Consider the following 140826-nt stretch of genomic DNA (forward strand, 5'->3'; position numbering starts at 1 on the left):
CTATTTTTAATTATTTCTAATTCTTCTGGTGGAAAAGACATCTTTTCTGGTAATGGCTGGACTACCGGTAGAAGAGGGAGGATCTTAGTTACTTCTGGTAGGAGTGCTGCTTTTTGAGCTTCCTCATCAGCCAATCGATTGCCTACCTCCTGCTCTGAGTGTCCTGTCTGATGTCCCCTGATATGAATTATTGAGACCTTTTTGGGGAGGTTCACCCCCTCCAGCAGGCAAGCAATCAGATCCTTATGCACCAATGCCTTTCCTCGGCAAGTTAATAAACCTCTTTGTTCCCACAGTTTTCCAAACATATGTGCCACCCCATATGCATATTTAGAATCTGTAAAGATATTCACTAGCTTGCCTTGATATAATTCACAGGCTCTTATTAGAGAGTACAATTCTGCGGTTTGGGCTGACCAGGTAGATGGCAGCTTTCCTCCCTCCAGCAGGTCCCTTCCCTTAATGATAGCATATCCTGTAGCCCGTTTCCCTTCTATTACTCTTGAAGATCCATCAATAAACACATTGTCCCCATTTGGCCAAGGAATATCTCTCAACTCTTCCCTAGGTCGAGTTTGGAGATCTAGTATTTGAATACAGTCATGGATTTCCTTTGATTCTTCTCCCTCAGGACCAGTTAGACAAGAAGCTGGGTTAAACCCTCCCCCACTTCTTAATTTTAAATCTTCCTGCTCCATTAAACAGGTTTCATACTGCAATAATCGTCACTTGCACTGGTCATCCATTTGGAAGCCCTTTCAGTTAGTAATGCCTTGAGCTGGTGTGGGACCTTGACAACAAGGGATCCTCCTGTGGTCAGCTTTCGGGCCTCAGTTACCATTAGGGCCGTAGCTGCACAATTCTGCAGACAATAAGGCCACCCCTTAGCTACTGGGTCTAATATTTTAGAAAAATAAGCTACTGGTCTTGGCATGCCTCCGTATTCTTGCACTAAAATTCCCTTGGTGTGGCCCTGTTTGACATCCACATATAATTCAAATTCTTTCTCTGCATCTGGAAGAGCTAAGGCTGGAGCCTTGCTCAATTTATCTTTTAATTTTCTAAAGCTCTGTTCTCCTTCTTGTATCCATACCACAACATTGGGGCTGTTTTGGGTTAAAAAGTCATACAGTGGTCTAGCTAATGCAGAAAAGTCTTCAACCCAGGCTCTGCAGTATCCTACTAGCCCTAGGAACTGCCGTAGCTCTCTCTTAGTCCTGGGTAATGGTACTTCTAAAATTCCCCGAATTCTTTCTGAGTCAAGGCATCGTAAACCTCCGGTCAAAATATGCCCCAAATATTTGACCCTTCTTTCCACCATTTGTGCCTTCTTTTTGGACACCCTAAGCCCTTTTTGGGCCAAGAAATTAAGTAATTTCACAGTGGCTTCCTCTACTACCCCCTCTTCTTCCCCTGATAGGAGCAAGTCATCCACATACTGCAATAACCTAACTCCAGGAGGTGGGGTAAATTCCTTCAGTATTTTCTGCAAGGCTTGTCCAAACAAGACCGGTGCCTCAGTATATCCTTGCGGGAGAACTGTCCATGTCAATTGTTGTTTTATTGCTTTTCCTCCCTCCTCTTGTTCCCATTCAAAGGCAAAATATTGCTTACTATCCTCTGTGAGAGGACATCCCCAAAATGCATCTTTCAAATCAAGTACTGAATAGTACTGATGTGAAGAGGGGATCTGGTTTAGAATAGTGTATGGATCTGGAACTGTGGGATGTCTTGGTTTGATAATTTCATTTATTGCTCTTAAGTCCTGTACCATTCTATAGGTTCCATCTGGCTTCTTGACTGGCAGGATGGGAGTATTGTATGGAGACATACATGGCTCCAAAAGTCCTGCTGCCAGCAAGGACTCAATAGTAGGTTGTAAGCCTTTCCTTCCCTCTCGTGAAATAGGATACTGCTTTTTAGAGACTATCTGCCCTGGTTGCTTTAAAGTAATTTGGAGAGGTTCCATGTCTAGTTTTCCATATTTTCCTGGAACTGCCCACACTTCTGGGTTCACTTCAGCATAAGCTTTGTCAGACATTTTGCACAAAGTTACAGTAGTGCAAGCGTCTTTATCATCTCTTACAATACTGATTTGCATTCCCAATTTAGCCATCAAATCCCTCCCCAGCAGATTGCAATCGCAATTTGAGACAAAAAGAAAATCATGCATCTCAAATTTATTTCCCACATCCACTACCAGTGGCTGGATAATACGCACTCGTTCGTCTTTCCCACTTACCCCTTGGATAACCAAGGAGCCTTTTGACAATCGCCCTCCTTTTGGCATAAAATTCAAGGTGGATCGAGAGGCTCCTGTATCTATCAAGAAACACACTTCCTCTCGGTCCGGACCCACCCTACATGTTATCAAGGGCTCCCGTGTGGTGGATCCTTGGTATAATGGGAGCCCCTGACACCCCTAGCAATCCATTTCCATTAGTCGGTGAATTTCCTCTTCCTGAGGATCTCTTAGCCTCTGTGGGCATTCCCTTCTCCAATGTCCTTCCTCGTTACACAATGCACACTGATTTCTTCCCAATTTTTGTTTTAGTTGGATATCTTCTGTTGAAGAGACCATCCCCCTGCTCTGCCTTTGATTACGCCCTTGAGATCGACCCCTTCCTCTGGCCCTTGGGGGTCCCTCAGGGGGCCTCACAGATCCTTGTGATTGTCTTATATACTGAGCCATAATCATTGCCTTTGTCTTTGCCTTTTCCTCATCCCTTCTCACATACACCTGTTGTGCTCTCTTTACCAATTCCTCTAATAGTTTATCCTGCCACTCTTCATCCTTCTGCATTCTCCTTCTTATATCAGGCCAAGATTTAGTGACAAACTGTACTTTTAGTAATGTGTCAAAGGCTGGTCCCTCAGGGTCCAGACCTCCCTGTTTCCTCAAAGCATCTCTAATTCTTTCTAGCCAACGAGAGGGGCTCTCATCTTTTCCCTGTTCCAAGGTCATAGCCTTTGACATATTATTAGTTCTGGGGACTGCCATTTTAATGGCTCTGATTATGTATGCTCGATAATCTCGAAGACGGGTCAAACTGACTCGATCATTTGGATCCCAATGGGGGTCTCCCACTGGGATCATATCATCCACAGTGGGTGCATCTATCGCATTTTGGCCTGCCTGCGGGTATTCGTCCTCCCATAATTGACGAGCTTTTTGCAAGATCATTTTCTTTTCCTGGAATCCAAATAAGATTCCTAAAAGAAAATCCCAATCCTTCCAAGTGTAATCTGCATTTCCTAGATATTCATCTATCTTTTCCCCTACTCCTATGGGATCATCTAAATAAGGAGGTAGTTCTTTCTTTAATCCCTTTATATCTTGGGTGGTCAGTGGCACGATTACAAATCCAAATCCCCCATCCTGACCTCCCAATGGAACCTGTCATAGGGGCATTTGCCGAATTTTTGTCGGAACTTTAGAAGTTTTTGGCACCTCGTACTGGGTTCCTTTTCTTGTTTTTGAAGGGGATAAAATGTCCTGTTCCTCCTCCTCCTCACTGTCACTAGAATCAGGACACCTCCTGATTCTAGTGGATTCAGAGGGGACAAGAGCTGTGGCTCCTGATGAATTTTGGTGATAAGGTGGGGGAAGGTACTGGAGGACATCCCACACCTCCCTATCTGTTTTTTTTTCCTTTCTTCAGATTCCTGCTTCCCTTTCCCCCCCACCTCTCTTGTTACATAGATTCCTCTAGATGTTGCCCTTAACCGTATTGACGCACATTCTTTCTCGATGAGACCCTTCTCAGTATCACTGAGATACTGGCACAAAACCTGACGAAGACCAGGATCGTCGTCCGACCCTACAGGGGGCCACCTAAATCCCCCTGGTAACTTATATTCTGGCCAAACAAAACAACAATATTTTATCATTAGTTCCTTGGTTATTTCTGGGGGAATGCACAAGTTATCCCAAACCCCCAAAAGTCTCCCCAAGGGACTATATGGGGATAAGTTGAGGTCATCATTCCTTTCCCCAGCACCCTCTTTTGCCTTCCCTTCGCTGCTCTCCCTGGACTCCCATGTCGGGGTCGCCACCCCTTTTGTTCCCCACTGTCCCATAGTACTCACCTGTGAGATTTCAATGGTCCTCTCCGTCAGAGGCCCTTTTCGTTGGACTTAGCGCTACCCGGAGGTCCTTTCCGTCAGACCTAGCCCTTTCCGTCGGGCTTAGCGCTACCCGGAGGTCCTTTCCATCAGACCTAGCCCTTTCCGTCGGGCTTAGCACTACCGGGAGGTCCTTTCCGTCAGACCTAGCCCTTTCCATCGGGCTTAGCGCTACCCGGAGGTCCTTTCTGTCAGACCTAGCCCTTTCCCTTCCATCACACCCCTTGAGGACCCCCTCCCGGGCCTACCTGCGGATCCCCCTGATCCACTTCTCGTCTGTCTCCGGACAGTCTCGGGAACCCAATCAGTCGTCCGGTGCAGGCTGCCGTCGAAGGGAGTCGATCACCAAAGGTTATGGTGAGGCGCGCCGTCGACTCCAATCGCCATCTGCCGTTCCCGGAAGGTGGAAGGATCCCGGACGAGCCCCCAATTGTGCGGAAAATCTCGCTGTCAAGAACTGAATGTCCAAAAAGGAGACAGAGGAGTCCTAAAACTTTATTCAAATAAAGGGAGAGTCCACCGGGCATATCCCTGTGGGGTCTCTCAAATTGCTGGGGGACGCAGCCCCCCTTTTATCCTAATTTCCCGACCGAGGGACGCCCTCTCCTTTTCCCCATTGGCCAAGGTACTCAGAAGTTACAGCCTTCCCGGCCCGCCTACACCGAACTCCGGCCTCCCGCCATCTGTTCTCACCTGAGCTCACCAACTCCTTTGTCCCCCTTGCTGAAGAATGTGGGGCAATTGCCCTATTTCCCTCCTTTGTAAAGGCCCCATCTCCTTGCAGATGGCTCTTTTTGTCCTTCTCGGCTCATGGCTCCACTCAGTCTCCCCTCCCTTTGTCCTGCTCTTCAGCCAAACTGTGGAGAAAACCCCTTATTGATGAATACAGAAACTTGAGCATTCCGCTCAGAATTGTTGTCTGTCGCTTTATGTGCTTTTTGTCTGTGTTTTCCTCAATTGAATATCGCTTGAAATGGGGCAAAGACAAACCTCCTTTGTTCAGCATTAATTGATCTTTTAGCAGCTGTTAAAGGTTCTATTCACAACAGAGGAACGGGAGCGGATCCTTTCCGAAGCACGGAAACTTGTTCTGGGGGTGGATGGGAGACCTACCACCCAACGGAACCTGATAGAGGAAGGATTCCCGTTAACGCGACCCCCGTGGCATTTCGACCAGGCAGAAGGTAGGGAGCATCTCCGAGTATCCCACCAGACTCTGCTGGCCGGCCTCCGGGCGGCGGCACGTAAACCCACCAACTTGGCTGAAGTTAATGCGGTAAGGCAGGAGCCGACTGAGAGTCCAGCGGCATTCCTGGAGCAAATATTAGAGGCATTTAGACAATATGCTCCGATGGACCCCTTGGCAGAGGAAAACAAGGCAGCCGTCATACTGGCATTTGTAAATCAGGCAACCTCCGATAACAGGAGAAAATTGCAAGAGGCAGGTCGACTAGGGGAACAGACTATACAGGACCTATTGAAAATAGCAGAAAAGCTTTACAATAATCAAGAGACGCCCGAGGAAAGGCAGGAGAGACTGCAAAAGGAAGATAGGGAATTCCAAGTGAGGGAAAACTGGCGTAACCAGAAAGAATAAGTGAGAATCTTTTATGCCGGAAAAGGAAAAAAAGAGTCAGGGAGAGAAGTGCGGGAAGGAGGGGGAGGAGAGAGAAGGAGGCTGGAAAGAGACCCGTGTGCCATATGAAAGAGGAGGGGCCCCTGGGAGAATGAGTGCCCCGAGAGAAGAGGAGGGGCCGGTGGGAAGACAGGGCCGTTTAACTATAGACCCCAAACCCCGGTATTGCTGGCGGGGGAGGGGAAAAGTGACTGAAGGTGTCGGGACTTGGCCCCCTTCCCCGAGTCTTGGGTAACGTTAGAAGTGGAAGGGAAACCAGTAGGATTTATGGTAGATACGGGAGCGGAACACTCGGTATTGAACAAGGATAGGGGGAAGCTAATAAAACCATTTGGGTGCAGGGGGTGAATGGGGTTAAATCTTATCAATGCACCACACACTGCTGGGTGGATCTAGGTACTAAGCAGGTTACTCCCTCTTTCATCTGTATACTGGAATGCCCGGCACCCCTGTTGGGAAGGGACCTATTGACCAAGCTACGGGCTAGAATATACTTTGAGGAAGGAGGGGTGAAGGCTGGTGATGGGAAGGGAAACCGGCTACATGTACTGACTCTGCAATTAGAGGACGAGTACCGGATATATCAGCAAAGGGGGATGGGGGAAATACCGAAAGAAATGGGAAGGTGGGTGCGGGAGATTTCAGAAGCATGGGCAGAAAGAGCGGGAGTAGGAGTGGCTAGTCACAGAGCCCTGATAGTGGTGGAACTGAAAATCAGGAGCGGAACCGGTCCGAGTCCGGCAATATCCTATGGCAAAAGAAGCGAGGATGGGTATAACCCCTCATACATTTTCGCTTTTGAATGGGAGGACCTGCAGCAAGGGATAGCGGGACAACTCACATGGACTAGGCTACCGCAAGGGTTTAAAAACTCGCCAACCCTATTTAATGAGGCTCTGAGCTAGGATCTGCAGCTGTACCGTAGCACCCACCAGGAATGTGCAAGGGGCACTGAAAATTTGGTTAGGGAACTGGCTCGGCTAGGATATAGAGCCAGTGCAAAGCAGAACTCGCTGCTCTAACAAGAGTCCTAGAAATGGTAGAAGGGAAAAGATTGACTGTATACACGGACAGTCGCTATGCGTATGGGACTGTGCATATACATGGGGCCATTTACAAGGAAAGGGGATTTGTAACATCGTTGGGAAAAGAGATTTGGAACAAGCAAGAGATACTTCACTTATTGGAAGCCATACATAAACCTAGAGCGATAGCCATGATCCATGTCCCAGGGCATCAAAAAGCGAGGGACCAAATCAGCAGAGGGAATCAAGCGGCAGATGAGGCTGCAAAACTGGCCGTGCATGAACCCATCGGAAAAGAAGTAATGCGATGGCGCTGAACCTCCCTCCACCAGGAATGGGCCAGTTGCCGCCAACTCCAGTATACTCTGAAGAAGATCTGCAGTGGATAAGGCACAATGGGAGTCTAAAGAAAGGAGAAGATGGGTGGTACTGAGGTTTGGATTCCACCTTGTTATTTCCACAGCCTTTGGGAGAACAATTATTAACTCAGGTGCACAAGTCAACCCATCTGGGAGAAAGAAAAGCAGCTAAACTCTTGGAAATGGCCAAACTGCAGTTTCACAACCAGGGGGCGGTAGGCCATAGAATAATAGAGGAGTGCATAGCGTGTCAGGTGATGAAACGTGGAAAAAGAGCAGGACAACACCTGGGGGTCAGGGAAATGGGTTGGAGACCTGGAAGGTTGTGGGAGGTAGATTTCACCACAGTCAAACGAGGAAAATATGGATATAGGTACTTGTTGGTTATGATAGACACCTTTTTGGTTGGGTAGAAGCTTTTCCCACTAAGCGTGAAACTGCCCAGGTGGTAGCCAAGGTCTTGTTAGAGGAAATAATCCCACGCTATGGGGTCCCGGAGGCTATAGGATCGGACAATGGACCTGCTTTTGTGGCAAGTACCATTTGGAACTTAGTCCAAATTTTGGGGAAAGTGTGGAAATTAGACTGTGAGTACAACCCCCAAAGTTTGGGGCAAGTGGAAAGGACGAACCAAACTTTAAAAGAGACCTTAACAAAGTTGGTAACAGAGACTGGCGGGGACTGGGTGACACTCCTTCCCTTTGCTATTTTCCGGGTACGAAACACACCCTATGTTCTGAATCTTACCCCCTTTGAAATCATGTATGGGACTCCACCTCCGGTGTACCCACTAAGAGAAGCGGAAAGGAGAATTGAACCAGGACCAAACGATAATGCTTCAGGCAGTCCAGGCCATGTATCAAGTACATAAGGATCTATAATCAAGGGAAACGGCCTGTGGAACACATGCATGATCTTGAACCGGAAGCCTGAGTATGGGTAAAAAGGCATCACTGGAAGTCATTAGAAGCAAAGTGGAAAGGACCTTATGTTGTGGTTCTTGTAACCCCCACTGCTCTAAAGGTTCATGGAATCGGCCAGTGGGTACGTCACTCGCATGTGCGAAGGGCATCCCCTCCAGAATGAGAGAAAGCTGAGAAGTGGGAAGTTCAGCAGAATCCTGAGAACCCCCTAAAGTTACCCAAGTCCCTGGGTTTGGAAAAGAGGGGACCAGTGACAACCCTCTCTGGAAATTGGTTAGGGCTACCTACAACCTCAGCACTCTCGATAGTCCTCCTCAGTGCAAATGGGAAGACAGGAAGGTAAAGCTATCCCGCGATAGAAAGATGCTTTGCGGGGTGGAAGTGGAAGTGATCAACAGGACAGGAGATCAGCAGGAGGAGAGAAATGGGCAATACCTCAAGAAAGAGGATGGTGGATATGTTCTGAAACAGGATTAACACCCTGTCTCGCCTTAACGGTGTTCAGTGAGAGCAAGGAATATTGTATACAGGTTTCAGTAGTTCCCCACATATGGTATCATCAGGAAGAGAGTATGTACATTCACTGGGGGCAGGGGAAGTCAAGAATAATGAAAAGGGAACCAATTACCAGGCTTAGCATAGCAACCTTAGTAGGGTTGGGAATAGCGGGGGCTGGAACAGGAATAGCGTCCCTAACTTTACAACCTCAAAAATTGGCCTCATTACGAGCTGCTGTAGATGAAGATAATTGAAAAATCGATATCATACATAGAGAAGTCACTGACCTCCCTGTCAGAGGGTGCCTTGCAAAACAGACGAGGGTTGGATCTTTTGTTCCTACAGCAAAGAGTGTTATGTGCAGCTTTGGGTGAGGAATGTTATTTTTATGCCAGCCACACGGGGGTGGTCTGAGATTCACTGACCAAGTTAGGGAGAGGCTCGAAAAGCGCAAAAAAGAGTGAGAGAGCCAACAAGGATGGTTCGAAACTTGGTACAATCAATGCCGGTAATTATCCTACTCCTGACCCTGACATTAGGACCTCGTATCCTAAAACGTGTAATAGAATTTGTAAAGGATCGGGTGGGTACTGTACAATTAATGGTGATGTGACAACAATATTTAGATGTGGACGACCAAGATGAGAAGGAATTCTCAAAAATGAACGAGGAGAAGGGGGGAATGTGAGCACGGAACCCTTCCACCCGTGGTGCCCCGCAGTGGATGGCGGCGCGCAGGGTCATGGCGGCCGAGGGCGCCTCGCGCCACTTCACGCGGGATCTGGCGCAAGGCTGCCCCGAGCCTGGGGCGCTGCCATTGGCCGCCGGGCAGGGCCAAGCGGCTGCTGGAGGCGGAGCCGCCGTCGGGCGCGGGGAGGTTTCGAGGAGAGACACTCGGTACGACCAATCCAAAGAGAATCCAGAGCGGTCGGACCTTAAAAGGAAATGTGTAACTGCCCACCCCCCTGCTGGTATATAAACCCTGAGCGCGGCACCAGGGGGGTCCTTGTGCAAGATTCTCCCGTTGAGGGTGAGCCGGGGACAATGAAGTTAAGTTCATATAGCAGTGATCAATAACCATGTCGATCCTCTAAAAATACTTTAAAAGTCCACAGGTACTGCCAGCATCTGGAAAGGTTGTATATACAGACACAGCAACAGCCATTCTTTTTGGTTTGTTGCCGGGTCTCCAAGGGCCACTCGATCCCTTTTGGAAAGGGCCTACTGTTTGCAGAAGCTCAGCAAGATGTGTGAATTCAGTGGTTACATGTTAGAGAATATTTGGCAATGGGGTTAACACATCACGGTGACACAATTTGAAACAGTCCCAATAATGCTCCTCTTGAATATCAAAATAACTTAAATATTTTATCCTCAAAATGAGGCGGCATCTTCTGCAAAATTTTAAGTGATCCTTATAAAAGTCCCATATTTGATAAAGTTTATCCAGAGACACACCTGAAAGAAAAGCTTTTTCAAGATATTAACACATTTTTGGCATATAAAGACTTCCTTCTGTTCATCTATCCTGCTCATTATAAATCCAAGCTTACCTACAGCTAACATTACACATTGCATTATCTCAATCAAGGATCTAGTCTAAACTAGACAGCACTTTAACAGCCTTTTTTCTGCAAAAGGAAAAGATCCCTATTTTCCTCCTGAAAAAAAAAAAAAAGAGAGAAAAAGACAGATCGGGGAACCATGTAAAACCCTCAACGAAGCCACAGACTTGTACATGCAGCTTGATTTGAGGATTTTCTCTCTTCTTTATTGCAGGAAAAGTATTTACGTGGGCTGCGTATTGTGCTTGGCAGAGCCGAGGATGCACAGTGCTGGCAGAAGCACAATTTGTGGGTTTAATGCAGCGTGGGCTGCCGGGGATCATGGGCTGCATGGAAAATGTCAGGCTGCCTTTGATGGTGCTGCCCTCAGACTGGGCCCTTCCACTGATGCTCCTGAGGCAGAGAGGGAAACAAGGGACTTTGTTATCAGTCCTACCATGGCATTAAATTCCCCATCACTGTGCCAGGGAACTCACTCAGAGGGCAACTGCAACAGGAGACTCCCATGTGCACTTGGACAGATGCTTTGCTTCCTCTGTTGCACTGCCATAGCGTCTTGGCAAAAGCAAATGCCTTCTAAATTACCTTTTCTTCTTGCTTTGGAAGTGTCAGGGATAAAGCTGAACTGTCGTGCTCCTGGAGGCTTGCTTCTTGAACAGGGCTGGTGTTCCCAGGAGTGCGGGTAGGACCTGTGCCAGGCCTGCGTCCTTCCAGCCATGGGCAATGATGAGTGCACACGACACCCAGCTGCAGAGGCCTTGAGTAGGTTGTGGGCTAGGTGTCAATCACAGCAGGACATTTTGTTGATGCTCAGTAAACAAGGAGGTAAAGACTGTTGCTGGCTTTACAGGCAACTTGTTTTTTACAGGGCAAAGGAGCAAGCCTAGGAGGTAGTCAAGTGATAAGTCTGGGTTAATCACATCACTGCCCAAAAGGGCCCATGGGCTTCTCAGGTTGAAATCCGCAGCTTGAGTTGCTGCCTCGCATGGGAACACCTTGGAGACACATTGGCAGGTCAAACAGCAGTTTGCAGAGCTCAGAGGTGCTTCGCGTCTTCACATGATGGAAGGTGCACTTTGTGGAGAGCCCAAATGGAAACTACCTTAATTTCCAAAGGTTAGGTCATGGCTCTGTAGGAGACTCCAGAACGGGATTTACTGCTTGCCAAGCCCTCCTGTGAGCAGTATCAGGCTTTTAGCCCTGACATGCCCTTTCACCAAGGTTGACAGCAGCTGGTTCTCATTTTTATTGGTTAGTGCTAGAGGTGTTTACAAGTCAAAAGAGTGCAACTGATTCCAGATCAGCCGGAGTGGGACTGTCACTCAGGATGATGGGGCAACGGTTCCTCTGGCTGCTCTGGGCCTACTCGTGCTGCTGGAGTCCTGGTTTTTGTGGGAAGGTGGTGGTCTGGCCAACCGATGCAAGTCACTGGATCAACATGAAAGTGCTGCTGGAAGAGCTCGTTCGCCGGGGTCACGAGGTGACTGTGCTGGTACCCTCTGTCAATCTGCTCATTGACTACCGAGATACATCCTCCCCCTTGACTTTTGAGGTCCTGCAAGTGCCTTACACCCAGGAAACCCTAGATGCCATCATGGACAGCTTTCTCGGTGCCTGGGTGAATGACTCAGGTGACCTGTCGTTCTTGGAGAACTTGTGGAAGTTGGAAAAGGACCTGGAGGACTTTGCAGATATGTCAAAGGTGATCTGTGACACCTTGTTGCTGGACCCGCAACTGATGGCGAAGCTGCGGGAGGCCAAGTTTGATGTTCTGATTTCTGACCCTATGGCTGTTGGGGGAGAGATTGTGGCAGAAATCCTGGGAATCCCTTTTGTTTACAGTCTCCGCTTCTTTATGGGGAACACGGCAGAGCGACTCTGTGGCGGGCTGCCGTCCCCACCTTCTTATGTGCCTGGCAGCGTGGGAAGGATGACAGACCGGCTGAACTTCCTAGAGAGACTGCAGAATTTCCTCTTCTACCTTTACACAGACCATTATTACTTAAATTATTGGCGGAAAAAGTGGGATGATTACTACAGTGATATGTTAGGTAAGGCAGCTGTGGCGTGCGGTTTCTTCTTTTGCACCGACTCTGCTTTTTGAATGTTTTGGGAACCCGGCCAGACCTGGTTCCGTATTTGAAGGCTTAATGAAAGTGGAGCTTCAGTTCTGGACGCATTCATTTGTTGTCAAGCAGATACCTGATTTTCTTTTAAGCAACATTTTAAGCAGAGTCCTATTTCTATGCCAAATCTAAAAATTCACTTTACCACCCTTTTATCAGTCTCTAGATTATAGTTCAAATCCCTGTCACAGGGAGCTGGATGCCCGTTTTAGTGCCTCTAGAGCAGTTTTAGAGGCCAGTTATCATCTCCTCGTTTTAAGGACAGGCACAACAGCAGCTGGGGAGGGAGTAGATACAGACTGGAAGGGCAAATACATTCTTCAGATAATTCTGTGCAAGGCATGGGAAGTGGCGGAGGGATAACTCAGTTCTCATGTTGCCAGTGGAACTGACTTGGGAACACTGTCTGGTTTTGTACAACTGAAAAGCAAAAAAAGGCACCCTTGTGCACAGCTTGCATTAGCAGGTACCGTCTCCGGTCCATGTTTGGTACAGGATGCTAAGCATATATATATATACACACACACATATATATAGTCTTCTCCAAAAATAAACAATAAGAACCATCACCTTTCTCGTTCCCGTATCATTCACACTTTGAAATATAGACTTTTCTTTCAGTATATGCATGAATGTTTGCTTTAACTAAGTAGAGCTCAAGCCTGTCTCTGCGTTTATTAAAAAGAGGCCTTCTTTCAGTTCAACAGACTTTGTATCTTGTACTGAGTATCAGCACTTAGGCAGATAAGGGAATCTGTTCTGTTGCCCTCTAATCTCTTCCTGTATTTGCCAGAACTCTTCCCTGGCCTTCCAAACCAACCTCTGTTTCCATTATTGATCTTTTCTATTGCATAAGACTTGATTCCTTTACAACCTACTTTACAGACTAACACCTTTATGTCACTCAGACTGTTAGGCCAGCTTTACTTCCATTATAAGTTAATTTTTACACTAGTAACTCAGTAATCACCCTCTCCATTTAGATGTCCTACGGGTATGTTGTTTTCTTGCTTGTTATGCTGCTTGATTGATGTTTGCTTTGGACTGGCTTCAGATAATCATTAACATTTCTAACGCTTTTATTCCCTTGTTCCACACATTGGGACGATCCTGCAGAGGGAACATTCAAAGGGTATCTGACAAGACATATTTTTTTTCCAAATGGAAGCTAAACTGTTTTTTTGTTTTGTTTTGTTCCCATTGGATTTTTTTTTTCTAGGCAGATTTTGCATAAAGATATTTTCACAGATCGAATGGTTTTGGCCAATTTTTTTCAAGATGTGTCAGCAGGAATTTTGTGCTGGTGTCCAGGAGAACCAGAGCTGGCTGTACTTGGCTTGCACTGCAGTTTGAGCAGCCAGAGTCACCATCTGATAAAACGCAGGGAAGTTTCACTAAAACTTTCCTCCTCCTCAACAACCGATCAACTTTGGGATTTACATTTTTTATTTTATCATCCCTAAATTTTCTATGATTACTTTATTGCACAAGGTGAGTTTTTACTGCCCGCACAGGTAGCAAAGGCTTCCAACAGTTCAAGAACTATATTCTTACCACAGAAACTAAATGCTTCCTACTCCCTTAGGCACCGCTGTAAACCCTAAAGGTTTTATATTGTTTTAAAGATGCTGTTGTCTCATGCAGGGCAATGTGTCAAGACGAAACAGGGGCCAGGGTTAGCAATAGGTTTGAATTTGTCCCCATTTTCATTTTGTGCTTGACTTGATACATTGCACTAAAGGGAAACGCCAGGAGACAAAGGTAAGTCTTTTATTTTGCAATCTAGAGCAAACAAGACTCCTCCTGTATGTGTTGAAAATGCCTTGTTCTTTTCCCATAGGAAGGCCCACAACCCTGTGTGAGACAATGGGGAAAGCAGAGATGTGGCTAATTAGGACATATTGGGATTTTGAATTCCCACGTCCTTTCCTGCCCAACTTTGAGTTTGTTGGAGGACTCCACTGCCAGCCTGCAAAGCCATTACCACAGGTATCCTGACTTTGTTCTGCTCCTGGTTTACCTGCCCAGCAGAAAAAGAACTGTGGAGCTTTGTAACAGCCTGCTCTCACTGGAGGCACTCCTGAACCATCATCTTCTCCTGGATAAACTCGATAGATTGTGCTCCTTTTATGTAAGTCTTTGCAATTTGAAGTGCCTCTTTATGCTCATCATGATTTCTGCCTGTCCTAGGAAATGGAGGAATTTGTCCAGAGCTCAGGAGAACATGGCATCGTGGTGTTTTCCCTCGGATCAATGGTCTATAACCTAACTGCTGAAAAAAGTAATATAATTGCTCGGGCCCTCAGCCAGATTCCACAAAAGGTAAATTTCTTCTCCGTCTAAAACATAACCTATTCCTCCCTTTCTTGTTTGCCTGCATTTGCTGCATTCAGCAAGCCCTTCACGGTCTGGCAGGCCTGATTTTCATCTGCATCTCTGCTGGCTCCTTCATGTGCAGGAAGCTGAACTTCACCGTCACCTCCCATAGTGTGCTCCCCTCTTTAAACCAAAGCACACTGAGGTGTGTCCACACGCCTCAAAATAAAAAACACTCTAAGTAGAAAGCACATAAAACCCAACCTAGCACATAATAAGCTAAGCTAGAGCAGAAGTTATTTGAATCATAGAATTATAGAATCATAGAATGCTTAAGGCGGAAGGAACCTGTAGAGATCATCTTGTTCAACCCCTCTGCACACATAGGGTCACCTAGAGCACGTGGCACAGGACTGCGTCCAAGCGGGTTTGGAAAATCTCCAGAGAAGGAGACTCCACGACCTCTCTGGGCAGCCTGTTCCCGTGCTCTGTCACGCTCACTGTTATGAAATTTTTCCTTAAGTTCCTGTGGAACTTTTGGTGCTTCAGTTTGTGGCCATTACCTCTAGTTCTGTTGGTGGCCACCACTGAAAAGAGACCAGCACCATCCTCTTCACTCCCTCCCTTGAGGTACTTATAGACACTGATTAGATCCCCTCTCAGCCTTCTCTTCTCCAGGCTGAAGAGGCCCAGCTCCCTCAGCCTCTCCTCATAGGGCAGATGTTCCAGGCCCCTGATCATCCTTGTGGCCCTGTGCTGGACTCTCTCCAGCAGCTCCACATCCCTCTTGTACTGTGGGGCCCAGAACTGGACACAATACTCCAGATGTGGCCTCACCAGGGCTGAGTAGAGGGGCAGGATCACCTCCCTCGACCTGCTGGAGACGCTGTTCTTAACGCACCCCAGGATCCCATTGGCCTTCTTGGCCACGAGGGCACCCTGCTGCCTCATGGTCAACTTGTCGTCGACCATGACACCCAGGTCCCTCTCTGCAGAATAAATTGAACAGGACTGGACCAAGGACTAACCCCTGGGGGGCGCTGCTAGCTACAGGCCTCCAACTAGACTCTGCACCGCTGATCACCACCCTCTGAGCTCTGCCATCCAGCCAGTTCCTAATCCACCTCACTGTCCACTCATCTATCCCACACTTCCGGAGCTTGCCCAGGAGGATGTTGTGAGGGACGGTGTCAAAAGCCTTGGTGAAGTTGAGATAGACGACATCCACCGCTCTCCCCTCATCTATCCAGCCAGTCATCTCATCATAGAAGGCTTTCAGATTAGTCAAGCAAGATTTCCCCTTCGTGAATCCATGCTGACTACTCTTGAGCACCTTCTTGTCCTCCATGTGCTTGGAGACAACAGCCAGGATGAGCCGTTCCATCACTTTTCCGGGGACGGAGGTGAGGCTGACTGGCCTGTTGTTGCCTGGGTCCTCCTTCTTGCCATTTTGAAGATCAGTGTGACATTGGCCTTCTTCCAGTCCCTCCGGCACCTCCCCTGTTCTCCAGGATCTTTCAAAGATGATGGAGAGCTGCTTAGCTATGACCTCTGCCGGTTCACGCAGCACTCTGGGGTGCATCCCATCAGGGCCCATGGATTTGTGGGTATCGAGTTTCCTTAGGTGCTCTCTGACCCCATCTTCCTCTACCCAGGGCAAGTCTTCCTCTCCCCCGACTTCTTCTCTTGTCCCTAGGGCCTGGGGCTCTAAAGGGCTGCCCTTGGTAAACACCGAAGCAAAGAAGGCATTCAGCACCTCTGCTTTTTCAGTGTTATTCGTAACCAGGGTGCCCATCTCGTCCACGAGCGGACCCACGTTTTCCCTTATCTTCCTTTTGCTGTTAATGTATTTGAAGAAGTTTTTCTGGTTATTTTTAATATCCCTTGCTAGATTGCGTTCCACCCGTGCCTTAGCTTTCCTTGTCACTAAGAATCACTAAGAAAAGGTGTATGCCTTTGAGATAAGGACCCACCCTTGGTGGGACAAGATAGAAAAGTATGTAAAAACCGGTATGTTTATCTTAACATCCTTCTGTTCAAGGTTCTCTGGAGGTACAAAGGAAGAAAACCAGATGCTCTGGGCCCCAACACCAGAATTTACGAGTGGATACCTCAAAATGATTTGCTTGGTGAGGATGATTTTATCCAAATTGAGTTCAGTCCTTGGCAAAACGGTTTCCCTGTTCTTCCACCAAAATCAAGCGAAAATCATGCAAACGACCCCCCTAACACTCACGGCTGCAATTATTTCTGTACCTTAAGCAGACAAGGTTTACTCTCCCAGCCTTAATTTCCTAGTGCAAATTGTGCTTCTGGCCTTAATGTGACTAGATTAGTGGCGTGCATGCCCTGATGCCAACCCAGCAGTTCCCTCCTCAATCCTTGGGCTTCCCTGGGTGATCTGCTCTTGTCCCAGCAAACACGGTCTGCAGCAGTTGCTGCTACACACTCCTCCCCTTCCCTGTTCCAGGCCATCCTTTGACTAAGGCCTTCATTACTCATGGTGGGACCAATGGCATCTATGAAGCTATCTACCATGGGATCCCCTTGGTCGGGCTGCCCATGTTTGGTGACCAGCACGACAACATTGCTCACATGAGGGCAAAAGGAGTTGCAGTTGAGTTGGATTTTGGCACACTGAAGACGCAGGACCTAGTTGATGCACTGAATACAGTCATTAACAATTCCACGTGAGTTGTGTTACTGCCTAAGAGCAGGATTGGGTTTTAATATATTGGGTTGTGGATGTGAGAAGATCTAATGGCTTTTCCAGGAGCCCAAAGTGTTCATGAGCTGGAAGTTGAAGGCTTTCAAATAAAACTTTTCTGCAAATCAGCATCTCAAGGAAGAGGAAGAGACTAATTCCATTTTCTTGATACTGCATTTTTATGAGCCCTTTGAAGAAAATAGATGTGGGAGAACCCAAAGCAGTCCCCGAGATAGTTCTCTGTCTTCTTTTTTCAATGTTCATGGCTATTATAGTCTTTGGAGGCTATGGGTCACAATGCTAGTCATCCTTGTGGTGTTGATTGAAGCAATAACTGAAGCAACTTTCCTTTGCAAAAGACTTACTTTCTCTATTACAAAGTATTTCAACTTTAGGCAAATAGGAGCAAATTGGGCTAGTTTCGAATGTATGTAATAACACTGATCAAAGTAAAGGCAAGATGTTCTGGCTTTTAACACTTCCTCAACAGCACAGCAAGCTGAAGATGGGCTCCTTCAGCAGCTGTGACAAATCTCCTTGTTTTCTTGTCTTTTCCTCAGCTATAAGGAGAACGCTCTGAGGTTATCCAGGATTCATCACGACCAGCCTATGACTCCTCTGGACAGAGCAGTCTTCTGGGTTGAATTTGTCATGCGCCACAAAGGAGCAAAGCACTTGAGACCAGCTTCTCACCATCTCACCTGGTACCAGTACCACTCCCTGGATGTTCTGGCCTTCTTGTTCCTCTGCACAGCCATCACTGTCTTCATTCTTGTCAAATGCTGCCTATTCTGCTGCAAGAAGTGCGGCAGAGTAACAAAGAAGAAGAAAGAATAAACACGTTCTTCCCCTCAGCACTCTTCGTAGGCTGATCCAGCAAATCATTTATGCGCACTCCTCAGTGAACAGCTTTATTAGGATGCCTTCTATATTGGACCACCTTTTGGAAGGGATGGGCTAGGAAGCAGTTCTGCAGAAGCGCTGCTTGCTTAGCCAGTCTGAAGATTGCAATAAATTGCCCCCTGGCCCAAGCAAGATGGAATTATAAATGCTTATATATGCTTGCGACTGCTGATTGCACAGGGTTTCCAGAATTTTCAGATGAATTGCAGTATGCTTCATAAATACAGCCTTCCTGGGTGTCCTGTTGTGGTCCCTGAACGTGGGACTCGTCTCCCCCAGCTTTAACTCCTTCCTTCTCTGTATCATCCACCCCTGATGACTCCCATCCGATTCTCTCTCTTTCTACCAATCTCCAAATAAAGAGGGGAAAATCTCATTTCTGGCTATGTCTGTGATAGTTGAATTAAACCAGGTTCAGTAAGCATAGTGAATTTGATAGACTCATCTTATCCTACTAAGGACAGACAACCCTTGTGTAAAAAAACCACTTCCACGTGGCGGTCAAATACACACAAAAATACACAAAACTCAAACTACTGTCAGTTCACAGGACCAGAATTAGCTGGCCAATCCATTGCCATTTACCAACATAGAACTAGAGCATTCAGAAAGTGTGTGGCCGAGTTGGAGGTCTTTAAAGCACGTGTTATAATAAGGAAGATCCTTATGAAGGTTTATGAAGCAGTCCATCTTGGCAGTGCTACACAGGCAAGTTTCGCGATCTAGGAATTTGCTGGAGAAACTCAATGTCCCCTTTCCCATTTCTTTTTCTCCCAGTTCTGCCATGGACATTTACATGCAAATATATCCTAATTAAGAGAATTTGCAAGTGCTGTAGAGATCACTACGAAAAACATGTGGAGAGTCTGGACCTTGCAGGGTATGAACAGACCTTGTAGGAGCATGCATTCCTGGGAGACAGGTAAGATTATCGTTGAGGACAGTCTATTAATAGTTCTAACATCTTTTGATTAAACTGAAGGGATATGGCTTTAGAGATCCTGCAGGCTCACTACTTCACTGTAGAAACAGAAAAGCATTTACCTATTAACGTCAGCAGTTCTTTCAAAGAGTTCAAGTTTCTGGATCAAATTCACCATTTTTGAATACAACTGCTTTTCTACAACTGTCAGAACCTATCCAAGCTGGCAAGGATCAAGAAACCTGAGCTGGAAATTGAATTGTTTCAATAGTTACCAATTTATTTTTATAAAAAATGGTAGCAATGTAGAATACAGCATATTTTCCGGTTCCACACATGCAGGTTGTGAACATTCCAAGCAATGTGTACATTTTGGAAGGAGGCTAGACAAGAGAATTGACCAAAATGTTACTGAACGCAGGAAGGTTTTTAAAAAAGGTTAAAAATTAGGTATCAATAGTGTCTTCTTAATATTGCTTTCATTATTGAAGCCTGAAAAAAAAACGCTTGACTTTACACATAAGGTTAAAAAACAGGAAGGGGGGGGAAAAAAAGGAAAAAATGGGAAAAAAGAGGCTGCTACAACACTGCCGTACAGTCAAAAAAAATCATACTTCAATATTTGCATACTTGATAGCAGCATTTTCCCACTGAACCACGTGAAACTATGGTAAGAAAACATCAAAGCAAAAAAAAAGAAAAAAAAGGAAAGAAAAGAAAAAAGGCAATTATCCATCAGTATTCAAAAACCTAGAATGAAGTCACTAAGTAAATGAACACTTACTGAGAATTAATCAATATCTACATTCTGAACTGCTTCCCATTCGGCTCCAATAAAAAGGTCAGCTCTGGGTATTCTATTTTTTGGTCAGTTTGAGTTTTTCCAGTTCGTAGTTCACTGCATGCTTGGAATAAAGAGGGTCAATATAAATCCTTCTACACAACGAACTTTAAGGAGACAGCTGAAAATAAAATGTACTACTTGTAAACACACAAAAAAATACAAGCTTTTTTTTGTTTGTTTGTTTCAAGTGACCACTGGTTCACTTAGAAAACACTTCTACGAAAACTAAGAAAACACTTCTAAGAAACACTTAGGCTTCTTAAAGTACTTAGGGCTCCTTTTCATAGCAGATCAGCTCTCTTTCAGAGTGGGCGGTATCTTTAAAAACTTCATTCTCAGAGAAGTCTGCTTATAAAACAGTTCCATTTCAGGTGCTGTTATGTCTTAGAGAGAACTAGCAGCTGGCTGCTAATCTCACTCCAACAAGACACATAAACATTAATGGGAAGCTTGAATGCTAACAAAGTATTTTTAAACATTCACCTACAAAACCACTTTTATCCCCCATCAGCAAGTATAATTCCTTACTACAAAAACATAAAATCAACACTTTCTTAAATCACTTAATTGCTGTACAGCTTGCTCAAAGATTAACAAGCTCATGTAGCTTTCCTTTCAGTTTTATAAAGCCATTTCTCCACCCCCTTCCCCACTTCCATTTTTAAAGCCCACCATACCCAGTTACTAAAGCTTTTCAAATTAAAGATTCTTTACTCTGAGCAAAAAGCAGTTGCATCTACAGCAAAATCAGTTCAAGAAAAACAAAAGCTGGTGTAAAGAATGAACATACCGCTTTCTTGTACTTTTGAGAGTGCATTTACGACCGGTATAAAATATGATAGTAACAGTTCATATAGTAGTCCAACTACTGACTTTTAGCTGTAAGCCACACACATAAATGGAGGCCCTGGCAGGCTTGAGAAGGTGTGGTGGTGTTATATGTATAGTTTGCAGTCCATTGCAAAACCTTCACTCGTATATACTTTATTGCATTGGAAACTTCTTAGCTTAACTCAAAAGCCATCTCGGTGTTCAGTCCTTTAAAGCCAAACACTCCTTACAGCCAATCCGAACAGAATCCGGAGCGGGTGGACCTTAAAAGGAAATGTGTAACCGCCCACCCCCTTGCTGGTATATAAGCCCTGCGTGTGGCACTAGAGGGGTCCTTGTGCAAGATTCCCGTGTTGAGGGTGAGCCGGGGAGCCCAGCTAGCTGGTAATAAGCTGGATCCTGCAATCATGGGCTTCTCTGCTCTTCTCTCGCTCACGGGTTGGGAACCGGATTTAACATTTTGGGGGCTCGTCTGGGATTCCACCCTGCCGGCAGGCAAAGACTAAGAGACGCCCAGGACAGCTTAAGGTAAGCAGGATAAGCAGGCCCGAGGGGAGGCTGGTGTATGCCTAGGTGGACGCACTGCAGGGTGACCGGCCGGGTAGTGTGGGAGACATCCCCACTACCCCGTGGTAAAACGGGGGTGAAAGGTAAACCCCGTGGTATGAAAGGGGAAGTGGGGGCGAAAGGTAAACCCTGTGGTATGAAAGGGTAAAGGACGTGCACAAAAGGAAAATTAACATGAAATTTTGGGTGTTGAGTGTGTGGAATTGTTGTCTGTCGCTTTATGTGCTTTTTGTCTGTGTTTTCCTCAATCGAATATCGCTTGAAATGGGGCAAAGACAAACTACCCCTACTTCTTTGTTCAGCATTAATTGATCTTTTAGCAGCTGTTAAAGGTTCTATTCACAGCAGACGAATGGGAGCGGATCGGAAACTTGTTCCGGGGGTGGATGGGAGACCTACCACCCAACAGAACCTGATAGAGGAAGGATTCCCGTTAACGCGACCCCCGTGGGATTTGGACCAGGCGGAAGGTAGGGAGCATCTCCGAGTATCCCGCCAGACTCTGATGGCCGGCCTCTGGGCGGCGGCACGTAAACCCACCAACTTGGCTGAAGTTAATGCGGTAAGGCAGGAGCCGACTGAGAGTCCAGCGGCATTCCTGGAGTGAATATTAGAGGCATGTAGACAATATACTCCGATGGACCCCTTGGCAGAGGAAAACAAGGCAGCCGTCATACGGGCATTTGTAAATCAGGCAACCTCCGATAACAGGAGAAAATTGCAAAAGGCAGGTAGACTAGGGGAACAGACTATACAGGACCTATTGAAAATAGCAGAAAAGGTTTACAATAATCAAGAGACGCCCGAGGAAAGGCAGGAGAGACTGCAAAAGGAAGATAGGGAATTCCAAGTGAGGGAAAACTGGCGTAACCAGAAAGAATAAGTGAGAATCTTTTATGCCGGCAAAGGAAAAAAAGAGTCAGGGAGAGAAGTGTGGGAAGGAGGGGGAGGAGAGAGAAGGAGGCTGGAAAGAGACCCGTGTGCCATATGGAAGGGGAGGGGCCACTGGAAGAATGAGTGCCCCAAGAGAAGAAGAGGAGGGGCCAGTGGGAAGACAGGGCTGTTTAACTATAGACCCCAAACCCAGGTATTGCTGGCGGGGGAGGGGAAAAGTGACTGAAGGTGTTGGGACTCGGCCCCCTTCCCCGAGTCTTGGGTAACGTTAGAAGTGGAAGGGAAACCAGTAGGATTTATAGTAGATACGGGAGCGGAACACTCGGTATTGAACGAGGATAGGGGGAAGCTAACAAAGAAAACCATTTGGGTGCAGGGGGTGAATGGGGTTAAATCTTATCAATGGACCACAAACTGCCGGGTGGATCTAGGTACTAAGCAGGTTACTCCCTCTTTCATCTGTATACTGGAATGCCCAGCACCCCAGTTGGGAAGGGACCTATTGACCAAGCTACGGGCTAGAATATACTTTGAGGAAGGAGGGGTGAAGGTTAGCGATGGGGAGGGAAACCCGCTACATGTACTGACTCTGCAATTAGAGGACGAGTACCGGATATATCAGCAAAGGGGGATGGGGGAAATACCGAAAGAAATGGGAAGGTGGGTGCGGGAGATTCCAGAATCATGGGCAGAAAGAGCGGGAGTAGGAGTGGCTAGTCACAGAGCCCCGATAGTGGTGGAACTGAAAATCAGGAGCGGAACCGGTCCGAGTCCGGCAATATCCTATGGCAAAAGAAGCGAGGATGGGTATAACCCCTCATACATTTTCGCTTTTGAATGGGAGGACCTGCAGCAAGGGATAGCGGGACAACTCACATGGACTAGGCTACCGCAAGGGTTTAAAAACTCGCCAACCCTATTTAATGAGGCTCTGAGCTAGGATCTGCAGCTGTACCGTAGCACCCACCAGGAATGTGCAAGGGGCACTGAAAATTTGGTTAGGGAACTGGCTCGGCTAGGATATAGAGCCAGTGCAAAGCAGAACTCGCTGCTCTAACAAGAGCCCTAGAAATGGTAGAAGGGAAAAGATTGACTGTATACACGGACAGTCGCTATGCATACGGGACTGTGCATATACATGGGGCCATTTACAAGGAAAGGGGATTTGTAACATTGTCGGAAAAAAAGATTTGGAACAAGCAAGAGATACTTCACTTATTGGAAGCCATACATAAACCTAGAGCGATAGCCGTGATCCATGTGCCAGGGCATCAAAAAGCGAGGGACCAAATCAGCAGAGGGAATCAAGCGGCAGATGAGGCTGCAAAACTGGCCGCATGTGAGCCCATCGGAAAAAAAGTAAGTAATGCGATGGCACTAAACCTCCCTCCGCCAGGAATGGGCCAGCTACCGCCAACTCTGAAGAATACTCTGAAGAATACCGTATACTCTGAAGAAGATTTGCAGTGGATAAGGCACAATGGGAGTCTAAAGAAAGGAGAAGATGGGTGGTACTGAGGTTTGGATTCCACCTTGTTATTACCACAGACTTTGGGAGAACAATTATTAGCTCAGGTGCACAAGTCAACCCATCTGGGAGAAAGAAAAGCAGCTAAACTCTTGGAAACAGCTGAACTTCAGTTCCACAACCAGGGGGCGGTAGGCTGTAGAATAATAGAGGAGTGCATAGCGTGTCAGGTGATGAAACGTGGAAAAAGGGCAGGACAACACCTGGGAGTCAGGGAAAGGGGTTGGAGACCTGGAAGGTCGTGGGAGGTAGATTTCACCGAAGTCAAACCAGGAAAATACGGATATAGGTACTTGTTGGTTATGACAGACACCTTTTCGGGTTGGGTAGAAGCTTTTCCCACTAAGCGTGAAACTGCCCAGGTGGTAGCCAAGGTGTTGTTAGAGGAAATAATCCCACGCTATGGGGTCTCGGAAGCTATAGAATCGGACAATGGACCTGCTTTTGTGGCAAGTACCATTTGGAACTTAGTCCGAATTTTGGGGACTATGTGGAAATTGCATTGCGAGTACAACCCCCAGAGTTCGGGGCAAGTGGAAAGGATGAACCAAACTTTAAAAGAGACCTTAACAAAGTTGGTAACAGAGACTGGCGGGGACTGGGTGACACTCCTTCCCTTTGCTATTTTCCGGGTACGAAACACGCCCTATGTTCTGAATCTTACCCCCTTTGAAATCATGTATGGGACTCCACCTCCGATGTACCCACTAAGAGAAGCGGAAAGGAGAATCGAACCGGGACCAAACAATAATGCTTCAGGCAGTCCAGGCCGTGTATCAAGTACATAAGGATCTATAATCAAAGGAAAGGGCCTATGGAACCCATGCATGATCGTGAACTGGGAGCCTGGGTATGGGTAAAAAGGCATCACCGAAAGTCATTAGAAGCAAAGTGGAAAGGACCTTATGTTGTGGTTCTTGTAACCCCCACTGCTCTAAAGGTTCACGGAATCGGCCCGTGGGTACGTCACTTGCATGTGCAAAGGTCATCCCCTCCAGAACGAGAGGAAGCTGAGAAGTGGGAAGTTGAGCAGAATCCTGAGAACCCCCTAAAGGTACCAAAGTCCCTGGGTTTGGGAAAGAGGGGATCGGTGACGACCCTCTCTGGAAATTGGTTAGGGCTACCTACAACCTCAGCACTCTGGATAGTCCTCCTCAGTGCAAATGGGAAGACAGGAAGGTAAAGCTATCCCGCGATAGAAAGATGCTTTGCGGGGTGGAAGTGGAAGTGATCAACAGGACAGGAGGAGAGAAATGGGCAATACCTCAAGAAGGAGGATGGTGGATATGTTCTGAAACAGGATTAACACCCTGTCTCGCCTTAACGGTGTTCAATGAGAGCAAGGAATATTGTATACAGGTTTCAGTAGTTCCCCACATATGGTATCATCAGGAAGAGAGTATGTACATTCACTGGGGGCAGGGGAAGTCAAGAATAATGAAAAGGGAACCAATTACCAGGCTTAGCATAGCAACCTTAGTAGGGTTGGGAATAGCGGGGGCTGGAACAGGAATAGCGTCCCTAACTTTACAACCTCAAAAATTGGCCTCATTACGAGCTGCTGTAGATGAAGATAATTGAAAAATCGATATCATACATAGAGAAGTCACTGACCTCCCTGTCAGAGGGTGCCTTGCAAAACAGACGAGGGTTGGATCTTTTGTTCCTACAGCAAAGAGTGTTATGTGCAGCTTTGGGTGAGGAATGTTATTTTTATGCCAGCCACACGGGGGTGGTCTGAGATTCACTGACCAAGGTTAGGGAGGGGCTCAAAAAGCGCAAAAAAGAGCGAGAGCGCCAACAAGGATGGTTCAAAACTTGGTACAATCAATGCCGGTAATAATCCTACTCCTGACCCTGACGTTAGGACCTTGTATCCTAAATCGTGTAACAGAATTTGTAAAGGATCGGGTGGGTACTGTACAATTAATGGTGATGTGACAACAATATTTAGATGTGGACGACCAAGATGAGAAGGAATTCTCAAAAATGAACAAGGAGAAGGGGGAAATGTGAGCACAGAACCCCTACACCTGTGGTGCCCCGTGGCGGACAACGGCGCGCAGGGCTCATGGCGGCCAAGGGCGCCTCGCGCAACTTCACGCGGGATCTGGCGCGAGGCTGCCCCAAGCCTGGGGCGCTGCCTTTGGCCGCCAGGCAGGGCCGAGCGGCTGCTGGAGGCGGAGCCGCCGGCGGGCGCGGGAAGGTTTCGAGAAGAGACACTCGGTAGGACGAATGCGAAGAAAATCCGGAGCGGTCGGACCTTAAAAGGAAATGTGTAACCGCCCACCCCCTTGCTGGTATATAAACCCTGCGCGCGGCACCGGTGGGGTCCTTGTGCAAGATTCTCGTGTTGAGGGTGAGCTGGGGAGCCCAGCTAGCTGGTAATAAAGCTGGATCCTGCAATTATCGGCCTCTCTGCTCTTCTCTCGCTCGTGGGTTGGGAACCGGAATTAACAATATCAGTTCTTTGCAAAGACTTCTCCAATTCTGTAACAAGTTATACCCCTTTTTTTCTGGACAATGAAGTTAAGTTCATATAGCAGTGATCAATAACCATGTCGATCCTCTAAAAATACTTTAAAAGTCCACAGGTACTGGCAGCATCTGGAAAGGTTGTATATACAGACACAGCAACAGCCATTCTTTTTGGTTTGTTGCCGGGTCTCCAGGGGCCACTCGATCCCTTTTGGAAAGGGCCTACTGTTTGCAGAAGCTCAGCAAGATGTGTGAATTCAGTGGTTACATGTTAGAGAATATTTGGCAATGGGGTTAACACATCACGGTGACACAATTTGAAACAGTCCCAATAATGCTCCTCTTGAATATCAAAATAACTTAAATATTTTATCCTCAAAATGAGGCGGCATCTTCTGCAAAATTTTAAGTGATCCTTATAAAAGTCCCATATTTGATAAAGTTTATCCAGAGACACACCTGAAAGAAAAGGTTTTACAAGATATTAACATATTTTAGGCATATAAAGACTTCCTTCTCTTCATCTAACCTGCTCATCATAAATCCAAGCTCTACCCACAGCAAACATTACACATTGCATTATCTCAATCAAGGATCTAGTCTAAACTAGACAGCACTTTAACAGCCTTTTTTCTGCAAAAGGAAAAGGTCCCCATTTTCCTCTTGAAAAAAACAAAAAGAAAAAAAAAGAAAAAGATCGGGGAACCATGTGAAATCCTCAATAAAGCCACAGACTTGTCCATCCAGCTTGATTTGAGGATTTTCTCTCCTTTATCACAGGAAAAGCGAACTCTGTATTTACGTGGGCTGCGTATTGTGCTTGGCAGAGCCGAGGATGCACAGTGCTGGCAGAAGCACAATTTGTGGATTTATTTTATGCAGCGTGGGCTGCCGGGGATCATGGGCTGCATGGAAAATGTCAGGCTGCCTTTGATGGTGCTGCGCTGAGACTGGGTCCTTCCACTGATGCTCCTGAGGTGGACAGGGAAACAAGGGACTTCGTTATCAGTCCTACCATGGCATTAAATTCCCCATCGCTGTGCCAGGGAACTCACTCAGAGGGCAACTGCAACAGGAGACTCCCATGTGCACTTGGACAGATGCTTTGCTTCCCCTGTTGCACTGCCATAGCGTCTTGGCAAAAGCAAATGCCTTCTAAATTACCTTTTCTTCTTGCTTTGGAAGTGTCAGGGATAAAGCTGAACTGTTGTGCTCCTGGAGGCTTGCTTCTTGAACAGGGCTGGTGTTCCCAGGAGTGCGGGTATGACCTTGGCCAGGACTGCGTCCTTCCAGCCATGGGCAATGATGAGTGCCCAGGATACCTGGCTGGCTGCAGAGGACTAGAGTAGGTTGTGGGCTAGGTGTCAATCACAGCAGGACATTTTGTTGATGCTCAGTAAACGAGGAGGTAAAGACTGTTGCTGGCTTTAGAGGCAACTTGGTTTTTACAGGGCAAAGGAGCAAGCCTAGGAGGTAGTCAAGTGATAGGACTGGGTTAATCACATCACTGCCCAAAACAGCCCATGGGCTTCTTAGGTTGAAATCCGCAGCTTGAGTTGCTGCTTGGCATGGGAACACCTTGAAGACACATTGGCAGGGCAAACAGCAGTTTGCAGAGCTCAGAGGTGCTTCGCATGTTCACATGATGGAAGGTGCACTTTGTGGAGAGCCCAAATGGAAACTACCTTAATTTCCAAAGGTTAGGACATGGCTCTGTAGGAGACTCCAGAACGGGATTTACTGCTTGCCAAGCCCTCCTGTGAGCAGTATCAGGCTTTTAGCCCTGACATGCCCTTTCACCAAGGTTGGCAGCAGCTGGTTCTCATTTTTATTGGTTAGCGCTAGAGGTGTTTACAAGTCAAAAGAGTGCAACTGATTCCAGATCAGCCAGAGTAGGACTGTCACTCAGGATGATGGGGCAACGGTTCCTCTGGCTGCTTTGGGCCTACTCGTGCTGCTGGAGTCCTGGTTTCTGTGGGAAGGTGGTAGTCTGGCCAACTGACGCAAGTCACTGGATCAACATGAAAGTGCTGCTGGAAGAGCTCGTTCGCCGGGGTCACGAGGTGACTGTGGTGGTACCCTCTGTCAATCTGCTCATTGACTACCGAGATACCTCCTCCCCCTTCACTTTTGAGGTCCTGCAAGGGCCTTTCACCCAGGAAACCCTGGATGCCACCATGGACAGCTTTCTCGGTCCCTGGGTGAATGGCTCAGGTGACCTGTCCTTCTTGGAGAACTTGTGGAAGATGGAAAAGGACCTGGAGGACTTTGCAGATTTCTCAAAGGTGATGTGTGACACCTTGTTGCTGGACCCGAAACGGATGGCGAAGCTGCGGGAGGCCAAGTTTGATGTCCTGATTTCCGACCCTATAGCTACTGGGGGAGAGCTTGTAGCAGAAATCCTGGGAATCCCTTTTGTTTACAGTCTCCGCTTCTTTATTGGGAACACGGCGGAGCGGCTCTGTGGCGGGCTGCCGTCCCCACCTTCTTATGTGCCCGGCAGCATGGGAAGGATGACAGACCGGCTGAACTTCCTAGAGAGACTGCAGAATTTCCTCTTCTACCTTTACACAGACCATTACTACTTAAAGTATTGGCGGAAAAAGTGGGATGATTACTACAGTGATATGTTAGGTAAGGCAGCTGTGGCGTGCGGTTTCTTCTTTGGACCGGCTCTGCCTTTGCAATGTTTTGGGAACCCGGCCAGATCTGGTTCCGTATTTGAAGGCTTAATGAAAGTGGAGCTTGAGTTCTGGATGCATTCATTTGTTGTCAAGCAGATACCTGATTTTCTTTTAAGCAACATTTTAAGCAGAGTCCTATTTCTATGCCAAATCTAAAAATTCACTTTACCAGCCTTTTATCAGTCTCTAGTTTATAGTTCAAATCCCTGTCACAGGGAGCTGGATGCCTGTTTTAGTGCCTCTAGAGCAGTTTTAGAGGCCAGTTATCATCTCCTCGTTTTAAGGACAGGCACAACTGTAGCTGGGGAGGGAGTAGATACAGACTGGAAGGGCAAATACGTTCTTCAGATAATTCTGTGCAAGGCATGGGAAGTAGCGGAGGGATAACTCAGTTCTCATGTTGCCAGTGGAACTGACTTGGGAACACTGTCTGGTTTTGGACAACTTAAAGGCAAAAAAATGCACCCTTTGTGCATTAGCAGGTACTGTCTCGGGTCCCTGTTTGGTACAGCATGCTAAGCATATATATATATATATATATATATATATAGTCTTCTCCAAAAATAAACAGTAAGAACCATCACCTTTCTCGTTCCCATATCATTCACACTTTGAAATATAGACTTTTCTTTCAGTATATGCATGGAATGTTTGCTTTAACTAATTAGAGCTCAAGCCTGCCTCTGCGTTTATTAAAAAGAGGCCTTCTTGTAGTTCAACAGACTTTGTATCTTGTACCGAGTATCAGCACTTAGGCAGATAAGGGAATCTGTTCTGTTGCCCTCTGATCTCTTCCTGTATTTGCCAGAACTCTTCCCTGGCCTTCCAAACCAACCTGTTTCCATTATTGATTTTTTCTATTGCATAAGACTTGATTCCTTTACAACCTGCTTTACAGACTAACATCTTTATGTCACTCTGACTGTTAGGCCGGCTTTACTGCCATTATAAGTTAATTTGCACTCTGGTAACTCAGTAATCACCCTCTCCATTTAGATGTCCTACAGGTATGTTTTTTTCTTGCTTGTTATGCTGCTTGATTGATGTTTGCTTTGGACTGGCTTCAGATAATCATTAACATTTCTAATGCTTTTATTCCCTTGTTCCACACATTGGGACGATCCTGCAGAGAGAACATTCAAAGGGTATCTGACAAGACATATTTTATTTCCAAATGGAAGCTAAACTGTTTTTTTGTTTTGTTTTGTTCCCATTGGATTTTTTTTTCTAGGCAGATTTTGCATAAAAATATTTTCACAGATCGAATGGTTTTGGCCAATTTTTTTCAAGATGTGTCAGCAGGAATTTTATGCTGGTCTCCAGGAGAACCAGAGCTGGCTGTACTTGTCTTGCACTGCAATTTGAGCAGCCAGAGTCACCATCTGATAAAACGCAGGGAAGTTTCACTAAAACTTTCCTCCTCCTCAACAACTGATCAACTTTGGGATTTACTTTTTTTTATTTTATCAGCTCTAAATTTTCTTTGATTACTTTATTGCACAAGGTGAGTTTTTACTGCCAGCACAGGTAGCAAAGGCTTCAAACAGTTCAAGAACTATATTCTTACCACAGAAACTAAATGCTTCCTACTCACTCAGGCACCGCTGAAAACCCTAAAGGTTTTATATTTTTTTAAAGATGCTGTTGTCTCATGCAAGGCAATGTGTCAAGACGAAACAGGGGCCAGGGTTAGCAATAGGTTTGAATTTGTCCCCATTTTCATTTTGTGCTTGACTTGATACATTGCACTAAAGGGAAACGCCAGGAGACAAAGGTAAGTCTTTTATTTTGCAATCTATAGCAAACAAGACTCTTCCTGTGTGTGTTGTAAATGCCTTGTTCTTTTCCCATAGGAAGGCCCACAACCATGTGTGAGACAATGGGGAAAGCAGAGATGTGGCTAATTAGGACATATTGGGATTTCGAATTCCCACGTCCTTTCCTGCCCAACTTTGAGTTTGTTGGAGGACTCCACTGCCAGCCTGCAAAGCCATTACCACAGGTATCCTGACTTTGTTCTGCTCCTGGTTTACCTGCCCAACAGAAAAAGAACTGTGGAGCTTTGTAACAGCCTGCTCTCACTGGAGGCAATCCTGAACCATCATCTTCTCCTGGATAAACTCGATGGATTGTGCTCCTTTTATGTAAGTCTTTGCAATTTGAAGTGCCTCTTTATGCTCAACGTGATTTCTGCCTCTCCTAGGAAATGGAGGAATTTGTCCAGAGCTCAGGAGAACACGGCATCGTGGTGTTTTCCCTCGGATCAATGGTCTATAACCTAACTGCTGAAAAAAGTAATATAATTGCTCGGGCCCTCAGCCAGATTCCACAAAAGGTAAATTTCTTCTCCGTCTAAAACATAACCTATTCCCCGCTTTCTTGTTTCCCTGCATTCAACAAGCCCTTCACAGCCTGGCAGGCCTGATTTTCGTCTTCATCTCTGCTGGCTCTTTCATGTGCGGGAAGCTGAACTTCACCGTCACCTCCCATAGTGTGATCCCCTCTTTAAACCAAAGCACACTGAGGTGTGTCCACACGCCCCAAAATAAAAAGCACTCTAAGGAGAAAGCACATAAAACCCAACCTAGCACATAATAAGCTAAGCTGGAGCAGAGTTATTTGAATCACTAAGAAAAGGTGGATGCCTTTGAGGTAAGGACCCACCCTTGGTGAGACAAGATAGAAAAGCATGTAAAAATCGGTATGCTTATCTTAACATCCTTCTGTTCAAGGTTCTCTGGCGGTACAAAGGAAGAAAACCAGAAGCTCTGGGCCCCAACACCAGAATTTACGACTGGATACCTCAAAATGATCTGCTTGGTGAGCATCATTTTATCCAAATTGGGTTCAGTCTTTGGCAAAATGGTTTCCCTGTTCTTCCACCAAAATCAAGCAAGAATCATGCAAACGACCCCCCTAACACTTGTAGCTGCAATTCTTTTTGTACCTTAAGCAGACAAGGTTTACTCTCCTAGCCTTAATTTCCTAGTGCGAAGGCTACTTTTGGCCATAGTGTGACTAGATTAGCAGCGCGCATGCCCTGATGCCAACCCAGCAGTTCCCTCCTCAACCTTTGGGCTTCCCTGGGTGATCTGCTCTTGTCCCAGCAAACACAGTCTGCAGCAGTTGCTGCTACACACTCCTCTCCTTCCCTGTTCCAGGCCATCCTTTGACTAAGGCCTTCATTACTCATGGTGGGACCAATGGCATCTATGAAGCTATCTACCATGGGATCCCCTTGGTCGGGCTGCCCATGTTTGCTGACCAGCACGACAACATTGCTCACATGAGGGCAAAAGGAGTCGCAGTTGAGTTGGATTTTGGCAGACTGAAGACGCAGGACCTAGTTGATGCACTGAATACAGTCATTAACAATTCCACGTGAGTTGTGTTACTGCCTAAGAGCAGGATTGGGTTTTAATATATTGGGTTGTGGATGTGAGAAGATCTACTGGCTTTTCCAGGAGCCCAAAGTGTTTATGAGCTGGAAGTTGAGGGCTTTCAGACAAAACAAGACCCTCTTTATATTAGGCACCTCCCTCTTTTCTGCAAATCAGCATCTCAAGTAAGACGGATGACTAATTCCATTTTCTTGATACTGCAATTTTATGAGCCCTTTGAAGAAAATAGATGTGGGAGAACCCAAAGCAGTCCCCGAGATAGTTCTCTGTCTTCTTTTTTCAATGTTCATGGCTATTATAGTCTTTGGAGGCTATGGGTCACAATGCTAGTCATCCTTGTGGTGTTGATTGAAGCAATAACTGAGGTAATTTTCCTTTGCAAAACACTGATCAAAGTAAAGGCAAGATGTTCTGGCTTTTAACACTTCCTCAACAGCACAGCAAGCTGAAGACGGGCTCCTCCAGGAGCTGTGACAAATCTCCTTGTTTTCTTGTCTTTTCCTCAGCTATAAGGAGAACGCTCTGAGGTTATCCAGGATTCATCATGACCAGCCTATGACTCCTCTGGACAGAGCAGTCTTCTGGGTTGAATTTGTCATGCGCCACAAAGGAGCAAAGCACTTGAGACCAGCTTCTCACCATCTCACCTGGTACCAGTACCATTCCCTGGATGTTCTGGCCTTCCTGTTCACCTGCGCAGCCATCACTGTCTTCATTCTTGTCAAATGCTGCCTATTCTGCTGCAAGAAGTGCGGCAGAGTAACAAAGAAGAAGAAAGAATAAACACGTTCTTCCCCTCAGCACTCTTCGTAGGCTGATCCAGCAAAGCATTTATGCACACTCCTCAGTGAATAGGATGCCTTCTATATTGGACCACCTTTTGGAAGGGATGGGCTAGGAAGCAGTTCTGCCGAAGCGCTGCTTGCTTAGCCAGTCTGTAGATTGCAATAAATTGCCCCCTGGCCCAAGCAAGATGGAATTATAAATGCTTATATATGCTTGCAACTGCTGATTGCGCAGGGTTTCCGGAATTTTCAGATGAATTGTGGTATGCTTCATAAATACAGCCTTCCTGGGTGTCCTGTTGGGGTCTCTGAACCTGGGACTCGTATCCCCCAGCTTTAACTCCTTCCTTCTCTGTATCATCCACCCCTGATGACCCCCATCTGACTATCTCTCTTTCTACAATCTCCAAATAAAGAGGGGAAAATCTCATTTCTGGCTATGTCTGTGATGGTTTAATTCAACTAGGTTCAGTAAGCATAGTGAGTTTGATAGACTCATCCTACTAAGGACAGACAAACCTTGTGTAAAAAAAAAAAAACACTTCTACGTGGCAGTCAAATATTTTGTATAAAATATGTTGATGCTGTCTCTAACAATACACACAAAAATACACAAAACTCAAGGTACTGTCAGTTCACAGCACCAGAATTAGCTGGCCAATCCATTGCCATTTACCAACATAGAACTAGAGCATTTAGAAAGTGTGTGCCCGAGTTGAAGGTCTTTAAAGCACGTGTTATAATAAGGAAGATCCTTATGAAGGTTTATGAAGCAGTCCATCTTGCAGTGCTACACAGGCAAGTTTCAGGATCTGGGAATTTGCTGGAGAAACTCAACGTCCAGTTTCCCTTTTCTTTTTCTCCCAGTTCTGCCATGGACATTTACATGCAAATATATCCTAAGTAAGAGAATTTGCAAGTGCTGTAGATATCACTACTAAGAAAATGTGGAGAGTCTGGACCTTGCAGGGTATGAACAGACCTTGTAGGAACATATGTTCCTGGGAGACAGGTAAGATTATCGTTGAGGACAGTCTATTAACAGTTCTAACATCTTTTGATTAAACTGAAGGGATATCGCTTTAGAGATCTGCAGGCTCACTACTTCACTGTAGAAACAGAAAAGCAGTTACCTATTAACTTCAGCAGGTCTTCCACAGAGTTCAAGCTTCTGGATCAAATTCACCATTTTTGAATACAACTGCTTTTCTACAACTGTCAGAACCTATCCAAGGCGGCAAGGATCAAGAAACCTGAGCTGGAAATTGAATTGTTTCAATAGTTACCAATTTATTTTTATAAAAAAATGGTAGCAATGTAGAATACAGCATATTTTCCGGTTCCACACATGCAGGTTGTGAACATTCCAAGCAATGTGTACCTTTTGGAAGGAGGCTAGACAAGAGAATTGACCAAAATGTTACTGAACGCAGGAAGGTTTTTAAACAAGGTTAAAAATTAGGTATCAATAGTGTCTTCTTAATATTGCTTTCATTATTGAAGACTGAAAAAAATCACTTGACTTTACAGATAAGGTTAAAAAACAGGAAGGGGGGGGGGAGGGGAGAAAAAAAACGGGAAAAGAGAGGCTGCTACAAAACTGCCGTACAGTCAAAAAATCATACTTCAATATTTGCATACTTGATAGCAGCATCTTCCCACTGAACCACGTGAAACTGTGGTAAAAAAACATCAAAGCAAAAAAAAAAAAAAAAAGAAAAAAGGCAATTATCCATCAGTATTCAAAAACCTAGAATGAAGTCACTAAGTAAATGAACACTTACTGAGAATTAATCAATATCTATATTCTGAACTGTTTCCCATTCTGCTCCAATAAAAAGGTCAGCTCTGTTTTTTGGCCAGTTTGAGTTTCTCCAGTTCGTAGTTCACTGCATGCTTGGAATAAAGAGGGTCAATATAAATCCTTCTACACAATGAACTTTAAGGAGACAGCTGAAAATAAAATGTACTACTTGTAAACACACAAAAAAATACAAGCTTTTTTTTGTTTGTTTGTTTCAAGTGACCGCTGGTTCCATGTGGATTATCTTCGGTATCTACCTCTTTCGCCTCTGTCTCTATCCCGGTCACAAATCCTCTCTCGCTCCCGATCGCGGCCTCTGTCACGTTCTCTGTCTCTTCTGGTATCGCGGGGACGGTCCCTCTCCCGCTCCCGCTCCCTCTCTCGAGGTCTGCTTCTCCGACCGCTGACAACTGCTTGCGTGCGCCGAAGAAAATCATCTACCCTCATGTCGTAGTCATGCTGTGAGGAAAGGACAGCTCCGTTTACTTTCTCTTCCAGGTTAAAATCCTGTCCCCACCCTGAGCCATGTGACTGGCTCTAACTTTTGGGAAAGTCCAGTATATGGATACATAAATACATCTCAAGATCACACTAAATGACAGCTGCAGCACAAATTTCTTCTTTCATGTTTAGGGCAGCACCATACATCTGTGCTTTCAACATATGAAGCAGAAAACAGAGAGGCTGGGGTTCAGACACCAGAAGCCAGCAAGAGACCTCAAAAGCTAAGCAGCCTTCAAGGTCCTCTAACAAAAACTATTTGTATAAGGATCAGCCCTGGTTTTGATGTGCCTGTGCAAGTCATAAAACTCTCAAACTTTTCTGCTGATAAAGCGCACTTGGGCACAGCAAGTTAAGTGATGTTGCAGGCAACACCCTTACTCAAACTGGCCTTCAAGCAGAAAAAGTTCCAAGTTCCGATGGGAACATCGGAGAAGTTCTGATGACTGGAAGCCATTTTGATCAAAAAAATAACACCAAACTTCTTAAATTAAGAGAATGTCCTGGGAATTCTGCACTTCTACCTCAGCTGTAGAGAGAGGCTTTTCAAAGATGATGCTGGAAGTCTCTAGTTAATTTAGAAGATTTAATCTTCTAAACTGCAAACCAAAAAACACACTGTACTGTTAAGACCTATACCTTCAAAAACAACATATCTTGGATTAAGCTAAATTAAGCTACATATGTACCCAAGTTTCCTCCCACTCCTGCTCTGGCATGCAGACTGCCCCCTCTGCCTTTGTGACACTTACTACTCGTTTGTCTCTGTATCTTGCTTCATGGGGTACAGGATGATGTCCCGAGTACGGAGGGTGAGCTTGAGGTGGAGGTGCATGGTGCTGGTAGTAGGGGTGGTGCGGCGGCTGCTCCATACCCGGATACGGCGCCTACAAGAAAGTTACATGGAAGTTGTTGAACCCTCCAAAGGAAAAGTACGCACACAAAGCTTAGTGAATTAGGAGGCAAAAAGTTATCTTTGATTCAAATGGCAAACACGACATCTAAACATAACCTATGACAGCTTAGCAAATGTAATGCAGAGTATTCTTAACCAAGTCTGCTCACTTTACTTCTCTACCAATTTTTATTTACAAGTTTGACCAGAAAAAACACAAAAGACATCCTCCTTCCCTAGCTGCCTCAAAGTGGTACTGTAAACAAGATTTTGCTAATTACTTTGCTTTCCCCACCCCTTCGAAGACCCATACAAAAAGAATGAGGTATTTTGTTCAGAGCTCCATGGTTTCACTAGAATCGGCCTTTTTAATGCCATTGCCTATGGAAATGCTCCTATTTTACAAGAACAAAATTACAAGAAAAATAATTTGACAAATGGCTACTAGGCTCTTACTTTTAAACGTCTCTTGGCAGCTCCCTTCCACCTCTTATCCACAAGGCCTTTCTTGCAATTACCACCAAAGTGTCTTAGCTTGCATTAAGGAAGTTCAAAAAGGAAGTAGGTAGGAGTGATGGATTTTAGGATAAATCCTTGGACAACATGTAGAATGGGGAAGAGGTGGAGAAATGATAGAAGAGTCTGGAGAGTTAGCTCTGTTTGAAAATAAAAAAAAATATCCTCTCAGTCTCACAGCCTTACCACAGATCAAGAAAATGAAGAAACAATAGCTTTGCTGTAGTTGAGAAGAGGCTATAGCAGCATTTCCACCTCTGGCAATGCCTTTTGCTCATTCAGTGCACACAAGAACCTAAAGAGAGTCATGCTCAATCCATGACTGCTAACATCACAGTTATCCAAACTCATGACCCTCGGAGCCATGAATACAGGGAACCCTATAAACCAAAACTGGCAGTTAGAGCACCCACTGGGCAGCCAAACCACCGCAGAATATGAGCACACTGTCAATTAACTTTTACATACATAATATGTACGTGTACTCCTAAGTAAGTTTCATTTTGATCTGGCTGGAGAAAAGCAACACATTTCAGGGAAAGCTGCCATACAACAAGGCTTATCTGAATTACACTGTTCAGGCCATTCTGCTACTCCCCTTCATGCCTCAGTGTCACAGCCCAAAGCAAGCCCCTGCACGCCACCTGCAACATGCCAGCCCAACCCCTGATCAGCTGCAGCAAGTCCACCCCTTCGATGCATTTGCTATGGGAAAGAAAGCCAATTACTGCCAATACGTAGCTGAACACCAAATTGCATCACACCCTTCTGCAGGGGCTACAGGGGGATTCTGCTCTTTCCTCACAGCTTTCAGCTTCTTGCAGGTTCAAACCAAGATGCCATTCTGCATGCTGTGGAAGAAGTGTTTGTGGAAGAATTGTTTGAAAGCAGGAACTGAGAGGAAAACTAGGGCCTAACAGAAGTTTTGGCATTATAGAGGCCTGCTTGGGGTGCTACACAGTTGCCACTTCCAGGATGGCTGGTGCGCACGGACTCTGCCCCTCCCCGGTTCCCTGGGCAACACAATCTGCCCTCCTCACAGCTGCAAAGGGGAGTAACGGAGGAGGGAGCGGAGTGAAGACACTGCGGCCAAACTCTGTTGCACTCCCTGTGCTGGGCCGCTGCTAAGCCGCACAGTGGCTGTCTAATGGGAGATATACGATAACAAGCCCAGTGCTGAGCCAGCAAAAGTGGCAAATGATGAACTTTGCTCATTATAATGTGAAAACCAGACCTCCATCCCAAAAGTTACCCGCCTCCGAGGTACAACTGCCCCTCACCGAGCATGCGCTCTAGATTTTCGGTTGACTGTACCTTTAAATGAAAGCGAGAAACTTTTTCACCAATCAATAACAATATTAAGTATGACTCTAGTCACTCAAGCTCCGCCTGAATGTAAAGAAAAAAGGTGAACTAATGATGAAAAGTCTGGGGGGGAAGAATCCATAGTAACTCTTGGATCAGCCGACAGACTGAGCCCCCTTCCCTCCCCTCAGGTCGGGATGCTGCCTGAGGAGAGTAAGGAGTGAGGAGGGAAGAATCCATCGTAACTCCTGGGTCAGTTGACAGGCTGAGCCCCCTTCCCTCCCCTCGCGCTGGAACGCTGCCTGAGGAGACTAAGAAGTGAGAGGGAAGAATCCATCATAAATTCTGGATCAGCTGATGCACTGATCCCCCTTTCCTCCCCTTGCGTCAGGACGCCGCCTGAGGAGACTCGAGAATGAGAGCCCTCTCCCATCCTCTGGGGTGAGTGATGATTGCACATTTGTACATCAGAGATAGCTAAAACCCCATGCTCTAGTAGAGAATTTCCTGTACTGACATCCGAAACCTGCTTTGTAAATGTTGCATTTGAATAAATCATACTGTTTGTGAACTCGGCTACTTCTCTGGGGGGAGGCGATCGGACCTACAGTTGACAGACTGTTCAGGAATCCGATACTGCCAGGGTCAAGCTTATATTTGATCACACTATTTGGGAACTCAATTCCCTCCTAGGAAGGCGATCGAACCTACAGTGCACAAACTGTTTGTGAATACGATACTGTTTTGTTATCTCCATTCCCCGCCCCCCGCCGCCACTACCACTACGGCTTTCAAACTGCAACATTTTCACAAAATTGGCGAAAACAATTGGGCGACAAATGCGAACAAAAGTAAAGCAAAAAGCCTAAAGAAGTAAATCCCCCAAACAAACCAACCCCTAAGTCAGATCTAAGTAGTCGCTCCTTCCCTAGATATTTGTCATACATCACAGGAAAGACGTTTCAGCAAAAGGAAAGGGCTGAGCGCAGTTCGTACATAATACGCACTTCTAGAACAGCCATTCTTTTTGGTTTGTTGCCGGGTCTCCAAGGGCCACTCGATCCCTTTTGGAAAGGGCCTACTGTTTGCAGAAGCTCAGCAAGATGTGTGAATTCAGTGGTTACATGTTAGAGAATATTTGGCAATGGGATTAACACATCACGGTGACACAATTTGAAACAGTCCCAATAATGCTCCTCTTGAATATCAACATAACTTAAATATTTTATCCTCAAAATGAGGCGGCATCTTCTGCAAAATTTTAAGTGATCCTTATAAAAGTCCCATATTTGATAAGGCTTATCCAGAGACACACCTGAAAGAAAAGGCTTTTTCAAGATATTAACACATTCTTGGCATATAAAGACTTCCTTCTCTTCATCTAACCTGCTCATTATACATCCAAGCTTACCTACAGCTAACATTACACATTGCATTATCTCAATCAAGGATCTAGTCTAAACTAGACAGCACTTTAACAGCTTTTTTTTTGCAAAAGGAAAAGATCCCCATTTTCCTCTTAAAAAAAAAAAAAGGGGAAAAAGAAAAAGACAGATCGGGGAACCACGTGAAATCCTCAGTGAAGCCACAAACTTGTCCATGCAGCCTGATTTGAGGATTTTCTCGCTTCTTTATCACAGGAAAGGCAAACTCTGTATTTACGTGGGCTGCGTATTGTGCTTGGCAGAGCCGAGGATGCACAGTGCTGGCAGAAGCACAATTTGTGGGTTTAATGCAGCGTGGGCTGCCGGGGATCATGGGCTGCATGGAAAATGTCAGGCTGCCTTTGATGGTGCTGCGCTGAGACTGGGCCCTTCCACTGATGCTCCTGAGGTGGACAGGGAAACAAGGGACTTCTTTGTTATCAGTCCTACCATGGCATTAAATTCCCCATTGTTGTGCAGGGAACTCACTCAGAGGGCAGCTGCAACAGGAGACTCCCATGTGCACTTGGACAGATGCTTTGCTTCCCCTGTTGCCCTGCCATAGAGTCTTGGCAAAAGCAAATGCCTTCTAAATTACCTTTTCTTCTTGCTTTGGAAGTGTCAGGGATAAAGCTGAACTGTTGTGCTCCTGGAGGCTTGCTTCTTGAACAGGGCTGGTGTTCCCAGGAGTGCGGGTAGGACCTTGGCCAGGACTGCGTCCTTCCAGCCACGGGCAACGATGAGTGCCCACGATACCCGGCTGGCTGCAGAGGACTAGAGTAGGTTGTGGGCTAGGTGTCAATCACAGTAGGACATTTTGTTGATGGTCAGTAAACGAGGAGGTAAAGACTGTGGCTGGCTTTAGAGGCAACTTGGTTTTTACAGGGCAAAGGAGCAAGTGTAGCAGGTAGTCAAGTGATAGGACTGGGTTAATCACATCACTGCCCAAAAGGGCTCAAGGGCTTCTCAGGTTGAAATCCGCAGCTAGAGTTGCTGCTTGGCATGGGAACACCTTGAAGACACATTGGCAGGGCAAACAGCAGTTTGCAGAGCTCAGAGGTGCTTCGCATGTTCACATGATGGAAGGTGCACTTTGTGGAGAGCCCAAATGGAAACTACCTTGATTTCCAAAGGTTAGGACATGGCTCTGTAGGAGACTCCAGAACAGGATTTACTGCTTGCCAAGCCCTCCTGTGAGCAGTATCAGGCTTTTAGCCCTGACATGCCCTTTCACCAAGGTTGGCAGCAGCTGGTTCTCATTTTTATTGGTTAGTGCTAGAGGTGTTTACAAGTCAAAAGAGTGCAACTGATTCCAGATCAGCCAGAGTAGGACTGTCACTCAGGATGATGGGGCAACGGTTCCTCTGGCTGCTCTGGGCCTACTCGTGCTGCTGGAGTCCTGGTTTCTGTGGGAAGGTGGTGGCCTGGCCAATGGAGGCAAGTCACTGGATCAACATGAAAGTGCTGCTGGAGGAGCTCGTTCGCCGGGGCCACGAGGTGACTGTGGTGGTACCCTCTGTCACTCTGCTCATTGACTACCGAGATACCTCCTCCCCCTTCACTTTTGAGGTCCTGCAAGTGCCTTACACCCAGGAAACCCTGAATGCCATCATGGACAGCTTTCTCAGTGCCTGGGTGAATGGCTCAGGTGACCTGTCCTTCTTGGAGAACTTGTGGAAGATGGAAAAGGACCTGGAGAACTTTGCAGATACCGCAAAGGTGATCTGTGACACCTTGTTGCTGGACCCGCAACTGATGGCGAAGCTGCGGGAGGCCAAGTTTGATGTTCTGATTTCCGACCCTATAGCTGTTGGGGGAGAGCTTGTAGCAGAAATCCTGGGAATCCCTTTTGTTTACAGCCTCCGCTTCTTTATGGGGAACACGGCAGAGCGGCTCTGTGGCGGGCTGCCGTCCCCACCTTCTTATGTGCCCGGCAGCATGGGAAGGATGACAGACCGGCTACACTTCCTAGAGAGACTGCAGAATTTCCTCTTCTACCTTTACACAGACCATTACTACTTAAAGTATTGGCGGAAAAAGTGGGATGATTACTACAGTGATATGTTAGGTAAGGCAGCTGTGGCGTGCGGTTTCTTCTTTGCACTGGCTCTGCCTTTGCAATGTTTTGGGAACCCGGCCAGACCTGGTTCCGTATTTGAAGGCTTAATGAAAGTGGAGCTTGAGTTCTGGACGCATTCATTTGTTGTCAAGCAGATACCTGATTTTCTTTTAAGCAACATTTTAAGCAGAGTCCTATTTCTATGCCAAATCTAAAAATTCACTTTACCAGCCTTTTATCAGTCTCTAGTTTATAGTTCAAATCCCTGTCACAGGGAGCTGGATGCCCGTTTTAGTGCCTCTAGAGCAGTTTTAGAGGCCAGTTATCATCTCCTCGTTTTAAGGACAGGCACAACTGTAGCTGGGGAGGGAGTAGATACAGACTGGAAGGGCAAATACGTTCTTCAGATAATTCTGTGCAAGGCATGGGAAGTAGCGGAGGGATAACTCAGTTCTCATGTTGCCAGTGGAACTGACTTGGGAACACTGTCTGGTTTTGGACAACTGAAAAGCAAAAAAACGCACCCTTTGTGCATTAGCAGGTACTGTCTCGGGTCCCTGTTTGGTACAGGATGCTAAGCATACATATATATATATATATATATATAGTCTTCTCCAAAAATAAACAATAAGAACCATCACCTTTCTCTTTCCCATATCATTCACACTTTGAAATATAGACTTTTATTTCCATATAAGCATGGAATGTTTGCTTTAACTAAGTAGAGCTCAAGCCTGTCTCTGCGTTTATTAAAAAGAGGTCTTCTTGTAGTTCAACAGACTTTGTATCTTGTACCAAGTATCAGCACTTAGGCAGATAAGGGAATCTGTTCTGTTGCCCTCTAATCTCTTCCTGTATTTGCCAGAACTCTTCCCTGGCCTTCCAAAACAACCTCTGTTTCCATTATTGATTTTTTCTATTGCATAAGACTTGATTCCTTTACAACCTGCTTTACAGACTAACACCTTTATGTCGCTCTGACTGTTGGGCCGGCTTTACTTCCATTATAAGTTAATTTCCACTCTAGTAACTCAGTAATCATCCTCCACATTTAGATGTCCTACAGGTATTTCTTTTTCTTGGTTGTTATGCTGCTTGATTGATGTTTGCTTTGGACTGGCTTCAGATAATCATTAACATTTCTAATGCTTTTATTCCCTTGTTCCACACATGAGGACGATCCTGCAGAGGGAACATTCAAAGGGTATCTGACAAGACATATTTTTTTTCACAAATTTTTTTTTTTTGGGCTGGTCTCCAGGAGAACCAGGGCTGGCTGTACTTGCCTTGCACTGCAATTTGAGCAGCCAGAGTCACCATCCGATAAAACGCAGGGGAGCTTCACTAAAACTTTCCTCCTCCTCAACAACTGATCAACTTTGGGATATAGTTTTTTATTTTATTCAACCCTAAGTTTTCTATGATTACTTAATTGCACAAGGTGAGTTTTTACTGCCAGCACAGGTAGCAAAGGTTTCCAACAGTTCAAGAACTATATTCTTACCACAGAAACTAAATGCTTCCTACTCTCTCAGGCACCGCTGAAAACCCTAAAGGTTTTATATTGTTTTAAATATGCTGTTGTCTCATGCAAGGCAATGTGCCAAGACGAAACAGGGGCCAGCGCTAGGAATAGGTTTGAATTTGTCCCCATTTTCATTTTGTGCTTGACTTGATACATTGCACTAAAGCGAAACGCCAGGAGACAAAGGTAAGTCTTTTATTTTGCAATCTAGAGCAAACAAGACTCCTCCTGTATGTGTTGAAAATGCCTTGTTCTTTTCCCACAGGAAGGCCCACAACCATGTGTGAGACAATGGGGAAAGCAGAGATGTGGCTAATTAGGACATATTGGGATTTTGAATTCCCACGTCCTTTCCTGCCCAACTTTGAGTTTGTTGGAGGACTCCACTGCCAGCCTGCAAAGCCATTACCACAGGTATCCTGACTTTGTTCTGCTCCTGGTTTACCTGCCCAGCAGAAAAAGAACTGTGAAGCTTTGTAACAGCCTGCTCTCACTGGAGGAACTCCTGAACCATCATCTTCTCCTGGATAAACTCGATAGATTGTGCTCCTTTTATGTAAGTCTTTGCAATTTGAAGTGCCTCTTTATGCTCAACGTGATTTCTGCCTCTCCTAGGAAATGGAGGAATTTGTCCAGAGCTCAGGAGAACACGGCATCGTGGTGTTTTCCCTCGGATCAATGGTCTATAACCTAACTGCTGAAAAAAGTAATTTAATTGCTCGTGCCCTCAGCCAGATTCCACAAAAGGTGAATTTCTTCTCAGTCTAAAACATAACCTATTCCCCCCTTTCTTGTTTCCCTGCATTTGTTGCATTCAGCAAGCCCTTCACAGCCCGGCAGGCCTGATTTTCGTCTTCATCTCTGCTGGCTCTTTCATGTGCGGGAAGCTGAACTTCACCGTCACCTCCCATACTGTGCTCCCCTCTTTAAACCAAAGCACACTGAGGTGTGTCCACATGCCTCAAAATAAAAAACACTCTAAGGAGAAAGCACATAAAACCCAACCTAGCACATAATAAGCTAAGCTGGAGCAGAGTTATTTGAATCACTAAGCAAAGGTGGATGCCTTTGAGGTAAGAACCCACCCTTGGTGGGACAAGATAGAAAAGCATGTAAAAATCGTTATGTTTATCTTAACATCTTTCTGTTCAAGGTTCTCTGGCGGTACAAAGGAAGAAAACCAGAAGCCCTGGGCCCCAACACCAGAATTTACGACTGGATACCTCAAAATGATCTGCTTGGTGAGCATCATTTTATCCAAACTGGGTTCAGTCTTTGGCAAAACGGTTTCCCTGTTCTTCCACCAAAATCAAGCGAGAATCATGCGAACGACCCCCCTAACACTTGTGGCTGCAATTCTTTTTGTACCTTAAGCAGACAAGGTTTACTCTCCTAGCCTTAATTTCCTAGTGCAAAGGCTACTTTTGGCCTTAATGTGACTAGATAAGCAGCACACATGCCCTGATGCCAACCCAGCAGTTCCCTCCTCAACCCTTGGGCTTCCCTGGGTGATCTGCTCTTGTCCCAGCAAACACGGTCTGCAGCAGTTGCTGCTACACACTCCTCTCCTTCCCTGTTCCAGGCCATCCTTTGACTAAGGCCTTCGTTACTCATGGTGGGACCAATGGCATCTATGAAGCTATCTACCATGGGATCCCCTTGGTCGGGCTGCCCATGTTTGCTGACCAGCATGACAACATTGCTCACATGAGGGCAAAAGGAGTCGCAGTTGAGTTGGATTTTGGCACACTGAAGACGCAGGACCTAGTTGATGCACTGAATACAGTCATTAACAATTCCACGTGAGTTGTGTTACTGCCTAAGAGCAGGATTGGGTTTTAATATATTGGGTTGTGGATGTGAGAAGATCTACTGGCTTTTCCAGGAGCCCAAAGTGTTTATGAGCTGGAAGTTGAGGGCTTTCAAATAAAACAGACAGTCTTTATATTAGGCACCTCCCTCTTTTCTGCAAATCAGCATCTCATGGAAGACGGATGACTAATTCCATTTTCTTGATACTGCAATTTTATGAGCCCTTTGAAGAAAATAGATCTGGGAGAACCCAAAGCAGTCCCCGATATAGTTTTCTGTCTTCTTTTTTCAATGTTCATAGCTATTATAGTCTTTGGAGGCTATGGGTCACAATGCTAGTCATCCTTGTGGTGTTGATTGAAGCAATAACTGAGGTAATTTTCCTTTGCAAAAGACTTACTTTCTCTATTACAATCCGTAATTCAACTTTAGGCAAATAGGAGCAAATTGGGCTAGTTTCAAATGTATGTAAGAACACTGACCAAAGTAAAGGCAAGATGTTCTGGCTTTTAACACTTCCTCAACGGCACAGCAAACTGAACATGGGCTCCTTCAGGAGATGTGACAAATCTCCTTGTTTTCTTCTCTTTTCCTCAGCTATAAGGAGAACGCTCTGAGGTTATCCAGGATTCATCACGACCAGCCTATGACTCCTCTGGACAGAGCAGTTTTCTGGGTTGAATTTGTCATGCGCCACAAAGGAGCAAAGCACTTGAGACCAGCTTCTCACCATCTCACCTGGTACCAGTACCACTCCCTGGATGTTCTGGCCTTCTTGTTCACCTGCACAGCCATCACTGTCTTCATTCTTGTCAAATGCTGCCTATTCTGCTGCAAGAAGTGCGGCAGAGTAACAAAGAAGAAGAAAGAATAAACACGTTCTTCCCCTCAGCACTCTTCGTAGGCTGATCCAGCAAAGCATTTATGCGCACGCCTCAGTGAATAGGATGCCTTCTATATTGGACCACCTTTTGGAAGGGATGGGCTAGGAAGCAGTTCTGCAGAAGCGCTGCCTGCTTAGCCAGTCTGTAGATTGCAATAAATTGCCCCCTGGCCCAAGCAAGATGGAATTATAAATGCTTATAGACGCTTGCAACTGCGTTGTTTCCAGAACAGAGTTTCCAGAATTTTCAGATGAACTCTGGTATGCTTCATAAATACAGCCTTCCTGGGTGTCCTGTTGTGGTCACTGTACCTGGGACTCGTATCCCCTAGCTTTAACTCCTTCCTTCTCTGTATCATCCACCCCTGATGCCCCCCATCTGACTCTCTTTCTACAATCTCCAAATAAAGAGGGGAATACCTCATTTCAGGCTATGTCTGTGATGGCTTAATTCAACTAGGTTCAGTAAGCATAGTGAGTTTATCATAGACTTATCTTATCCTACTAAGGACAGGCAAACCTTGTGTAAAAAAAACACTTCCACGTGGCGGTCAAATATTTTGTATAAAATATGTTGATGCTGTCTCTAACTATATACACTAAAATACACAAAACTCAAGCTACTCTCAGTTTACAGCACCACAATTAGCTGGTCAATCCATTGCCATTTACCAACATAGAACTAGAGCATTCAGAAAGTGTGTGGCCGAGTTGGAGGTCTTTAAAGCACGTGTTATAATAAGGAAGATCCTTATGAGATTTTATGAAGCAGTCCATCTTGCAGTGCTACACAGGCAAGTTTCAGGATCTAGGAATTTGCTGGAGAAACTCAACGTCCAGTTTCCCATTTTTTTTTTCTCCCAGTTCTGCCACTGACATTTACGTTCAAATATATCCTAATTAAGAGAATTTGCAAGTGCTGTAGAAATCACTACAAAAAACATGTGGAGAGTCTGGACCTTGCAGGGTATGAACAGACCTTGTAGGAGCATGTGTTCCTGGGAGACAGGTAAGATTATCGTTGAGGACAGTCTATTAACAGTTCTAACATCTTTTGATTAAACTGAAGGGATATGGCTTTAGAGATCTGCAGGCTCACTACTTCACTGTAGAAACAGAAAAGCAGTTACCTATTACTTCAGCAGGTGTTTCACAGAGTTCAAGCTTCTGGATCAACTTCACCATTTTTGAATACAACTGCTTTTCTACAACTGTCAGAAGCTATCCAAGCCGGCAAGGATCAAGAAACCTGAGCTGGAAATTGAATTGTTTCAATAGTTACCAATTTATTTTTATAAAAAAATGGTAGCAATGTAGAATACAGCATATTTTCCGGTTCCACACACGCAGGTTGTGAACATTCCAAGCAATGTGTACATTTCGGAAGGAGGCTAGACAAGAGAATTGACCAAAATGTTACTGAACGCAGGAAGGTTTTTAAAAAAGGTTAAAAATTAGGTATCAATAGTGTCTTCTTAATATTGCTTTCATTATTGAAGACTGAAAAAAAACGCTTGACTTTACAGATAAGGTTAAAAAACAGGAAGGGGGCGGAAAAAAAAGGAAAAAAGGGGAAAAAAGAGGCTGCTACAACACTGCCGTACAGTCAAAAAAAATCATACTTCAACATTTGCACACTTGATAGCAGCATTTTCCCACTGAACCACGTGAAACTATGGTAAGAAAACATCAAAGCAAAAAAAAAAGAAAAAAAAAAAAAGGAAAAAGGCAATTATCCATCAGTATTCAAAAACCTAGAATGAAGTCACTAAGTAAATGAACACTTACTGAGAATTAATCAATATCTACATTCTGAACTGTTTCCCATTCTGCTCCAATAAAAACGTCAGCTCTGGGTATTCTATTTTTTGGTCAGTTTGAGTTTTTCCAGTTCATAGTTCACTGCATGCTTGGAATAAAGAGGGTCAATATAAATCCTTCTACACAACGAACTTTAAGGAGACAGCTGAAAATAAAATGTACTACTTGTAAACACACAAAAAAATACAAGCTTTTTTTTGTTTGTTTGTTTCAAGTGACCGCTGGTTCCATGTGGATTATCTTCGGTATCTACCTCTTTCGCCTCTGTCTCTATCCCGGTCACAAATCCTCTCTCTCTCTCGCTCCCGATCGCGGCCTCTGTCACGTTCTCTGTCTCTTCTGGTATCGCGGGGACGGTCCCTCTCCCGCTCCCGCTCCCTCTCTCGAGGTCTGCTTCTCCGACCGCTGACAACTGCTTGCGTGCGCCGAAGAAAATCATCTACCCTCATGTCGTAGTCATGCTGTGAGGAAAGGACAGCTCCGTTTACTTTCTCTTCCAGGTTAAAATCCTGTCCCCACCCTGAGCCATGTGACTGGCTCTAACTTTTGGGAAAGTCCAGTATATGGATACATAAATACATCTCAAGATCACACTAAATGACAGCTGCAGCACAAATTTCTTCTTTCATGTTTAGGGCAGCACCATACATCTGTGCTTTCAACATATGAAGCAGAAAACAGAGAGGCTGGGGTTCAGACACCAGACACCAGCAAGAGACCTCAAAAGCTAAGCAGCCTTAAAGGTCCTCTAACAAAAATTATTTGTGTAAGGATCAGCCCTGGTTTTGATGTGCCTGTGCAAGTCATAAAACTCTCAAACTTTTCTGCTGATAAAGCGCACTTGGGCACAGCAAGTTAAGTGATGTTACAGGCAACACCCTTACTCAAACTGGCCTTCAAGCAGAAAAAGTTCCCAGTTCCGATGGGAACATCGGAGAAGTTCTGATGACTGGAAGCCATTTTGATCAAAAAAATAACACCAAACTTCTTAAATTAAGAGAATGTCCTGGGAATTCTGCACTTCTACCTCAGCTGTAGAGAGAGGCTTTTCAAAGATGATGCTGGAAGTCTCTAGTAAATTTAGAAGATTTAATCTTCTAAACTGCAAAACCAAAAAACACACTGTACTGTTAAGACCTATAGCTTCAAAAACAACATATCTTGGATTAAGCTAAATTAAGCTACATATGTACCCAAGTTTCCTCCCACTCCTGCTCTGGCCTGCAGACTTCTCTGCCCCCTCTGCCTTTGTGACACTTACTACTCGTTTGTCTCTGTATCTTGCTTCATGGGGTACAGGATGATGTCCCGAGTACGGAGGGTGAGCTTGAGGTGGAGGTGCATGGTGCTGGTAGTAGGGGTGGTGCGGCGGCTGCTCCATACCCGGATACGGCGCCTACAAGAAAGTTACATGGAAGTTGTTGAACCCTCCAAAGGAAAAGTACGCACACAAAGCTTAGCGAATTAGGAGGCAAAAAGTTATCTTTGATTCAAATGGCAAACACGACATCTAAACATAACCTATGACAGCTTAGCAAATGTAATGCAGAGTATTCTTAACCAAGTCTGCTCACTTTACTACTTCTCTACCAATGTTTATTTACAAGTTTGACCAAAAAAACACAAAAGACATCCTCCTTCCCTAGCTGCCTCAAAGTGGTACTGTAAACAAGATTTTGCTAATTACTTTGCTTTCCCCACCCCTTCTAAGATCCATACAAAAAGAATGAGATATTTTGTTCAGAGCTCCATGGTTTCACTAGAATCGGCCTTTTCAATGCCATTCCCTATTGAAATGCTCCTATTTTACAACAACAAAATTACAAGACAAATAATTTGAGAAATGGCTACTAGGCTCTTATCTTTAAACGTCTCTTGGCAGCTCCCTTCCACCTCTTATCCACAAGGCCTTTCTTACAATTACCACCAAAGTTTCTTAGCTTGCACTAAGGAAGTTCAAAAAGGAAGCAGGTAGGAGTGATGGATTTTAGGATAACTCCTTGGACATGTAGAATGAGGAAGAGGTGGAGAAATGATGGAAGACTCTGGAGAGTTAGCTCTGTTTGAAAATAAAAAAAACATTTTCCTCCCAATCTCACAGCCTTACCACAGATCAAGAAAATGAAGAAACAATAGTTTTGCTGTAGTTGAGAAGAGGCTACAGCAGCATTTCCACCTCTGGCAATGCCTTTTGCTCATTCAGTGCACACAAGAACCTAAAGAGAGTCATGCTCAATCCATGACTGCTAACATCACAGTTATCCAAACTCATGACCCTCGGAGCCATGAATACAGGGAACCCTATAAACCAAAACTGGCAGTTAGAGCACCCACTGGGCAGCCAAGCCACCGCTGAATATGAACACACTGTCAATTAACTTTTATATACATAACATGTACGTGTACTCCTAAGTAAGTTTCATTTTGATCTAGCTGGAGAAAAGCAACACATTTCAGGGAAAGCTGCCATACAACAAGGCTTATCTGAATTATACTGTTCAGGTCATTCTGCTACTCCCCTTCATGCCTCAGTGTCACAGCCCAAAGCAAGCCCCTGCACGCCACCTGCAACATGCCAGCCCAACCCCTGATCAGCTGCAGCAAGTCCACCCCTTTGATGCATTTACTATTGGAAAGAAAGCCAATTACTGCCAATATGTAGCTGAACACCAAATTGCATCACACCCTTCTGCAGGGGCTACAGGAGGATTCTGCTCTTTCCTTACAGCTTTCAGCTTCTTGCAGGTTCAAACCAAGCTGCCATTCTGCATGCTGTGGAAGAAGTGTTTGTGGAAGAATTGTTTGGAAGCAGGAACTGAGAGGAAAACTAGGGCCTAACAGAAGTTTTGGCATTACAGAGGCCTGCTTGGGGTGCTACACAGTTGCCACTTCCAGGATGGCTGGTGCGCACGGACTCTGCCCCTCCCCGGTTCCCTGGGCAACACAATCTGCCCTCCTCACAGCTGCAAAGGGGAGTAACGGAGGAGGGAGCAGGGTGAAGGCACCGCGGCCAAACTCTGTTGCACTCCCTGTGCTGGGCCGCTGCTAAGCCGCACAGTGGCTGTCTAATGGGAGATATACGATAACAAGTCCGGTGCTGAGGCAGCAAAGGTGGCAAATGATGAACTTTGCTTGAACTTTGCTCATTATAATGTGAAAACCAGACCTCCATCCCAAAAGTTACCCACCTCCGAGGTATGACTACCCCTCACCGAGCATGCGCTCTAGATTTTCGGTTGACTATACCTTTAAATGAAAGCGAGAAACTTTTTCACCAATCAATAACAATATTAAGTATGACTCTAGTCACTCAAGCTCCACCTGAATGTAAAGAAAAGTATAAAAGGTGAACTAAGAATGAAAATTCTGGGGGGAAGAAACCATTGTTAACTCTTGGGTCAGTTGACAGGCTGAGCCCCCTTCCCTCCCCTCAGGTCGGGATGCTGCCAGAGGAGACTAAGGAGTGAGAGGGAGGAATCTATCATATATTCTGGATCAGTTGATGCGCTGATCCCCCTTTCCTCCCCTTGCGTCAGGACGCTGCCTGAGGAGACTCGAGAATGAGAGCCCTCTCCCATCCTCTGGGGTGAGTGATGATTGCACATTTGTACATCAGAGCTAGCTAAAACCCCACGCTCTAGTAGAGAATTTCCTGTACTGACATCCAAAACCTGCTTTGTAAATGTTGCATTTGAATAAATCATACTGTTTGTGAACTCGGCTACTTGTCTGGAGGGAGGCGATCAGACCTACAGTTGACAGACTGTTCATGAATCCGATACTGCCAGGGTCGAGCGTAGAGGTGATTACGCTATATGGGAACTCGATTCACTCCTAGGAAGGCGATCGGACCTACGGTCCACGGACTGTTCGTCCATCTGATACTGCCAGGGTCGAGCTTATAGTTGATCACACTATTTGGGAACTCGATTCGCTCCTAGGAAGGCAATTGGACCTACAGTCCACAGACTGTTTGTGAATGGGATACTGTTTTGATATCTCCTTTCCCTCACCGCCGCCACTACCACTACGGCTTTCAAACTGCAACATTTTCACAAAATTGGCGAAAACAATTGGGCGACAAATGCGAACAAAAGTAAAGCAAAAAGCCTAAAGAAGTAAATCCCCCAAACAAACCAACCCCTAAGTAAGATCTAATTAGGCGCTCCTTCCCTAGATATTTGTCATACATCACAGGAAAGACGTTTCAGCAAAAGGAAAGGGCTGAGCGCAGTTCGTACATAATACGCACTTCTAGAACAGCCATTCTTTTTGGTTTGTTGCTGGGTCTCCAAGGGCCACTCGATCCCTTTTGGAAAGGGCCTACTGTTTGCAGAAGCTCAGCAAGATGTGTGAATTCAGTGGTTACATGTTAGAGAATATTTGGCAATGGGATTAACACATCACGGTGATACAATTTGAAACAGTCCCAATAATGCTCCTCTTGAATATCAAAATAACTTAAATATTTTATCCTCAAAATGAGGCGGCATCTTCTGCAAAATTTTAAGTGATCCTTATAAAAGTCCCATATTTGATAATGTTTATCCAGAGACACACCTGAAAGAAAAGGCTTTTACAAGATATTAACACATTTTTGGCATATAAAGACTTCCTTCTCTTCATCTAACCTGCTCATTATAAATCCAAGCTTACCTACAGCTAACATTACACATTGCATTATCTCAATCAAGGACCTAGAATAAACTAGACAGCACTTTAACAGCTTCTTTTTTGCAAAAGGAAAAGATCCCCATTTTCCTCTTGAAAAAAAAAAAAAAGGAAAAAGAAAAAGACAGATCGGGGAACCATGTGAAATCCTCAATGAAGCCACTAACTTGTCCATGCAGCTTGATTTGAGGATTTTCTCTCTTCTTTATTGCAGGAAAAGTATTTACGTGGGCTGCGTATTGTGCTTGGCAGAGCCGAGGATGCACAGTGCTGGCAGAAGCACAATTTGTGGATTTTATGCAGCGCGGGCTGCCGGGGATCATGGGCTGCATGGAAAATGTCAGGCTGCATTTGATGGTGCTGCCCTGACACTGGGCTCTTCCACTGATGCTACTGAGGCGAAAAGGGAAACAAGGAACTTTGTTATCAGTCCAACCATGGCATTAAATTCCCCATCGTTGTGCAGGGAACTCACTCAGAGGGCAACTGCAACGGGAGACTCCCATGTGCACTTGGACAGATGCTTTGCTCCCCTGTTGCACTGCCATAGCGTCTTGGCAAAAGCAAATGCCTTCTAAATTACCTTTTCTTCTTGCTTTGGAAGTGTCAGGGATAAAGCTGAACTGTCGTGCTCCTGCAGGCTTGCTTCTCGAACAGGGCTGGTGTTCCCAGCAGTGCGGGTAGGACCTCGGCCAGGACTGCGTCCTTCCAGCCATGGGCAATGATGAGTGCCCACGACACCCGGCTGGCTGCAGAGGACTAGAGTAGGTTGTGGGCTAGGTGTCAATCACAGCAGGACATTTTGTTGATGGTCAGTAAACAAGGAAGTAAAGACTGTTGCTGGCTTTAGAGGCAACTTGGTTTTTACAGGGCAAAGGAGCAAGCCTAGGAGGTAGTCAAGTGATAGGACTGGGTTAATCACATCACTGCCCAAAAGGGCCCATGGGCTTCTCAGGTTGAAATTCGCAGCTTGAATTGCTGCGTGGCGTGGGAACACTTTGAAGACACATTGGCAGGGCAAACAGCAGTTTGCAGAGCTCGGAGGTGCTTTGCATGTTCACATGATGGAAGGTGCACTTTGTGGAGAGCCCAAATGGAAACTACCTTGATTTCCAAAGGTTAGGACATGGCTCTGTAGGAGACTCCAGAACAGGATTTACTGCTTGCCAAGCCATCCTGTGAGCAGTATCAGGCTTTTAGCCCTGACATGCCCTTTCACCAAGGTTGGCAGCAGCTGGTTCTCATTTTTATTGGTTAGCGCTAGAGGTGTTTACAAGTCAAAAGAGTGCAACTGATTCCAGATCAGCCAGAGTAGGACTGTCACTCAGGATGATGGGGCAACGGTTCCTCTGGCTGCTCTGGGCCTTCTCGTGCTGCTGGAGTCCTGGTTTTTGTGGGAAGGTGGTGGTCTGGCCAACTGACGCAAGTCACTGGATCAACATGAAAGTGCTGCTGGAAGAGCTCGTTCGCCGGGGCCACGAGGTGACTGTGCTGGTACCCTCTGTCAATCTGCTCATTGACTACCGAGATACCTCCTCCCCCTTCACTTTTGAGGTCCTGCAAGTGCCTTACACCCAGGAAACCCTAGATGCCAACATGGACAGATTTCTCAGTGCCTGGGTGAATGGCTCAGGTGACCTGTCCTTCTTGGAGAACTTGTGGAAGATGGAAAAGGACCTGCAGGAGTTTGCAAATACCGCAAAGATGGTCTGTGACACCTTGTTGCTGGACCCACAACTAATGGCGAAGCTGCGGGAGGCCAAGTTTGATGTTCTGATTTCCGACCCTGTAGCTGTTGGGGGAGAGCTTGTAGCAGAAATCCTGGGAATCCCTTTTGTTTACAGTCTCCGCTTCTTTATGGGGAACACGGCAGAGCGGCTCTGTGGCGGGCTGCCGTCCCCACCTTCGTATGTGCCCGGCAGCATGGGAAGGATGACAGACCGGCTGAACTTCCTAGAGAGACTGCAGAATTTCCTCTTCTACCTTTACGAGGACTATTATTGCTTAAAGTATTGGCGAAAAAACTGGGATGATTACTACAGTGATATGTTAGGTAAGGCGGCTGTGGCGTGTGGTTTCTTCTTTGCACCGGCTCTGCCTTTTCAATGTTTTGGGAACCCGGCCAGATCTGGTTCCGTATTTGAAGGCTTAATGAAAGTCGAGCTTCAGTTCTGGCTGCATTCATTTATTGTCAAACAGATACCTGATCTTCTTTTAAGCAACATTTTAAGCAGAGTCCTATTTCTATGCCAAATCTAAAAGTTCACTTTACCAGCCTTTTATCAGTCTCTAGTTTATAGTTCAAATCCCTGTCACAGGGAGCTGGATGCCCGTTTTAGTGCCTCTAGAGCAGTTTTAGAGGCCAGTTATCATCTCCTTGTTTTAAGGACAGGCACAACAGCAGTTGGAGAGGGAGTAGATACAGACTGGAAGGGCAAATACGTTCTTCAGATAATTCTGTGCAAGGCATGGGAAGTAGCGGAGGGATAACTCAGTTCTCATGTTGCCAGTGGAACTGACTTGGGAACACTGGTTTTTGACAACTGAAAAGCAAAAAAACGCACCCTTCATGCACGGCTTGCATTAGCAGGTACCGTCTCAGGTCCCTGTTTGATACAGGATGCTAAGCATATATATATATATACTCTTTTCCAAAAATAAACGGTAAGAACCATCACCTTTCTCCTTCCCATATCATTCACACTTTGAAATATAGACTTTTATTTCCATATATGCATGGAATGTTTGCTTTAACTAAGTACAGCTCAAGCCTGTCTCGGCGTTTATTAAAAAGAGATCTTCTTTCAGTTCAACAGACTTTGTATCTTGTACCAAGTATCAGCACTTAGGCAGATAAGGGAATCTGTTCTGTTGCCCTCTAATCTCTTCCTGTATTTTTCAGAACGCTTCCCTGGCCTTCCAAAACAACCTCTGTTTCCATTATTGATTTTTTCTATTGCATAAGACTTGATTCCTTTACAACCTGCTTTACAGACTAACACCTTTATGTCACTCGGACTGTTAGGCCGGCTTTACTTCCATTATAAGTTAATTTTCACTCTAGTAACTCAGTAATCATCCTCCACATTTAGATGTCCTACAGGTATTTTTTTTTCTTGGTTGTTATGCTGCTTGATTGATGTTTGCTTTGGACAGGCTTCAGATAATCATTAACATTTCTAACGCTTTTATTCCCTTGTTCCACACATTGGGACGATCCTGCAGAGGGAACATTCAAAGGGTATCTGACAAGATATATTTTTTTCCCCACAATTTTTTTTTTGTGCTGGTCTCCAGGAGAACCAGGGCTGGCTGTACTTGCCTTGCACTGCAATTTGAGCAGCCAGAGTCACCATCCGATAAAACGCAGGGGAGCTTCACTAAAACTTTCCTCCTCCTCAACAACTGATCAACTTTGGGATATAGTTTTTTATTTTATTCAACCCTAAGTTTTCTATGATTACTTTATTGCACAAGGTGAGTTTTTACTGCCAGCACAGGTAGCAAAGGCTTCCAACAGTTCAAGAACTATATTCTTACCACAGAAACTAAATGCTTCCTACTCACTCAGGCACCGCTCTAAACCCTAAAGGTTTTATATTTTTTTAAAGATGCTGTTGTCTCATGCAGGGCAATGTGTCAAGACCAAACAGGGGCCAGCGCTAGGAATAGGTTTGAATTTGTCCCCATTTTCATTTTGTGCTTGACTTGATACATTGCACTAAAGGGAAACGCCAGGAGACAAAGGTAAGGCTTTTATTTTGCAATCTAGAGCAAACAAGACTCTTCCTGTGTGTGTTGTAAATGCCTTGTTCTTTTCCCATAGGAAGGCCCACAACCATGTGTGAGACAATGGGGAAAGCAGAGATGTGGCTAATTAGGACGTATTGGGATTTTGAATTCCCACGTCCTTTCCTGCCCAACTTTGAGTTTGTTGGAGGACTCCACTGCCAGCCTGCAAAGCCATTACCACAGGTATCCTGACTTTGTTCTGCTCCTGGTTTACCTGCCCAGCAGAAAAAGAACTGTGGAGCTTTGCAACAGCCTGCTCTCACTGGAGGCACTCCTGAACCATCATCTTCTCCTGGATAAACTCGATAGATTGTGCTCCTTTTATGTAAGTCTTTGCAATTTGAAGTGCCTCTTTATGCTCAACGTGATTTCTGCCTTTCCTAGGAAATGGAGGAATTTGTCCAGAGCTCAGGAGAACACGGCATCGTGGTGTTTTCCCTCGGATCAATGGTCTATCACCTAACTGCTGAAAAAAGTAATTTAATTGCTCGTGCCCTCAGCCAGATTCCACAAAAGGTGAATTTCTTCTCAGTCTAAAACATAACTTATTCCCCCCTTTCTAGTTTCACTGCATTCAGCAAGCCCTTCACAGCCTGGCAGGCCTGCTTTTCGTCTGCATCTCTGCTGGCTCTTTCATGTGCGCGAAGCTGAACTTCACCGTCACCTCCCATAGTGTGATCCCCTCTTTAAACCAAAGCACACTGAGGTGTGTCCACACGCCTCAAAATAAAAAACACTCTAAGGAGAAAGCACATAAAACCCAACCTAGCACATTATAAGCTAAGCTGGAGCAGAGTTATTTGAATCACTAAGCAAAGGTGAATGCCTTTGAGATAAGGACCCACCCTTGGTGGGACAAGATAGAAAAGCTTGTAAAAATCGGTATGTTTATCTTAACATCCTTCTGTTCAAGGTTCTCTGGCGGTACAAAGGAAGAAAACCAGAAGCTCTGGGCCCCAACACCAGAATTTACGACTGGATACCTCAAAATGATCTGCTTGGTGAGCATCATTTTATCCAAACTGGGTTCAGTCTTTGGCAAAATGGTTTTCCTGTTCTTCCACCAAAATCAAGTGAGAATCATGCAAACGACCCCCCTAACACTCGTGGCTGCAATTATTTTTGTACCTTAAGCAGACAAGGTTTACTCTCCCAGCCTTAATTTCCTAGTGCAAAGTGTGCTTTTGTCCTTAATGTGACTAGATTAGCAGCGCGCAAGCCCTGATGCCAACCCAGCAGTTCCCTCCTCAACCTTTGGGCTTCCCTGCGTGATCTGCTCTTGTCCCAGCAAACACGGTCTGCAGCAGTTGCTGCTACACACTCCTCTCCTTCCCTGTTCCAGGCCATCCTTTGACTAAGGCCTTCATTACTCATGGTGGGACCAATGGCATCTACGAAGCTATCTACCATGGAATCCCCTTGGTCGGGATGCCCATGTTTGCTGACCAGCACGACAACATTGCTCACATGAGAGCAAAAGGAGTCGCAGTTGAGTTGGATTTTGGCACACTGAAGACACAGGACCTAGTTGATGCACTGAATACAGTCATTAACAATTCCACGTGAGTTGTGTTACTGCCTAAGAGCAGGATTGGGTTTTAATATATTGGGTTGTGGATGTGAGAAGATCTACTGGCTTTTCCAGGAGCCCAAAGTGTTTATGAGCTGGAAGTTGAGGGCTTTCAGACAAAACAAGACCCTCTTTATATTAGGCACCTCCCTCTTTTCTGCAAATCAGCATCTCAAGTAAGACGGATGACTAATTCCATTTTCTTGATACTGCAATTTTATGAGCCCTTTGAAGAAAATAGATGTGGGAGAACCCAAAGCAGTCCCCGAGATAGTTCTCTGTCTTCTTTTTTCAATGTTCATGGCTATTATAGTCTTTGGAGGCTATGGGTCACAATGCTAGTCATCCTTGTGGTGTTGATTGAAGCAATAATTGAGGTAATTTTCCTTTGCAAAACACTGATCAAAGTAAAGGCAAGATGTTCTGGCTTTTAACACTTCCTCAACAGCACAGCAAGCTGAAGATGGGCTCCTCCAGCAGCTGTGACAAATCTCCTTGTTTTCTTGTCTTTTCCTCAGCTATAAGGAGAACGCTCTGAGGTTATCCAGGATTCATCACAACCAGCCTATGACTCCTCTGGACAGAGCAGTCTTCTGGGTTGAATTTGTCATGCGCCACAAAGGAGCAAAGCACTTGAGACCAGCTTCTCACCATCTCACCTGGTACCAGTACCATTCCCTGGATGTTCTGGCCTTCTTGTTCACCTGCACAGCCATCGCTGTCTTCATTCTCGTCAAATGCTGCCTATTCTGCTGCAAGAAGTGCGGCAGAGTAACAAAGAAGAAGAAAGAATAAACACGTTCTTCCCCTCAGCACTCTTCGTAGGCTGATCCAGCAAAGCATTTATGCACACTCCTCAGTGAATAGGATGCCTTCTATATTGGACCACCTTTTGGAAGGGATGGGCTAGGAAGCAGTTCTGCAGAAGCGCTGCTTGCTTAGCCAGTCTGTAGATTGCAATAAATTGCCCGTGGCCCAAACAAAATGGAATTATAAATGCTTATATATGCTTGCAACTGCTGATTGCACAGGGTTTCTGGAATTTTCAGATGAATTGTGGTATGCTTCATAAATACAGCCTTCCTGGGTGTCCTGTTGTGGTCCCTGAAACTGGGACTAGTCTCCTAGCTTTAACTCCTTCCTTCTCTGTATCATCCACCCCTGATGACCCCCATCTGACTATCTCTCTTTCTACCAATGTCCAAATAAAGAGGGGAAAATCTCATTTCAGGCTATGTCTGTGATGGTTTAATTCAACTAGGTTCAGTAAGCATAGTGAGTTTGATAGACTCATCTTATCCTACTAAGGATAGACAAACCTTGTGTAAAAAAAACACTTCCACGTGGTGGTCAAATATTTTGTATAAAATATGTTGATGCTGTCTCTAACAATACACACTAAAATACACAAAACTCAAACTACTCTCAGTTCACAGCACCAGAACTAGCTGGCCAACCTATTGCGATTTACCAACATAGAACTAGAGCATTCAGAAAGAGTGTGGCCGAGTTGGAGGTCTTTAAACCACGTGTTATAATAAGGAAGATCCTTATGCAAGTTTATGAAGGACCAGAGGAAAAACAAAAACAGGAAAGTTTTGAGTTTTTCCAGTTCATAGTTCACTGCACGCTTGGAATAAAGAAGGTCAATATAAATCCTTCTACACAACGAACTTTAAGGAGACAGCTGAAAATAAAATGTACTACTTGTAAACACACAAAAAAATACAAGCTTTTTTTTTGTTTGCTTGTTTCAAGTGACTGCTGGTCCACTTAGAAAACACTTCTAAGAAAACTAAGAAAACACATCTAAGAAACACTTAGGCTTCTTAAAGTAATTAGGGCTCCTTTTCATAGCAGATCAGATCTCTTTCAGAGCAGGCAGTATCTTTAAAAACCTCATTCTCAGAGAAGTTTGCTTATAAAACAGTTCCATTTCTGGTGCTGTTACGTCTTAGAGAGAACTAGCAGCTGGCTGCTAATCTCACTCCAACAAGACACATAAACATTAACGGGAAGCTCAAATGCTAACAAAGTATTTTTAAACATTCAGTTACAAATCCACTTTTATCTCCCATCAGCAAGTATAATTCCTTATGACAAAAACATAAAACCAACACTTTCTTAAATCACTTAATTGCTGTACAACTTGCTCAAAGATTAAAACCTCATGTAGCTTTCCTTTCAGTTTTATAAAGCCATTTCTCCACCCCCTTCCCCACTTCCATTTTTAAAGCCCACCATACCCAGTTACTAAAGCTTTTCAAATTAAAGATTCTTTGAGCAAAAAGCAGTTGCATCTACAGCAGAAAAGCTGGTGTAAAGAATGAACATACCACTTTCTTGTAGTTTTGAGAGTGCATTTACAACCGGGATAAAATATGATAGTAACAGTTCATATAGTAGTCCGAAACTACTGACTTTTAGCTGTAAGCCACACACATACATGGAGGCCCTGGCAGGCTTGAGAAGGTGTGGTGGTGTTATATGTACAGTTTGCAGTCCATTGCAAAACCTTCACTCTTATATGCTTTATTGCACTGGAAACCTCTTAGCTTAACTTCAAAAGCCATCTCGGTGTTCAGTCCTTTAAAGCCAAACACTCCTTATGGCCAATCCGAACAGAATCCGGAGCAGGCGGGCCTTAAAAGGAAATGTGTAACCGCCCACCCCCTTGCTGGTATATAAGCCCTGCGCGTGGCACTAGAGGGGTCCTTGTGCAAGATTCCCGTGTTGAGGGTGAGCCGGGGAGCCCAGCTAGCTGGTAATAAGCTGGATCCTGCAATCATGGGCTTCTCTGCTCTTCTCTCGCTCACGGGTTGGGAACCGGACTTAACATTTTGGGGGCTCGTCTGGGATTCCACCCTGCCAGCAGGCAAAGACTAAGAGACGCCCAGGACAGCTTAAGGTAAGCAGGATAAGCGGGCCCGAGGGGAGGCTGGCGAATGCCTAGGTGGACGCACCGCAGGGTGACCGGCCGGGTAGTGTGGGAGACGTCCCCACTACCCCGTGGTTATTAGGAAAACGGGGGTGAAAGGTAAACCCCATGGTATGGAACGGAAAAGGACGCGCACAAAAGGAAAAGTAACATGAAATTTTGGGTGTTGAGTGTGTGGAATTGTTGTCTGTCGCTTTATGTGCTTTGTGTCTGTGTTTTCCTCAATCGAATATCGCTTGAAATGGGGCAAAGACAAACTACCCCTCCTTCTTTGTTCAGCATTAATTGATCCTTTAGCAGCTGTTAAAGGTTCTATTCATAACAGAGGAATGGGAGCGGATACTTTCGGAAGCAAGGAAATTTGTCCCGGGGGTGGATGGGAGACCTACCACCCAACGGAACCTGATAGAGGAAGGATTCCCGTTAACGCGACCCCCGTGGGATTTGGACCAGGCGGAAGGTAGGGAGCATCTCCGAGTATCCCGCCAGACTCTGGTGGCGGCACGTAAACCCACCAACTTGGTTAAAGTTAATGCGGTAAGGCAGGAGCTGACTGAGAGTCCAGCGGCATTCCTGGAGCAAATATTAGAGGCATTTAGACAATATACTCCGATGGACCCCTTGGCAGAGGAAGACAAAGCAGCCGTCATACTGGCATTTGTAAATCAGGCATCCTCCGATATCAAGAGAAAATTGGAAAAGGCAGATCGACTAGGGGAACAGACTATACAGGACCTATTGAAAATAGCAGAAAAGGTTTACAATAATCAAGAGACGCCTGAGGAAAGGCAGGAGAGACTGCAAAAGGAAGATAGGGAATTCCAAGTGAGGGAAAACTGGCGTAACCAGAAAGAATAAGTGAGAATCTTTTATGCCGGCAAAGGAAAAAAAGAGTCAGGGAGAGAAGTGCGGGAAGGAGGGGGAGGAGAGAGAAGGAGGCTGGAAAGAGACCCGTGTGCCATATGGAAGGGGAGGGGCCACTGGAAGAATGAGTGCCCCAAGAGAAGAAGAGGAGGGGCCGGTGGGAAGACAGGGCCGTTTAACTATAGACCCCAAACCCCGGTATTGCTGGCGGGGGAGGGGAAAAGTGACTGAAGGTGTTGGGACTCGGCCCCCTTCCCCGAGTCTTGGGTAACGTTAGAAGTGGAAGGGAAACCAGTAGGATTTATGGTAGATACGGGAGCGGAACACTCGGTATTGAACGAGGATACGGGGAAGCTAACAAAGAAAACCATTTGGGTGCAGGGGGTGAATGGGGTTAAATCTTATCAATGCACCACAAACTGCCGGGTGGATCTAGGTACTAAGCAGATTACTCACTCTTTCATTTGTATACTGGAATGCCTGGCACCCCTGTTGGGAAGGGAGCTATTGACCAAGCTAGGGGCTAGAATATACTTTGAGGAAGGAGGGGTGAAGGTTGGTGATGGGGAGGGAAACCCGCTACATGTACTGACTCTGCAATTAGAGGACGAGTACCGGATATATCAGCAAAGGGGGATGGGGGAAATACCGAAAGAAATGGGAAGGTGGGTGCGGGAGATTCCAGAAGCATGGGCAGAAACAGCAGGAGTAGGAGTGGCTAGTCACAGAGCCCCGATAGTGGTGGAACTGAAAATCAGGAGCGGAACCGGTCCGAGTCCAGCAATATCCTATGACAAAAGAAGCGAGGATGGGTATAACCCCTCATACATTTTCGCTTTTGAATGGGAGGACCTGCAGCAAGGGATAGCGGGACAACTCACATGGACTAGGCTACCGCAAGGGTTTAATAACTCGCCAACCCTTTTTAATGAGGCTCTGAGCGAGGATCTGCAGCTGTACTGTGGCACCCACCAGAAATGTGCAAGGGGCACTGAAGATGTGGTTAGGGAACTGGCTCGGCTAGGATACAGAGCCAGTGCAAAGCAGAACTCACTGCTCTAACAAGAGCCCTAGAAATGGTAGAAGGGAAAAGATTGACTGTATACACGGACAGTCACTATGCGTATGGGACTGTGCATATACATGGGGCCATTTACAAGGAAAGGGGATTTGTAACATTGTCGGAAAAAAAGATTTGGAACAAGCAAGAGATACTTCACTTACTGGAAGCCATACATAAACCTAGAGCGATAGCCGTGATCCATGTCCCAGGGCATCAAAAAGCGAGGGACCAAATCAGCAGAGGGAATCAAGCGGCAGATGAGGCTGCAAAACTGGCCGCGCATGAACTCATCGGAAAAGAAGTAATGCGATGGCGCTGAACCTCCCTCCACCGGGAATGGGCCAGTTGCCGCCAACTCCAGTATACTCTAAAGAAGATCTGCAGTGGATAAGGCACAATGGGAGTCTAAAGAAAGGAGAAGATGGGTGGTACTGAGGTTTGGATTCCACCTTGTCATTACCACAGACTTTGGGAGAACAATTATTAACTCAGGTGCACAAGTCAACCCATCTGGGAGAAAGAAAAGCAGCTAAACTCTTGGAAACAGCTGAACTTCAGTTCCACAACCAGGGGGCGGTAGGCTGTAGAATAATAGAGAAGTGCATAGCGTGTCAGGTGATGAAACGTGAAAAAAGGGCAGGACAACACCTGGGGGTCAGGGAAAGGGGTTGGAGACCTGGAAGGTCATAGGAGGTAGATTTCACCGAAGTCAAACCAGGAAAATACTTGGTGTACTTGTTGGTTATGACAGACACCTTTTTGGGTTGGGTAGAAGCTTTTCCCACTAAGCGTGAAACTGCCCAGGTGGTAGCCAAGGTGTTGTTAGAGGAAATAATCCCACACTGTGGGGTCCCGGAGGCTATAGGATCGGACAATGAACCTGCTTTTGTGGCAAGTACCATTCAGAACTTAGTCCAAATTTTGGGGACTATGTGGAAATTGCATTGTGAGTACAACCCCCAAAGTTCAGGGCAAGTGGAAAGGATGAACCGAACTTTTAAAAGAGACCTTAACAAAGTTGGTAACAGAGACTGGCGGGGACTGGGTGACACTCCTTCCCTTTGCTATTTTCCGGGAGAAAAGGAGAGAAGGAGAGAAATGGGCAATACCTCAAGAAGGAGGATGGTGGATATGTTCTGAAACAGGATTAACACCCTGTCTCACCTTAACGGTGTTCAATGAGAGCAAGGAATATTGTATACAGATTTCAGTAGTTCCCCGCATATTGTATCATCAGGAAGAGAGTACGTACATTCATTGGGGACAGGGGAAGTCAAGAATAATGAAAAGAGAACCAATAACCATGCTTACCATAGCAATCTTAGTAGGGTTGGGAATAGCGGGGGCTGGAACAGGAATAGCGTCCCTAACTTTACAACCTCAAAATCGGCCTCATTACGAGCTGCTGTAGATGAGGATACTTGAAAAATCGATATCATGTTTAGAGAAGTCACTGACCTCCCTGTCAGAGGTTGTCTTGCAAAAGAGACGAGGGTTGGGCCTTTTGTTCCTACAGCAAAGAGGGTTATGCGCAGCTTTGGGCGAGGAATGTTGTTTTTATGCCGGCCACACGGGGGTGGTCTCAGATTCACTGGCCAAGGTTAGGGAGGGGCTCAAAAAGCGCAAAGAAGAGCGAGAGCGCCAACAAGGATGGTTCAAAACTTGGTACAATCAATGCCAGTAATAATCCTACTCCTGACTCTGACGTTAGGACCTTGTATCCTAAATCGTGTAACAGAATTTGTAAAGGATCGGATGGGTACTGTACAATTAATGGTGATGTGACAACAATATTTAGATGTGGACGACCAAGATGAGAAGGAATTCTCAAAAATGAACGAGGAGAAGGGTGGAATGTGAGCACAGAACCCTTCCACCCGTGGTGCCCTGCGGCGGACAACGGCGCGCAGGGTCATGGCGGCCGAGGGCGCCTCGCGCGACTTCACGCCGGATCTGGCGCGAGGCTGCCCCAAGCCCGGGGCGCTGCCATTGGCCGCCGGGCAGGGCCAAGCGGCTACTGGGAGCGGTGCCACTGCCGGGCGTGGGAAGGTTTCGAGGAGAGACACTCGGTACGACCAATCCGAAGAGAATCCGGAGCGGCCGGACCTTAAAAGGAAATGTGTAACCGCCCACCCCCTGGCTGGTATATAAACCCTGCGCGCAGCACCCGGGGGATCCTTGTGCAAGATTCTCCCGTTGAGGGTGAGCTGGGGAGCCCAGCTAGCTGGTAATAAAGCTGGATCCTGCAATTATGGGCCTCTCTGCTCTTCTCTCGCTCGTGGGTTGGGAACCGGAATTAACAATATCAGTTCTTTGCAAAGACTTCTCCAATTCTGTAACAAGTTATACCCCTTTTTTTCTGGACAATGAAGTTAAGTTCATATAGCAGTGATCAATAACCATGTCGATCCTCTAAAAATACTTTAAAAGTCCACAGGTACTGGCAGCATCTGGAAAGGTTGTATATACAGACACAGCAACAGCCATTCTTTTTGGTTTGTTGCCGGGTCTCCAAGGGCCACTCGATCCCTTTTGGAAAGGGCCTACTGTTTGCAGAAGCTCAGCAAGATGTGTGAATTCAGTGGTTACATGTTAGAGAATATTTGGCAATGGGGTTAACACATCACGGTGACACAATTTGAAATAGTCCCAATAATGCTCCTCTTGAATATCACCATAACTTAAATATTTTATCCTCAAAATGAGGCGGCATCTTCTGCAAAATTTTAAGTGATCCTTATAAAAGTCCCATATTTGATAAGGCTTATCCAGAGACACACCTGAAAGAAAAGGCTTTTACAAGATATTAACACATTTTTGGCATATAAAGACTTCCTTCTCTTCATCTATCCTGCTCATTATAAATCCAAGCTTACCTACAGCTAACATTACACATTGCATTATCTCAATCAAGGATCTAGTCTAAACTATACAGCACTTTAATAGCCTTTTTTCTACAAAAGTAAAAGATCCCCATTTTCCTCTTGAAAAAAACAGAAAAAAAAAGAAAAAGACAGATCAGGGAACCATGTGAAATCCTCAATGAAGCCACAGACTTGTCCATGCAGCTTGATTTGAGGATTTTCTCTCTTCTTTATTGCAGGAAAAGCAAACTCTGTATTTAGGTGGCTGCGTATTGTGCTTGGCAGAGCCGAGGATGCACAGTGCTGGCAGAAGCACAATTTGTGGATTTTATGCAGCGCGGGCTGCCGGGGATCATGGGCTGCATGGAAAATGTCAGCCTGCGTTTGATGGTGCTGTCCTGAGACTGGGCCCTTCCACTGATGCTCCTGAGGCAGAGAGGGAAACGGACTTTGTTATCAGTCCTACCATGGCATTAAATTCGTCATCGCTGTGCCAGGGAACTCACTCAGAGGACAACTGCAACAGGAGACTCCCATGTGCACTTGGACAGATGCTTTGCTTCCCCTGTTGCACTGCCATAGCGTCTTGGCAAAAGCAAATGCCTTCTAAATTACCTTTTCTTCTTGCTTTGGAAGTGTCAGGGATAAAGCTGAACTGTCGTGCTCCTGGAGGCTTGCGTGCTCTAGGTGACCCTCCGTGTGCAGGGGATTGGACTAGATGATCTCTAGAGGTCCCTTCCAACCTTAAGGAGTCCATGGTCTCTGGTTCTCGAACAGACCTGGTGTTCCCAGCAGTGCAGGTATGACCTCGGCCAGGACTGCGTCCTTGCAGCCATGGGCAATGATGAGTGCCCACGACACCCAGCTGGCTGCAGAGGACTAGAGTAGGTTGTGGGCTAGGTGTCAATCACAGCAGGACATTTTGTTGATGGTCAGTAAACGAGGAAGTAAAGACTGTTGCTGGCTTTACAGGCAACTTGGTTTTTACAGGGCAAAGGAGCAAGCCTAGGAGGTAGTCAAGTGATAAGTCTGGGTTAATCACATCACTGCCCAAAACAGCCCATGGGCTTCTCAGGTTGAAATCCGCAGCTAGAGTTGCTGCTTGGCATGGGAACACCTTGAAGACACATTGGCAGGGCAAACAGCAGTTTGCAGAGCTCAGAGGTGCTTCGCATGTTCACATGATGGAAGGTGCACTTTGTGGAGAGCCCAAATGGAAACTACCTTGATTTCCAAAGGTTAGGACATGGCTCTGTAGGAGACTCCAGAACGGGATTTACTGCTTGCCAAGCCATCCTGTGAGCAGTATCAGGCTTTTAGCCCTGACATGCCCTTTCACCAAGGTTGCCAGGAGCTGGTTCTCATTTTTATTGGTTAGCACTAGAGGTATTTACAAGTCAAAAGAGTGCAACTGATTCCAGATCAGCCAGAGTAGGACTGTCACTCAGGATGATGGGGCAACGGCTCCTCTGGCTGCTTTGGGCCTTCTCGTGCTGCTGGAGTCCTGGTTTCTGTGGGAAGGTGGTGGCATGGCCAACTGACGCAAGTCACTGGATCAACATGAAAGTGCTGCTGGAAGAGCTCGTTCGCCGGGGTCACGAGGTGACTGTGGTGGTACCCTCTGTCACTCTGCTCATTGACTACCGAGATACCTCCTCCCCCTTCACTTTTGAGGTCCTGCAAGTGCCTTTCACCCAGGAAACCCTGGATGCCAACATGGACAGATTTCTCGGTGCCTGGGTGAATGACTCAGGTGACCTGTCCTTCTTGGAGAACTTGTGGAAGATGGAAAAGGACATGGAGGACTTTGCAGATTTCTCAAAGGTGATCTGTGACACCTTATTGCTGGACCCGCAACTGATGGCGAAGCTGCGGGAGGCCAAGTTTGATGTTCTGATTTCCGACCCTATGGCTATTGGGGGAGAGCTTGTAGCAGAAATCCTGGGAATCCCTTTTGTTTACAGTCTCCGCTTCTTTATTGGGAACACGGCAGAGCGGCTCTGTGGCGGGCTGCCGTCCCCACCTTCTTATGTGCCCGGCAGCATGGGAAGGATGACAGACCGGCTGAACTTCCTAGAAAGACTGCAGAATTTCCTCTTCTACCTTCACACAGATCATTACTACTTAAAGTATTGGCGAAAAAAGTGGGATGATTACTACAGTGATATGTTAGGTAAGGCAGCTGTGGCGTGCGGTTTCTTCTTTTACACCAGCTCTGTCTTTTGAATGTTTTGGGAACCCGGCCAGATCTGGTTCCGTATTTGAAGGCTTAATGAAAGTCAAGCTTGAGTTCTGGACGCATTCATTTGTTGTCAAGCAGATACCTGATTTTCTTTTAAGCAACATTTTAAGCAGAGTCCTATTTCTATGCCAAATCTAAAAATTCACTTTACCAGCCTTTTATCAGTCTCTAGTTTATAGTTCAAATCCCTGTCACAGGGAGCTGGATGCCTGTTTTAGTGCCTCTAGAGCAGTTTTAGAGGCCAGTTATCATCTCCTAGTTTTAAGGATAGGCACAACAGCAGTTGGGGAGGGAGTAGATACAGACTGGAAGGGCAAATACGTTCTTCAGATAATTCTGTGCAAGCCATGGGAAGTAGCGGAGGGATAACTCAGTTCTCATGTTGCCAGTGGAACTGACTTGGGAACACTGTCTGGTTTTGGACAACTGAAAAGCAAAAAAACGCACCGTTCGTGCACGGCTTGCATTAGCAGGTACCGTCTCAGGTCCCTGTTTGGTACAGCATGCTAAGCATATACATATATATATACATATATATATATATATGTATTTAGTCTTCTCCAAAAAGAAAAGGTAGAGAACCATCATCTGTCTCCTTCCCATATCATTCACACTTTGAAATATAGACTTTTCTTTCTGTATATGCATGGAATGTTTGCTTTAACTAAGTACAGCTCAAGCCTGTCTCTGTGTTTATTAAAAAGAGATCTTCTTGTAGTTCAACAGACTTTGTATCTTGTACCGAGTATCAGCACTTAGGCAGATAAGGGAATCTGTTCTGTTGCCCTCTAATCTCTTCCTGTATTTTCCAGAACTCTTCCTTGGCCTTCCAAACCAACCTCTGTTTCCATTATTGATTTTTACTATTGCATAAGACTTGATTCCTTTACAACCTCCTTTACAGACTAACACCGTTATGTCACCCTGACTGTTAGGCCGGCTTTACTTCCATTATAAGTTAATTTGCACTCTGGTAACTCAGTAATCATCCTCCACATTTAGATGTCCTACAGGTATTTCTTTATCTTGGTTGTTATGCTGCTTGATTGATGTTTGCTTTGGACTGGCTTCAGATAATCATTAACATTTCTAACGCTTTTATTCCCTTGTTCCACACATTGGGAAGATCCTGCAGAGGGAACATTCAAAGGGTATCTGACAAGACATATTATTTTTCCAAATGGAAGCTAAACTGTTTTTTTGTTTTGTTCTCCAGGAGAACCAGGGCTGGCTGTACTTGCCTTGCACTGCAATTTGAGCAGCCAGAGTCACCATCTGATAAAATGCAGGGAAGTTTCACTAAAACTTTCCTCCTCCTCAACAGTTTATGAATTTTGGAATTTACTTTTTTTGTTTTATCAGCCCTAAATTTTCTATGATTACTTTATTGCACAAGGTGAGTTTTTACTGCCAGCACAGGTAGCAAAGGCTTCAAACAGTTCAAGAACTATATTCTTACCACAGAAACTAAATGCTTCCTACTCACTCAGGCACCGCTGTAAACCCTAAAGGTTTTATACTGTTTTAAAGATGCTGCTGTCTCATGCAAGGCAATGTGTCAAGATGAAACAGGGGCCAGGGCTAGGAATAGGTTCCAATTTCTCCCCATTTTCATTTTGTGCTTGATTTAGATTGCACTAAAGGGAAACGCCAGGAGACAAAGGTAAGGCTTTTATTTTGCAATCTAAAGCAAACAAGACTCTTCCTGTGTGTGTTGTAAATGCCTTGTTCTTTTCCCATAGGAAGGCCCACAACCATGTGTGAGACAATGGGGAAAGCAGAGATGTGGCTAATTAGGACATATTGGGATTTTGAATTCCCACGTCCTTTCCTGCCCAACTTTGAGTTTGTTGGAGGACTCCACTGCCAGCCTGCAAAGCCATTACCACAGGTATCCTGACTTTGTTCTGCTCCTGGTTTACCTGCCCAGCAGAAAAAGAACTGTGGAGCTTTGTAACAGCCTGCTCTCACTGGAGGCCCTTCCGAACCATCATCTTCTCCTGGATAAACTCAGTAGATTGCGCTCCTTTTGTGTAAGTCTTTGCAATTTGAAGTGCCTCTTTATGCTCATCATGATTTCTGCCTCTCCTAGGAAATGGAGGAATTTGTCCAGAGCTCAGGAGAACACGGCATCGTGGTGTTTTCCCTCGGATCAATGGTCTATAACCTAACTGCTGAAAAAAGTAATATAATTGCTCGTGCCCTCAGCCAGATTCCACAAAAGGTGAATTTCTTCTCAGTCTGAAACATAACCTATTCCCCCCTTTCTAGTTTCACTGCATTCAGCAAGCCCTTCACAGCCTGGCAGGCCTGATTTTTGTCTGCATCTCTGCTGGCTCTTTCATGTGCAGGAAGCTGAACTTCACCGTCACCTCCCATACTGTGCCTCCCTCTTTAAACCAAAGCACACTGAGGTGTGTCCACACGCCTCAAAATAAAAAAACACTCTAAGGAGAAAGCACATAAAACCCAACCTAGCACATAATAAGCTAAGTTGGAGCAGAGTTATTTGAATCACTAAGAAAAGGTGTATGCCTTTGAGATAAGGACCCACCCTTGGTGGGACAAGATAGAAAAGCATGTAAAAATCGGTATGTTTATCTTAACATCCTTCTGTTCAAGGTTCTCTGGCGGTACAAAGGAAGAAAACCAGAAGCTCTGGGCCCCAACACCAGAATTTACGACTGGATACCTCAAAATGATCTGCTTGGTGAGCATCATTTTATCCAAACTGGGTTCAATCTTTGGCAAAACGGTTTCCCTGTTCTTCCACCAAAATCAAGCAAGAATCATGCAAACGACCCCCCTAACACTCGTGGCTGCAATTCTTTTTGTACCTTAAGCAGACAAGGTTTACTCTCCTAGCCTTAATTTCCTAGTGCGAAGTGTGCTTTTGGCCTTAATGTGACTAGATTAGCAGCGCGCAAGCCCTGATGCCAACCCAGCAGTTCCCTCCTCAACCCTTGGGCTTCCCTGCATGATCTGCTCTTGTCCCAGCAAACACGGTCTGCAGCAGTTGCTGCTACACACTCCTCTCCTTCCCTGTTCCAGGCCATCCTTTGACTAAGGCCTTCATTACTCATGGTGGGACCAATGGCATCTACGAAGCTATCTACCATGGGATCCCCTTGGTCGGGCTGCCCATGTTTGCTGACCAGCACGACAACATTGCTCACATGAGGGCAAAAGGAGTCGCAGTTGAGTTGGATTTCGGCACACTGAAGACGCAGGACCTAGTGGATGCACTGAATACAGTCATTAACAATTCCACGTGAGTTGTGTTACTGCCTAAGAGCAGGATTGGGTTTTAATATATTGGTTGTGGATGTGAGAAGATCTACTGGCTTTTCCAGGAGCCCAAAGTGTTTATGAGCTGGAAGTTGATGGCTTTCAAACAAAACAAGACAGTCTTTATATTAGAGACTGCAAATCTGCATCTCATGGAAGAGAGATGACTAATTGCATTTTCTTGATAACTGCATTTTTATGAGCCCTTTGAAGAAAATAGATGTGGGAAAGCCCAAAGCAGTCCCTGAGATAGTTCTCTGTCTTCTTTTTTCAATGTTCATGGCTATTATAGTCTTTGGAGGCTATGGGTCACAATGCTAGTCATCCTCGTGGTGCTGATTGAAGCAATAATTGAAGTAACTTTCCTTTGCAAAACACTTACTTTCTCTATTACAATCCGTAATTCAACTTTAGGCAAATAGGAGCAAATTGGGCTAGTTTCAAATGTATGTAATAACACTGATCAAAGTAAAGGCAAGCTGTTCTGGCTTTTAACACTTCCTCAACAGCACAGCAAGCTGAAGATGGGCTCCTTCAGGAGCTGTGACAAATCTCCTTGTTTTCTTCTCTTTTCCTCAGCTATAAGGAGAACGCTCTGAGGTTATCCAGGATTCATCACGACCAGCCTATGACTCCTCTGGACAGAGCAGTCTTCTGGGTTGAATTTGTCATGCGCCACAAAGGAGCAAAGCACTTGAGACCAGCTTCTCACCATCTCACCTGGTACCAGTACCATTCCCTGGATGTTCTGGCCTTCTTGTTCACCTGCGCAGCCATCACTGTCTTCATTCTCGTCAAATGCTGCCTATTCTGCTGCAAGAAGTGCGGCAGAGTAACAAAGAAGAAGAAAGAATAAACACGTTCTTCCCCTCAGCACTCTTCGTAGGCTGATCCAGCAAAGCATTTATGCACACTCCTCAGTGAATAGGATGCCTTCTATATTGGACCACCTTTTGGAAGGGATGGGCTAGTAAGCAGTTCTGCAGAAGCGCTGCTTGCTTAGCCAGTCTGTAGATTGCAATAAATTGCCCCCTGGCCCAAGCAAGATGGAATTATAAATGCTTATAGATGCTTGCAACTGCTGATTGCACAGGGTTTCCAGAATTTTGAGATGAATTGTGGTATGCTTCATAAATACAGCCTTCCTGGGTGTCCTGTTGTGGTCCCTGAAACTGGGACTCATCTCCCCTAGCTTTAACTCCTTCCTTCTCTGTATCATCCACCCCTGATGACCCCTATCCGACTATCTCTCTTTCTACCAATGTCCAAATAAAGAGGGGAAAATCTCATTTCAGGCTATGTCTGTGATGGTTTAATTCAACTAGGTTCAGTAAGCATAGTGAGTTTGATGATGATTGCACATTTGTACATCAGAGCTAGCTAAAACCCCACGCTCTAGTAGAGAATTTCCTGTACTGACATCCGAAACCTGCTTTGTAAATGTTGCATTTGAATAAATCATACTGTTTGTGAACTCGGCTACTTGGCTGGGGGGAGGCGATCGGACCTACAGTTCACAGACTGTTCGTGCATCCGATACTGCCAGCGTCGAGCTTATAGTTGATCACACTATTTGGGAACTCGATTCGCTCCTAGGAAGGCAATCGGACCTACAGTCCATGGACTGTTTGTGAATCCGATACTGTTTTGATATCTCCTTTTCCCCCCGCTGCCACTACCACTACGGCTTTCAAACTGCAACATTTTTACAAAATTGGCATAGTCGGCAGGATGTCGATAAAGGAATTCCTACGGAGACAGAAATGTGGCCCCTCAGAAGGTGGGGAAGATTGGGCCAGAGATAATTGGTCTGATCCTGAAAAGGTTTTGCAAAGAATGGAGGAATGCCATGCTAAGTTTAAGGGTGGCAAAGGCAAGGGTGTTATTTGTGCCATTCTGGGCAGTTGCTTAATTCAGGCGCAGAAGGACTATAAAATAAGTGAGAAATTGAAATTAGATTATCAAAGTAAGAATTCAGAAATTCAAAGCTTGCAGCATGAATTAGAGAGGGAACAGCAAATTGAAACAATGCTAATGCAGGCACCCCACACACCCCCTGTACACCTCCCTGCTTGGGTTGATCTGTTACACGATTCAGTGAGTCACGGACGAGAGATGGAATGGTCAGACCTTGAATCTCCACCAGAAAAGTTAGCGAAAAGAATTTGTAAATCAAATTTACAGCCCTCTGCACCATAATTTATGACGACACGCATTAGCTTTGGGAGTGCTCGGCTCTATGTTGCATGGGCAATCCCCAGGCTGTATCGAGAAATTGCTTGAAATCCTGTAACATAAAGTGACTGTCTCTTCCCCCTTCAAGCAGGCTGGACAAAACTCCCCTTCGGCGCCCCCCCCCCCCTCTGGCAAAGCAAACAATCCTTTTGCACCTCTAAAGGAGGAGTTGTGGAGGTTAAAATAAATAAATAAATAAGCACTACAGACTGGGACTCGGGCCATCTGACCCGCATGATATATGTTTGTTTTTCTTTTTAGTGGCCTGAAAACTAAGAACTCTAAATTACAACAACCAATAAGCTCAGAAATTACGTCATCATGTCTCCCTTATAAACTTTCATCTATTAAGGTAGCTCCAGAATTTACTAATGCCTGTGCCAAAGAACAAGCACGGGGTGGAAATAGAAAGCAGCAGCGTTGGAGGTAACTTATACTGATTGCTTTTGCCACTTTTAAGGAAGCAACCGATTGGGGAAAGATTATTGCGTGCCCATAGTGCCAGCTGAGACTGTGAAAGAAACAATGCTGCTAGACTTCCTATACACCTGGAAGCTACTGATAATAGTAGTGCAAAATTAGTGCAAGTTGAATATCTTCCGTTTATTCCAAATGGGGTAACCTGTTCGGCCTCACCCCACCGAGACAAGTCTTGTTTTCTGTTACAGTGATCCTCGAGACGGCAAACAAAAACGCTGCGTCTGAGCTGCTGGACTGAAGTCTCTCTAGCATGTGCTTTTGTTGTTATTGTGATTGCATTTCTCATAGTAATTTTAGTGTGTAGGCTCAAATCGTAGTTCAAAAATAATGGCCCGTTCCACATATTATCCCTTCTTATTAACATACTCTGTTTAATAGCTCTCCATTCTTATCTTCTGCACTGCTTTAACATCACTACTTTTAAATAAAATATGCCTATTTCCTTACACCTATCAGAAGAATAGAGGGTAAGATTGTCCCCTGTTGGGGCCTTAGTAAGAATATATAGGAAAGTGGAGTTTGTGGGGAACTGGACCGACGCCTAGCAACCGAACACCTGGAGGAGAACCAATCAGCTGGGAGCCTGTAGCCAATGAGTGCTGCTCCTCAGCGCATGCCCACCTGCACCGGTATAAAGCCCTGCTACAGACAACAGCAGAGTGGAGTTGATTTCACTTCCCATAGAGGTGTTGTTCACTCTGGCTTGTGGAGAAGGCTTCGGCACTTGCCACAATTTAAACCACCTTCATATTAAAGTGCTGCTCACTCTGATTTCTGGAGTGTGCCTCAACATTTGAGTGACCCTCGACATCTGGTGACCCCGACGTGATCGTGCGAGAACGCGAGGGATCTTACTGGAAGCGGATTGTGATCACGACCTGGTGAGTCAGAATGGGAATTGGCGCATCTAGAGTGAAAGTTGCTGCAACAGCAATGGAACATGATACTGTTGAACGCTTCGTAAGGCTTGCTCAAAAAACTAAGATTGAGGTCTCGAAAACCGAGTTAACCGATTTGTTGCTATTTTGTAAGAAGAGAAAAATCATAGAAGAAGCCTCCCAGGCATGTAAATTTGAATCATGGGAGCGAGTAGGAAAAGAACTATGGGATGGTGTACAATTAGGCTTGGAGGAAGCGTGGCGCCTCACAAAAATGTATCGTCTCATATGGCCTATGTTTGAGCGGTTAGTCGCTATTGCGTTCTGGGAAGCGCTCCATGGAGAAGAAGAGGAAAATGGGTCTGAAAGTTCTGAATGTACTAACAATACTGAGCCAAATCAGTGTAAGAAAATAGATAATAAGAAAAAGGTAACCTCACCTAAACAGGCATGTCCGGTAACTTTGGCCGAACGAGAAGTATGGGGGGGAGTGGATGAATATCTCCCCTCATGGGAGGGGGAGGAGCGACCACCCCCCACAGCACCTGAATGGGAAAAGCGACCACCTCCCACAGCGCCCGAATGGGAGGGGGAAAAGTGACCAACCCCCACAGCGCCCAGAATGGAAGTGGACCCAGTTAAAGTACCGATCCCAGATGGATCGGACGATGATAATGCCGTGGTTCAAAAAATGCGACAAGAACTTCGGGGACAGGCAGAGAGAATGACAGAATTATTAGAACAAATGCGGCGATTAGACGGTGGGTCCAAGGCCAGAGATGTGAAGGCAGCCTATAAGGCTGCCCATAGGGCTATAGTCGAAGGGTTGGAAAATGTAGACAAACAATTAGAGCAGTGGGAGGCACGAAAAGATGCTCCTAAGATTCAAAAGAAAGCAGCTGGAGCAAGTGACCCAGCTGAAGAAGGATTGTTGCCGGAGCTCCCAGCCACTGCAGGTGGAAGTAATGATGAGGGAATGCCACCTGTTGATCCAACATTTAATGCGGGAGCACGGTATAAAGGACTCATAGAGAATGCTCAGTTACAAGGAGAATTTGTATTAACACCACTAGCAGCTCCTGTAGTAATGGGAGCCCAGGGCCCCAGGTGGGAACCTCTTGATTGGAAATTTGTTCAAGGCATACAAAAAACAGTAATGCAGTATGGGCACGACAATAAGTTGGTGAGAAATCAGGTCTCTGCTCTGTTTAAATATTCCCATATGGTGCCTGCGGATAGCAGAGCGATAATGGAGCTCCTGCTTTCCTCTACCGCTTATATGCTTTGGTTAGCAAAATGGCAGGAAAGATTAGAGGAAAAACAGTTGGAGAATCTAAATCGCAGTATGGACGATCCATTAAGGGTTGCCACCCTTGATCAACTGATGGGCAATGGGCGTTACCGGGCAACCGAGGCCCAGGCAGCGCTCCACCCCAGGATACTACAGCAATCAAAAAATGCAGCGCTAGCCACTTTTCTTGCACTACCACAAATAGGAACGCCACAGTTGCCGTACACCAAAATAACACAAAAGCCGAATGAGTCTTTTTTCAACTTTGTTGATCGACTGAAGGAAGCCCTGGATATGGCACCTAATGTGCCTGCGGAAATGAAAGCAATATTGGCAAAAGATCTAGCAGTTCAAAACGCAAACCAAACTTGCAAGCAACTGTTAGCTACTTTGCCACCAGGAGCTTCAATTGTCCAAATGATAGAGACCTGTGCCCGAGCGCCATTGATGGAGGAAGAACAAAAAGCAAAAATACATGGTGCGGCTTTGGCCGCAGCAATTAAAGGAGAAAGAATGTCTAGAAAGGAAGACAAGAGATTTCATGGGACATGTTTCCTATGTGGTCGATTAGGACATATGAGGAGGAAGTGTCCTAACAGATTCAGGATGGAAGGTATGGCCCCGAGAGGATTTAATGGGACCTGTACAAGATGTCAAAGGTTCGGGCATAAGGCAGCGGAGTGCCGATCACGGTTCCGCAAGAACGGCACGCCAATACAGGGAAACGGGAGCCGCCGCGTTGTGAGGGATGCGGCGAACAAGTATCCCCAGACAATGGCTGCCTCTGTGAACTCTCCGCCGCAACCCGCGGAAGCACAGGAGTCAACCTCTCTGTGGCAAAATCCACAGTGATTAGAGACTGACGTGCACATATTAGAATTGATGTGCACTGGTCCCCTGGGGAGGAGCTGAGAGCCAGCGACCCCCCCCCCCCCCCCAACTGCTGCCCTCTTCTTCTCCCGCCCCCCAAGCTGCAGTGTCGCTGGGAGCAGGCCAGGGCGGGCGGACAAACCGGGCCTGTTAATGAGCAGCGGATGGAAGAGCAGATTTGTGGTCCTCTCAGAGGTGGCAGTGAGGTGCAACTTAGCACGGGAAAATGAGTGAGCTTGACCAGTTATGCCAGGAGGCCGAGCAACTGAAAAACCAAATCAGGGATGCTAGGAAAGCATGTGCTAACGCCACCTTGACTCGGATCACAGCCAACATTGACCCTGTGGGAAGAATTCAAATGCGTACTAGAAGAACACTCCGGGGACACTTGGCTAAAATTTACGCAATGCACTGGGGGACTGATTCCAGGCTTCTAGTCAGTGCCTCCCAGGATGGCAAGCTTATAATCTGGGACAGCTATGTCTCCTCCTAGCTGGTTATGATGACTTCAATTGCAATGTCTGGGATGCACTGAAAGCTGATAGAGCAGGTGTCCTTGCCGGTCATGATAGCCGTGTCAGTTGCTTAGGCGTGACTGATGATGGAATGGCAGTGGCAACAGGATCGTGGGACAGCTTCCTCAAGGTCTGGAACTGAAAAGAGCAGCGGACTCCGTGACTGGAAGAACTTTCCAGCGGTTGAAAACTAAAAATGATAGCATATCCAGTCTGACCATACTAACTTGGACCCCCATCCTCCCCAGCTCCAAAGGGCAAGATTTTTTCCTTCTCCTGTTGCTGAAATAAAGAGCACAATTACCTTTCCAAGAAGAATTTCTGTGGTTGTAAGCAAAATGAAATTGTGTATTCCTTTGGGACCATTTTCTTTTGTCTTGGGAATTTAAAAATGAAACATTATCATAAGTGTGACCAGAATGATCATAGTTGTGTTTGCAACTGTTGCTTTGTTTTTGTTTATAATATTTTGATGCATGATATTGCCAATTTTTGTTTTTTGTAAAAAGAGGGGAAATGCTGAGGATTACAGCCATGTTACTTTGTTTTTTGTAAATGTTGCAATGTTTATTGCTAATTTTTGTTTTTTGGAAAAAAGAGGGGGAGATGTTGGGGCCTTAGTAAGAATATATAGGAAAGTGGAGTCTGTGGGGAACTGGACTGATGCCTAGCAACCGAACACCTGGAGGAGAACCAATCAGCTGGGAGCCTGTAGCCAATGAGTGCTGCTCCTCAGCGCATGCCCACCTGCACTGGTATAAAGCCCTGCTACAGACAACAGCAGAGCGGAGTTGATTTCACTTCCCATAGAGGTGTTGTTCACTCTGGCTTGTGGAGAAGGCTTCGGCACTTGCCACAAGTTAAACCACCTTCATATTAAAGTGCTGCTCACTCTGATTTCTGGAGTGTGCCTCAACATTTGAGTGACCCTCGACAGTCCCCCTTCAAAATAATCAAAACTTAAATTGCTCTTGGTTTGGGGAATTTCAGGGCTTCACAGGTTTTACACAATTTGGACCAGGATTTTCTTTCGGTTCAGTATCAAACAAGCCAGTGTTGTGGTATTGCTAAAATGTGATAAATTGCTCCAATTGGGAACAACACAATTGGGTCAGACACTATTGGCCAGTTTACATTTCCCTAAAAATAGGCTATCTGTGCCATAGTTGCAGCATAAAATATAAATCAGTCTTGTAATGATTGCTGTATAGCTTCTGGTGACACGCTGGCTGGTTTGATCTGGACCTGCAGTGATGGCAATAGGTATACCTCCTCATGGGCTGGATTACCTGAACGCTAGTGTACCTTGGGCCTTCCAACATTGTGCCCCATGTGGAGGAGGACTCCTCTCTGACCCCACTGGATGGCTCGAGCAAAACGGGCAAAAATAGAACTGTCAGGACTGAGAAGAAACCAGGGTCTTCCCATCATGACTGGGGTCCTGGGAGCTCCAGTTTACACACAGTAAATAATAAAGGAGGGCTAAATATTTAGCACAGGTATGGTTAGATGTGTTACAGAATGTTGGAGAAGGTATGTGCATGTTAAAAGGTGTTTAGGGGGAGACGTGTTGGGATCAAAGAGAAAAGAACAAGGTTTGAGTTTGAGGGAAAAAAAAAGACTCTATGGAACATAAGAAAGAAGAAACCACAGTTTAGTTTTGAGGCTCTTCCCAGGATCTGTCTTAGATGCAAGGACTTTTTTTTTTTTTTTTTTTTGATTTGTTCTTGCAAATGCTATTATGGTTAAGTATGCTAGCCTATCAAGTAGAAAAATTAGCTAATGCCACTGATACTAGTATACAGTTCCCCAATCGTCAATTACAAGCCACATCAAAAATGACTCTTCGGAACCAGATGGCACCGGACTTGATGCTGTTACACCAAAATGGACTTTGGGGCTACCTAAACCTCTCCAGTACCGACTGCTGCATTTGTATCCCTAATGTTACACAGGACCTCGATATCCAATTACAGAAGATACGACAGATGGCAAAAGACACCCATGAACTCTGGGAATCAATGAACACTAGCTGGCTGGCAAAGGTGTTTAGTTGGTTTGGATTTGGTGTCACTGGTTGGATCCAAAGTTTAATAGAATATGTGATGATGTTCACTGTGATGATCCTTATCCTAAGCATAGCAATATCTTGTGTAAAATCTACTATAATGAAAGCTATTAACTTAAAGATGATTCAGTTCACCGCTTATACCCCTTTACAGGTGGATGACCCAACTGATGTCCCAAGTACTAAGACTCTAATTTGAGACTAAATTTCTATATACAATGGTAACTGGAGTCACAGGGTGGATACAAAGTTTGTTATAATCATTACTTACTATTGTAACTGCAATATTTTCTGTATATATATTCTTGTAGAACTAGACTCCCTGCCTTTTCTGTAACTTCCCCCGTCTAATGTACCAATGTGCAAACACTCGCTTAAATGCATCATGTTTAGGGCATGTAATATTAACAACTAAACAACTTCATGTGAAGCTTGAGTGACTATAGTCACGGGGTGGGTAATGTGGAAGAAGTGTTTGTGGAAGAATTGTTTGAAAGCAGGAACTGAGAGGAAAACTAGGGCCTAACAGAAATTTTGGCATTACAGAGGCCTGCTTGGGGTGCTACACAGTTGCCACTTCCAGGATGGCTGGTGCGCACGGACTCTGCCCCTCCACGGTTCCCTGGGCAACACAATCTGCCCTCCTCACAGCTGCAAAGGGGAGTAACGGAGGATGGAGCGGGGTGAAGACACCGCGGCCAAACTCTGTTGCACTGCCTGTGCTGGGCCGCTGCTAAGCTGCACAGTGGCTGTCTAATGGGAGATATACGATAACAAGCCCGGTGCTGAGCCAGCAAAAGTGGCAAATGATGAACTTTGCTTGAACTTTGCTCATTATAATGTGAAAACCATACCTCCATCCCAAAAGTTACCCACCTCCGAGGTATGACTACCCCTCACCGAGCATGCGCTCTAGATTTTCGGTTGACTGTACCTTTAAATGAAAGAGAGAAACTTTTTCATCAATCAATAACAATACTAAGTATGACTCTAGTCACTCAAGCTCCACCTGACTGAAAAGAAAAGTATAGAAGGTGAACTAAGGATGAAAAGTTTTGGGGGAAGAAACCATTGTAACTCTTGGGTCAGTTGACAGGCTGAGCCCCCTTCCCTCCCCTCAGGTCGGGACGCTGCCTGAGAAGACTAAGGAGTGAGGGGGGAAGAATCCATCGTAACTCCCGGGTCAGTCGACAGGCTGAGCCCCCTTCCCTCCCCTCGCGCTGGAACGCTGCCTGAGGAGACGAAGAAGTGAGAGGGAAGAATCCATCATAAATTCTGGATCAGCTGATGCGCTGATCCCCCTTTCCTCCCCTTGCGTCAGGATGCCGCCTGAGGAGATTCGAGACTGAGAGCCCTCTCCCATCTTCTGGGGTGAGTGATGATTGCACATTTGTACATCAGTGATAGCTAAAACCCCACGCTCTAGTAGAGAATTTCCTGTACTGACATCTGAAACCTGCTTTGTAAATGTTGCATTTGAATAAATCATACTGTTTGTGAACTCGGCTATTTGTCTGGGGGGAGGAGATCGGACCTACAGTTGACAGACTGTTTGTGCATCCGATACTGTTTTGATATCTCCTTTTCCCCCCGCTGCCACTACCACTTCGGCTTTCAAACTGCAACATTTTCACAAAATTGGCATAGTCGGCAGGATGTCGATAAAGGAATTCCTACGGAGACAGAAATGTGGCCCCTCAGAAGGTGGGGAAGATTGGGCCAGAGATAATTGGTCTGATCCTGAAAAGGTTTTGCAAAGAATGGAGGAATGCCATGCTAAGTTTAAGGGCGGCAAAGGCAAGGGTGTTATTTGTGCCATTCTGGGCAGTTGCTTAATTCAGGCGCAGAAGGACTATAAAATAAGTGAGAAATTGAAATTAGATTATCAAAGTAAGAATTCAGAAATTCAAAGCTTGCAGCATGAATTAGAGAGGGAACAGCAAATTGAAACAATGCTAATGCAGGCACCCCACACACCCCCTGTACACCTCCCTGCTTGGGTTGATCTGTTACACGATTCAGTGAGTCACGGACAAGAGATGGAAAGGTCAGACCTTGAATCTCCACCAGAAATGTTAGCGAAAAGAATTTGTAAATCAAATTTACAGCCCTCTGCACCATAATTTATGACGACACGCATTAGCTTTGGGAGTGCTCGGCTCTATGTTGCATGGGCAATCCCCAGGCTGTATCGAGAAATTGCTTGAAATCCTGTAACATAAAGTGACTGTCTCTTCTCCCTTCAAGTGGGCTGTACAAAACTCCCCTTTGGTGCCCCGCCCCCCTCTGGCAAAGCAAACAATCCTTTTGCACCTCTAAAGGAGGAGTTGTGGAGGTTAAAATAAATAAATAAATAAGCACTACAGACTGGGACTCGGGCCATCTGACCTGCATGATATATGTTTGTTTTTCTTTTTAGTGGCCTGAAAACTAAGAACTCTAAATTACAACAACCAATAAGCTCAGAAATTACGTCATCATGTCTCCCTTATAAACTTTCATCTATTAAGGTAGCTCCAGAATTTACTAATGCCTGTGCCAAAGAACAAGCACGGGGTGGAAATAGAAAGCAGCAGCGTTGGAGGTAACTTATACTGATTGCTTTTGCCACTTTTAAGGAAGCAACCGATTGGGGAAAGATTATTGCGTGCCCATAGTGCCAGCTGAGACTGTGAAAGAAACAATGCTGCTAGACTTCCTATACACTTGGAAGCTACTGATAATAGTAGTGCAAAATTAGTGCAAGTTGAATATCTTCCGTTTATTCCAAATGGGGTAACCTGTTCGGCCTCACCCCACCGAGACAAGTCTTGTTTTCTGTTACAGTGATCCTCGAGACGGCAAACAAAAACGCTGCGTCTGAGCTGCTGGACTGAAGTCTCTCTAGCATGTGCTTTTGTTGTTATTGTGATTGCATTTCTCATAGTAATTTTAGTGTGTAGGCTCAAATCGTAGTTCAAAAATAATGGCCCGTTCCACATATTATCCCTTCTTATTAACATACTCTGTTTAATAGCTCTCCATTCTTATCTTCTGCACTGCTTTAACACCACTACTTTTAAATAAAATATGCCTATTTCCTTACACCTATGAGAAGAATAGAGGGTAAGATTGTCCCCCTTCAAAATAATCATAACTTAAATTGCTCTTGGTTTGGGGAATTTCAGGGCTTCACAGGTTTTACACAATTTGGACCAGGATTTTCTTTCGGTTCACTATCAAACAAGCCAGTGTTGTGGTATTGCTAAAATGTGATAAATTGCTCCAATTGGGAACAACACAATTGGGTCAGACACTATTGGCCAGTTTACATTTCCCTAAAAATAGGCTATCTGTGCCATAGTTGCAGCATAAAATATAAATCAGTCTCGTAATGATTGCTGTATAGCTTCTGGTGACACGCTGGCTGGTTTGATCTGGGCCTGCAGTGATGGCAATAGGTATACCTCCTCATGGGCTGGATTACCTGAACGCCAGTGTACCTTGGGCCTTCCAACATTGTGCCCCATGTGGAGGAGGACTCCTCTCTGACCCCACTGGATGGCTCGAGCAAAACGGGCAAAAATAGAACTGTCAGGACTGAGAAGAAACCAGGGTCTTCCCATCATGACTGGGGTCCTGGGAGCTCCAGTTTACACACAGTAAATAATAAAGGAGGGCTAAATATTTAGCACAGGTATGGTTAGATGTGTTACAGAATGTTGGAGAAGGTATGTGCATGTTAAAAGGTGTTTAGGGGGAGACGTGTTGGGATCAAAGAGAAAAGAACAAGGTTTGAGTTTGAGGAAAAAAAAAAAGACTCTATGGAACATAAGAAAGAAGAAACCACAGTTTAGTTTTGAGGCTCTTCCCAGGATCTGTCTTAGATGCAAGGACTTTTTTTTTTTTTTTTTTGATTTGTTCTTGCAAATGCTATTATGGTTAAGTATGCTAGCCTATCAAGTAGAAAAATTAGCTAATGCCACTGATACTAGTATACAGTTCCCCAATCGTCAATTACAAGCCACATCAAAAATGACTCTTCGGAACCAGATGGCACCGGACTTGATGCTGTTACACCAAAATGGACTTTGGGGCTACCTAAACCTCTCCAGTACCGACTGCTGCATTTATATCCCTAATGTTACACAGGACCTCGATATCCAATTACAGAAGATACGACAGATGGCAAAAGACACCCATGAACTCTGGGAATCAATGAACACTAGCTGGCTGGCGAAGGTGTTTAGTTGGTTTGGATTTGGTGTCACTGGTTGGATCCACAGGTTAATAGAATATGTGATGATGTTCACTGTGATGATCCTTATCCTAAGCATAGCAATATCTTGTGTAAAATCTACTATAATGAAAGCTATTAACTTAAAGATGATTCAGTTCACCGCTTTTACCCCTTTACAGTTGGATGACCCAACTGATGTCCCAAGTACTAAGACTCTAATTTGAGACTAAATTTCTATATACAATGGTAACTGGAGTCACAGGGTGGATGTAAAGTTTGTTATAATCATTATTTACTATTGTAACTGCAATATTTTCTGTATATATATTCTTGTAGAACTAGACTCCCTTCCTTTTCTGCAACTTCCCCCGTCTAATGTACCAATGTGCAAACACTCGCTTAACTGCATCATGTTTAGGGCATGTAATATTAACAACTAAACAACTTCATGTGAAGCTTGAGTGACTATAGTCACGGGGTGGGTAATGTGGAAGAAGTGTTTGTGGAAGAATTGTTTGAAAGCAGGAACTGAGAGGAAAACTAGGGCCTAACAGAAGTTTTGGCATTACAGAGGCCTGCTTGGGGTGCTACACAGTTGCCACTTCCAGGATGGTTGGTATGCACGGACTCTGCCCCTCCACGGTTCCCTGGGCAACGTAATCTGCCCTCCTCGCAGCTGCAAAGGGGAGTAACGGAGGATGGAGCGGGGTGAAGACACCGCGGCCAAACTCTGTTGCACTGCCTGTGCTGGGCCGCTGCTAAGCCGCACAGTGGCTGTCTAATGGGAGATATACGATAACAAGCCCGGTGCTGAGCCAGCAAAAGTGGCAAATGATGAACTTTGCTCATTATAATGTGAAAACCATACCTCCATCCCAAAAGTTACCCACCTCCGAGGTATGACTACCCCTCACCGAGCATGCGCTCTAGATTTTCGGTTGACTGTACCTTTAAATCAAAGTGAGAAACTTTTTCACCAATCAATAACAATATTAAGTATGACTTTAGTCACTCAAACTCCACCTGAGTTATACAAAAGTATACAAAAGTATAAAAGGTGAACTAAGGATGGAAAGTCTGGGGGGAAGAAACCACCGTAACTCTTGGGTCAGTTGACAGGCTGAGCCCCCTTCCCTCCCCTCACGCTGGGACGCTGCCTGAGGAGACTAAGAAGTGAGAGGGAAGAATCCATCATAAATTCTGGATCAGCTGATGCGCTGATCCCCCTTTCCTCCCCTTGCGTCAGGATGCCGCCTGAGGAGACTCGAGACTGAGAGCCCTCTCCCATCTTCTGGGGTGAGTGATGATTGCACATTTGTACATCAGAGATAGCTAAAGCCCCACGCTCTAGTAGAGAATTTCCTGTACTGACATCTGAAACCTGCTTTGTAAATGTTGCATTTGAATAAATCATACTGTTTGTGAACTCGGCTACTTCTCTGGGGGGAGGCGATCGGACCTACAGTTGACAGACTGTTCAGGAATCCGATACTGCCAGGGTCGAGCTTATAGGTGATTACGCTGTTTGGGAACTCAATTCGCTCCTAGGAAGGCGATCGGACCTACAGTCCACAGACTGTTTGTGAATCCGATACTGTTTTGATATCTCCTTTCCCCCTCCACCCGCCGCCACTACCACTACGGCTTTCAAACTGCAACATTTTCACAAAATTGGCGAAAACAATTGGGCGACAAATGCGAACAAAAGTAAAGCAAAAAGCCTAAAGAAGTAAATCCCCCAAACAAACCAACCCCTAAGTCAGATCTAAGTAGGCACTCCTTCCCTAGATATTTGTCATACATCACAGGAAAGACGTTTCAGCAAAAGGAAAGGGCTGAGCGCAGTTCGTACATAATACGCACTTCTAGAACAGCCATTCTTTTTGGTTTGTTGCCGGGTCTCCAAGGGCCACTCGATCCCTTTTGGAAAGGGCCTACTGTTTGCAGAAGCTCAGCAAGATGTGTGAATTCAGTGGTTACATGTTAGAGAATATTTGGCAATGGGGTTAACACATAACATAACATAACATAACACCATAACTTAAATATTTTATCCTCAAAATGAGGCGGCATCTTCTGCAAAATTTTAAGTGATCCTTATAAAAGTTCCATATTTGATAAGGCCTATCCAGAGACACACCTGAAAGAAAAGGCTTTTACAAGATATTAACACATTTTTGGCATATAAAGACTTCCTTCTCTTCATCTAATGTGCTCATTATAAATCCAAGCTTACCTACAGCTAACATTACACATTGCATTATCTCAATCAAGGACCTAGTCTAAACTAGACAGCACTTTAACAGCTTTTTTTTTGCAAAAGGAAAAGATCTCCATTTTCTTCTTAAAAAAAAAAAAAAAAAGGAAAAAAGACAGATCGGGGAACCATGTGAAATCCTCAATGAAGCCACAAACTTGTCCATGCAGCTTGATTTGAGGATCTCTCTTCTTTATCACAGGAAAAGCAAACTCTGTATTTACGTGGGCTGCGTATTGTGCTTGGCAGAGCCGAGGATGCACAGTGCTGGCAGAAGCACAATTTGTGGATTTATTTTATGCAGCGTGGGCTGCCGGGGATCATGGGCTGCATGGAAAATGTCAGGCTGCCTTTGATGGTGCTGCGCTGAGACTGGGCCCTTCCACTGATGCTCCTGAGGTGGACAGCGAAACAACGGACTTCGTTATCAGTCCTACCATGGCATTAAATTCCCCATCATTGTGCAGGGAACTCACTCAGAGGGCAGCTGCAACAGGAGACTCCCATGTGCACTTGGACAGATGCTTTGCTTCCCCTGTTGCACTGCCATAGCATCTTGGCAAAAGCAAATGCCTTCTAAATTACCTTTTCTTCTTGCTTTGGAAGTGTCAGGGATAAAGCTGAACTGTCGTGCTCCTGGAGGCTTGCTTCTTGAACAGGGCTGGTGTTCCCAGGAGTGCGGGTAGGACCTTGGCCAGGACTGTGTCCTTGCAGCCATGGAAAATGATGAGTGCCCACGACACTCGGCTGCAGAGGACTAGAGTAGGTTGTGGGCTAGGTGTCAATCACAGCAGGACATTTTGTTGATGCTCAGTAAACGAGGAGGTAAAGAATGTTGCTGGCTTTACAGGCAACTTGTTTTTTACAGGGCAAAGGAGCAAGCCTAGGAGGTAGTCAAGTGATAGGACTGGGTTAATCACATCACTGCCCAAAAGGGCCCATGGGCTTCTCAGGTTGAAATCCGCAGCTTGAGTTGCTGCTTGGCATGGGAACACCTTGAAGACACATTGGCAGGGCAAACAGCAGTTTGCAGAGCTCGGAGGTGCTTCGCATGTTCACATGATGGAAGGTGCACTTTGTGGAGAGCCCAAATGGAAACTACCGTGATTTCCAAAGGTTAGGACATGGCTCTGTAGGAGACTCCAGAACGGGATTTACTGCTTGCCAAGCCCTCCTGTGAGCAGTATCAGGCTTTTAGCCCTGACATGCCCTTTCACCAAGGTTGGCAGCAGCTGGTTCTCATTTTTATTGGCTAGTGCTAGAGGTGTTTACAAGTCAAAAGAGTGCAACTGATTTCAGATCAGCCAGAGTGGGACTGTCACTCAGGATGATGGGGCAACGGTTCCTCTGGCTGCTTTGGGCCTACTCGTGCTGCTGGAGTCCTGGTTTTTGTGGGAAGGTGGTGGCATGGCCAGTGGAGGCAAGTCACTGGATCAACATGAAAGTGCTGCTGGAAGAGCTCGTTCGCCGGGGCCACGAGGTGACTGTGGTGGTACCCTCTGTCACTCTGCTCATTGACTACCGAGATACCTCCTCCCCCTTCACTTTTGAGGTCCTGCAAGTGCCTTACACCCAGAAAACCATGGATGCCATCATGGACAGCTTTCTCGGTCCCTGGGTGAATGGCTCAGGTGACCTGTCCTTCTTGGAGAACTTGTGGAAGATGGAAAAGGACATGGAGAACTTTGCAGATATCTCAAAGGTGATCTGTGACACCTTGTTGCTGGACCCGAAACGGATGGCGAAGCTGCGGGAGGCCAAGTTTGATGTTCTGATTTCCGACCCTATGGCTATTGGGGGAGAGCTTGTAGCAGAAATCCTGGGAATCCCTTTTGTTTACAGTCTCCGCTTCTTTATTGGGAACACGGCAGAGCGGCTCTGTGGCGGGCTGCCGTCCCCACCTTCTTATGTGCCCGGCAGCATGGGAAGGATGACAGACCGGCTGCACTTCCTAGAGAGACTGCAGAATTTCCTCTTCTACCTTTACACAGACCATTACTACTTAAAGTATTGGCGGAAAAAGTGGGATGATTACTACAGTGATATGTTAGGTAAGGCAGCTGTGGCGTGCGGTTTCCTTTGCACCGGCTCTGCCTTTTCAATGTTTTGGGAACCCGGCCAGATCTGGTTCCGTATTTGAAGGCTTAATGAAAGTCGAGCTTGAGTTCTGGACGCATTCATTTGTTGTCAAGCAGATACCTGATTTTCTTTTAAGCAACATTTTAAGCAGAGTCCTATTTCTATGCCAAATCTAAAAATTCACTTTACCAGCCTTTTATCAGTCTCTAGTTTATAGTTCAAATCCCTGTCACAGGGAGCTGGATGCCCGTTTTAGTGCCTCTAGAGCAGTTTTAGAGGCCAGTTATCATCTCCTAGTTTTAAGGACTGGCACAACAGCAGTTGGGGAGGGAGTAGATACAGACTGGAAGGGCAAATACGTTCTTCAGATAATTCTGTGCAAGGCATGGGAAGTAGCGGAGGGATAACTCAGTTCTCATGTTGCCAGTGGAACTGACTTGGGAACACTGTCTGGTTTTGGACAACTGAAAAGCAAAAAAACGCACCCTTCGTGCACGGCTTGCATTAGCAGGTTCCGTCTCGGGTCCCTGTTTGGTACAGCATGCTAAGCATATATATATACATATATATATATATATTGTCTTCTCCAAAAATAAACGGTAAGCTCCATCACCTTTCTCCTTCCCATATCATTCACACTTTGAAATATAGACTTTTCTTTCAGTATATGCATGGAATGTTTGCTTTAACTAATTGGAGCTCAAGCCTGTCTCTGCGTTTATTAAAAAGAGGCCTTCTTGTAGTTCAACAGACTTTGTATCTTGTACCGAGTATCAGCACTTAGGCAGATAAGGGAATCTGTTCTGTTGCCCTCTAATCTCTTGCTGTATTTGCCAGTACTCTTCCCTGGCCTTCCAAACCAACCTCTGTTTCCATTATTGATTTTTTCTATTGCATAAGACTTGATTCCTTTACAACCTGCTTTACAGACTAACACCTTTATGTCACTCGGACTGTTAGGCCGGCTTTACTTCCATTATAAGTTAATTTTCACTCTAGTAACTCAGTAATCATCCTCCCCATTTAGATGTCCTACAGGTATTTCTTTTTCTTTGTTGTTATGCTGCTTGATTGATGTTTGCTTTGGACTGGCTTCAGATAATCATTAACATTTCTAATGCTTTTATTCCCTTGTTCCACACGTTGGGACGATCCTGCAGAGGGAAGATTCAATGGGTATCTGACAAGACATTTTTTTTTTCACAAAATTTTTTTTTGTGCTGGTCTCCAGGAGAACCAGGGCTGGCTGTACTTGCCTTGCACTGTAATTTGAGCAGCCAGAGTCACCATCCGATAAAATGCAGGGGAGCTTCACTAAAACTTTCCTCCTTCTCAACTGCTGATCAACTTTAGGATATAGTTTTTTATTTTATTCAGCCCTATATTCTTACCACAGAAACTAAATGCTTCCTACTCACTGAGGCACCGCTGTAAACCCTAAAGGTTTTATATTGTTTTAAAGATGCTGTTGTCTCATGCAGGGCAATGTGTCAAGACGAAACAGGGGCCAGGGCTAGGAATAGGTTTGAATTTGTCCCCATTTTCATTTTGTGCTTGACTTGATACATTGCACTAAAGGGAAACGCCAGGAGACAAAGGTAACGCTTTTATTTTGCAATCTAGAGCAAACAAGACTCCTCCTGTGTGTGTTGTAAATGCCTTGTTCTTTTCCCACAGGAAGGCCCACAACCCTGTGTGAGACAATGGGGAAAGCAGAGTTGTGGCTAATTAGGACATATTGGGATTTTGAATTCCCACGTCCTTTCCTGCCCAACTTTGAGTTTGTTGGAGGACTCCACTGCCAGCCTGCAAAGCCATTACCACAGGTATCCTGACTTTGTTCTGCTCCTGGTTTACCTGCCCAGCAGAAAAAGAACTGTGGAGCTTTGTAAGAGCCTGCTCTCACTGGAGGAACTCCTGAACCATCATCTTCTCCTGGATAAACTCGATAGATTGTGCTCCTTTTATGTAAGTCTTTGCAATTTGAAGTGCCTCTTTATGCTCAACGTGATTTCTGCCTCTCCTAGGAAATGGAGGAATTTGTCCAGAGCTCAGGAGAACACGGCATCGTGGTGTTTTCCCTCGGATCAATGGTCTATAACCTAACTGCTGAAAAAAGTAATTTAATTGCTCGTGCCCTCAGCCAGATTCCACAAAAGGTAAATTTCTTCTCAGTCTAAAACATAACCTATTCCCCCCTTTCTTGTTTCCCTGCATTCAGCAAGCCCTTCACAGCCTGGCAGGCCTGATTTTTGTCTGCATCTCTGCTGGCTCTTTCATGTGCAGGAAGCTGAACTTCACCGTCACCTCCCATAGTGGGCTCCCCTCTTTAAACCAAAGCACACTGAGGTGTGTCCACACGCCCCAAAATAAAAAGCACTCTAAGGAGAAAGCACATAAAACCCAACCTAGCACGTAATGAGCTAAGCTGGAGCAGAGTTATTTGAATCACTAAGAAAAGGTGTATGCCTTTGAGATAAGGACCCACCCTTGGTGGGACAAGATAGAAAAGCTTGTAAAAATCGGTATGTTTATCTTAACATCCTTCTGTTCAAGGTTCTCTGGCGGTACAAAGGAAGAAAACCAGAAGCTCTGGGCCCCAACACCAGAATTTACGACTGGATACCTCAAAATGATCTGCTTGGTGAGGATCATTTTATCCAAACTGGGTTCTGTCTTTGGCAAAACGGTTTCCCTGTTCTTCCACCAAAATCAAGTGAGAATCATGCAAACGACCGCCCTAACACTCGTGGCTGCAATTCTTTTTGTACCTTAAGCAGACAAGGTTTACTCTCCTAGCCTTAATTTCCTAGTGCAAAGTGTGCTTTTGTCCTTAATGTGACTAGATTAGCAGCACGCATGCCCTGATGCCAACCCAGCAGTTCCCTCCTCAACCCTTGGGCTTCCCTGCATGATCTGCTCTTGTCCCAGCAAACACGGTCTGCAGCAGTTGCTGCTACACACTCCTCTCCTTCCCTGTTCCAGGCCATCCTTTGACTAAGGCCTTCATTACTCATGGTGGGACCAATGGCATCTACGAAGCTATCTACCATGGGATCCCCTTGGTCGGGCTGCCCATGTTTGCCGACCAGCACGACAACATTGCTCACATGAGGGCAAAAGGAGTCGCAGTTGAGTTGGATTTTGGCACACTGAAGACGCAGGACCTAGTTGATGCACTGAATACAGTAATTAACAATTCCACGTGAGTTGTGTTACTGCCTAAGAGCAGGATTGGGTTTTAATATATTGGTTGTGGATGTGAGAAGATCTACTGGCTTTTCCAGGAGCCCAAAGTGTTCATGAGCTGGAAGTTGAGGGCTTTCAAATAAAAGAGACAGTCTTTATATTAGGCACCTCCCTCTTTTCTGCAAATCAGCATCTCATGGAAGACGGATGACTAATTCCATTTTCTTGATACTGCATTTTTATGAGCCCTTTGAAGAAAATAGATGTGGGAGAACCCAAAGCAGTCCCCGAGATAGTTCTCTGTCTTCTTTTTTCAATATTCATGGCTATTTTAATGTTTGGATGCTATGGGTCACAATGCTAGTCATCCTTGTGGTGTTGATTGAAGCAATAACTGAAGTAACTTTCCTTTGCAAAACACTTACTTTCTCTATTACAATCTGTAATTCAACTTTAGGCAAATAGGAGCAAATTGGGCTAGTTTCAAATGTATGTAATAACACTGATCAAAGTAAAGGCAAGATGTTCTGGCTTTTAACACTTCCTCAACAGCACAGTAAGCTGAAGACGGGCTCCTCCAGGAGCTGTGACAAATCTCCTTGTTTTCTTGTCTTTTCCTCAGCTATAAGGAGAACGCTCTGAGGTTATCCAGGATTCATCACAACCAGCCTATGACTCCTCTGGACAGAGCAGTCTTCTGGGTTGAATTTGTCATGCGCCACAAAGGAGCAAAGCACTTGAGACCAGCTTCTCACCATCTCACCTGGTACCAGTACCACTCCCTGGATGTTCTGGCCTTCTTGTTCACCTGCACAGCCATCACTGTCTTCATTCTTGTCAAATGCTGCCTATTCTGCTGCAAGAAGTGTGGCAGAGTAACAAAGAAGAAGAAAGAATAAACACGTTCTTCCCCTCAGCACTCTTCGTAGGCTGATCCAGCAAAGCATTTAAGCACACTCCTCAGTGAACAGCTTTATTAGGATGCCTTCTATATTGGACCACCTTTTGGAAGGGATGGGCTAGTAAGCAGTTCTGCAGAAGCGCTGCTTGCTTAGCCAGTCTGTAGATTGCAATAAATTACCCCCTGGCCCAAGCAAGATGGCATTATAAATGCTTATATATGCTTGCAACTGCTGATTGTGCAGGGTTTCTGGAATTTTGAGATGAACTGTGGTATGCTTCATAAATACAGCCTTCCTGGGTGTCCTGTTGGGGTCTCTGAACCTGGGACTCATCTCCCCTAGCTTTAACTCCTTCCTTCTCTGTATCATCCACCCCTGATGACCCCCATCCGACTATCTCTCTTTCTACAATCTCCAAATAAAAAGGGGAAAATCTCATTTCAGGCTATGTCTGTGATGGCTTAATTCAACTAGGTTCAGTAAGCATAGTGAGTTTATCATAGACTCATCTTATTCTACTAAGGACATACAAACCTTGTGTAAAAAAACCACTTCCACGTGGCAGTGAAATATTTTGTATGAAATATGTTGATGCTGTCTCTAACTATATACGCTAAAATACACAAAACTCAAACTACTCTCAGTTTACAACACCACAATTAGCTGGCCAATCCATTGCCATTTACCAACATAGAACTAGAGCATTCAGAAAGTGTGTGGCCGAGTTGGAGGTTTTTAAAGCACGTGTTATAATAAGGAAGATCCTTATGAAGGTTTATGAAGCAGTCCATCTTGCAGTGCTACACAGGCAAGTTTCAGGATCTAGGAATTTGCTGGAGAAACTCAATGTCCAGTTTCCCATTTTTTTTTCTCCCAGTTCTGCCACTGACATTTACATTCAAATATATCCTAATTAGGAGAATTTGCAAGTCCTGTAGAGATCACTACGAAGAAAATGTGGAGAGTCTGGACCTTGCAGGGTATGAACAGACCTTGTAGGAGCATGCGTTCCTGGGAGACAGGTAAGATTATCGTTGAGGACAGTCTATTAATAGTTCTAACATCTTTTGATTAAACTGAAGGGATATGGCTTTAGAGATCCTGCAGGCTCACTACTTCACTGTAGAAACAGAAAAGCATTTACCTATTAACTTCAGCAGGCCTTTCACAGAGTTCAAGCTTCTGGATCAACTTCACCATTTTTGAATACAACTGCTTTTCTACAACTGTCAGAACCTATCCAAGCTGGCAAGGATCAAGAAACCTGAGCTGGAAATTGAATTGTTTCAATAGTTACCAATTTATTTTTATAAAAAATGGTAGCAATGTAGAATACAGCATATTTTCCGGTTCCACACACGCAGGTTGTGAACATTCCAAGCAATGTGTACATTTCGGAAGGAGGCTAGACAAGAGAATTGACCAAAATGTTACTGAACGCAGGAAGGTTTTTAAAAAAGGTTAAAAATTAGATATCAATAGTGTCTTCTTAATATTGCTTTCATTATTGAAGACTGAAAAAAATCACTTGACTTTACGGATAAGGTTAAAAAACGAGGGGCGGGGGAAAGAAAAGAAAAAGGAAAAATGGGAAAAAAGAGGCTGCTACAACACTGCCGTACAGTCAAAAAAAATCATACTTCAATATTTGCAGACTTGATAGCAGCATCTTCCCACTGAACCATGTGAAACTATGGTAAGAAAACATCAAAGCAAAAAAAAAAAAAAAAAAAAAAAAAAAAAAAAAAAAAAGGAAAAAAGGCAATTATCCATCAGTATTCAAAAACCTAGAATGAAATCACTAAGTAAATGAACACTTACTGAGAATTAATCAATATCTACATTCTGAACTGTTTCCCATTCGGCTCCAATAAAAAGGTCAGCTCTGGGTATTCTATTTTTTGGCCAGTTTGAGTTTTTCCAGTTCGTAGTTCACTGCATGCTTGGAATAAAGAGGGTCAATATAAATCCTTCTACACAACGAACTTTAAGGAGACAGCTGAAAATAAAATGTACTACTTGTAAACACACAAAAAAATACAAGCTTTTTTTTGTTTGTTTGTTTCAAGTGACTGCTGGTTCCATGTGGATTATCTTCGGTATCTACCTCTTTCGCCTCTGTCTCTATCCCGGTCACAAATCCTCTCTCGCTCTCGATCGCGGCCTCTGTCACGTTCTCTGTCTCTTCTGGTATCTCGGGGACGGTCCCTCTCCCGCTCCCGCTCCCTCTCTCGAGGTCTGCTTCTCCGACCGCTGACAACTGCTTGCGTGCGCCGAAGAAAATCATCTACCCTCATGTCGTAGTCATGCTGTGAGGAAAGGACAGCTCCATTTATTTCCTCTCCCAGGTTAAAATCCTGTCCCTACCCTGAGCCATGTGCCTGGCTCTAACTTTTGGGAAAGTCCAGTATATGGATAAATAAATACATCTCAAGATCACATTAAATGACAGCTGCAGCACAAATTTCTTCTTTCATGTTTAGGGCAGCACCATACATCTGTGCTTTCATATGAAGCAGAAAACAGAGAGGCTGGGGTTCAGACACCAGACACCAGCAAGAGACCTCAAAGCTGAGCAGCCTTCAAGGTCCTCTAACAAAAACTATTTGTGTAAGGATCAGCCCTGGTTTTGATGTGCCTGTGCAAGTCATAAAACTCTCAAACTTTTCTGCTGATAAAGCGCACTTGGGCACAGCAAGTTAAGTGATGTTGCAGGCAACACCCTTATTCAAACTGGCCTTCAAGCAGAAAAAGTTCCCAGTTCCGATGGGAACATCGGAGAAGTTCCGATGACTGGAAGCCATTTTGATCAAAAAAATAACACCAAACTTCTTAAATTAAGAGAATGCCCTGAGAATTCTGCACTACCACCTCACCTGTAAGAGAGAGGCTTTTCAAAGATGATGCTGGAAGTCTCTAGTTAATTTAGAAGATTTAATCTTTTAAACTGCAAAACCAAAAAAAAACACACTGTACTGTTAAGACCTATAGCTTCAAAAACAACATATCTTGGATTAAGCTAAATTAAGCTACATATGTACCCAAGTTTCCTCCCACTCCTGCTCTGGCCTGCAGACTTCTCTGCCTCCTCTGCCTTCGTGACACTTACTACTCGTTTGTCTCTGTATCTTGCTTCATGGGGTACAGGATGATGTCCCGAGTACGGAGGGTGAGCTTGAGGTGGAGGAGGATGGTGCTGGTAGTAGGGGTGGTGCGGCGGCTGCTCCATACCCGGATACGGCGCCTACAAGAAAGTTACATGGAAGTTGTTGAACCCTCCAAAGGAAAAGTACACACACAAAGCTTAGTGAATTAGGAGGCAAAAAGTTATCTTTGATTCAAATGGCAAACACGACATCTAAACATAACCTATGACAGCTTAGCAAATGTAATGCAGAGTATTCTTACCAAGTCTGCTCACTTTACTACTTCTCTACCAATCTTTATTTACAAGTTTCACCAAAAAACACAAAAGACATCCTCCTTCCCTAGCTGCCTCAAAGTGGTACTGTAAACAAGATTTTGCTAATTAATTTGCTTTCCCCACCCCTTCTAAGACCCATACAAAAAGGATGAGATATTTTGTTCAGAGTTCCATGGTTTCACTAGAATCGGCCTTTTCAATGCCATTCCCTACGGAAATGCTCCTATTTTACAACAATGAAATTACAAGACAATTTGACAAATCGCTACTAGGCTCTTATTTTTAAATGTCTCTTAACAGCTCCCTTCCACCTCTTATCCACAAGGCCTTTGTTGCAATTACCACCAAAGTGTCTTAGCTTGCACTAAGGAAGTTCAAAAAGGAAGCAGGTAGGAGTGATGGATTTTAGGATAACTCCTTGGACAACACGTAGAATGGGGAAGAGGTGGAGAAATGATGGAAGAGTCTGGAGAGTTAGCTCTGTTTGAAAATAAAAAAAAACATTTTCCTTTCAGTCTCACAACCTTACCATAGATCAAGAAAATGAAGAAACAATAGCTTTGCTGTAGTTGAGAAGAGGCTACAGCAGCATTTCCACCTCTGGCAATGCCTTTTGCTCATTCAGTGCACACAAGAACCTAAAGAGAGTCATGCTCAATCCACGACTGCTAACATCACAGTTATCCAAACTCATGACCCTCGGAGCCATGAATACAGGGAACCCTATAAACCAAAACTGGCAGTTAGAGCACCCACTGGGCAGCCAAACCACTGCTGAATATGAGCACACTGTCAATTAACTTTTACATACATAATATGTACCTGTACTCCTAAGTAAGTTTCATTTTGATCTGGCTGGAGAAAAGCAACACATTTCAGGGAAAGCTGCCATACAACAAGGCTTATCTGAATTATACTGTTCAGGCCATTCTGCTACTCCCCTTCATGCCTCAGTGTCACAGCCCAAAGCAAGCCCCTGCACGCCACCTGCAACATGCCAGCCCAACCCCTGATCAGCTGCAGCAAGTCCATCCCTTTGATGCATTTGCTATGGGAAAGAAAGCCAACTACTGCCAATATGTAGCTGAACACCAAATTGCATCACACCCTTCTGCAGGGGCTACAGGAGGATTCTGCCCTTTCCTTACAGCTTTCAGCTTCTTGCAGGTTCAAACCAAGCTGCCATTCTGCATGCGAAAACAACTAGGCGACAAATGCAAGCAAAAGTAAAGCAAAAAGCCTAAAGAAGTAAATCTCCCAAACAAACCAACCCTTAAGTAAGATATAAGTAGTCTCTCCTTCCCTACGTATTTGTCATACATCACAGCAAACACGTTTCAGCGAAAGGAAAGGGCTGAGCGCAGATTACACATAATATGCACTTCTAGAGAGGAATGCAAAAAACTGTATTTGGGGTGAAAAAAGAGAAAAAAAAGAAAAACAGAAAAAAAAAATAATAAAAGAGTTTAACAAGACACAAACCATTCCTTGCCATGGTGGTGGTGGTCCCATGTTGTGGAATTCCCTCACGTAATCATTATAGGACTGAAATGAAAGACAGTAATATTAATCTACGTGAGGAGTGTTCTTTGGAAGTGCTGAAAATTGAATATGAAAAAGTCCCTAAAGGCAGCATGCACTAACTTACCCCATTTAAAAATACATCTCGGCGAACTCCTGAAAATCGTCTGTTGGGGATAAAAAATTTGCAGAACTAAATCCAAGTTATCCATACAGCAAGCTACCAGTGCATAAAATAAATAGCATGAACACACCTTACCTGTCTACTTCGGGATACCTGGGGTCCTTTATATACCCTGTTCAAACACCAAACAGTATTAACATCAAATTTTCTATCTCATGAAAACAGTCTTTGTAAAAATACTCATTAGAATCTGTATTACATTTTGCATCATGACACCAAGTGTTATCTACCTGCCATTAACTTCATTTTCAAAAGAACTTTCCAACCTTCTCAATTGCTTTCTTTGTTATACACAGTACAGAAACAGAGCAAACACAGTTCATAAAACACATGTGAAAAGGTCCCACAGGCCAACAAATTATTTAAAACATAGTAAATTGTTGGAAATAAACCTCGAAGTTCAGCAAAATGATGAAAAATATTAAGCATGCCTCTGGCACTAAAAAACAATGCTCTTGACTTGTTATTTTTAAAATTGTGTCCTGTCCTCTGAACAGCGGTCTTGCCATGTAGCAGCAACAAAATCCTTTTTGTGTCAGAGAACACAGGCCTCACTGTCAAGCAGGAGGCAGGTATGGTGAAATCTTAGGAAAGAATTAGAAATCTACTATGGAAATAAGTAAGACTCAGTGGATTACGACCAATCACTTCTCATCTCTTGCTTTTGGAAAAAGGATTAAAAAAAAAAAAAAAAAACCCACAACCCTGCAATATTACCCCTGTGGTTGTTGCATTACTGTCACAATGATTTATTTCTGGAATAAATCACAGAACTCCTCTTCCAAACTCATCATTAGACCTTCCTTGAAAAGTACAACGAGAACTCCCTCCTCCCTTACTTTTTGTCAACCCCTTAAAAGCTACTTTTAAGGCACAACCAAATGTCTACCATCACCTCTAACTGTGTAGCAAGCCACATTTAATCACAGCTGAAATTCTGATTAAAAATTTCCTCTTTGAAGATTAGTGTGTTGACAGTACATCAAGCCAATTCTAGCAACCACAGGCATTAACTACCTGTATTAACAAAGTGCTCAAGGGGATCCATAGTAGCGAATGGCTGTAAAACTTACATAACTTCTCTCAAATTTTACTTTTTACGTTCACCAGTACGTGCTGGATAAAAAGCAAACACTTGTGAAGTGGTGCACATAAATCTTCATAGTAAGATATTAACCTGGTCTTTGGTGAAATTCAGGGGGATAGTCAATCCTTGGTTTCTTTCTGCTGTTATGAATATCATAATCCTCTGGTCGACGCCTACACAAATTAGATATCAGAGATTAAACAAAGTTGCTTGAAGCATTCGTCGCAGCACAATATCTCAACAGGAATAGTTTGAGCTGCCCAGGATCTGCATTTAATCGTTAAAAGCTTCACCTGTTTCAAAACATTCTACAGCTTTAAATTTAAAACTCAAATAATCAGAAACAATAGTCAGATTAAGTATCTTTAACTTACTTTCTTGCTACAGATGCTTTTATAGTTAAGAAGGAAATCTACCCAAGCATACCTTAATACCAAAAAAAAAAGTGCCTAAAATAAACTTGGACTTATGCTTTAACATCATTCTTTGTGCATTACATTTTGAGACAATCTATTAGACAAAAAAAATACAGAACTAAATACAGACTGTAAAATGTAACATTATAGTCAGCAGGCATGAACATTGCTAAATTTGCTAGCTGGTGGCAAAAAAATATCTATAAACTACTTTCGGAACACTTATAAATAAAACCATGCATGCTTTGCAGACTTGCTTCTATCACTACAGCCTAACTTGGTAGAACAATAACTTAACTTCTCATGATTTCTATTTTAAGGAAATTATCAGTAATGCATTAGTGCTTTTTACGAAAAAAAGTGTAGAAACACTTAGGCTTCTTAAAGTAATTAGGGCTCCTTTTCATAGCAGATCAGCTCTCTTTCAGAGTGGGCGGTATCTTTAAAAACCTCATTCTCAGAGAAGTTTGCTTATTAAAACAGTTCCATTTCAGGTGCTGTTATGTCTTAGAGAGAACTAGCAGCTGGCTGCTAATCTCACTCCATCAAGACACATAAACATTAATGGGAAGCTCGAATGCTAACAAAGTATTTTTAAACATTCAGCTACAAAACCACTTTTATCCCCCCATCAGCAAGTATAATTCCTTAGGACAAAAACATAAAATCAACACTTTCATAAATCACTTAATTGCTGTACAACTTGCTCAAAGATTAACAAGCTCATGTAGCTTTCCTTTCAGTTTTATAAAGCCATTTCTCCACCCCCTTCCCCACTTCCATTTTTAAAGCCCACCATACCCAGTTACTAAAGCTTTTCAAATTAAAGATTCTTTACTCTGAGCAAAAAGCAGTTGCATCTACAGCAAAATCAGTTCAAGAAAAACAAAAGCTGGTGTAAAGAATGAACATACCGCTTTCTTGTAGTTTTGAGAGTGCATTTACGACCGGTATAAAATATGATAGTAACAGTTCATATAGTAGTCCAACTACTGACTTTTAGCTGTAAGCCACACACATACATGGAGGCCCTGGCAGGCTTGAGAAGGTGTGGTGGTGTTATATGTATAGTTTGCAGTCCATTGCAAAACCTTCACTCGTATATACTTTATTGCACTGGAAACCTCTTAGCTTAACTTCAAAAGCCATCTCGGTGTTCAGTCCTTTAAAGCCAAAAATAAGGGGGTGCTGCCAGGTTTCCTCCTACCTACTCGTTACAGTGTCCTTTTTTTAAGCTCAAGGAAAGGGGAACTCTTGTTGGGTATCTGTACCTACCACAGGACGTTTCCACAAAGAGGAAACTTAACCAAAGGTTTCAGCCCAAACCATACATCAGTCTGTATGCAAAGTGGCTACACAGGGAAAAGGTGTTTGGCAGATGGGCTAATATCAGTTCTTTGCAAAGACTTCTCCAATTCTGTAACAAGTTATACCCCTTTTTTTCTGGACAATGAAGTTAAGTTCATATAGCAGTGATCAATAACCATGTCGATCCTCTAAAAATACTTTAAAAGTCCACAGGTACTGCCAGCATCTGGAAAGGTTGTATATACAGACACAGCAACAGCCATTCTTTTTGGTTTGTTGCCGGGTCTCCAAGGGCCACTCGATCCCTTTTGGAAAGGGCCTACTGTTTGCAGAAGCTCAGCAAGATGTGTGAATTCAGTGGTTACATGTTAGAGAATATTTGGCAATGGGATTAACACATCACGGTGACACAATTTGAAACAGTCCCAATAATGCTCCTCTTGAATATCAACATAACTTAAATATTTTATCCTCAAAATGAGGCGGCATCTTCTGCAAAATTTTAAGTGATCCTTATAAAAGTCCCATATTTGATAAGGCTTATCCAGAGACACACCTGAAAGAAAAGGCTTTTACAAGATATTAACACATTTTTGGCATATAAAGACTTCCTTCTCTTCATCTAACCTGCTCATTATAAATCCAAGCTTACCTACAGCTAACATTACACATTGCATTATCTCAATCAAGGATCTAGTCTAAACTAGACAGCACTTTAACAGCTTCTTTTCTGCAAAAGGAAAAGATCTCCATTTTCCTCTTGAAAATAAAAAAAAGAAAAAAAAGAAAAAAAAGGAAAAAGAAAGAAAAAGACAGATCGGGGAATCATGTGAAATCCTCAATGAAGCCACAAACTTGTCCATGCAGCTTGATTTGAGGATTTTCTCTCTTCTTTATCGCAGGGAAAGCTTGGACGAATCACATTCCTCCATCACGTTATTCTGATATATGTGCCTATTATCAGTCCAAAGAACGTTTCTAACCTTCCCACGTCCCGAACGGGGTCTCGACGGGATGGGCGTCCTCTTGATCGGGGCTGTGAGTGCATTCTTCTCTTGTGCCTCATTTTATGAATGACTTGATACAAGTCAATACTTTCATCGGGAGGGAACAGAAGACAAAGCTGGGTTCCACATTCCGGCTCAATTTCCTAGAATTAGTTAGAAGTTCAGTAGTGGTTTATAAACCAAAAAGTCTCCCCAATTACTGTGACAACATACACATATATGTACAATGGACACTTTGAAGAGCTTTCAGCATCACTAAAAACAGAGTAAAATACACTTACGTTACCTTTCACTCTTTATGGACTACTTAGTATTTTTCATAAAATAATCCAACACTTGGGACAATCATATCTTCCCATAAGACATACAGGCCACATCAGTGCTTTGCTATAAAATCAGAGGACTGTTTTTAACCACAAAGAAAATGATCACTTCTTACAGAGACAAAAGCAACACATGCAGGGAGAAAAATCCGTTCTAGCTTCATATATAATGCCATAGCCTGATGAAGATGACCATTATCACTCGGAAATCAACTCCAAGTATGACAGACCCATGAAAACACAAGCTCCAAGCTTGACAGAAGTCAAAAAAGGCAAATCAAACATTTGGATTATGAGAAGAGCAGAATGAGCAAATCACTATATACCACTTTGAAAGTCCACGTTTCACCCACACATTGACTACCAGGTGCAGCTATAACCCCTTCTTCTCTCTCTCTCTCTCTCAAAAAAAGAGGGGAGTGGGCAGCAAGGCCAGCTAAGCGTTTAGAACAATTCCTACAAGAATGACTGAGCAGGCTGGACCTCTTCAGCCTAGAAAAGAAAGGAGTCCACAGCGTATGGAGCAGAAAAGGGTCACAAAAGGAAGCCAGTAATTGCCAGATGCAAAACAATTCGAAGAGTTGCTTTTTTGGTGTCTGAGAAACATCTTACAAGGAGAAGCTCACATGAGTTCCAGGGAGACTGAATGAGCTGTCCCCAGAAGAGAGGCCCACTGGGATTTACATGAAATGTAAGTGGGCAAACCACAACTGCTTTTGAGAAATAACCCGGACTCAGTAGCTGGAAGCTGAGAGAACAAGCATCACACAATGCAATGCTTACCCTGTTCCCAACAGGACCACAGTTTTATGAAAAAAACAAACACACTGGAACTCAAGTTAGGTGGACAAAACATTTAAACATCTTTCCTCTACCATTCGACAGAAATTAAGTTGGCCAAAATCCCTTTTTGTATCACACTGAATTTGAACGAGAGAGAAAATTCATCTGCTATCCAACACAGTGCAAGTGACTATGTGCTAAACAACTCAATGGCTCTACATTTTCCATACACTATGGGCTTTATGCAACTCCCATTTTGCCTTAGGAAAGTGGAGCCTATTAAGTTATTTTAATCAAAACTAGGTTACTTCAGATGACAGCAGCAATGTAATTGTACTCTGGCATTTCTGACAAGACAAAGAGCCAACTCACTTAAAATGTATAGGTGTATTCCTTTCAACAGTAGATCCCATGCCCTAAAAAATACAGAAACTAAAAGCCACAGTACAGAAGACAGTTGAGAACACCAAAATTAATTTTTAAAAAATAATACTGTGATTTGGATGTGGTAGTCACATTATAATATCTTGGGACTCAAACATTATACAACTTTGCAGCATCAAATAAAATTCACTGAAAAGACGACAACAAACCTGGCGCCATATTAACAAAGTGCCCTTGTCATTGGACTGTTCTAAAAGATTCCCAATCTTCTCCATTCACAAAGCTGTAAACAAACACTACAAGTGAGAAAAAAAGAAAAAAAGAACAAACCTGTCCATCGCGTCCAATCTTTACTGGCTTATGTTCATTCCAAGGATTGGTCAGGTGAGCAGATTTAGTGAAGGGCAATTCACGCCTAAATATGCAAGTGGCATCATTTACAGTTTTGTCGCCATTCTTTGTACAAAGTGCACACAGCAGGATATTGCACACAGAATAACCTTGATAGCCTTTGCACTGACAGCACCCCAAATTAATAGCTTATGCATCAGTAAGAGAAGATTGCATTTTGACTAATTCCAATATTAACTATCAAAGGCCATACTATGAACTCTTATCTTAGAGGAAACAGACTTTGCACAGTATCAAGATTGTGCCTACTCATTATTGCACAATGCTAAATCTTAATATACTCACGAGTTTCCACGAGGCGATAGCTGCAACATCCTTGAAGTATGACCCTGTGTAACCTGATTTAACTTTTCTGAAGCCAGCCCTGCTTTGAGCTATAAGCTGGAATCTGCAACTTGCATAGGTCCTTCCTAACCTAGATTTTTGTCAGCTTGGGTAACCACATGCTGAATACAGAGGATTGACATAGCTTGTTTTCTTATGAAGGTTTAATACCTTAAGATATACTCAGTTAAATCAATGTTGTTATTGTTCACATCCATTCTTTTAAACAACTACTCACAATATTTCATAAATTATTTTAGAAGAGTAGCATTTTACTTGTTCAGCCAGATTCTGAGGTCTGACTAAAGACAGAATTGCCCTTCAAATTCTTTGTTGCTCTCCACAACCGCCTGTCCAAGCAAGCAGCTGATTTTACTCAGAGTTCAGAATAGTTTTCTCATTTCAATACAGCAGGCCAGTGAAGGAAGAGTGAAATACTGAAAATCTAAGTGACTTTAATTATCTACACAAAAAACATTTACTATACCACATCTACATGTATAGGAAGGACTAAGCCCAAAACTCAGTAACGTGGGGGTAGAGATCTGAGAAGAACAATGGGCAGCTCTCTAGTTCAGCTGAGTTTGAAAGGAGAGTAATACATAGAAAATAGATTATACTGCCTCATTAGTAAATAGCAATAGTGATTAAATATTCTTTACCTGCAAATCCAATCAATTTTGAAGACACCTCCCAACATTTTTGCATTCATTCCTGCAGGCAGCACCCAATGTATAGGTGATCCTCCATGATGGGACTCTGAAGATAACCTTGCAAATCCTAAAGGATTTCATATGAATTGTAACAAAGCTGCACCAGAAAAGCTACTGTACATAAAAGATCATTTTCACTTACCCTGATAAAAGCTCAGTCACACTTACCTTGGAATTTGCCACTCTCTCTTACAGAAAATATCAAAATAACACTCCTCGCTGATCTAAATGCAGCATTAAGCTTCTTTTCATTGACTGGAAGTGTCGACCATACTCCCTAAAACAAAACAGCCCACCCCACAGCAAAACACAGGAGTTAATCCCAATGGATTTCACTAACAAGATTTCAAGTGGGAAAAAACAAGATTAAGAGTGTTCTGAGCCAAAACACCACAGGTAAGTGAAACAGAGATACGTATTACTAAACTTGTTTCTTTCAAAAAACAATTCTTAGCCTGACCATGATACAATTAGTAAAAAAAAAAAAAAAAAAAAAAAAAAAAGAGGCTTTTGATCTTTCTGAACACTGCAGATACAAATAAAACCTTAAGGTGATCTAAGTGTAATTATGACAGAAAAAATAGGAAAACCTTGACCTTTTGTATTTTTATGTTGCGTGACTTTGGGAGTTGATCATTACACAAAAACAAACACAAAGCTGCAAAACAGATGCATCTGTACAAGAGGACAGGCAGGCAGTAAACAACCCTGCCAATATGACAGGTTAATAGAGGGCTTGCAAACTTTCTAACTCTTTCAGGGAACGGACAGAAGCATGAACGACACCAGAGCAACATTTTAAGTTGTCAAGACAGCTCCAAGAAATTTAATTTCCAGCCTCTCCAACTCCATTTGCCAGTTCGCACCTTTTCCCTTTTGACAGACATTTGTACAGTTGTGCACAAAACAAAATTTAACCAGAGGTGGAGGTATCAATCTGGCTACAGAACAACCAGTTTGTTGGCACTACTTTTCAGCAACATCAGCTCCACAGTCCATTTCCCCAGGTGAACCAAGAGGAGGAGTTTAAACTTCACCCTCAAGAGTATGACCTGGCAGCTAGCTGCTACCAAAGAAGGCCACACTTCTCCACCTCCCTTCCCTTAAGAAATCCTTCACATTCCAAGCTGTGGCCAGGATGGTGCTTAGCCGACCCTTTGAAAACCCAATTCACTGGAGTCGAGTCAGAGAACTAGAAGTTACACTTTAAGGATTTTACTGTTACTCTACTTTAAAATCCTTTCCTTAACAGAATCTTCTGCTCCATGTATACTGTGTAACAGTATATTATTTTTTCCTCCACAGACTCTGCAAACACTCAGCATGCAAATACAAAATGAAAGGGCCCAGGGTGATTCCTCAGCAGCTGAAGTCCAGTGCACTGAAATTCCTTTCAAGTAATTCTCTTGCACTAGTAGGGCCATGTACTCACTTCCACAGTAAGGACTTGGATTTTGGAAAAAACTGAAATAAATATTTTTACAATGTTAGATCTTTGCCATATCTACCTTTTGGACCTGCTCGTAGCACAGGGAGATGAAGACAGGTGCCAACAAAAGGGAGAAAAACACAACCATGTCATACCCAAGGTAAATCTGTTCAGGATGCTATTAATTGACCTTGAAGGAGGCAGGGGGAAGATGGCCCAAGTAACTAAGAACTGCCTTCCAGCTGGTATATCCATAGCAAACAGTTGGGGATGCAGCACCCTTCCTACCTTTGATGATATGATACGGATGACTGAGGTTAAATAATTCTGCACCCTTTTGAGTTGACTTCCATAGGATGAGTGAACTCAGGCACCACAGAGGAGATAGTGACAGAACAACACTTCTCATATCAAGTTGCTGAAATTTAACCAAAGAAGTCCAAAGAAACAAACTCCCTGCTCCAATAAGGCATATATACATATATGGTCTCACAGGTTTTGTTACTTAGAGGAGCAGTGACCATGAAAATACACCACCCTTCCGAGTAGTGCTCCTGCCAGAGGCATCTAACCAATGCTGTGGCCTAGGCAAAGTTCATGAGAAGTCAATCAATTTGCTACACTTGAGCCAATTCAATGACTCAGCGTCACCAAGTGGAGGTGATCCCACATTGCTTCCCATGCTCTCCTTTTCTTCTATCAGTTATGGCATTCATCTGACTAGGGAGCAAGATTTAACACTAAAGTGCAAAATATAAAGCAAAACAACCAGGACACTGAAACACGAAGTTCCCCCAACTCAACAGAACAAGTAAATTTATATGCTGAATGTCTACAAAACTACTGCTTGCCATAAGCCACATTTTGGTAGTAGATTTCTCACAGTAACTTGTGACAAGTTGTAAAACCTTTTATTTAAAAAAGGTACGAAATCATATTTTAGAATTTCTGAATAAACACGTAAATTGTTTCTTTATTAGCCTATTATATTTCCCCCCTTCAAAAATTACAACTCATTCTTGCCTAAAACAAGAACAACATTGCATACATTCACTGTATTTTGAAACTGCTTCTGGATACATCTTTATGTGATGAGATTTATGAAAAAAATGAGTCATATTCTGAAGCAAGCATCAAGATAAGCCCCTCAGAAATTCCACAGGCAGAGAAAGAAAAATCACTTTGAAATAGCATTAAGTTACTTGAATCAGCTCTGATGCTACCCATGGCCAACTGTTCCCTCAAGAGTTTCAGTGGCAGATTAAACTCGTCTTAGCTCCCTCACGGCTTAAACTCTCTTTTTAACCATGACCTGCCAAGATAAAGGGCTGATGGTCTAGATTATAACGGAAGTCAAGTAGCCAGTGTTGAAGAATTAGGAGCAGAAATTATTTCATAGTTGCCTCTGCCAAGATCTAAGTGATGGAGAAAAGACTGCATACATCAGTACACAAACAGCTCTGCTTGAAAATAAAGGCAAGCAGTTTGAAGAAAATTTAACATACCTTAGCTTTAGCAAGTGACACATTTTCATGGTTATTACTCTTGATGAGAAAGAACCTTGCATCTTGGAGAATATATTTAAGTTTACTTGTTTGGTCTGGAAAGAAAAAAATAAAGAGATTAATGAGCTAAAATGTTAATATTTACATTTTTTAAAACTTCACTGTGAGTGCAGATTGTTATTTTCTTCAAAATATACCATATCCCACCCAGTTCCTACCTATATAGCAAGACAGCCAACCACCCAAGAACTTGAAATCTAACTTGTAGAGCACAAAATGCCAAGCTTTAAAGCAGTAAGGGAAAACAAGTCAAAACTAAAACCTCAGTATTTAAGAGGGAAAATATATATATATATATATATATGTGTATTCAGTGATGTTCCGATATACAGGAATTGTATCCTTAAGAATCTTTGGATAAGCACTGGGAAACATTTCTAAAAAACAAGAGTCCAATACAATATTCCGAGTCATTTCTTTTTTATGTGCGAGCATCTTATTTTTTTGCTTTGTTGCTTTGACAAGGAGCAAAACACTGTGGAACTTTCTGCATGTTTTAAGAGTGAGATGCATAAATTGTTATGTTATACTCATAACAGTAACATGCTCAAGCTGAACTATATCGGAACATTACTACTTAGACATAATGTAATGAACAGAGACAATGGCTTGTTATGGGGCATGCATTAAAAATTCAAATTTAAATGATACCTTTTTGGACAGCACGAACGGAAGATGATAATTTCTCATGCTTCTTTTCTGAACCTGTGTTTAGCCAAAGCACATTTGTTCAGACTGAGCCTTAATAGAGATAATATACAATTTCTACAGCCTTGTCACATACAATTTTCATTCATGACAAATTATGCTTTCTGGCGCGCACCCACACACACAAAAAATACTGTTCAATGTGCACGAGTGTATTGCTTTATTTTTCATTTTGGGTAGTTTGGTTTGAGTTTTTTTTTTTAAATAGTATTTGAACAGTTTCCTACTCAGAAAACTAGTCACTGAATCATCATCTTCCAAGTTTAAAACAAAAAATGTGAAAATTCCACTTAAGCCACAGAATAGCATAAAAGTAATAAGAAAGCCTACTTCCCCCCCCCAAAGGTATCCACACACAACATGCCAGAAGTCAATACCAAAATATATCAAGCTACATAACCCATAAATTTCTACAGCCAGTTACATTAATTTTAGTTTACATAGTAAAATTTGATGCAAATCAGGACAACAAACAGTAAAAGGAAAGAATACCTGCATATGATTCTGATGCAGAACTTCCACTTCTGTCAAAAACAATTGGGGAGATGCCTCTGGCTCGTTTCCTCTCCTTCTTTTTCTCATCTAAACCCACCCCAAAAAACAAGTAACAGCAGTAATGTAAAGATCAAGTGGCAGACGAAATTTAGGTAAGTACTAAGACAGCTGAATAATATCTCTAAAATATCTCTAATGATGAAGTTAGCATTTGGCTTGCACACGAAAATCCTGGTTGCTCTCCATAATGCCCCTCCCAAAACACAATACACAAAAGAAGAAAATACTAATTATCTACTTTATTATCTAATCTACTTTTATTATCTAATTACTAAATATCACACATCTAAACTCCATGCAGAGTTTAGGGACAGAATTCATTTACAAGGTGCTTTGAGTATAGGCATTTTCATTCTTCTCTCCAGCCCCTAGCCAAATTTGCAGAACACCATCACCGGTGTTGAGATAGTGCCAGTGCCTCTTGTTTCCCCAAAGTTCAATGAAGTGGCAAGAGGTAGGAAAAAAAGCACTGTGGCACACAGGCCACTATTTCCACTCTCAAAAGAGTTAATTAATCTAAAAAGCTCTGCAGTGTAATGTATTACATCTTTGGCTGTCTTAAATGACACCTTCCCATTCTCTATTTGCAGATAGCACAGCTTAATCAAAAGACTGGAGTCCTAACCAAAAATGTTGTGGAGGTTTGACACAAATCTGAAATTTTATGGACAATGCAGTTTAACTATGTTAACATTTCATTTCTGTAAATCAGGACCAATTGTAATAAATGTTTCTTGTTTCTGTTTAATGCATTTTTCTTCTTTTAAGCTTGTCTTCAAAGGCAATCATTTCAAACTAGATCTTGAGTTCTGATGATGAAAGGCAGCCAGGATTTAAGGCTCAGTTATTTAACCTAATCCCTTCTTCGGGGAGCTAGTGCTTTCTATTGCCCCACTCTGCATAGGAAACTTGGCCATGAAATGCAAGAGGAAATATTAACACTAACATTTTAAAGCATTAAAGAGCAAAGTTGAAGCAATCAAGCACTATAAATCTTCAGCACGGAAGTACTGAAGTCCACACATCTTGGTGTAAAAAGGATATCATTTCCCAGCAAAGTTTTTCCTCTGGCGATTGCTACATTTTAAATCTTACTTGTGCTCCAAAGCATCAGCTTTGACATTGGCCTTGAATTTGTAAAAGCAACGTCACTTTTAGTGACAAGGTATTTCAAATTAGCACACTCAAAGTTATTACTTACCTGATGCCTCGGAACCGGAACCAGATCTGACTGACCCATCTGTGAAAGAAGCGGATTCAGAATCAGAATCACTGGCTTCACTTCGTGTGTCATAGTCATTTCCTTCCTTCTGATCTCGCTCATCCTGTTCATATTCTTCTTCGTCCTCCTCCCCATCTTCTTCCACCTCTTCATCCTCCTCCCCTTCATCATCTTCCTCTTCCTCCATTCCTTCCTCCTCATTCTCTGTATTGCCTTGTTCAGAGGAGCCGCTACTGCCAGTCTCATGATCTGAGCAATATTCTTCAGAATTCAGCTCTTCTTTGGAAGAATGGCTGGATCTGCTTGGTCGTCTATCCATATCATGCCTGATTCTCTGATGTTTAAAGAAAAAGTGAATCAGCAGTCATATAACACTGTCAGGATGCACACACAGTCCTAAGAAAACGTGCCTTATAAAAGTCTCATAGAACTGTTTCATTTATAAGGCAGCAAGAACATTTACTACCTCTGAACCATCTGGTGTGGAAGACTTTGCCCTTCTCTCAAGATCCCTCTTCCTCATGCACGTTTTTTCTGGTTGTCCTTTATAGGGATCCCTGGCACTGCTTGACATGCGCATCTTTCGCTCGCCATCTGGACGCTTGTTTCTATCCAATCTCTGATATTCATCATTCTTGTACTCTGACACAGGTTTTCCTTTCGTACTCACTATTCTCTTGTTACTGCTAACTGATGAACTAGGTGGCTTTGGCACTATTTGCCTTGAAGAATGTATAGAAGGTTTTTGTCTTTTGCTTTCAGCATTTTCCATTCTGTCACTTTTTCTTTTTGATCCTTAAAAAAAGAGATAAAAAAAATACCAAGTTCAATGTTATTTTGTATATCAAACTGGAATCTGCAGAAATGCCAACTTTCTCTACATTTGGATAGTTCCCCCAGAGTCAAATGCAGCATCTTCCAGTTCTAAGCTTCACTTTAGTGTGCTTTTTTTGCGCTGACAGCCAAAATTGCTCCTTATGAACAGCTGACATTCTGAAGTGAATGTGATTTTAAAATAGCAACCAATTTTTTAGGCTCTGATAGTCTTTAATACTTTCCAGATTTAATATATGCAAATATTAATTCCAAAGCTTAAGAGATTAGCCTAAAGCAAAATTACTAACTGAGCTAGAACCAAACTTTGAAACCCTCTTGCTCCCTGTTTTACTTCACTGAATCAAGAAGTACACCGATTTTTTTTTAACTGCAAGTATATTCACAAAAACCAAACTCAGCAACTCTTTCTGGGACAAAAGTAAAGCAAATTAATTTTTTGTGCAGAAAGTCACGTGAAAAAGGTGATGCTCAGGAAAAACATTTTCTCAACTCTTTTCCTTTGTGATTCAGGCTCTAAGAGCTGTTACTTCTAGGACTTTAATCTTGTTAATAGAGACATTTTTACTACCTGCTTTCCTGTAGGACCTTCACTACCAAAGTCACCTACCCTTTTTCTCACTTTTATCTTGCTCACTATCAGGGTTATACAACTCATCATCTTGGTCAGGAGCATCAGTCAAAATGTCATCCAGCACGTTCAGTTCACCATCTGAAAACAGAATACTTAAGTTAAAAAACAAAAACACTATAGTCTGAAAATGCAAACAACAGTAAAATTAGTATTTACAAACTGCAAAATTTCCTTTATCAATCTGTCATATTACAAAAATTAGTATCTTCCTGCTTCCACCGTCAGAAGGATGAAAGCCAATAGAACTGGTAAAATGTTACAGGATACCCTTAGGCCTCTACAAAATGTTCGAGCTCTGCATGTCCCTTTTTTTTTTTTTTTTTTTTTTTTTTTTTAGAAAAGTTGACCTACAAATGAATGGCTTAAAAAAAGCCTCTAAAAATTAGAGAAAAAGAAAAATGGGAGATAGCTTGAATGCTATAAATAGAGAAGAGGGACCTCTGTCTTCAAAATCCTGATAAAAAAAAACTTGTGCTTCAAATTCTTTCCCCTCCTCCCCTCACTATTTTTGTGGTATTAAAAGAGGGGATTTTGTGGTTCACCTACAAGGAGAGAAAACCCAATAGGGCAAAGCAAGGTAACAGCAAAATCATAAGCCATGGCGCTCCACTTAAGAGGTGGAAAGTGGCACCTATTTACTGCATACTTAATTCCAAACTGCTCTGAAGAAACTTATGCCTGACCAATAAGCATTAAAAGTTTAAAGACATTAATGCTCAGAGAAGATAAATAATTTTTAAACTTGTCCCTGTTTCCAATTGTGCTTTGCTTCAATTGAAACCCATGGGAATATGTAGCAATTTTGGTAGATGAGGATTTCACCAGACAAAAGACTCTATACATATTCCAGGCACTTTCAGAATGAGAGTGGGCATAACACGCCTAGTATTCTCCTAAACTCTGGAATTCTTAAATGTGTTTTACTATCAGCTATTTTAATTTCTGCATTTACTCCTTTCAAGCAGAGGGAACCCTAAGGATAGATGACATCCGTAAAAGATGCACTGTGCAACATTTTGAAGCAGCATGTAAGGACTTATGTGCTGAATGAAATCAGGGGTCAGGTGGTAAGCTTGGAAAGAAGAAAAAAAAAAAAAAAAAGGTTTGCCAATCTATCTCAAAATCCTGAACAGAAATTTTATACTGTGCTATTAAAAAAAGACAGAATCCACTCATTTTAGGAAAAAAAGAGTTTATAATATAATTTTGTTTTTGCAATACAGGCTTGAATAAGAGTCCAAGAGCGGGCTGGCTTCCCTGCTGGCATTTCTCCACATCCTCTGTAGCAACCGCACAGTTGCTGCACCTAACGCAAAGGAAGCGATGCAGAGAGGTGGACTGAGCCTTTCGCTGGCAGCCTGCCATCATAGGACATATTTATATGACATGAAGCTGCATCATCATTCCCTCGGGAGCAGATATTTACATTTGCTAATATCCCCAGCAAATATCTGTATTGTTATTGGTGAGAGATGTGACAAACGGATTTCTGGTGTGCAAGTGTCAAGTATCTGCTGCAACCCCATGGCTTGAATTGAGCTTCCCCATAGAAGACCAGGCAAATTCACATAAAATACTTTGTTAGCAGAGACCATGAAAAACAGGTGTACTAGAATCAGATTATTCAATGTATTACCCAGATCAGACCACAAACATTGAACCTCAGGCATGTTCCATTCCTGGTGAGGCAACAGCTTACTTGAGCAAGCTACATTTACTTCAGCTACTGCAGTGGCATTCAGAGGTGCTAGAAGATTGAGCTAATCCAGAAATAAATGAGAAGTAATGGAAATGTAGCAGAGGAACCTAGTTTGACACAGGCTCTCTGAAGAATCTCTTTATGAATAGTTGGGTCTGATTTATAACTGGAACTTTAAACAAGTATTCAAGAGATTCAAAGGCAGAAAGGATCCCCCCACCCGCCCTGCAAAAATGTACACATATGATCCGTAAGAAATTGCCAGACAGCCTTCTGACATTAAAAAAAAAAAAAAAAACAGTCTGACCACACAGTCCACTTCTCAACTAACTTCTGTGAGGAACTGCACCAACTGAACTGCCGCTGTTGGTGCTCAACCTGATTAACAAGATAAATTGGCTCAGAGAGGGCATAAGCATCGAGAAAAGCACTAAAAAGAAGCAAGGGGTAGATGGATTTCTCACAGTTCATGACTACTACAGGGGAAAGGTCCAGATAAGCATCTCTTCCACTTCACTGCAGACATTCCCAACTGTGCCCTTCTGCAACACATCTTGTGTTGACTGCAGGGTGTGTTGGACTCTTCCATGAACAATTTTAACTCACCTGAAACAGCAAAAAAGTAACCCAGGGAAGGTTTTTTTCTCTGCTGGCCATGAGAGTTAAATCTGCTCAAGGAAGGGTCCAAACATGCATCTGAGTTGGCAAAAGAGAGGGTATAAGATCAGGAAATTTAAAGCAGAAATAACAAGCAAGATTTATTTCCAGTTTTCCAAAGTAGTGAAATAGCATTCCTCTTCTGGAAAGAGCAAAGAAACAACATCACATTTACAGTAGACAAATTCAGGTACATATGAAAGTGCATTAACAGCTGTTAATGAGTAATCATCAGACCCCCTATGGGGTAGAAAATGAAAAGCAAATTAAAACATTAAAGAGTTTCTCAGTTGCTACCCTTGTCTTGGTCATTATCACCGATAAAAATAAAAGAAAAATAAAAGAAAACAAAACAAAGTAGCCTGAATAAATCGTAATATGAAAGCCAATTTACAGAAAATAATATTTCAATTTCACTGCTCTTCTCCAATGAAAGCCCAAGCCTATGTGAATATAACTTAGACATAACACAGCATTATTATCATAAGAAATGTGGGTTAAGAATCAGAAATTTTATTTATTAAGGGTAACACAATAAACTGGGACTTTGTAGCATAATTTAATAGACGTTATCTTAATTTCACAATGAATATTAGATGTAGCAATTTTTCAGCACTCTGAACACAAGACATTTCATGGTATCAATCCTACAAAATGTGCTCCATGAAATGAACCCTATGAAAATCTTTTTCAGTTTAAGCACACCATCAGAGTGATCAATGTTACCCTCATTCTGTATTACATTGCTATTATTAACTAGTTATAACTAATGGCCCAACTGAGATCTTCCATAAAACTACATTTTAAGAGATTAAAATTTTGATTTAGAGAAGACCAATATATGGAAGCAATTTTCTCTCAAAAAACCCACGCATCATGTCGGCTTCTGCGCACTGCAATGATTAGGAGCGATCTGAATATGTGTTACCCTAGAAATGTTTAATCCTCTTATTTCAAGCATATTTACCCACAGTGCCCAATGAGCATGACTTGGTCTGGACAAAACAGTAAAAAGGAGCAGAAAAATACCACAAAACGCTGCATTGCAAGCTTCCGATTGCAAAATTATAGGCCACATTCCTTCAGAGGAAATCCTATATTAAAAGGAAAATCGGATGGCCAGCCACCCAAAAAGATAATGAAGAGAAGCCGATGCTTTCTGTTAAGAGATATCCGGTAGGAAACGACCACCAAAGCTGGAAAATCTCCCTATCCGGGCGCTAATCCGCAGTCCCCGCCGCTGGAGTCACCTTGCCCTCAGCACGCTGCCGCCCCCACGCTTCGGCCTGTCCCTAGGCGGACGGAACGGGGCGGATTTCCCCACAGGCAGCACCCCACGGGGCGCCCCGGGACCCCAGCAACATGCAGCCCGCGGCGGGCGCCTCCCACCCCCGCTGCGCTCTCCTCACGGAAAGTCCCCCCTCTCAGGGCGAAGGCCCCGCAGGCCGCAGGGACGGGGCAGGGGGCCTGGGCGAGGGGCTGCCTCCCGCAACGGGAGCCGGCTGCCCTCCGCCGGGCCCCCGGCCCCGCCGCCGGGTACCTTTCTCCTCCCGGCTGTCGGCCGCCATGCCGCCGCCGCGACGCGCCGAGCGCCTAAGATGGAGGCCGGCTCTTCCTGCGCGGAACGGGTTCCCCCTTCCCACAAGGCACCGCTTTGTTTACGCTCCGCGCGTCACAGCGCGAAGGCCCACGGGGCCTGCGGGGGCGGAGCGCGCGGAACGCTCGCCCGACGGCGCGTGCGCACGAGGAGCGGGGAGGAGCGGAGGCTTGCGCGCATGCGCGCCCCCTGAGGCGGGAAAAGCTGGCAGCGGCGCTTGAGGTGTCCGCCATTTTGTTGAGGGGGTCGCTGTGAGGGCGGCGGGCGGCCCGCCGAGCGGTCTCGTCTGTCTGGAAGGGAGCAGGGCAGGGTTCCTCCTGTGCTTGCAGTGGCTGTTCTGCAGGTTTCTCGATACTGCCTCCGTGGCTGTTTCCCACTGTGTCTGTAGTGATTTTGTTTCTGGGTGATTTTTTTCCTCCCCTCAAGCAGAGTTGTTTTTTCTCGCTCTAAGCAAGTTGCTGCTGTGCCATCTTAGTAAACTCTGGGGGAGTTTGTGAAGAGGTCTGCAGCCTGAGTGTCCTGCAGTAGGTTGTTAGGCCTGTGTGCAATTTAAAATGATCCAATAGGAGCTTCCTTTGCGCACTGTGATGTTTAAAATTCTGTTAAGTAGAATGTTACAGGTGTTCCACCTACTGTTTTTGATCTAGAGAAGATGCATAGCAGGGGACCTGATGCTGTTGACTAAATGATAAATTAGTGTTTAAGAGCTGCAGGTGTATGGTAGTCTGGTGGATGCTGAGTCAGTCCCTCAACTTGCTCCCTTCCAAACAAAGTGAATCTAGTAACCTGTCGCTCAGACTGCTTGACTGCTCTGTAGAGTGGACACGTTGGTGAAAATGTTGGCAGAGAACAATTAGAGCTCAAAAATAAGATAAAAACATCTGGAGAAACAAAATACTTCTGCAAAAAGGTCTTAGAACGGGATGAATTGAAGTCTCAGTCATGATGAAGTGCTTACTGACAGAGATAGCAATGCACACGTTCTTTGCTTTTATAGCGGTTGTTAGATGTGAATCAAGGGTAATATTACACATTTGGGACCCTGACAACACGGGCCCGTCGTGTGGGTCCCAGTGTTCTCTGGAACTGCATTTTGTGAAACAAGAAGCACTCATAGATTTGCTGACGTTTCCGTTATGGAGCTGCAGTAAAAGTCTGAAACAAATTGTATCTGCGTATAAGCCACTAGATGGTACTGTTGACATGAGTTTCCCAGAAGGGCATCTAGTCAGAAGGAAGTGCAGCTTAAGTCAGATAGCATATTCCTTTTTGAATCTGTATGCAAATGCAACAAGGCAGTTTTGGATAAAAAGAAAAAAACAAGCTACATTTTTGAAGTGTAGCACAGCTGTTCTGGTGGGTTTCAGCAAAATCAAATATGGCATGAAGTGGCAGTTCAAATAATGGCGGTGTGAATCCAGCACTTTGAGAAGCAAAAGAGAAGCCTGCAACTGAGGTTAGTTGCCAAAGAGTTTTTTTCCAAAGGCAGAGCAGCTGTAGCTGACTCTTCATAAACCAGATGATGCTTCAAACAGGGCAGTTGGACTAGGAACATCCCTAAAGGCCCCTTCTAAGATTAGCAGTTCTGTGATTCTGTTACTGATGGGCTCTTGCTTAAGCTTTGTGTGGTATGGGAGACCTTTGCTTGCAGGGTCTTTGTAGCATCTCAATCCTAGCTCCTTTTTTGGTGTGTTTATGCAAGCAGCTGCTAATGGGCTCTCCCTGAAGGCCCTAGATTGGATGAGCACTGCTGAGGAATGGCCAGGCTAACTGAGTATAATTGTGTCTTAGCTCAAAGACAAGATTTCTGTGGAACACCAATGTATTTGCTGAGCTAATGTAACTTAACAGGCTGAGCAGAAGTGACTAAAGTGTTTCCATTGCCTCTTGTCCAGGCTATTAATATCCGGTCATATCCAGGGGATGGCTTCTCATTCTGATAAATATGTGTTGTGTTACCATGTGTAGTGCTTTTTTAAAGCCTACTTCCTTTGTGATTGCATGCACACTAGACCTTGTTACGTGCCCTGCAGCCTTGCAATAGCAAGATACAGATTTACCAAAAATCTCCCATATCTTGTCTGACTCTGGTAATGCATAAAAGCTGGTACTTTTCTAAAGCTGGTACTTGGGCTCTGTCAGTCTATTGAAGATGTTACCAGTGAGAAAAAAGGAATTTTAGTTAGGCATAAGGTATTTGTATGCAGCTTTATTTCTGATTTGTGTCTTAAATAGGCTGCAGGAGGTGCTAGTGGAGAAGCTCCTGTGTCTGCACCTGCAGCAGCCTGGGTGCCCGGGCAGCAGTGTGCGCTTCCTGTTTACAGCGTAATTACTGTATTCTGGCCCGACTGTAGGTCAGGGGCAAGGACTTCAGGCCACTACATTAATTGGATCGGTGTATTATTAATGTGTAAACGGGAAACACCCCAAAAGTGTTATACAAAATATGTATTTTTATTTTAGTTAGTGACAGAAAGTGCAAAAATACTTTAAAGGAAACTAAAGAATTACTTGGAAGACAAGAAGTTTTTGCCCATCTCCCAAAACATCTGCATTTGGCTGCTTTTCCCCATTGTGCTTGATTTTGTTTGCACCCTGTTCAGTGCTGTTTTTCTTCCCCTGAGGCTTCCTCCTCGTCTTCCTTCCTGGATACTATTCTGTTTGTGCGCACTGAGTTTTGAGGGGGCTGAAGTTTACTGAATAAAAACCTCCAAGAAAGGCTTTTGAAAGTGCTTGTTGTGGTATGTTCCATTGACATTTTCCTTATGGAGTTTCTGAAGAATTTGCAGATGGCAGTCATCAGTGAGATTTATCCTTTGTTTTAGTACACACTGTAAAAAGTTGGCTATTTGTCTATCACTTGCCTTCTTCCATTTCTTAAAGTAAGATTAGACAGTAAGGTTGAGGCAACTGAGAGTTTTCCTGCTGCAGGATAGGGTAAACCTCTCCTCTGTTCCTCCCTCCCCTCGCTTTCAGTTGTACTGCCCCCACTTCTCATTGACCCTCGATTCAAATGGCATTCAAAAATTTTCAAATTTTGAAAGAAAAAAATTGCAATTTTCTTTCCTGGATGACTTTTCTACAACTTGAGTAAGTCATATTGACAAGAGGAGCTTGGGGAAAAGAGGGCTACCCCACTTTGACAGTGGGAGCTTTTGGATAGATTCAGTGCAGCTGGACCTTGCCGCAACTTGGCCGTATATCTAGATCAATTCGTTATTGAACAGGAGGTGGCAGCATGTCACACCTGGTGCCTGTTTTGATCCCAAACTGATGTGAACTATTGTCTTTTGTTGCAGGAATTCCAGTGGAAAGCAGTGGTTATGTTTAGAAGAAAGGAAATGCAGGGCCCATGCTGGATCATGGACATGAAAGTGCTGCTTTGCCTATTGTGGTCATGTCTGGAGATGGCAAGATTTGTTCCGGTATGTATTTGAAGTGATAGTTTTGCTCCTTGTGCTGCCTATTTTCCTGCAAAGTGGCAGGCTGTAAAGCGACATAAGGTCATCCCTGAAATATTTTTTTCAGATCTGATTATGACACTTGCATTTGCTTGGCCTGAATTCAGCAGGGCATTTAGAGAACTGTTAAAGCTCCTAATGGGGTCCTGTGGAAGACAGGAGGTCCTCATCAGATATTTGAAGTCAAGCATGGCTTTATTCTCCTGCTGAATCATGTTACAGTTAGATTTTTATTTCTAAAGTAGTCTCTTTGGAGCTCAATTTGTATGCTGCCTTGTACTAAAGAGGTGAGGGATGTGTTTGCTGTTTCCCTACTCCCTCTCCCATCTGCCATGATTTACGGTTGCTGAAAAGTGCAGTTCTCTTCTTAGTTGTCACCTCACTAGAAATATATGAACAATTAGTCTGTGTGATACAGACTGTCTAGGCCAGTCAGGCTGGGGGTTAAAGAACAGGCTTGACAAGACTAGGTGTCTACATGGTACGGTGATAGACCCTATCATTAGCTAGCCCTACCTTAATGTAGCCTGAAATAGATGAATAGCACCTGACACTAACCAAGGAATTCTTTTTGGTCATAAAAATTAGTGTTCAGAACTCCACACATCCTAAGTATTCATTGGCAGCAGTGCAATTTAAGGCTATCCATGACTGACTGACAGATGTCTCTTGATAAGATATAATTTCCAGCTCTGCGGTACTGTTCAGTATCTGAAGTCTGGTTTGAAACTTAATATTATCATGTGTTGTTCTGTGGATGGGAAGTCTTCAGAGAAAGAAGGCATCGTATGTTTGGCAATTTTGTTGGGTTTCTCTATTATAAGTAGTTACCTGAGAAGTATAACCAAAGTGAAACTCAATTTTATTTCTTTTGGGATCTAATGAAGCGTGGGCATATTGCCTCTCTCTCTATCAACAGGAGAGGTTGCTACTTTTCTTGCAATCCCCTTCATGAAACTTTTAAGACTTAAAGGATGTTTACTGGCAGATGATGTCGGCAGAAATATTGCTTTTTAGTAAAATGTCGATTATTGAACAGTTCTTGCCATTCTCCATTCATGTAAACATAGATAAGAGACAAGGTGAGACCTACATCCCTGTTCCACTCAGGCGGGAAATTCTGTTTTTCCCAATTTTCTTCCTTCTGGGCATTGTGATGTCACTACGGTCAAACTGCCAGTTGTGAAGGTGCATTTGTACATTTATATCACCAAAGCTATGCTGATTTATGCTGACCTAATATCTGTCCTTTTATGTGCAGCCACGGCGCAAGAATTCACTTGCCAGTGCCTCCAAAGTGTATCACTATCAGTAAATTTACTGCTAAGAGTCACTTTTGTTTCTGGTGTTTTTTGCTACTGTGAGAGACATCTTTTCCTATGTTTTGTTCCCATGGAATCCAAGTTGCCCTGTTCTTCACCTTTCATACCAGCACCAAAGGAGCTGTTAGGACCTTGCTGCTCTGTCCTTATTTCAGTGCAGGTTCTGGCTTGTCTATTGCTTTTGTATTCAGCTTGTCTTCCAGGTGAATCACTGCTGTTATCTGGAATCACACCCTATTTTAAAACTGCAGGGCTTTTCTGTTTCTAGGGCTACTGAAATGCTTGTACTTCATTAGATTGGAGTTTAAATTGACTCCTTCTTGTGCCCCATTTCAATTGTTACGTTTTGGCGGCGAGACGACTGCTAGGTTTGCTTGTTCATCAAACACTGATCAATGCTTCATTGCCGGATGCTCAGAAACTTGAGTCATCTTGCAAAATTAAGAGATATCATAGATGAACACTAGTGCAATAGAAACTAGGTCTGAAAGGGTGTTGACAGATCATTTAATTCCTTTCCCACCTCAGGGATGATCAATTACAAGTGCCCCAGTGGTGGCTTATTGGCAGAGGTTTTAGGATTTTTGTCGCTGAAGATTCAAGGGACAGGTTGGACAGTTATTTTAAGTGTGTATATATCATAATAGTGTTTTTATTGCCTTCCAGTTTTAGTGATTTGCTACACTGTAAATGTTAAAAAAACTGAAAACTAAAATTCCTGGGAAGTAACTTGTCTAGAGGAAAACATCAAACTCTGTATCAGTGATGTGAATAAGCGTCTACAGGCCTGTGCCTGTTTGAAGCCTTAAGTTTGAAATAAGACTAGCAGCTTTGTTTTAGTATAGAATAGAGAAGTTGTAGTTTTAAGATACTGTTTTATTTTAGCCATGTCAGTGAATTATAATCAAGAAAGGTGTCTCATTTCAGGCAGCACTTTAATCTATGTGTATGTCCCTCTAAAATCAATTCAACTAATATATTCTAAAGTAAACATGTGCTGCAGTGCTTTTCCACACTTGGACCCTTTAGGGCTTCCTATAAATTCGCATGATCTCCCTCCTTCTTCCCAGCCCCAAATTTAAAGAAAAGAAACGAAGCCAGAAAATGAATCACGCTCAATAGTGATTTGCAGGGGGTATTTCAGAGGTAGCAGCAGGGTCTTTATATAGCTACTGGTCCTCTCATTGCTTTTGTCCAGAGAGGAGTGATTGTTGAACCAGGTAGCAGAACAGAACAAGTGAGAAGTGATTAGAAATGCAGGCAACAGCAATTTGCTTCACAAAAGCATTAAGAACATGTCTCAGCTTCTCAGAATGGTTTGCTGAGAAAATAAACTCTTGAACCTTCTTCATACAGCTCTCTTCTAATGCATTTGTTCTTTAGTTTGGTTCTTTAACCTCCTCTTGTTGCACTTGTGTGCCTCTGCAGCCCATGGCAAGTTGTACTGCGATCGGCAGTTTGTCCTCTGTGTCTCCTTCTGCTCTTCCCCTGCCACCTGCCTCTCGCTGCAAGACGCTGACACGCTGTGCTGAAAAGCGAGTCAGCTAAGTACAGCTCACCTCCCCTGACCCAGGTGCAGAAATTCTTGCATGCTGAGGTGTGTTCTTATTTTTTTTTTCTTTTGGCACAGCATGCTGAACAATTATTCTGATGAGTCATTTATAATATATAGATCTAATTTGATGTGCAGGATTTTTGTGGTTTCTCAGTTTGTCAGTACTGCTGAGTCAGAACTTCCTCCTCTCTCATTTCTGATGCCAGATTTACTGTTTCAGTTCAGGACAATTCTGCAGGCCTCAGACCCACCCATTGTGTTGAGGGCTAACAGACCCATGTGAACATGATTTGTTTCAGTCCTTAAAGTTCTGTCTCCTTTCTTCAGAAGGACCTTGTGTTTTCCTTAAAATAACCCAAGCCCAAACGCCTTCTACATCTCATGTTGTGAAAGCTGGTACAAAAATCTGTAGTATTGCTTCACTGTCCTTATCGGTTTTCTCATTGCTGTCCTAGTTCAGAAACCCTTCAGCTAACTTGCTTCTGATGCAATGACAACTGTTTTTGTCCTCTTATTCACTCTTGAAATTTCCATCTATTTCAAATTTTCAGTTTACCTTTTTGTTTGTTTGTTTTGTATTGTTTTGTTTTTTCCCCAGTGCTGTGCTTCAGTATAAATTTCCTTTTTACATTTCTCTGACTTTAAAGGCTGGTTACCAGCTTCTTGGTTTGTGTGTGTGGGTAACTTCTGTTATATAGTGATTGTCTGCACAATGGGTTAAACTGTTCTAATTGCCTCTTATTTTATTTTATGGCCTTTTAACTACTACTTTGAAAGCACTCTTTAAACCTGCATCATGTAACATCATGTTAGTTTTGTGTTCCTGCTTGGAGAAATGAAGTAGGTATATACATGTGGTAGGCTAATTATCTTAATTATGAATTGCTTAGTACTTTAAATAGAGTGGCTTCTGCCTCTCCTCCTTCTGTTTAAGGAAAGGCTATATCCAGTTCTGTGCACAGTTTTACCCTAGTTGCTTCTCATATTGATATATTAGATGATTTTGAAAATCTGTTTCTTAGTCACTTGCCAGTGAAAGAGAATTTGCAAAAATAAATAGAGGGAATTTGGTTTTGCTTGAGGTCATTCTGACAAAGCTGGATTAATTAAGTTTTCAAGGCTTCTACATTTTAAGCTGACTTTTTTTTTTTTCTCCAAACTCTTCTTAAAGGCAGAAGCATGCCAAAAAAACTTCATTTTAAGCATCTGAGCTGTTCAGTTTGAGCTTATCCATGGCATTTTTTTTCCATTATCTCTGTAACTTTTGAGTTACAGTGACAGGATATTTTGCTATATTTGAGTTTCTGAGGATTGGGGAGCAGATGGCCAGACCTCTGATATGATGGAAAGAGTAACTTCACTGAGGACTACAAGAGGTTTTACAGAGTCGCAACAATATGGAAGCCACTAAGGTATCCAGAACAAAACCTGGAAGAGGAAAGGCCTCTCCTTGGGGAGAGCTGTTCATAAATCCAGTTTATTCCTGTTGTGTTTCATATAGCTGGTTTGAATATGCTGTTTAAAAAAGTAACTTCTTATAAAACCTATCTCTTTGAGTTTAAAAGTCTTTTGGATCTGTGGGGAGCTCAGTATGTAAGAGAGGTCTGGATAGATACATCTAGGGAGGTTGCCCTGTCAGGTCAGACCTATTTCTGGATGGTGGGAGACAGGATGGAGGTACTTCACACTACCAGGTAGCCTGGTGCATGGATATCTTGGCCTCTAGACTACCTGCTGGCAAAGGATCATGCACTGTGATGGCTCTCCCTTCTGCTGTTTTAGAGGAGAGTGTGGTTTAGCTTTCATCCTAATTAAAAGCTAGGTGCTGGTAGTGGATTAAGAAACCAGAGGCTTTGTTTAATTATTGGATCTAAGTCTTTAGCCAGTACACAACACCTTGCCTGCTATCCTTCTCCTCACTCCTGAAGTCTATGCATCTAGAGGGCTAGCCCTGTTTGGAGAGCCCAGGTCAGGGTTTTTCTCTGCTTTCTCAAAACACCAGCGGCGTGCAAACACAGTGAGGAAGTTGAGTTCCTCTGGATCTTTGGCTTTGGTTTCTAAACACATGAGGTTTGGTCAAAGCCGTAGGCTCTGCCATTCATGCATTGTCATGAGGGCCCTCTGGTGACCTCATGGAGTCTGTACTACAGCCTTTCTCTAAGTGGGGATGTAAATGTGATCTCCCTCTCCTTCCTGCCTGTCTTTTGCCTTCTATTCCCTGCTGATTTGTTTAGCATCATACATTGTGCTCCAGCTGTGGCGGATACAGGCAGAGGAAGTACAATTGCGTAAGACTCCTTTCCCTAAGGATCCAGGCTGGGATTTTTTTCCCCACCCTGAATAGGATAGTACAATATCTATCTGATAAAGATTTGAAACCAGAACCACTCCCTCCCTTGTAGTTCAAAAGGAATATGAGAGTGCTAGGTGTGGATATGATCTAATAGTCCAGTCATTCCTGGAGTAAGGCTGTATGAGAAAATGTGGGTGTATTTGCTTGTTATTCACTTTTCCCCCCAGAGCTTTGTCGTACAGTCTACTGAGTGAAAATCTGGTGGAAAAGAAATGTTGCACCTTATTAAGCATGAAAAAAATACTTTTTATACCTCTTCATGCTTAATGCTGGCTGTGTAGGTAGCTGTCATTCCTTGGTAGAGCCTTGTTTTTATGACCCACCTGCTGATCACTTTGGAACTGCGAGCTTCTGAAGCATAATCACAGCTTGTAAGACAAAGTTTCTCCAGGCACAAATGGGATGATGTCAGCTCTGCAGTGGCCTATTATTTAAAGCTGGATAGTCAGCTGTCTTACTTTTTCTTAAATATTGCAAAGCTGTTAGCCACGTTCAAAGCTGTTAGCCACATTCGTATCCTGCAGCAAGATGGTAATTGTATGAAGTGTAAAAATCCACTCTTGACTCATTACCTGTAATTTCACTAAAAGCCTGTAGCACTTGCATAGTCTGACAGTGCCCCAAGTTCTAGAATTTAAACCGCTTCTCTAGGTGACTAGTTAAGGCCTCTTTCTTGGTTGTGGAGACAAAAGAGCGTGTATTGTGCTTGGGATAAAAGTACTTGAAATCTCCTGTTGTAAACCTTTATAGTAAAGTGCTTGTTTTCCAGTTTTGGAGGTGATGTATTTCCATGGAGGGGAACACGATCTAAATGGTTTGTCCATTTAAAGCCAGAGAGTGATTTTGTCATGTTGTAGCTCTGGAACACCCCTCTAGGAAGACTAAAAGACACTAAAGAACACGTCATTTTTATATCTCTTTCTACACTGCTGGGGTTATAGTCAACGTTGGTATTGGCTCTGTTCATTTTGTGACACAAGAGTTGAAAGTAGAAATGATAATAATGTCCAAAGGCTTGTTCTTAGCTCTTCTAACTCTCACTAGGAGTGAGATTCTTGTTTTGACTTTTCTCTGATCAACAACAGTGCTTAAGAATACTTGGAAATCCCAAACATGAGCTGTGATGCTTCTAGTTGTTGTGCACTTGAAGAATAGAAGATGGAAACGATGGATGTTGTGAAGTCTGGTCTAAAAGAGGGAAATTTCCAACCTGCTGGATGTTCCCGTCGCATATCTCCAGTGTGAAACCTCTGTCTGTGTGATCATGCTGCCATCCTAAGGTGAAGAATCTAAGAGACAGCCTTTTTTCTTCTTGAGAGAGGAGAGGAGTGAAGTCCAGCTTATTCTTACTACAAGTGTTCAGAAATGTTGACTGTTACCCAAAAATACCAACTGATTGAAATTATCCTCTCCTGTGGTTGTTACCATATGGCACAGCTGATCTGTAGATAAGGTCTCTGCTTAATTTGCCAACTACCTTGCATGTAAAGTAGCATATTGAGAACAAAAGTTAATTTTGAATCTATTTTTTCCTTCTAGCTGTTTGAACAACCCTCACGCTTCAGGAGAAACTTGAAGCTACAGTTCTGCAGGTTCCCTCTGAAGGAGTTCTTCCTCAAGTCTAAGGTGAATGTTATCTGACTAGCAATCATTAATGAGAAAAAAGTGAATAAGACCTTGTACAACAGTGTTATCTGTTCTGCTAGCACATAGCTTGGGACAAAAATATCAGAGGATCTATTTCAAAAGACAGTTTTCAGAGTAGGAACTTCCCCAGGCCGACATGAGGAACTTCCTAAGTGTTTTGCTCCTCATGCACCTGCTGTGAGTGCTCCTTTAATAGTCTGGTTGTTTGTCCATCCTATGGACTTTTTATTCTGACACGCTGAAAGAGAATTTATTAGTCATTTTATTCCGTGAACAAATCATTCATATGAACTTTATCTAACCCTTCCTTTATCTAAGCCATCCCTTTCAGAGGGATGGATAGATTTGCCACCAGCATTGTCCTTATTTCACTTCCTCCTTGTTTCCTTCCTTGCAGGGAAAGGCTTTGGATAGTAGAGGAATCCTTGCTAGGAAAAGAAAACTAAACTGCAAGATTTGGCTTAGCCCTATTTGCTTCATTAGGGTGCGGAGGGAGTTCCTGGTGGTAGCCCCTTGGCAAGACAGGAGTCATTCTTGCAGGAAGCAGGAGGAGCACTGCTGGTGTGGTGGCATGTGAGAATTTAAGCAAGGAAGCTGCCAAATATCTATTACGTTGAGGAGAGAAAAAAAATCATACCTTCATTTTGGTGCAGATGAGTGATGATATACCTGTTTGAGACTTTTTTTTTTTTTTTTTTCCTCTCTCTCTCTCTTCTGGAAGCATCTGTCTGATACACGGCACAATCAGACCAAGGATCAAAAATAAGTCTTTTCCTTCCTGCTCTAGAGTACTGATGGGCAATGTTTTAGGTGTGAGCCGCATCAGCAGCAGATGTGGCTATGTTCCCATGCTTGTCCTCCAGATTCCTGAGTCGTGTGGTGCTTTGGGGAGAGGTAGATCATTAAAAATACATGTGGTGGAATCAGGACTGCAGGGTGCTGAGAGGCAGATGGGTCTTGGTCTTGCAGGCGTTCACTCTTCTGGTCCCATTCTGCAGGCTAAGAAGTCTTTGGCTAAATTTTGCCACATACTTAAGAGTGACAGAAGTGTGTAAAGCTTGCAGGACAGCGCAGTGTGAGCATAGCAGCAGAGTACGCACTAGATCTGCAGGAGAACATATAAACATGAGAAGAAACACATTTAAAAATCTGAGTGTATGCATAGAATCTAATGGCTGAATGCAAAACACTCTGCTGATGGCAGAAAACAAATATATAAACTTCAGAGAGATCATCTCATTAAAGTCTTCGGTGCCAGTGTCCAGGACTACAGGGAGATGTGATCAGAGCCATATCCAGTTGGGGAGCACTTTGTGCTTTAGGGTTGTGCTCTCCTAGCAGTGAGCTCTGATGCTTTCCCAACTGGAGCCAAGGGATATCCTGCTAGTGACAAATCTGCATTGCTTGGCTTGGCTTTCTTAAAAAGGAATGAGAACTGAAAAGACACGCCCTTATTTATTTTTTTTTTTAAGTATGTACTTATGTATATGCCATGCTTCATTGCAAACAACAAAGTAATGCTCGTTTGCTTTTGGTGAAGTACTTTTCAACCAAAGCTTATTTTTGAAGTTATTTGACTTTGGCTTGACATGTGTCTTAAACGTATGTCCAGGCGGTACCAGTTAGCACTTTGTCAGCCATGGAGAAATGTATACTGAGTGTAGCTGGTAAGCAAGTTGTTGATTTAAGACCTTTATTTGGAGTATAAATCATATATGAGTGCTATTCTAGTCATGGGTTATGATTAAAACAAAACAAAATGCTTTTCTTGCCTACTAAGGGAGTTGAATAAAAGCAAGTCAGATTATTTCAGAAAAAAAAATAATCTTCTTTCTTCACACAATTAGGTTTTCCATTTTATTGGCAATAAACCTGATAATAGCTAGGTTTTTGTCAGGCCTTGGTAGGGCATGTGGGAGACTTCCCTGAGCCTCTTCCCTTTTTTTTTTTTTTTTTTTTTTTTTTTTTTGTGTTAGGTTTTTATCTCAAATCTTGTGGCTAGCGATTGAGTGTCTTTTGCTGTTAAGAAGGACTCCACCTCTTTCCAACATCAATTAGGAGAGGTTACATGCACTTTAAGTAAACTAGTCCTGAGGCTATTTGTGAAGACAACCACAAAGATAAAGGATCTGAAGGGGAAAGGAAAAGAAGAAAAAGTACATAAGAAACAGGCCTTTTAGGACATAGCCTGATTTTTTTCTTTTTTAATGTATTTTCTTTCAGGATAGGGTAAAGGGACGGGATTGAAATTTTGGTAATGCTGCAAAGGTGTCACACCCCAGTGTTACAGGAAGGATTGTTTGAGATGCTGGGAGAAGTGGCGACCTTTGGATTGCTTTTGTTCAGCATGGGATAGCTCAGCTGAGTCATGCTGTCTCTATTCCATTGCACCACAAAGCAAAATTATATTAGCTTAACATGCTATTACAAATAGCTGGAAGTGAGCTCAGGTTATCCTGCAATTGAGAGTTGACTAGTTAATACAGCTCAGCTGCTAATTGGTAACTAGCTAATGTGCAGTGACTTGACTGCTTGCAGTCATCTCTCCTGAGCTTCAGTTCTTTAGGGGGCTTGTCTCTCTTTATCCTAACTGACAGCTTATGGGGCAAAGATGGGACTTTTGAAGGTGGTTGCCACAGACCTGGTTGTCACTTTCAAAATCCTTTCAAATTGGACGTATATGGAAACGTGTATTTAATGCAAAAGTAAAACTGGAAAACTTTTTAGCAAGAGTGCCCCAGATAAGATGCTTTTAGTGTAAGGATCATAGACTATTTAAGATATAAACAGCATTTTTTTTTTAAATGTAAGCATCGTAGATTATTTAAGATATAAACAGCATTTTCATAAATGCTGATTCCTGAGAATGAACTTTTCCTGTAGCTGTGCTAAGGTTTCTGGGACAATACTTGAAATGTATTATACTGCCACTGTTATGGAAATCTCCATCCCTGTACTGGAATAAGCAGTGTCCCTTGGTGTTGGATTTGGTTGTCCTCATATGGCTGTCTAATGCTGTTTCAGACACCTTGGAGTATTGGTGATGTCCCCTGGGTCTGGCAGGTATGTCCTTCCCCAGCAGCCAGAGGTGCTGTAAGTTCCCAATTCAGAGTTCCATTTTTTTCATTTCAGAAAGTTAGAATTCACTCTGGTCTTGCTAGGGGGCAGAGGATGTCTTTGAAAAGTGTCTATCTTTCGTTGCAAACTTTATTTGCCCTCAAAATAGTAAGAAAGCAGACTGATGGCCTTCATTGGAAAGGAAAGAAAGGTTTTCCGTAGTTGCCCCTGCTAAAAATAGTTAGTGGAAGAAGGGTTTTTTACAAGCCTTGAATTGCCAAGTAGTTTGTGTGTCTGTTCTCATGTTGAATGCAGCAGGGTCTGCATGTTTGGTTTAATATAAATCACCAACTGATGGAAGATGATGAGATCCCCATCCTGGAATTAACCTCTCCTGAAAGCTCCCTCATTCCTCAAATTGCTGAGTGCTTCTCTCCGTAGCCCAGCAATCAAACTGCGGGATGCGCTGAAAGGAGCTTTGGTGGCAGGATTTCTTCTAGCCCCGTAGCTGCAAGCTGTCAGGTCAGTGCTGAAATCTGCCTAACTGAAATAGTGGGTTTCCTTAGAACTGCATATATCCTTTTCTGCTCCCTTCCAAATGGAGTTATCTCCTCAGTAATAGGAGTAGTTGATAAGGAGCTATCTAGGGATGTGTTACCCTCTGCGAGCATCAGTAAGGTAGTCTTCCTCCTCTAATCCCCCTGAAATCAAGACAGTTTCTTACTTGCTGTTGGAGACTTGTTTTTTCAGAATCTGATTAGCAACACGCAAGAGTATTTTATGAATGTCATAAGCAAAACAATTGCATCAGATGCAATATCTGTTACAGTAAAGGGTGTTTCCAGGAAGACTACGTGGCGATCGATATATGCTATAGCTATAATTCCCATGGAAAGTTTGGCTAATATTGAAATGTGCTGGAGGGGTGTATAAACCAAGTAAGAAGGTGAATCTTTTCTCATTACATGAGGTGAGAAGGGACCTAATTAGTCACTGGGTTTAGTCCTTGGCGATTCCACACACTACGTCATCTTATACCGGGTATTCCTATTCATTCAAATTGCTTTTGGGCTACTCTTCCTAACCTAAAGATGCCCATGTGCAGATGAAGCTTACCTGTTGCAAGTCCATGTTCTGGAGTTTAAAAATCTTATCCTCAAGATTTTTGATTAAATTCTCTCCAATTCTTTCATCTTCTTGTAAGAATAGCTTTCCATGGCTTGTGGTTTTTGGCAGCCCTTTTCTGTGTTTGTTCTAGGCATAGTTTGTCTGCGGGCAGTAGTTCGATTTGTACGTGGTACTCAAGAGAAAGTCTCTGCTGTGAGGCATACTAATTCTTTGTTCTTTGATAAAAACAGACTTGTTTTTAGGCTTGCATTTTGCTTTTTCATGGCTAAATCACACTTTCTGGCTCCAAACCCCTTCTGGCTTTCCTACAGCATATTTAATTCAGCTGTGTATTTTTTCTTTTAAGTAGATGAACTTTCAGATTTTGCTGGAAATTCTTACTTAGTCAATGAATGTTTGATTTTATGCTTCATCTCATTGCATTTTATTTGTTATCCTGTATTTGAATTAAATCTGTATTTATCTCCATATACCTAGGATCCTGTTCAGTCTTAGCTCTCCCCTGTTATATTGTGACATCTTTTCAAGTTGTTCTTTTCTCCCCTGGCTCCTTGTCATCTGCGTAGCATGTGATGTGACAGCTTGCTGCCTGCCACTGTATCTCAGTCCTGTTTTATGTGGCCTCCTGCTCTGGACCACCCTTTGGAGCAGGCCTGGGCAAGGTGCCATGTTGTGGAGGTGAATGCTCAGTGGTCTATGGGGCCTGGGTTACTGCTTCTCCTTGCCACGCTGGCAACATAGACGTGGCTGCTGTCACTTCTCTGCATCCTGGGTGTCTATTTAGCTGTTGCAAGGGATTCCTTGAGTCTTACAGCCAAGGTCACCATGGGGATTAACCCACAGGGGGTCTGAGTGCCACCCTACTATGTCACTAAGGCCTATGCCTCATATGGCCATTTTTAAAAACAATTGTTTCATTCTGGGCGTAGATACACAGGTGAGAATAAGCTTGTTCATGAGGGCCCCTTAAATCTACTAAAACTCTTCCCTTGCCTTATTTGTGTTAAACTGGAGTAGCTACTGCCCAGGGAACAACTCCATGTTGACAAAATGGGATTTGCACACCTGGCCCTGATAGGAATTTGGTCAGTATGTAGCTTCACACGCTGCTGCTACCTACTCTGCTAGTCATTAACTCCTTGCCAGGTTCTTCCGCAAGTGTTTTTACTACAGATCCTAACTTCACCTCAAAACTCCAAAATAGATTTTTGCTGGCTCGTGTCTGCAAGGGTGCAGGGCAAGCACTGGCTGCTCTCTGCCTCCTCAGCTTCTCCTCTCTCCCTGAGCCTCTCTCCCTGAGCTTACACTGCCCAGCAGCGTCTGTGCATGGTGGATGTGCCTCGGCAGGGATGGATGTTCACTCCACCCAAGTGTCTGAGTAAGGGAGGTACCCAGAAAGCTTGCAGAACACTGACACGGCGTAAGGAACTTGGATGTTACCGTGCTGTCTGGTCCTGCCTTTCCACCCAGATGCACTGTAAGCCTTGCTCCCCGCACCAGACTTCTCTTTTTTTAGCAATGCAATTCAGGGACTGACCCACCCAGTGACAACAAGCAGAAGGTGTGGAATGTGCTGAGAGCATTTGCATCACCTGCCTAGCACAAAGGAAGCTTTTCTGTGTGTTCCTCGCAGCCCTGTTGTACGTAGCCCTGTACATGCATACATCTCTTTCGCTGTACACATGTGAAACAGCCTAATGCACATGGGGATGAGAAGCAGGACTTAAGATGTTGTGCTGCAAAACAAGTCCTTGGAAAAGAGAAGCTTAAAACAGCCAAAAAACCTTTAAGCAGTGTGACTAAAAAATGTAAAAATGCCTGCAGTGGAAGATAGCTGGTTACAGGAAGAATTGTCGTCCACCACTGTGTTTTCTACCTGTCTGTAATGCTGAGTGTTATTCCCTAAGCATGGTCTATACTGTTCTGTGTTTTCCACAGGTGGTGAGGCTTGATGCTTACTGGGGAAAGGCACCTACAGCTGCTGGTCTTCCCTGCTGGGACGTTTCATGTGCAGTGATGAAATACAGTGTAATTCTGGCGGCATCGCTGGTGTCCTGGTAGCTGCTTTCATGGTCTTTTTGGTCTGTAATGGCCATGATTGGTATCTCTATCATGTGATGTTCCTTTATTGCTATAGCCTGAATTTCATATGACTTCTTTTTGAAGCTAAAATCAGGAATGGGATTGAAACCTACTTCTTCTCAACTTTTCTTCCTTTCGAAGTTTAGACAACCTAGAAATACTTTTGTCCTGAGAAGAATTCTTTTTCTATTTCATGCTTTACTATAGAAACAAGTTACTTTTTTCTTAATTTTAATATTAGCGATGTAGTGCATTTGGGTTAAATAGAAGACATAAATATAAAATTACTGTTCTCTTTGGAGTCTTTTCCATCCACTAGAGATAGATAAATGATAAGTGAAGATAGCTTTTATTACTATTATTTTATTCTTTACCATCCCTGTTCCTCTCCTCCATTTTTCATTTGATTACTTTGCCTTTTGCAAGACTTTAACCTTACTTGTACCTTGCCCTTCCAGGCACATATTTCACCTCAGCTACTTGAATAGCCCTGCTTGAAATCAGGAGGAAATCTTCAGCTGAGGGGTGTCAGGGCTCAATCCCAGGTAACCGGGTGACTTCATTAGCTGTTCTTGCTTATCAGTTTCTGATTCTGCCCTACTTTCTTCATGGACGACTCACTGTACAACTGATCGTTCTTGCTTCTCTGCAGTTAGAGAAGAAGCTGCTCCAGGAGAGGTTAAATACTATGGTGTCAGCACTTTCTGTAGGCATTTTTCTCGTTTAAAGAAGAAAAATGAGAGCAGTCGCAGTAAGCATAGGGTCACTGAAGTCATTCCAGTGGCACGTTGGTGCAGCCAGGTCTTGCTAATGGCATGGTGTTCAAGACAATTCCTCAGCTTTCTGCAAGTTGGGGCAGTTCTGCGTAATGGGCATTTCTTAATTATGGAAGAGAGTGACAAGACAGCAGGAGACTCCAATGGGAAGATTACTTCACTGTAGTTCAACAAGGAGGAGTTTTGTTAGGATTGCCCTCAGAGAGTGCCTAAGTAAACACTGCTTGACTCAGTCACAGTTGAAACTGTACAATCTGCTTTTAGGAGAGTAGGAAGCAAAGCAAGTTGGTGTTTTAAGAAGAAAGAAAGAAAAAATGAGGTGCATCAATCATTTTTAAAAAATGAGTTTCATTTGCCCTGTTTTGGATGGCTAATCTCACTTCACTGCCAGGTGCTTCTCTGGACAAGTTTTAAAGCAATTCTCTGAGGGCTTTCTGTAGAACTCTTGTTCATTTCTTTCTGAGGTAGATCCTCAAGTGATTTGGAGGGGATGAGGGGAAAGAGGTGAACCAAGTCGTTTTTGTTGTTTTGGGATTTTTTTTTGCTTTTCTCTCTGAAAGATCCATCAGTTCAATCTGCTAGTGCAGCTGTTCTCCATGCAATTCTCAGCTTGTATATGGGCTGTTCAGAATGACTTCTGCTGAACAGAGTCCTGCATATTCTGCAACTTCTGCTGCTAGGCTTATGGCAGTACAACCTAATCCTACTACTCTGCAATTACTAACAAATCAAAGCACTATGCTAAAAGGAAGGAGTGAACAGCAAATGTCTTTCCAAAGGCTGAAATCATGGTTGCCTTTGTTCCCTTAGGAATTTTTTTTTACTGTTTCCCATACGCAAAGAACGAGATTGGAGTTACCTGGGTGACAGTAAAGGACCTTTGTGCTTCAGGGGAGGATGCTGAGCTCTGTCTTGGGTTTTCAACTGTCTCTGCACACTGTGTAGGAAACTTGAGTGATTGAGGAAGGAAGATGTTTCCACCTAAGAGCTGCAGTTGTGAATCTGCCCCATATAGCTTCGTGTCAAGGTGTTTTTTATCTTATTTCTTCCAGCTTCAGTTACTTGAGTTCCTCTGCCAAAGTGTTAAGAGTCTCATGCACAGGTTTTACCTTTGTTTTATGGGCTTGGTACAGGCAAGATGATTCAGTTTCTTCATACTAGGTAAACAAAGTGTGAGGCTAGAGCAGGCTGCAAATTTGGAGACACCAAGTTTCGAGCATGTTTTGGCTTGAATCAAGCAAACAATTAATGAAAATCTAGTGGCAAATATGCTGGCAGCCTTAATCAAGCACAGCCCTGCAATGGTCTTCAATTGCCACAGCACTAGCAAGGACAGAAGCAAAAAACAGATGAAGGTTCTTGTACATTGAAAGCTTCTCTTTTTCTGAAGTTTAGCAGTTGACCTAATAAAAGATACTCTCTCAAGAAATACAGGAAAAAAAAGGGAGGATTTAGTGGCTATTGTCTGCCAGTGGTTTTGTGGGTCTAATATAGGATATTAGTATCTTGGAAACTGACTTAATGGTTTGGAGTTTTCAGGCTTTCTAAAACTGGACAAGATTTAGGAGCTGATGATAGGTCTGTGCTGTGAGAGTTCAGCAAAGGCATTGGACCCACATGGCCCAAACCATAGCAAGGACAGAAGGACATGAGTGCTGCTCAGTACGTGACGCCTCAAGAATGTTGTGTTCCTGGCTATCATTTAGCTTATACTGAGGTTTGTCTACCTGGAAGCCAACCATGAGCATTCCACATATTTAAAAATGGCCTGCTCTTAGATACCTAGTTTTTAAGAACTGTGGTCTAGAAGCATGGATTAGAATTAAGAAATCTTGGGCTCGCATGAGTAGGCAGGTTTTTCTGTACAGAAACTTGTACAGAGAAGAGCCAAGATAAGCTTGGTGTGCAGCCTCATAACTGATGGTTGGTGGTAAAGGCAAGTGAATTTGACTGAAATCCAGTGTTGATGGATTCATGTGAGAAATCTGTGTTCTCAGAAAAGAGCACTCAAACTTGGATACAAGTCAAGTTATAATGGACTTATGCTACCCTTGCTTCTTCCTCATGCACCAGCTTGAATATGCTTTCCCTTAATATTTGGAAAGAAACTGTTTACAACTGTTATAATGTTAAATATTTCAAATATTGTTAATATATAGGAAGACACCTGTATGTGACTATGAGTAAAATCATGTGCTGTCATCTTTGGAGCTGCATCTGTAGCCAGGAATAAATGCCCGCTGCAAAACATGAGCTTCCCCTGCAACCCAAGCCAAATGAGCAGTGGACTGCTGAGAAAGGTGGTATCTTGGCTCTTCTGATGTGATGACTGTCTCAATACCAAAAAGACCAATGTATCCTTCCTGTGGCTAGTGAGCTAGCTAGGCAGGTCAGACCACGTTTTGTTCGGGAGACAGGTGGGGAGAAACACTGATCTTAAGCTGGAAGTTGTTACCTCACAGGACTAGCAAGGCTTCATTATTGAGAAAGAATTCCTGGCAGCCAGATGAACAGGGAGTCACGGAGCAGTCAATAGAGGGTACCTAGGAAAATTCTGTAGAGATTTTTCTTCCACTGTGTTCCCTGATATAATTCACCATTTTAAACTGTAAAATGTGAAGGAGTCCCTGTTTACTATATGGCAGAGTATTTTCTTAGTCATGTTTTAAACCTTCAATCAACCTGTATGCAGAAGCTGTTCTGTTCCTTTGATCAGCTGTGTCATCTTTTTCAGGACCTTTTATAATACAATCCCTTTGTATTTCTTTTGAGGTAGAGGAATGGGGGACCAGAGCTTCCTGCAGTATTTAGGATACAGATATGCTCTATCCTAAATAGGATACATTTTGTGACATGAGTTTGTTTTCTATTTTTTTGTTATTCTGTTTTCAAGTGTTTGCTCTTGTTCTTTACTGCTATTGAACTGATATTCTTGTAGGATGCTTTGCCTCAATCTTATTCCTGAAGAGAATAACTAGGCTCCTATTGCTTTGTGAGGTTAGGACTCCTTTTCTGTATGGGTGACATTTCACACCTTCCTGTTCCTGAGTTCATCTGTTTCATCATACATTCCCTCGAAATTGTAAGGAATTTCTGCAGCTTGCTGTGCTTAGTTTTCCATTTTACTGCTATGAGTAAAAAACCATCATCTCACTGCTTACTTTACCTTTTTAGACCATTTATGAATAAACTGAGTAGCAGAGAAATACTATCAAATGTATTATCGTTTATTTTTTCTCTCCAGTTGCTCTCTTTTAATCAGTTTCCCATCTTAATCTCTTTTTTATCCAGTGGCAGCTCAGTTCCTTTAAGAGGCTTCCATGAGAAGCATTACTGGCTGTTGTGACTTTGGGTCTCCCTGTAAAAATGTTCTTGTAGTTGAGGTAATTGGCAATAATATCATAAACCTATCCTACATGCTTGTCAGGACTGAGACAAGAGTTACTTCCCATCTGTGGGTTCCCTGACTACCACTTCCTGAATCAGTCACTAACAGTGTGTAGAAATCTAGTTTATCTCAGTACTCAATATCAAGTTTTCACATGTTACCTGACAGCAATTGAAATAATTGGAAATAATTGTTCCCTGAGATTTCAGCATTCCACTGAGTTTCCTTTACGCCTATTGTGTCCATGTCCTTGTTTAAGTTAAGCCTTTTGGGTGTGCACCGCCATATTTCTTAAGTCAGTTCTGTAAAACATGAGAACTGCTGCTTTGGCTTTGTTTCTCTCCTGTTTACACAGGGGCTCGTTTCTAACTTCAGTTTCCTATTTGATGTTTGCCGTCTTCTGCATTGCTCCATAATAGAGGATGTGGCATCTGCCGTAGGAGCCAGAACAATTCATCCTTTGAGCCAATTTGTTTTCTTCTACTTTTTCAATTTAAAGTTCTGTATGGTCTTCCTGATGTGATGTGCAGATACTGTTTCCCTCTCAGTTCAGGTGAAACCTGACTATCTCTTGTTAGGGTCTTGCTACCCCAGAAATTTTAGCAGTCTCTGCTCAATCCGGACCTCTCTCACTCATACAGTTGCTTTAGTCACACCTTGAAACTTTGCCTCCCTACCAGCTTCAGCCCATGCCATGATGGGGTCCCGGTGAACCTACATTCTGCCTTCAGAATCTCTCCTTCCCTAACCTTTATCTGTTGGTCTCTCAGCAGTGTTTCCCAACTTGTCCAGCCTCCTTGCAAGGTTCGTTAGTGTTAGACCAGAAGGCACATAATACACAAGCCAAACCAGTTAGGTCCCTGGTAACTGAATCACCAAAGACTATTGCCTGTCTCTTCCTTCCAGCTGGGGTTTCTGCCCCAGGGAAGTATTGGCAGCAAAAGAACATGTGTAGTCACTTTCTATAAAGAGGGACCTGTGACCTTGATTATTACATCCTTGGACAGTTTGATGCCTTTCTTTCACAAAACCAGCTCTGGGACAGCTTTTCTGTGCCCCTAAAAAACTCCTCAGTTACCCTCTGTACTTCAGCAGCCCAGGGTTGTTTTGCCTGCAGGCGAGACTGCTCAGTGATTCCCATGAGAGCTCTCTGTCATGGTGCATTTTCCACCTGGCGTATGATAAAGTCAAGAGCATGGGCTCTGTCTCAGAGGCCTGTGGGCTGCCTGGAATGAACGAGTATCCACACCACCTACACGCTGGCCAGCTAATTGTATGACACTTGCTGCATTACCCTCCAAAATTCTCACCCTCTAGCCAAGGCTTCTACCTGTGTTTCTCTTACGCATCTGGCCTGACTCAATAGAAATGTGCCTTTATGGGAGGGCAATGTAGCTTCCAGTTAAAGCATTGAGAAGCAATTACCTAATATGTGTAGTGGCAACCTATGCAGAGTGTTTCAGAAAAGGTTATCCTGAGACCCCGACTGAACCCAAACAATTAGAAGCTGAGGCTCATCTTTGGCATGTGTTGCATTCAAAAAAACCTGCCTTTCCCAGAAAGACGGTGTTCCTATTAGTTGGGTATGGCCTGAACACGGCCTCGGGGGAAGAGATCCAGCAACTTAAGATGTAATAGAAGCAGAATGTTTCTGAGCTGGCAAGCCCTGGGCTTGAAGAGGACAATTCGGGATGGAGGGGAAAAATCTCTAGGTGTTAGAAGCTTCACTGCAATAAGGCAAGGGAAATATATCACACACACATCTCCAATATTCTTCACTCCTTATTTACATTTCACAACAAATGTCTCTATCGGTTTCAGTTTCATAAACTTACTCTAAAATTTGAGGGGGAAAAAAAGTTGCCAACAAGAAAAGCCTGAGAAGTGCTACCTTAGGCTCAAGTTTGTGCTTGGGTTAACTGACTTGCCAGCAAGGAAAACTTGCCACAGGAAACTAGTACAGACAGAAATGCTAAACTAGATGACCTGTGACTATTCTTGTATAACAAAAACCTAGAAGAATCTTTCATGGATAGAATTATCTGCAGCTAGTTGGCCACAATCAAAACTGACTTTCAGGGAGTTAAAGGAGGATCATAAACTTGCACGTGCCTGCTGTTACAGAGATAAACTTTTGTCTGGCCAAACTGCACAGTTAATGAAGTTTAAGGGAGACCTGAAGGTACATTGACAGGTCTATATTTGACCTGGGACTGAACATGGTCTCTTCAGTCTATGCAAATTTTCTACATTGGTCCTGCCCCTAACTTCTAATTTGCTTTTAATTGTACTAAAGAAGGAAATAAACTTGTCCTTGCAAAATTGTCATGGCTCTTCTGATTTGGGGTGTTGCAGGGTGTAGTTAATACTTTGAAAAGGCTTTGGGATTCCTGGATGAAAGGTAAGATGAAAGAAGTGTACTGTTATTATTGTTTTAGGGGAGGAATCATGCTACTGGGTAAGCCTTTGTCACTGAGACTTGCTTGACTCGTTTGTTCTGACTTGCCTGTGACTCCTTGCTTTCCTAATTTGGACGATAAAGTCTCAAGTCTGCCGAGATGCTGCACATTGTGTCGTGGCACTCGGGACAGCACATCTCTCGGAGAAGGACTGACTTCTTGCTGGTGCCCAGAGGTAAGCGCAACGGAGCCATCCAACTTGATACTTGGCAGCTTGGGTGGTATGGCTGTGTAACGCGTGGGTTTGTAGGGAGGTTCTGGGCTTTGAGTGAGAAGCGAGTAGGATGACACTAACTCAGACTTTGCCTGTGATTTGAGCTGCCTTCTGGAAATGACTGATCCTTCTGACGCTTCCTTCTTCTCACCCAAAGCACATTTGCTCTTCAAGACCTCCCTGTGCTCCTCCACAGCAGGGTGTTGTGACAAATCCAGGTGGGCTCTGCATCCCGAGCTTGAAATCAGGAGGCAAGTGAGGGTCCTCCTGCTGCCTACTAACTCAGACGTGCCCTGTGCCGCCCCTTTTAGGGCATACTTCAGGGAAGACAGCTGAGAACACAGCGTGATGCATTAGGTGAGCGGGGTAAAGTAGCAAAAGTAGTTGCTGCTCGTGTGGATTTTTATTTCAGTGGGGCTTTGCATGCAGTCAGTGAAGTGTTAATCTGCGCGGGATCTGTCTGGATTTGTACCAAACCTGGCACCAGAGCATTTCACCCACCCTGCCTTGGAATGAAAGTCAGACTGAAGAAGCCAGATGGATTTTAGCTGGTGGTCTAGTATCTCACTTCTGGAGTAGATTTCAGCCTGTCAGTTTTTTTCCAAACTGCTGCGTTTTTGACCTGTTGAACTAACAGAATAAGGCACCAATCTATGATGAGGCCACCAGGAAGTGAAAGCTTGAGGAGCAGAAGAGGAGGCAGTAGTCGTAAAACCTTACCCTAAACTGTAGCAATCAGTGGTCAAATACTTAATATTTCCCGTAAGCTCAGCCTCATTTCCTGTAAATGCCCACCTTTGTGCAGGTTTTAGTGTCCTTCTGTGGTGAGCAGCCCTTCTGCTTCTTCTAAAGCTTGTAGAACAGGGGATTCTTTTTGAGATATTGGCTGGGCTATACATTGTAGAAAGATTGTTCTTTAAACAAGGTTTATATAGTTGTTGACTTTATAGCACAGGTTCTTGATTTAGAATAAGATGCCAGCTCTGTCCCAGTGATCAACCTCCATAAAAAGCTCTATGCAAAACAGACTGTCAAGGAGTGAGAAGGGCTTTATTCTGTTTGCAAAGGTGGTCATATAATCAAGGACAGCTGCACGAAGCAGCATTTTGACAGTGTGGAAATCTAGTTACCCACGAGGGCTGGGTTAATAGGCTGAACACCGCCCTTGAATCTTGCTGCAAGTCACAGGAACAGAATTGGGAGCTGTCAGCTTTGGACAGCTAAAGTAAGCTCCTGGGAAGCAGGAAGGCCTCCGAGTTGGGCTGGTAAGGGGAGGAGCTCGGTTTGTGAGTGGCAAATGCCTTAGTGATATATTATCTCGCTGCCGAGGGGTGTCTTTGGGATGTTTAAGGGTGTGGGGAGATGGAGTTGATTCAGGATGACACATAGGGGAACATGCGCATTGTTGTCCTCGCAGATCCCTTCGGCGTTCACGGCTTTTGTCTTGTCGGAATTGCTTTGGGAGACGTCAACAGCTGCGTGACTGAGCCTCGTATCTAACTGACCTGTCCAAAGGAAGGTCTTGCCATGTTTCCACAAACCAGCACCCAAAGAAGCAGAGGAGAGTTGTCTCGTTTGTAGGGGGCCAGCAGTGGATGTGCTGGCAGAGCAGAGGAGAAGTGTCGGGTTGGTGGGAATGCTTGTAATGCTTGTGACAGCGATGGGAGGCAAAGCTGTGTCCTGCTCGTGCAACCCTGTGTTTTTGCTCTGGGACTCCCGAGGTTAGCCAGATTACTGCCATTCCCAGCCACCCTGCCTGCATTGGTAGCTTCAGGGACATAGTCTGCATTTTCAAATTGTCAACCTAGCAGATTATTTACTTGTCTCACGAATAGGTCTCCTTCTTAGGAAGAGTATTTGTAAAGATATGCCTGAATTGATGTTAGGATAGGAAATGGAACATGACTTGGAGCCTGAAGAACCCTGTGCGGAGCTTAGCAAAACGCTTCCAGCAGATAGTTGGTGCCAAAAAACACAGTTTTTCTAAAAGTGCTAGCAAGTCTAGGTCAGAGTTTCTATAAGGTTTAACTTAAAAAGTCAAAGAGTAAGGGCAGATTTGTGAAATTGAACAAGGTGATGGTTTGTGGTGTATGCAGTTATTAGCCCTCTTTTCCAGGGCACAGATGATGTAGTTTCACTTCTCCCCTGTCTGTACAGCCATTTCAGAAACATATCTGTTTCCTGGTACAGTCGTCATTGAGCCTTTTGGCATTGTGCAGTAGAAAAGCCCAACTAAGGGAAGTGGGAAGAAGTTCAATGTAGTGAATCAAATCCTGTCCAACAGTGGTGGGAGCTGTGCTTGAAGGGCTCACATTGGGAAGGACGATGAAGGACTGTTGGGAAGGACTTTAGGGAGTTTGGTACAGGGTGAGAGAGGAAGAGCCACTTACCCGCTGTGTGTTCTGCTGATCTTTTTAACTGGGGGTAAACCTTCCGCATGGAAGGAACACAGTTTGCTTTGGCTTGATCAGAAACCCAATCTGAGAGTCTTTCAGAATCCATTTTGGTTTCACAAAGAAACCCAGACAACTCTTCCTGTATTCAAATTTCAATGTGAATTTTCTCCCCAGTGCACCAATAAGTATTAACCCTGCTTTCTTGCTGTATTTCACTTATTTTTGAGATTTCCTGCATAAGTGAAAATTGTCAATAATGTGTGGGT

At 43.8% G+C, this 140826-nt stretch overlaps 7 protein-coding genes and 1 long non-coding RNA gene across 14 annotated transcripts; 6 read left to right on the forward strand and 2 right to left on the reverse strand.

Moving 5' to 3' along the window:
• Positions 1 to 11452: 11452 nt before the first annotated feature.
• On the forward strand, positions 11453 to 18123 carry LOC148593256 (UDP-glucuronosyltransferase 2C1-like). The gene is made up of 6 exons (XM_088531587.1): positions 11453 to 12182; positions 14098 to 14246; positions 14448 to 14579; positions 16615 to 16702; positions 17044 to 17263; positions 17841 to 18123. Exons 1-6 carry the CDS (start codon positions 11459 to 11461, stop codon positions 18115 to 18117), a joined length of 1590 nt encoding a protein of 529 aa, XP_088387713.1. The 5' UTR covers positions 11453 to 11458; the 3' UTR covers positions 18118 to 18123.
• A 10028-nt stretch (positions 18124 to 28151) lies between these two features.
• On the forward strand, positions 28152 to 33169 carry LOC148593257 (UDP-glucuronosyltransferase 2C1-like). The gene is made up of 6 exons (XM_088531586.1): positions 28152 to 28881; positions 30785 to 30933; positions 31135 to 31266; positions 31664 to 31751; positions 32093 to 32312; positions 32839 to 33169. The coding sequence occupies exons 1-6, from the start codon at positions 28158 to 28160 to the stop codon at positions 33113 to 33115; spliced, it is 1590 nt and encodes a 529-aa protein (XP_088387712.1). The 5' UTR covers positions 28152 to 28157; the 3' UTR covers positions 33116 to 33169.
• A 1766-nt stretch (positions 33170 to 34935) lies between these two features.
• LOC148593258 (uncharacterized) lies at positions 34936 to 36327 on the reverse strand. Its single transcript, XR_015913751.1, has 2 exons — positions 36175 to 36327; positions 34936 to 35380 (listed from the first exon to the last, which is right to left on the reverse strand). It is a non-coding gene; the product is annotated as an uncharacterized LOC148593258 (long non-coding RNA).
• A 4573-nt stretch (positions 36328 to 40900) lies between these two features.
• Positions 40901 to 45884, forward strand: LOC148593259 (UDP-glucuronosyltransferase 2C1-like). The gene is made up of 6 exons (XM_088531613.1): positions 40901 to 41630; positions 43412 to 43560; positions 43762 to 43893; positions 44300 to 44387; positions 44729 to 44948; positions 45556 to 45884. The coding sequence occupies exons 1-6, from the start codon at positions 40907 to 40909 to the stop codon at positions 45830 to 45832; spliced, it is 1590 nt and encodes a 529-aa protein (XP_088387739.1). The 5' UTR covers positions 40901 to 40906; the 3' UTR covers positions 45833 to 45884.
• Positions 45885 to 47584: 1700 nt separating this feature from the next.
• YTHDC1 (YTH N6-methyladenosine RNA binding protein C1) lies at positions 47585 to 114796 on the reverse strand. Of its 7 annotated transcripts, none has more exons than XM_088531602.1 (18): positions 114666 to 114793; positions 113075 to 113164; positions 110746 to 110847; positions 109768 to 110096; positions 109281 to 109635; positions 108017 to 108106; positions 107468 to 107521; positions 106757 to 106851; positions 103991 to 104099; positions 103772 to 103889; positions 102705 to 102789; positions 100861 to 101027; positions 98244 to 98326; positions 97142 to 97178; positions 97010 to 97049; positions 96844 to 96906; positions 48924 to 49058; positions 47585 to 48123 (listed from the first exon to the last, which is right to left on the reverse strand). In XM_088531602.1, the coding sequence occupies exons 1-18, from the start codon at positions 114691 to 114693 to the stop codon at positions 47899 to 47901; spliced, it is 2205 nt and encodes a 734-aa protein (XP_088387728.1). In that variant the 5' UTR covers positions 114694 to 114793; the 3' UTR covers positions 47585 to 47898. The 7 variants fall into 7 exon arrangements, with proteins under 7 accessions (XP_088387728.1, XP_088387730.1, XP_088387732.1 ...); XM_088531603.1 differs by lacking the exons at positions 47585 to 48123; positions 48924 to 49058 and adding exons at positions 93755 to 94246; positions 95047 to 95181 and having other exon boundaries at positions 114666 to 114796; XM_088531604.1 differs by lacking the exon at positions 107468 to 107521 and having other exon boundaries at positions 114666 to 114794.
• LOC148593260 (UDP-glucuronosyltransferase 2C1-like) lies at positions 53657 to 58490 on the forward strand. The gene is made up of 6 exons (XM_088531611.1): positions 53657 to 54386; positions 56160 to 56308; positions 56510 to 56641; positions 57039 to 57126; positions 57468 to 57687; positions 58214 to 58490. The coding sequence occupies exons 1-6, from the start codon at positions 53663 to 53665 to the stop codon at positions 58488 to 58490; spliced, it is 1590 nt and encodes a 529-aa protein (XP_088387737.1). The 5' UTR covers positions 53657 to 53662.
• LOC148593261 (UDP-glucuronosyltransferase 2C1-like) lies at positions 66868 to 71864 on the forward strand. Its single transcript, XM_088531610.1, has 6 exons — positions 66868 to 67597; positions 69409 to 69557; positions 69759 to 69890; positions 70289 to 70376; positions 70718 to 70937; positions 71534 to 71864. Exons 1-6 carry the CDS (start codon positions 66874 to 66876, stop codon positions 71808 to 71810), a joined length of 1590 nt encoding a protein of 529 aa, XP_088387736.1. The 5' UTR covers positions 66868 to 66873; the 3' UTR covers positions 71811 to 71864.
• On the forward strand, positions 87089 to 92028 carry LOC148593262 (UDP-glucuronosyltransferase 2C1-like). The gene is made up of 6 exons (XM_088531612.1): positions 87089 to 87818; positions 89524 to 89672; positions 89874 to 90005; positions 90403 to 90490; positions 90832 to 91051; positions 91658 to 92028. The coding sequence occupies exons 1-6, from the start codon at positions 87095 to 87097 to the stop codon at positions 91932 to 91934; spliced, it is 1590 nt and encodes a 529-aa protein (XP_088387738.1). The 5' UTR covers positions 87089 to 87094; the 3' UTR covers positions 91935 to 92028.
• Positions 114797 to 140826: the final 26030 nt, after the last annotated feature.

The sequence above is a fragment of the Tinamus guttatus genome, unplaced genomic scaffold, assembly GCF_059628265.1.
Source record: "Tinamus guttatus ecotype Peru unplaced genomic scaffold, ASM5962826v1 Tinamus_guttatus_pri_ptg000423l, whole genome shotgun sequence".
NCBI classification, from domain to species: Eukaryota; Metazoa; Chordata; class Aves; order Tinamiformes; family Tinamidae; genus Tinamus; species Tinamus guttatus.

What these genes read in the sequence shown, in the direction of transcription:
- LOC148593259 (XM_088531613.1), top strand. Translation starts at nt 40,907, where the DNA reads ATGATGGGGCAACGGTTCCTCTGGCTGCTCTGGGCCTACTCGTGCTGC. An exon ending in TCAGCCAGATTCCACAAAAG is followed by an intron (nt 43,894 to 44,299) that starts GTGAATTTCTTC and finishes TTTCTGTTCAAG; the next exon opens with GTTCTCTGGCGGTACAAAGG. An exon ending in ACAGTCATTAACAATTCCAC is followed by an intron (nt 44,949 to 45,555) that starts GTGAGTTGTGTT and finishes TCTTTTCCTCAG; the next exon opens with CTATAAGGAGAACGCTCTGA.
- LOC148593261 (XM_088531610.1), top strand. Translation starts at nt 66,874, where the DNA reads ATGATGGGGCAACGGCTCCTCTGGCTGCTTTGGGCCTTCTCGTGCTGC. An exon ending in TTACTACAGTGATATGTTAG is followed by an intron (nt 67,598 to 69,408) that starts GTAAGGCAGCTG and finishes CTTTTCCCATAG; the next exon opens with GAAGGCCCACAACCATGTGT. An exon ending in ACCTCAAAATGATCTGCTTG is followed by an intron (nt 70,377 to 70,717) that starts GTGAGCATCATT and finishes TCCCTGTTCCAG; the next exon opens with GCCATCCTTTGACTAAGGCC.
- LOC148593262 (XM_088531612.1), top strand. Translation starts at nt 87,095, where the DNA reads ATGATGGGGCAACGGTTCCTCTGGCTGCTTTGGGCCTACTCGTGCTGC. An exon ending in TTACTACAGTGATATGTTAG is followed by an intron (nt 87,819 to 89,523) that starts GTAAGGCAGCTG and finishes CTTTTCCCACAG; the next exon opens with GAAGGCCCACAACCCTGTGT. An exon ending in TCAGCCAGATTCCACAAAAG is followed by an intron (nt 90,006 to 90,402) that starts GTAAATTTCTTC and finishes CTTCTGTTCAAG; the next exon opens with GTTCTCTGGCGGTACAAAGG.
- YTHDC1 (XM_088531602.1), bottom strand. Translation starts at nt 114,693, where the DNA reads ATGGCGGCCGACAGCCGGGAGGAGAAAG. An exon ending in TTACTTTTTTGCTGTTTCAG is followed by an intron (nt 110,848 to 113,074) that starts GTGAGTTAAAAT and finishes TTCTGTTTTCAG; the next exon opens with ATGGTGAACTGAACGTGCTG. An exon ending in CGTTCGTGCTGTCCAAAAAG is followed by an intron (nt 106,852 to 107,467) that starts GTATCATTTAAA and finishes TTTTCTTTCCAG; the next exon opens with ACCAAACAAGTAAACTTAAA.
- LOC148593257 (XM_088531586.1), top strand. Translation starts at nt 28,158, where the DNA reads ATGATGGGGCAACGGTTCCTCTGGCTGCTTTGGGCCTACTCGTGCTGC. An exon ending in TCAGCCAGATTCCACAAAAG is followed by an intron (nt 31,267 to 31,663) that starts GTAAATTTCTTC and finishes CTTCTGTTCAAG; the next exon opens with GTTCTCTGGCGGTACAAAGG. An exon ending in ACAGTCATTAACAATTCCAC is followed by an intron (nt 32,313 to 32,838) that starts GTGAGTTGTGTT and finishes TCTTTTCCTCAG; the next exon opens with CTATAAGGAGAACGCTCTGA.
- LOC148593260 (XM_088531611.1), top strand. Translation starts at nt 53,663, where the DNA reads ATGATGGGGCAACGGTTCCTCTGGCTGCTCTGGGCCTTCTCGTGCTGC. An exon ending in CTGCAAAGCCATTACCACAG is followed by an intron (nt 56,309 to 56,509) that starts GTATCCTGACTT and finishes TGCCTTTCCTAG; the next exon opens with GAAATGGAGGAATTTGTCCA. An exon ending in ACAGTCATTAACAATTCCAC is followed by an intron (nt 57,688 to 58,213) that starts GTGAGTTGTGTT and finishes TCTTTTCCTCAG; the next exon opens with CTATAAGGAGAACGCTCTGA.
- LOC148593256 (XM_088531587.1), top strand. Translation starts at nt 11,459, where the DNA reads ATGATGGGGCAACGGTTCCTCTGGCTGCTCTGGGCCTACTCGTGCTGC. An exon ending in TCAGCCAGATTCCACAAAAG is followed by an intron (nt 14,580 to 16,614) that starts GTAAATTTCTTC and finishes CTTCTGTTCAAG; the next exon opens with GTTCTCTGGAGGTACAAAGG. An exon ending in ACAGTCATTAACAATTCCAC is followed by an intron (nt 17,264 to 17,840) that starts GTGAGTTGTGTT and finishes TCTTTTCCTCAG; the next exon opens with CTATAAGGAGAACGCTCTGA.